The sequence below is a fragment of the Leopardus geoffroyi genome, chromosome C3 (genome assembly GCF_018350155.1).
Source record: "Leopardus geoffroyi isolate Oge1 chromosome C3, O.geoffroyi_Oge1_pat1.0, whole genome shotgun sequence".
Taxonomy (NCBI): domain Eukaryota; kingdom Metazoa; phylum Chordata; class Mammalia; order Carnivora; family Felidae; genus Leopardus; species Leopardus geoffroyi.
Genome location: NC_059338.1, coordinates 5,293,097 through 5,434,491, shown reverse-complemented (window position 1 = coordinate 5,434,491; position 141,395 = coordinate 5,293,097). Strand labels below are relative to the sequence as shown.

The 141,395-nt window shown below is 47.1% G+C and overlaps 4 protein-coding genes, 3 long non-coding RNA genes and 1 pseudogene across 18 annotated transcripts in view; 6 read left to right on the top strand and 2 right to left on the bottom strand.

The window, feature by feature from the left end:
* The first annotated feature begins 20,866 nt into the window (after nt 1-20,866).
* Nucleotides 20,867-51,750, top strand: CD244 (CD244 molecule). Of its 2 annotated transcripts, XM_045455196.1 has the most exons (9): nt 21,266-21,746; nt 40,412-40,744; nt 40,834-41,103; nt 42,902-43,009; nt 43,486-43,553; nt 46,206-46,265; nt 48,473-48,535; nt 49,761-49,817; nt 50,900-51,750. In XM_045455196.1, exons 1-9 carry the CDS (start codon nt 21,689-21,691, stop codon nt 50,978-50,980), a joined length of 1,098 nt encoding a protein of 365 aa, XP_045311152.1. In that variant the 5' UTR covers nt 21,266-21,688; the 3' UTR covers nt 50,981-51,750. The 2 variants fall into 2 exon arrangements, with proteins under 2 accessions (XP_045311153.1, XP_045311152.1); XM_045455197.1 differs by lacking the exon at nt 42,902-43,009 and having other exon boundaries at nt 20,867-21,746.
* Nucleotides 51,751-54,450: 2,700 nt separating this feature from the next.
* Nucleotides 54,451-82,055, bottom strand: LY9 (lymphocyte antigen 9). Of its 9 annotated transcripts, none has more exons than XM_045455188.1 (10): nt 81,870-82,052; nt 77,965-78,291; nt 65,558-65,833; nt 64,758-65,063; nt 63,378-63,647; nt 61,957-62,124; nt 61,087-61,140; nt 58,317-58,570; nt 57,871-57,942; nt 54,451-54,889 (listed from the first exon to the last, which is right to left on the bottom strand). In XM_045455188.1, the coding sequence occupies exons 1-10, from the start codon at nt 81,991-81,993 to the stop codon at nt 54,821-54,823; spliced, it is 1,920 nt and encodes a 639-aa protein (XP_045311144.1). In that variant the 5' UTR covers nt 81,994-82,052; the 3' UTR covers nt 54,451-54,820. The 9 variants fall into 9 exon arrangements, 8 of the variants coding, with proteins under 8 accessions (XP_045311144.1, XP_045311146.1, XP_045311151.1 ...); XM_045455190.1 differs by having other exon boundaries at nt 62,017-62,124; nt 81,870-82,050; XM_045455195.1 differs by lacking the exon at nt 63,378-63,647 and having other exon boundaries at nt 62,017-62,124; nt 81,870-82,048.
* A 4,944-nt stretch (nt 82,056-86,999) lies between these two features.
* LOC123585571 lies at nt 87,000-87,820 on the top strand (annotated as a pseudogene).
* A 9,047-nt stretch (nt 87,821-96,867) lies between these two features.
* On the top strand, nt 96,868-98,038 carry LOC123585573. Its single transcript, XR_006706290.1, has 3 exons — nt 96,868-97,438; nt 97,736-97,766; nt 97,947-98,038. It is a non-coding gene; the product is annotated as an uncharacterized LOC123585573 (long non-coding RNA).
* Nucleotides 98,039-107,081: 9,043 nt separating this feature from the next.
* On the bottom strand, nt 107,082-123,458 carry SLAMF7 (SLAM family member 7). The gene is made up of 7 exons (XM_045455182.1): nt 122,972-123,458; nt 113,178-113,510; nt 111,582-111,854; nt 111,247-111,363; nt 110,202-110,305; nt 109,411-109,473; nt 107,082-108,631 (listed from the first exon to the last, which is right to left on the bottom strand). Exons 1-7 carry the CDS (start codon nt 123,021-123,023, stop codon nt 108,560-108,562), a joined length of 1,014 nt encoding a protein of 337 aa, XP_045311138.1. The 5' UTR covers nt 123,024-123,458; the 3' UTR covers nt 107,082-108,559.
* On the top strand, nt 117,562-121,277 carry LOC123586226. Its single transcript, XR_006706691.1, has 3 exons — nt 117,562-117,689; nt 117,840-119,503; nt 120,913-121,277. It is a non-coding gene; the product is annotated as an uncharacterized LOC123586226 (long non-coding RNA).
* Nucleotides 121,507-122,965, top strand: LOC123586225. Its single transcript, XR_006706690.1, has 3 exons — nt 121,507-121,920; nt 122,010-122,331; nt 122,833-122,965. It is a non-coding gene; the product is annotated as an uncharacterized LOC123586225 (long non-coding RNA).
* Nucleotides 123,459-139,394: 15,936 nt separating the features above from the next.
* Nucleotides 139,395-141,395, top strand: part of CD48 (CD48 molecule) — an 11,090-nt gene continuing 9,089 nt past the window's right edge. The window contains exon 1 of one of the 3 annotated variants that reach the window (XM_045455171.1): nt 139,395-139,580. In XM_045455171.1, coding sequence (XP_045311127.1) covers nt 139,502-139,580 — 79 coding nt within the window. In that variant the 5' untranslated portion in view covers nt 139,395-139,501. The remainder of the gene's footprint in view (nt 139,581-141,395) is intronic. The other 2 variants (XM_045455173.1, XM_045455172.1) reach the window with 2 other exon arrangements.

Genomic DNA, 141,395 nt, shown 5'->3' with positions numbered 1-141,395 from the left:
TCGTCCTCTTGTCAATTTCTATTGCTTAGCGAGCCCAAGGGCGCGGGTTGGGAGCAGGTGGACATTTGCATTATTTCTCTGGATTCTGCGTGTTGACTGAACAATGCGTATCATCAGTGGTCAGACAGGTGGCTTACGCAGCTGTATTCAGCTGGGAATTCGCCCCACGTCTCTCTCTACGTGGGCCTCACCCTCCAGGGCCTCAGGACGGGACCCATCTTTCTCCAGCAGGAGAGTTCCACTTCCGTCTCACCAGAGGCTGGGTTCCAAGAGAGCAAACACAGAAGGTGCTGGGCTTAAGGGCCAGCTTGCACTTGTGTCATTCTGCTACATTCCATCGGTAAGAGGAGGTCACGATGCCAGCCCAGATTGAGTGAGAGAGGAAAATAAGCCACACTGCTGATGGGAGGAGTGATGTCCGCCTCCGGGGAGGGGCTTGGGGTGGTATTTTCAGATTCCGTCCACCATGGCCACATTTACCGGTCCTCTGAAAATAAGGTGGGGCCATTTGGCCAGTTGTGGGCAGTGAGTTCTGAGCAAAAGGTTTCAGCTCCAGGCCGAGGCAAAGAAAGGCCTGCACCAGCCTCCAGATGTGTCATCCCTTCTGCAGCCACGATAGCCTCATGGGAGACGGTCACCACACACTCATCCAGACCCGCTGCCCGCTTTGCCTCGGCAGGTAATATACCTCTGTTCTGTTAAGCCCCTGGGGTTTGGAAATTGTTTGTTAGGATAGTGTAATTGAGCCCATCCTTATTCAAATACATGGCTTACGTCCTTACCTTGCCCCTAAAGCCAATACGGATGCTGTCTCTGCAGCTCTGACTTTGGGCTCCCTGTTGAACTTGCCCCTTCGTGCTGTTGCTTCTGACTTCTCTGGGGAAAGCTTTTGCCTAATGCAGCTTGACCCTGGCGCCTTATGTCCCTAGTTGTTGGTGTACCTGACAGATTGGACTTGGACTCCAGCCCCTCCCCGCTCCATCATTGGGTTCACGGAGAACAGAGGGAGGGACAGCCAGGTGACCGACATCCTTGCCGTGTGAAGTTAGACTTGACCGAGTAGGCAAAGGGGAGCTGCCAACGTTTTTAATGTGGAGAATGATTTGGGGGTGGGGTGGGGAACGGCATCCCCAAAACAGTTTGTTGATGAGAGCAGGGTACATGGCAGAGAGGGGAAGTTGAAGAGGGCGGTCAGTTAGGGAAATGGTGGTGTAACTAGCTGTTAAGGCCAAAGGTGGTCATAATTAAATTGGTATAAAGCTTTATAGCTTTAACTTACATCATTCCTTGTAATTTTTTTTGTTATTTAAATTAACTTTATTGAGGTAAAATTACATAATATAAAATGTGCTGTTTGTATTTATAGTAAAGTGAGTTTTGACAAATGTGTGCATCATGCAACCACCATGCCAATTAAGATACAGAATATTTTTTTAACTCTGAAAGTTATCTTGGGCCCCTTGCCAGTTTATTCGAATCCCATACTCCTGGCCCCAAACAATCACTGATCTGTTTTCTATCACTGAAGTTTAGATTTGTATTTATAAATGGAAAGCATACAGTACAGCAATACTATTTTGTATTTGGCTTCTTTTATCCAGCGCCGTATTTTTGAGATTTATCCATGTCACATTTACTATGAATATGTTCCTTTTACTACAGAGTACATGTCTACTGAATGGATATACCACAGTTTATTTATCCATTTACCTTGGTTTTTTTGTTTGTTTTTATTTTTGTTTCTTTAGAGAGAGGGAGAAAGCAAGTTAGCTGGGGAGAGGGGCAGAGGGAAAGAGAGAAAGAATATATATATATATTTTAATTTAATTTTTTATTTTTAAAAATTTACATCCAAATTAGTTAGCATGTAGTGCAACAATGATTTCAGGAGGAGATTCCTTAACACCCCTTCCCCATTTAGCCCATCCCCCCCTTCCACAACCCCTCCCATAACCCTCAGTTTGTTCTCTATATTTATGAGTCTCTTCTGTTTTGTCCCCCTCCCTGTTTTTATATTCTTTTTGTTTCCCTTCCCTTATGTTTGTCTGTTTTGTCTCTAAAAGTCCTCATATGAGTGAAGTCCTATGATTTTTGTCTTTCTCTGACTAATTTCACTTAGCATAATACCCTCCAGTTCCATCCACGTCGTTGCAAATGGCAAGATTTCATTCTTTTTGATTGTCGAGTAATGCTCCATTGTGTGTGTGTGTGTGTGTGTGTGTGTGTGTGTGTGTATGTGTATGTATATGTATGTATGTATATACCACATCTTCTTTATCCATTCATCCATCGATGGGCATTTGGGCTCTTTCCATACTTTGGCTATTGTCGATAGTGCTGCTATAAACATGGGGGTGCATGTGTCCCTTCGAAACAGCACACCTGTATCCCTTAGATGAATGCCTAGTAGTGCAATTGCTGGGTCGTAGGGTAGTTCTGTTTTTAGTTTTTTGAGGAACCTCCATACCGTTCTCCAGAGTTGCTGCACCAGCTTGCATTCCCATCCTTATAAATCTTCATAATCCTGTAAGATAAGTCCTGTCCTCACTTTGCAGCTGGAAATCCACGGCTTGGAGACGCTGGTGATTTGCAGTTACTAAGAAGCAAAGCAAGTACTTTGATGTCTTTCATTAATTCATTCATGCAGTTTTATTTGATTTAATTCAAAAATCGGTGTTTTTTTTTGTTGTTTGTTTGTTTGTTTGTTTGTTTGTTTTTAATCTGGCCGGGTCAGTGCTTCCAAACCTTTGCATCCTGGCCCTCAACGGAAAAGGAGAACATGTGCCCTGGCGTCCCTGGGGGAGGTGCTCCTTGGTGGAGCCCACGGGGCACGCCCTCTGGTGGCGAGGGTTACAACTGCAGTCTTCTGCCGAGATCATCATGACTGAATTTAGGGAGTATACTGGGGGAACCATACAAATAATAATCCAATATAACTTTGACTGCCGTAAACACTTAAGTGGTTGTGGAAACATGGCTTTGGTTTTTGCATCGCTATAAAAAATTTCTAGCCATCAGCAGGACGGGGGTGGGAGGGAGAAGAGAGAAGACAGTCGAGCCGGTGACCGTACGCGTGTCGTTTTTTCTTTAGACAAGGACCAGATTCGGCTTCCTGCTGTTCCCCTCTGTGGCCACCAGAGGGAGCAGAGCGGGCCGCAGTTCCTCCCGCTCACCTCTGGGGCGCAGTGTCGTGCCGTGCGGTTGGGCGGGGGGGGGGGGGGGGGGGGGGGGGGGTGGGGTGGGAAGCGGAGCTGGGCTCGATGCAGAGGCTCAGATGACGAGAAGCTGCGCTTTGCAGCCCTCTTGTGTGATGTGGATTGCTGGCTTCTCCTGGGGTCCGGCCTGCAGAGGTCGGGGTGTTAGGTAGCTGAGGCATGGCCTGGGACCTCACTCTGTGCCGTGTGCCTGCGAAGAGGGTGGGGGGTGGGCGGTCACTGCTGTGACCAGGGAACATCTTCCAGCCCTCTGGTCCCTACCCTCACAATTCCATCCCTCACCAGCAGCAAGTGAGTTTTCACTTTTTGTTAGCTGAGCAGAAGAATCCAGGCATTGAGCCTATGACAGTGGGTTGGACAGTCCTGACAAAAGGGGGAAAGCTCTTATCCTAATCTGGAAGACCTGCCTAAACCCTGTTTGAGAGGGGACATTTTTTCTTCCACTTCCAGCAGCCAAGTTCAGTCCCTTCTATTAACAAGTCAGCAATTGAAGAATTTCCCAGTGTTATTGTTGGTTTAAACTTTTTAAAAAAATTTATTAAAAACATTTTTAAAATGTTTATTTTTGAGAGAGAGGGAGAGAGAGAGAGAGAGAGACGGAGTGTGAGCAGGGGAGCGGGCAGAGAGAGGGAGACACAGAATCCAAAGAGGGTTCCAAGCTCTGAGCTGTCAGCACAGAGCCAGACACGGAGCTTGAACTCACGAATCGGGAGATCATGACCTGAGCGGAAGTTGGACACAACACTCTATCAAAAGAGATGATTTACTCCTTTGTTGTTGTTTTTTTTTAAATTGTATTTTAGAGAAAGAGAGAGAGAGAGCACAAGCAGGGGAGAAGGGCAGAGCGAGAGAGAGAGAGAGAGAGAGAGAGAGAGAGAGACGATCCGAAGCAAGCTTCATGCTCAGCACAGGGCCTGATGTGGGGCTCGATCCCATGACCCTGAGATCACAACATGGGCTGAAATCAAGAGTCAGACACTCAACGGACTGAGCCACCTGGGCTCCCTGATCTGTTCCTTCTTTTACGTTCTTACCAACCCTACCCCACCTCCTAACAATTTCCAGCTTGTCACCACGCACAGCCCAGCCTCCAACTCCGCCATGCTGCTGCATTTAGGCTGTTGCATGGCGGAGAGACTGGGTGGCTGCCATGGGTGCCTCCTAACCCCTCCCTCACCCCCCAGCTCCTCTCCACTGCCCGTGCCTTGACATTCCTTGCTGGTTCTCCTGTTACTCTCCTACCTTCTCTCCCCGATTCCTGCCTTCCAGTGCACACGGAAGTTCAGTGAACAGAGGAGTTGACCTAAAATGTATAAAAGGCCCAAAGTGAGGAGGAGAAAGGCAGAGAGGGCCAGCGCGACGTATTCCGGCAACCCCGCTGACCGACAGCAATGGAGTCACTGTTCCTTTTGGACGTGTGAGCAATCCAGCTGCAAAATCCCACCCCGACAGCCTGTTTCCAGAACCGTTTCTGGTACCGTCTGCAAAGGAAAGTCTGTGGCAAAAGTTCTCTAAGAGATGCGGAGGCAGAGACCCGAGAAGTGTGTGCCCGTGTCCCGTGGAGCATTCTCCAGCCTGGAAGAGAGTGGCTGGAGAGTGGTTGCAACATGACGAACAGGGACAGCTGTGGGCAGAGAGAGGAAGGGGTGTGACAGAGGGAAAGGTCAGGAGGTAAAGAAAGCGAGAGCCAAAGAGGAAGGGAAAGGAAAGAGGGAGTGGCAAAGTTGAGGTGCTGAGCAGAAGGGTCATGGAGGAAGGAGAGAAAGATGGAGAAGTGACTGAAGAAAAGGGGGGGCATTCGTATGTCCCCGAAACACGCCGTCCCACTGAGCTCTGTTCGCACTGCACACTCACGAGCAAGAGACGACGATTGTCTTAAGCCGCTAAGTCTCGGGGCGCTTTGTTACGTGCCAGTAGGTGACTGAGACACACCTCGTATGGTGTGGAGTTTGGGCTTTGGTGCGAGACACTCTTGCAGATGCTGAGAATGTTTTCATGGGATTGCGGAGGTGGTTAGGGTCTTAGAAGGATCTCTGTTGGCAGCCGTATGGACAAGGGATGGAGGTGGGCCGGTTTTGGACACCGAACAGGATTGGAAGTGGTCAGGAGGCCATTTCAGAGAAGGGGGCCACGGGAGGGCCTTGTTATAGGTGTCACCAACATCAATCCCAGGTCCAGACGATTGGTTTGAGGCGATCATGGAAGTTCCACCGTCCTGGCCAGAGTCTGGTTCAGGAGTGGGCTTTTTTTTTTTTTTTAAGTAAGCTTTATGCCCAACATGGGTTTTGAACTCATGACCCCGAGGTCAAGAGTCGCATGCTGTACCGACTGAGCCAGCCAGGCGCCCAAGGAGCGGGCATCTGACCCATCTCTGGCTAATGAGACATGAGGAAAAGTGTGCTGGGGGCCTCTGGAAAAAGTGTCCCCCCTCCTAAAAGGAGCCGCAGGAAGAGAGGAGCTCTCTTCCCTCTGGATGTTCTTTTGGTGTAGATTATGGGTTGAATTGTGTTCCCCCAAATTTGTATGTCGGACCCTCAACCCTTGTGCCTCAGAATGTGACTGTATTTGAGGACAGGGTCTGCAAAGATGTGATTAGGTTGAAATAAGGCCATTTGAGTGGGCCCTACTCGAATCTCACTGGTCTCCATTCCATTCATTCATTCATTCATTTATTTTTAAGGGTTTATGTATGTCCTTGTTTTTGAGAGAGACAGAGACAGTGTGAGCAGGGGTGGGGCAGAGAGAGAGGGAGAGAGAGAATCCCAAGCAGGCTCCGTGCTGTCCACACAGAGCCTGATGTGGGGTTCGAACTCACGGACCGTGAGATCATGGCCCGAGCTGAAACCAAGAGTCAGACGTTGTCATCGGCTGAGCCACCCAGGGGCCCCTCACTGGTGTCCTCATAAGAAGACGAAGTTTGGATACACAGAGGCACTTGGGACGTGTGCACGGAGGAAAGACCGTGTGAGGCCCCAGCGAGGAGGCTGCTGTCTGTCCGCAAGCCGAGGAGAGAGGCCTCAGGAGAGAGCACACGTGCCGACACCCTGATTTTGGACTTGCCGCCTGCAGAACTGTGCGAAAATACATTTCTGCTGTTGAAGTCCCCAGTCTGGGTATTTTGTTAGGGCAGGCCCTGGCAAGCTGATACGCAGGCGATGCTCGGAACTCGGCCGACGTCTCACGCAGCTGGCGAAGCCAGCACAGGGGGAACGAAGGGGTCCTCGAAGGCACGGGCGCGTTGATGAGTAGATCAAGCCTGAGTTGCCGTGTCTCGTGCCATCTCATGAGGCAGTTTCTTCACTTTTTGTTTAAGCCACTTCGAGATGGGATCTCTGTTGGTCACAGCTGAAAACACCCTCGCCGATCTAGACCTGAGGCAAATAAACATCGGCACAGTGGGATCTGGGGGAGGTGGTGGGGGAAACAGATTGAAGAGGGGGTAGGAGGTGAGATCGATGGGACACAGTCGTGGATGGCGGCTGGGTGGCGGTGGTCAGAGGGGTGACGTCCCTAAGATTAGGTCTGCTGTCCTCCCAGACTCTTAGGTGCCATCAACTATAGGCCATTCCGCAATTTATATACCACTAAAGAGGAAATGCAGAATGATATTAAAAACGTCAAAACGTGAACACATGTGTCTTAAATCAATAAAAATACAAAAGAAACGTAAATTTTCTTTGGAGCTTATTTTCTTGGGCGCTGTTCTATTTTTTTTTTTTTTTTTTTATTATTTATTTTGAGAGAGAGAGCATGAGAGGGGCAGAGAGAGAGAATCCTGATCCAGGGCTTGGACTCACAAACCATGAGATCAGGACCTGAGCCGAAATCAAGAGTCAGACACTTAACCAACTGAGCCACCCAGGCGCCCTGGAGTTCTCCTTTCTTTTATCAACATATCTGAGTATTTGGTGTGAATCAGTACTCTGAGCCTACAAAGATAGAAAAGATTATCTTAGCAAAAAAGAGACAACCTTTTCCTAAGCATTGCAATATTATCAGTGCTATGATAATATTATGCATTAGGTACATGGTGTCACCGTGGAGGGCCTGATCGGTTCTCTTGTAGCTGAAAGGCGGTGGAGGAGGTCAGAGGCATCAGGGGGCAGGTCGTGCTGACTTATTCTCAAATGTTGTCTCCAGACTGGCGGTCACCTATAGTAAATTTTCACTAGTTTGTGGCAAAATGAGAAAATTAAGAACAAATTCGGGTCTTTGTATGGAGCTCAGTTTAATTCAGCTAAAGGCTTATATTTATGTTGAGCGTCTGACTTCGGCCCAGGTCATGATCTCACGGTTCGTGAGTTTGAGCCCCGTGTCAGGCTCTGTGCTGACAGCTCAGAGCCTGGAACCTGCTTCAGATTCTGTGTCTCCCCCTCTCTCTGCCCCTCTTCAGGTCATGCTCTTGAAAGGGCGGGCCTATGCCGGCCCACTCCATCTTGTTCTGTGTCCTTCACCTTGACCACGCCTCCTGCTCTTGAGTAACCTCCCACTCACCTGCCTAACAGGACTCCGACCCTTCCCCAGCCAATCGGCTGAGGCCACAGCCATTACCTCACCAACTGCCCCTAGACCCCTATAAAACCTTTGTGCTTTTGAAACTCGTTCTCTCTCCCCGGTATCTCACCGCTGCGTGAGTCGGTGCAGGTAGGGGACTGAGCTCGAGCTAGCTCAAATAAAGGCTCTTTGCTTTTGCATCGGACTCGGCTCCCTGGTGGTCTTTGGGGATCGCGAATTCTGGGCATAACACTCTCACTCTGTCTCTGTCAAAAATAAATAAACTTAAAAAAAATTAAAAGAAATTTCCTTTTTAAATAAAATGATAATGTTGGTAGATATTTAATTAAAAAAAGGTTTTTCCTTGTAAGAAAGACCCACAAGGGGCCCTGGCTGGCTCAGTGGGTGGAGCGTGTGACTCTTGACCTCAGGGGTTGTGAGTTCGAGTCCCATGTTGGGTGTAGAGGTTACTTAAAAAAAAAAAAAATCTTAAAAAAGATACAAAAAACCCCAAAGCAATATCAACTCATACTGGTCTTCTCAACGATTTTCTTTTGGGGAAATACACAGGTCCGTGAATTCCCCAGTCGAGGAACCTGCTCCCAGGGGCCCGGTCTCTCCTGGGTCAGAGGGAAGGTCTTTGATATGCACCAAGGCCACATCCCCCTGCAGACTTGAGACGTGGGCTGACTGATCATTTCTTACCCCTGGTGTTATCTGACCTGTAGCTGTTAGGGTGTAGGCTGGCTGAGTGTCCTGGGCCCGTGCTCTGCCTCCGTGTGGCCCTGAGGGGGTCTAGGAGGTGATCCCAGCCACTCCCCACTTCAGTGGCCTTGGGATCTCCAGATGTGGCTGCAAAGTCTGTTTTGTGCCTGTTCTCTTCACATTGAGTGAGGACTTCCTCCACAAGGTCAGTAACAAAGGCCTTTTAAAGATTCGCACTTCTCTTCATTGTTATTGATCTTTTTTCTTTTCTTTTTGTTTTTGAAGGACCAAAGCATGTTTCTAAAGATCATCTCACTTGACCTCCACAAAATCATGTGCACCAGTTTCATTTTAGGTACGGGGAAACTGAGGCTCACGTACGTTAAGTACAATCCCGAGGACACTCAACTCGTAGGCACTGACCCCCTCTGACCTTGAAGTCTGTGAATATTTTCATTCTTCTAGACTTTGGAATTGTCTGCGAACTCTTTAACGTTTAGATGAGCACACAAAGTTCTTCATTCTGCCCCTCTGTTAGCCTCGTGGCCACGGTCCCACCACTCCCTACTTCACCCCCTCTGGTTCAGCCGCTTGAATCTGTTTCCACGTCTTCAACAGGTTGGGCTCTGCTCTACATTTTTTCTCCATGCCTTGCTGTCTCCCTGCCTTGAATCCCTTTTTCTCTCTACTGGTAAGTCCTATTTATTCATTCAGAATAAGCTAAGGTGCCATTAGGCTTGGGAAGCTCACTCCGATGGAACCCTGAGGACCTTTTCCCTGACAGCCACCTGACCCCCTGCGGGCCTCTCCATCCTCCTGTCCTGTCTCCACGTCTTTCTGCTGTTCTCCTGGGCTGGCCTTTCATTTATTCTTCTCAGTTTACTTTTCTGTTGACTTGTCAGCAACTCCCTTGAGACATGAGTCCTTTGAGGGCATGTCTTCTTACCTTGAATGCCCCGTGCCCTGGACAGGGCCCAGCACAAGCGTGGAGATGTATGGAAAGAGGCAGGTAGGAAGTCTGTGCTGTGGGGTCAGAGGCCCTGAGTGGATACGACGCTGGTCCTCTCAGGGCCTTGCCACCCAGGCTGTGCTACAGACGTGGGGTGGTTCGGGGCTGGTAGCGAGGACAGGCTGGGCTTGTGTCAGAAAGGTAGTGAGACGGAAACTCTGCATATTCTCTAGCTCTGGCCACTGCTGCACCCGAGAATGGACCTGTCCTCCTTTGTCTCCATCTCTGCCCAGAGGCTGCAAGGAAATCAAAGAGGGGTGCCTTCATGCAGGAGGAGGCGGAATGATGAAGGATTTTTTTTTTTTTTTTTAAGGGAAGGGAAGGGGTGGGAGGAGAGGGAGGGAGAGAGAATCCCAAGCAGGCTCCACCCTCAGCTTGGAGCCCAATGCAGGGCTGACACGGGGCTCCATCCCACGACCCTGGGATCGTGACCTGAGCTGAAGTCAAGAGTCCGACACTCAACCTACTGAGCCACCCGGGAACCCTGAGTGATGAAGAATTTAAATAGAGCCCAGCTGGGGCAATCAGGTTTTTTGTCTTCTGGGAGTTATTATTTAGGATTGTGGTAAACTATACATGATACAAAACTTGCCATTTTCATCATCTTTATGTGTACAGTTCAGCGGCATTAATCTCTTCACACTGTCGTGTGGCATCACCACTGCTTGTTTCCAGAACTTTTTCATCACCCCAAACAGAAACTCTGTACTCATTAGGCAATAGTAACTCCACATTCCTTCCATCCCCCAGCCCCTGGTGATCTCTGTTCTTCTCTTTACGTCTGTGAATTTGCCTGTTCTAGGAACTTCCTATAAATGGAATCATACCATACTTACCCTTTTGCGTCTGACTTCTCTCACTTAGCATAATGTTCTCGAGACTTATCCGTGTTGTAGCGTGTGTCCGAGGTTCGTTCCTTTTTATCCATCGTAGGTATATAGTACATTTATCATTGCTGATGGACCCTGGGTTGTTTCCACCTTTTGGCCATTGTGAATAAGGCTGTAATGAACACCGGTGTACGATATCTGAGTCTTTGTTTTCGATTCTTCTGGGTCTGTGCCTAGGGGTGGAATTGCCGGATCATGTGATAAAGCGATGTTTCAGATTTTGAGGAGCATATTGTGTTGGAGTGAGTCACTGGATGTAACACGGAACATGGGAGTCCTTGTGGGGATCAAGGGCACTTGTGTAAGGTTGTTGGTCAGTGTGCGTGCGTGTGTGTGTGTGTGTGTGTGTGTGGGTGGGTGGGTGTATGTGTGAGGCTGGTGTGTATGTGTGGGAATGTGACTTTTCCTTACTCTTTGCTGAGTCTCAGGGCCAGAGCTGTGGGACCCTCTGTTCAGGTACAGACATTCTGTACCTTTGAGGACTGAACTGCAAGGGTTAGGGGCTTCCAAAACACCATTTTAGCCTCGTGATGAAATAATATTAGTGGTCCTTTCTTGGTGGTTGTAACAAATAGCAGAGATGCATGGGAACTAGGGCATCCCTCCCTCTCTGTGTCCCTCCCTCTCTCCCTGTCTTCTGTGATGCAGTAGACGTCTGTGAACCACGGCACAACCCAAGGGCTAGGATGTCATTATTACCCTACTCCTATCTGTGTGCTTCTCTAGATCACTCCACCACCCCTCCCCCACCTTGCTTCTGCCTCAGTAGTAGCCACTGTCTGATTTTGTGGTTACCGTTCTGTTGTTTAAGTTACTTTTTAACGATCACACACGTGCATACACATCACACGTATGCTTAAGTGATACATTGTCTAATTCCTTTGTTTTCAAACTGTATGAAAATACTAACATGTTACATGTTGTCTTTGGAGCATCCTTGTCCCCTATGATAGTAATTATGATTATCCTATGCGGTTACACATTCACATGTTTGTAGTCAATGCTATTTATATATATCACTGCATGACTATGGCACAATTTTCCTGCTATTCCGTTTTTGAGCATTTGTTTTGTTTCCAGGTTTGTTTGTTTTTTTCTTCCCCCTGGTGAGGAACAATGCTGCTGGGGACGTTGTTGAGTATGTCTCCAGGTACCTATTTGCTCAAGTTTCTTTTGGGTACGTGAGTAGAAGCCAAATTGCTAGATCATTAGACTTTATGAATATTCAGCTTTGCAAGATACTATTAAGTTAAAAAAATCGTACCAAGTTACACTTTCATCAACAATACATAACTATTCAAGTGATCCATATGCTGTTGAACACTGCGTATCATTAGACTTCCTTGTTTTTGCCAATTATACACTCTGAATTTGCATTTCTCCACTCCTAGGGAGGTTGAATATCTTTTCATGTGTTTATTGGCCATACGTGTCTCTTTGTGGAATGCTTGTTCATATATTTTGCCAGACTTTCTATTGGATTATCCTTTTCTTGTCTCCTTATTGATTAATAGAAATTCTTTAAGTATTAGTATTGACACCAATCTTTTGTTAGTTACTATGCGGTGCAAATATATTCTGTCAATGTCTATCTTTTACTTTTGCTTATTTAAAAAATTTTCTTAGATGTTTATTTATTTTTGAGAGAAAGAGAAACAGAGCATGAGTGGGGAAGGGGCAGAGCGAGAGGGAGACACAGAATCGGAAGCAGGCTCCAGGCTCTAAGCTGTCAACACAGAGCCCAACTCAGGGCTCGAACTCATGGACCATGAGATCACGACCTGAGCCGAAATCAAGAATCAGATACTTAACTGACTGAGCCACCTAGGCATTCTTTTAATTTATTTTTTTTAAGTTTATTTATTTATTTTGTTGGAGGGGGAGAGAGAGTGAGTGAGTGGGGCTGGGAGGGAGGGAGGGAGGGAGAGAGAGAGAGAGAGAGAGAGAGAGAGAGAGGGAATCCCAAGCAGAGCCCGTGTTGCTAGTGTAGAACCTGATGCAGGACTCGATCCCACGAACTGTGAGATCATGACTGGAGCCAGAATCAAGAGTCGGATGCTTAACTGAGCCCCCAGGCACCCTGAGAGTGAAAAGATGATTATCTCTTGTTCACATTATCTTGAAATTTCAAAACGGTGAATAACTGTGGTATCCCATGGCAAATCCCCTAAGGAATGGGGAAAACCCACTCGACTCGGAAGACCGTCTCCATCCCTAACATGTGGTTGACATGAGAGAAAAACAGGAATCCCATTTATCTTTCCTTAAGCACTGTGTATCGATCATGTGTCTCATCAGTAGTATCTAAAAGCTCAGGCTGGTGGAATTCAAACGCTTTTTCTCCCCTCAAGTGGGGTGGAAGGTTTTACGGAATTAAATCCTGTGTCGAGCTTACTTGTTTTAAGTAGTTAAAACTGTTAAGTAATTACTTGTTTTAAGTAATTAAAGCTATGCTGTGTCACTATATATGCATACATATGCATATATGCATACGTGTACACATACATATGCATATGTATGTACAAAAAATATTTAAGATATATTACCAGCACGACCGTGCTTAAAATAAATGTGTAAGCAGAACTGGCAACTAGACTGCAGCCAGGAGAAAAGGCAAACATTTAAAGGCTTGACAAATTAAGAGCAAAAAGAGGAACAGGGTGGGAGGAACCACCACATTTGGAAAAGCGAGTGGCTAGAAGTGAAAGATGAACTTATTTTTAAGACTTGACTAAGGGGCTGGGAGTCCAATTTCTAGGGTCCCAGACCCAAAAGTTGGCCTTTGATACAGGCTGAGAAGAATTACCAAAACCAAAACGCAAGGTGGCGCAAGTCTCTGCTAAGGACGTGTGAACCTGAAATGACGCTTAAAAAGCATCCGTTGGAATGAGGCTGTTGGATTTTCGGCATTTAGTGGCGTATCTGAGTGTCTGAACTTGGGCTGGGCTGTACAGCCGGGACGGAAGGCGGGAAAGACGCGTCAGGGAAGAGCGTGGAGCAAGGGCAGGTCAAAGTGTGTGATCTCAAGGCTCCGTCCCAGCGAGGGAAGCCCTCGGGTGTGCTAAGGAGCAGCGTCAGAGACACCCAGAAGGACAGGTCTGCCAGAAAGGCTCTGAGGACTTTGCGAGGAAGTCACGTAGGGGCGTGGGACAGAGGCACGGTTGGCGAAGGTAAAGGTAAAGGGGAATCCTTGCGGGAACAGGAAATTCAAATTAGGCTCTTCATCCTTGTGGGGTAGCGAGTGGGCGTGTGGGCACGTGGAACCCGTGTGGGAGATGTAACTACACACAATCAGGGAAAGTGCCAACACGGATATGGATTACACATGACAGATGATAACATGAAATAGAACAAGACCCTCCATGCGGTGCCTGGGTGGCTCAGTCAGTTAAGCGTCCGACTACAGCTCAGGTCACTATCGCAGTTCGTGAGTTTGAGCCCCGCGTCGGGCTCTGTGCTGACAGCTCGGAGCCTGGAGCCTGAAGCCTGCTTCAGATTCTGTGTCTCCCTCTCTCCTCTGCCTCACTCTCTCTCTCTCTCGAAAATAAATTGTAATGCCCGAAGTTCCTAAACCTCCCACAAAAGACCACCAGAGTCGTGAGTCAAAGCCAAGCGGCAAGGGGCATTTATTGCAGGTTCGAACCTGGACCTCTGCGCACTCGGCCGGTGACGCTAAGAGGCCTCGATCAGGGTCGGTATAGGGTTTTTATAGACAGGGACAAACAGCATAGGTGAGTGAGGGTCCTGATTGGTAAATTTTAAAGTAAGGACATTTGTTATTTTCAGATTGGGCGTCCTTGGTCTGTCCTTCGGCGAGAAGGCTTTGTCCGTTACTTGTGGTGGGAGGAGAAAAAAGGGGGCAGGGGAGGAATGTGTTAAGCAAGCAAGATTACAGAAGCGAAGGACGCCAGTTAGTTTATGTACAATTACTACAATTACTCATTTCATAACATATCAGACTACATTCATTTAGGAAGGTTACTACAATTACTCATTTTATTACATATCAGACTACATTCATTTAGGAAGGTTTACAACCCATTCTACTACACAGCGGGTTACATCCAGGAAAGGTCTCACAATGCTCATAGCAAACAGCAAGCAAAACAGACTTCTCAGCAATTGTATTTCTTATCAAAGATCCATAATACGCGGAAAAGAGAACCTAGCTTTAAACTAAGGTAGGGCTGTCATTTGGATTGTTCCTTTCAAAATAAACAAAAAAAAAAAAAAAAAAAAAAAAAGAATAAAACCCTCCAGGATGAAGCTTTGCCATGTCAAAACAATGTTATTTATGGTCCGTTGTGAACATTCATATCATTGAAATGAAAAGTCAACTTGGTTGTGTTCCAGATGACAATACTGAACTGTGACCCATGCACTTCTTTTTGCAAAGTGAGAGAGGACACCGGCTTGCACAAATTACCTCGTCATCAAAGCGTCCATTCTGATCTTCTTTATTATAATTCACAACACAGGTGTAGTTCACAAACTAGGTGGCAGGGCACTTGGAGTCATTGTTGTCTTTTTCTTTTTTTGCAAAGCACTCTGATCTATTAATACATCAAGTATAAAAATCTCACTATATAATTTATACTCATCAGATCCTGATTTATACTATATTAAAACATTCTTAAAAAATTTTTTTTTAAAGTTTACTTATTTTGGAGAGAGAGAGAGAGACAGAGCGTGAGCAGGGGAGGGGCAGAGAAAGAGGGAGACACAGAATCTAAAGTAAACTCCAGGCTCTGAGCTGTCAGCACAGAGCTGGATGTGGGGCTTGAACCTACAAACCCTGAGATCATGACCTTGGCCAAAGTCAGATGCTTACCTGACTGAGCCACCCAGGCACCCCTATATTAAAAAAATTCTAGTGTAGAAGACAAATTTATATTAAATTATCAACTGTGTAAAGCAATTCACTGATGCATTTCTTCTGCAGCTTGTGAAAACATCTTCATTCATTTTTTATATAGAAACACTTTTGGGGCGCCTGGGTGGCTCGGTCGGTTAAGCATCCGACTTCGGCTCAGGTCATGATCTTGCGGTCCGTGAGTTTAAGCCCTGCATCGGGCTCTGTGCTGACAGCTCAGAGCCTGGAGCCTGTTTCAGATTCTGTGTCTCCCTCTCTCTCTGCCCCTCCCCTGTTCATGCTCTGTCTCTCTCTGTCTCAAAAATAAATAAACGTTAAAAAAAAAATTAAAAAAAAAAAAAGAAAGAAACACTTTTATTATAGGGGTTTTATTTTTATTTATTTATTAAGTAATCTCTACACCCAATATGGGGCTCGAACTCACAACCTGAAGATGAAAATCATCGTCACGTGCTTCACCAACTGAGCCAGCCGGGCGCCCCTGTAGGAACATTTCGTTCCAGCGCAGAGAAGCAGAGATTGAGCCCCATTTCCTCAGGAGCTGATTGGTGGCCTGTCACCCTCTACACCTGGAGCACCTACGTATTGACTGGGAGTGTCTCCCGCTGTCTCCTTGATGCCCACAGGGTCGTTTCCCTTTGCATCTCAGCCTGGCATCTCTTTTAATTTATGGATCTGGGGCCCCAGGAAACAAGCCGGGAGCTCCACCCAGCTCAGCCGCTATCACGGGCTCGGGGATTCACTCCTGCATTTCATCAACAGGTTCCAAGGCGTTTTCTCTAGTTTCGGCAGAGATTCTCAGCGAGGCTGGGAGACATGACTTCTAGCAAGAGGAAGTCATTACTGCTGAATTTCCCTTCCTTTCCTCTGCGTTTCTCACTCAGCAGGAATATGTAAAAGTTCTTATTTTCAAGCAGTTCCCTTGGTGGGGTCAGTTGTTGCATAATTAATGATTCCGTTCTCAGGCTTTGAACTCAGTCCCGGGTTCAAGTCCCAGCTCTGTCTGAAACCTGGTTTTCTCACCTGAAAAACGGGGCTATTAATTAGCGTGGAGTGTCTGGTAGATAACGAGGACTCACTTTTTGTCACCTGTGGTTCGTATCTTTTCCTCTTACAGCCCTTACAGACACTAGATCTTTCTCTGAGCCCTAGCAGTGCCTTACTGCATGGTCTCCTGTCCAGTACAGACCCAGGCTCCATGCTTCCCCGGGGGTCATGAACTTGCCTCCTGCCTTCTTTCCTCCCCTTACCACCTTTTAGCTGACACATTTCTTTTCCTCTGGTCTCCATCCAGCAGGCTCCAATGTATTTACGTATGCACGTATATATGCATGCAGGCTCCGCAACGAATGCGGAGCTTGAACTCACGACCCTGAGATCAAGAGCCCTATGCCCTACCGACCAAGCCAGCCTGGTGCCCCAGGCTGAAACATTTTTCTTACCCTGCAGCCCTCAAACTTTTATACTCTTCCTTGCCTCGTCGTCCGCCACCACTCGGCCCCACAAGCGGTGACTAATACTTTTGGTGATCGAGACCTTGGCTTTACTTATATCCTGCAGCGTTCTAAGGCTAGCAGCTGGTAGGGAAGCCCCCCTCAGGAGTAGGTGGGGAATGTGGGACTCCACAACTCTGACAGGCAAGAGCAAAGGCCAGTGTCCTGAGCTGGATTAACATAGTTCACCTTTTCTAAAGAGCCAGAAAAAGCGGACTGCCTGGTGACGTGAGTTCTGGACCAGGAACACTGGAAAATACTGTGTCAGTGCGTAGGGATATTTTAAAGTTTAATGGAATTTTGGGGCACCTGGGTGGCTCATTTGGTTAAGCGTCTGACTTCAACTCAGGTCATGGTCTCGCGGTAAGCGAGTTCGAGCCCCGCGTGGGGCTCTGTGCTGTGACAGCTTGGAGCCTGGAACCTGCTTCCGATTCTGTGTTTCCCTCTCTCTCTGCCCCTTCCCAGCTCATGCTCTGTCTCTCTCAAATAAATCAGTGAACATTAAAAAAAGATAAATTGGTAGACTGAGTAAAGCAGACGGCTCTCCCAATGTGGGTGGTCCCTATCCAATCAGTTGAAGGCCTGAAGAGAACAAAAGGCTTACCCTCCCTCGGGGAAAAGAGAATTCTTCTGCTTGATGGCCCTTGAACCAGGACATTGGCTCTGCAGATTTCGGACTCGCCAGCCTCTGCAATTGCATGAGCCAATTCTGCATGATAAATCTCTACTTCTATCTTTATCTCTATTTCCCTATCTATGTCTACACGTCTCCTAGGTGGCTCTGTTTCCCTGGAAATCCCTGGCTAATGCATTGGTCTCACATTACGTACTCGAAAACCTCGGAACTTGGGGAACTGTTATTTCCAATCATCACACGTGTAACATAGCCATTGTAAAAAGTTCCAAACAGAAGTATAGGTAAGAACAAAAAGTCAGTCACCCTCTCACTCACCCCTCCTGAAAATTCTGTTTCTTTATCTAAAGGTTACTGTCACGAATGCTGTCCCCCAGGCACGTTTCTCTGCCTTTACACCCGCTCAGAGAACACAAATGCACACACTCACTTCTGCCCACATGAACAGAATTACATCATGCAGATTGTTTTGTGAATGTCTTAGAGCTCTTTTAATGTGAATATATATATACTTTGGTCTTACTCTGTTTCTTAATTAATTTCTTTGAGAGAGAGAGAGAGAGAGAGAGAGAGCGAGTGCAAGCAGGGCAGAGGGGCAGAGGGAGAAAGAAAGAGAATCTTAAGCAGACGCCATGCTCAGTGCGAAGCCTGATGTGGGGCTCCATCCCATGACCCTGGGCTCATGATCTGAGCCAAAATCAGGAGTCGATGCTCAACTGACTGAGCCACCCAGGTGACCCTGTCTTACTCTTTTCGAAGCCTTAAAAAAATTTTTTTTAATGTTTATTTTTGAGAGAGAGAGAGAGAGACAGACAGCATGAGCAAAGGAGGAGCAGAGAGAGAGGGAGACACAGAATCTGAAGCAGGCTCCAGGCTCCGAGCTGTCAGCACAGAGCCCGACGTGGGGCTCAAACTCGCGAACTGCGAGATCATGACCTGAGCCGGAGTCAGACGCTCAACCGACTGAGCCCCCCAGATGCCCCTGAAGCCTTCTTAATATACTATAGTATAGAATGAATACGCCATTTTTAAAAATTCCCTACTTAGTAACATTTTGGCTATTTTCAGTTTTTTCACTGAACAGTGTTGTAAGAAAGAAACGTGCTTATCTTTGGACATTAGTGAAAATATTTTTGGTGCGTTGGAGTATTTCTGTTGTGTGAATTCAAAGAGGGGGTATTGCTAGGTCAAAGGGCATAGGTATCTCACATGTTAATGGTTGTTAAAGCGACTTCTAGTGAATTATCAGAACCGAAGGGGGTCGTAGGGACACCAAATGTATAATTAATCTTACAAGTGGGTGGTCTTGGTGACTTGTGACTTTTGCAGTTGGGCTCAGATACAAGAATGACCCTGACTCAGCGAAACACGATGCCAGTATGGTTCGAGAAAAAGAAGGATGAGAGGGAGGGCTTGATGAACCTGTACTTCCTGGATGGTCACTGAATTTTCGATGTCCCAGACTCACAGGGACCTGGAGACTATGCATGGGAAGTGGGGCTATGGGAGTCCTTGAGTTCAGGTGGACTTTGTAGGGGTTTGGCTCTTCATGCTAAAGTGGCCGAATTGCACGGAAGGGCCCTCCGTACGAGGACCCTGCAGGGCAAGTTCTAAACCCCATGAAGGCAGGAGGGCAATGGCTTAGCTCACTAGCACTGTCTCAGGATGGATGGAAAATGCTTTCTTTAGGGAAATCATGCATTCCTTCAGCCCTCAACACTCTGTAACTGACTATTAAGAACCAGACACTGGGCCAGGCTCTGGAAACACTAGCTAGGGAGAGCACAGACTTCATGATGAATCACTCAGTGTCAGGCAGGGCAGCGTGTAGACGAATCGAATAGCAGTTATCATGTGGTAGAGTATGGTTAAGACTGTAACCGAACTCAAGAGGCTCGCTGCTTGGGGTGCATGCACTGAGTACACCCCAAGGAAGTTTGAAAGCAAAGAACTTTTCATTACTTGCTACAAGTAAGGAGACGGGGGGAGAGCTCTCAAAGGGCTGTCTCCCGTGGGGTTAGTACAGGAAGCCTTCATTCAGTGTGTTAGGAGACTTGGGCAGGGAGCTTACAAAAGCACTTCAGTTCAATCGCACACGCCTAGCGTGTTAACAGGCTGGTGCATACCACATATGTTCGAAGAGTGGCAGAAAACTCTGCCCAGAGGAGATCTTAGTATTATGATGAGCTAATGGTAATTTCAGGACAACTTAGGGGGGCTTCTGCAGGGGTCCTCAGCTCCAACCCAGCTCACGCTGGCTTGCGTCAGGGGCTGATCAGGCGAGGCACACCTAGCTGGGCATCTCTTTGGGCAGAACTGTTAGTTCTGCAAAACAAAACACATTCCTTCCCTGCTTTTGTCCCTTCCCCTCCTCCCTTCTGCTGATAGCTTTCAGCTCTCTGATTTGAGTAACTTCCCGTTGCATTCTAGCTGACAAGACCACAAGACCCAAGTGGTCTGTCTGGTCTCAGTTCATTTCCAGGGGTTGGTGGGGCATCCACGCAACTGATGGAGACTGGATGGAGCTGGTGTTGGGGTCGGGATCGGTGAAGCCGGTTCGTAAATGTTGCTGGTTAGTTGCTTTGAACGGTTGGCTTTTGCCCCCCGTCTTTTGTGGCAGGAAATTTACTCTTATTGCATCAGTCTTGAGCACCCCTTCTCGAGGTCAAGGGCATGGCTAGATGGGCTCTGGCCTCATCTAAGGGTGGGGGCTGCCCCTTGGGAGGAGACATAGAACAGCACAGTTGACAGCCATGGCACCAGCTGGAATAAGTCACGCAGGGCTACATTAAGAAAAATAAAATGCAACAAAAAATAATAAAAGGGGGGCGCCTGGGTGGCTCAGTCAGTTGAGTGTCTGACTCTTGATTTCAGCTCAGGGCATGATCCCAGGGTTGTGGAATCGAGACTCGTGTGGGGCTCTGCCCTGAACATGGAGCCTGCTTGGGATTCTCTCTCTCTCTCTCTCTCTCTCTCTCTCTCTCTCTCCCTCTCCCTCTCCCTCTCCCTCTCCCTCTCTCCCTCCCTCCCCCAGCCCCTCCCCTACTCACGGGCTCCCTCTTTCTCTCTCTCCAAAATAAAAGAAAAAAAAAACATGAAACCTTACCTGTGTCCAGAGTTTTTTTCATGCATACTCTCAGCTACAGTTTTTGATTTGATCCTGAAAACTAGCCTGCGAGGAACCCGAGCCAAGGACTGACCCCACAGGCTTGGAAGGTAACTTGGCCAGGATCACACAGGCTGTTAAGTTGCTGACCTGACACTCAAGTATACTATGTCTTTGCCTCCAATTCTGCGCTCTGTCCGGAACACTCTGCTTCCTTCCTCGGTAGCCAAGGCTCTAGTCTGCCTCCCTTCAGCCCAGCTTCAGCTGGGGTGATTGGAAATGGATCAAAGGATGAAAAAAGAACGGGACTGACCTAAAGGGAACTGAAAGTATTTGCTGCGAAGGGGAAATCAGAAGAAAGAAAAAGGCAGGGGGCCTCTGGGGGAGGGCCTCAAAGCGAATGCTTTCTGGGGAAGGTGGGACCACCGCCTGTGCCCCTCCAAGGGGGCATAAGAAGGATCAAAGCTGCCTGGCCTTCCCGGAGGGTGGAATTGAAGTGTGGGCGGGGAGGCACAGCAAAGGCAGGTCTGTGTCCTGTCTGGGTGACAGAAGGCAAGAGAGGCAGAGAGGACGCTGCGGGGAAAGTAGAAAAAGAGGAAAGGAGGGGATATAGAAGCACAGATAGGAAACAAGCAAAAGCAAGTCTAGGTAAAGACGTTGCAGTTGGCTTGTGTTTAGACCCGGGTATCAACTTGGAGAGCTTACCCAGCTCTTCGACCTCCCTGGGGTCCCCTGCTCCTTTCCTGCCACATTTCACCCCCTTAGGCAGGGCTCCACTTCTCAGCCCACGCGCCCCCAGCCCTCCCACCTTCACAGTGCCTGTTGGAATGGGGGCAGTGTGGGATAATGGCTCTTGGGTCCCCATGCAGCCTTCTGCACGCTGCCAGGAGGTGGGAGAGAACCGGAACATGTCCTGGGAGTCTGCTCTTTGAACAAGGAAGCCTTGCTGGGGCAGAGCGATGGACAGGATTTGGAAGCTGGTTTTGTGAGTCACTGTGAACTCTCAGCACCCGCCCACTTGAGGCCAACTTTGAAAGCTCAGCTTGTATGAACTGTCGGACCAGGTCCAGGTACTGGGACTTTCTCAGTGGCCTTGTTAGCTCTCAGCCGCTGAGAACAGCCTTGAGTTGAGGAAATTGTGGCCGGACAAACAGCAAGGCAGTTCTGCTCCCCTGTCAGTCACTCTGCTGCTGGCTGGCTGCAGCTGAGCCCGTGCCCAGCAGCGTGTCTGGCGGGAGAGGAGCCGGCTGACCCGTCTGTCCTCTGGGGATGTTGGGGCTGGCTCTCGTCCTCACACTTTTGTTCCTCAGTGGGCTTCAGGGCCAAGGTAAGGAGGCCCAACCTGGCGTGGGTGGGGGAGAGGCTGGACTTGGGACCGGGGCCCGCAGGGGGAGTGGAACCCTGAGCCTCTGGATCGTGCCCACTTACGTGGTCACCTGCAAGTGTGAGTCTGGGTGGCTCCTGACAGCTCCGGGCGGGCTGGCCCTGGTGTGGGAGGCCCCTGAGAAGCCTGTCTGTCTGGCCATGCCTTCAGCAATCCGGGCAGCCCGGGGCAAGGAGATTCCTTTCCGCTGGCTTCCATTGACTTTTCTGTGTAGTGGGGAGAAAGCGTCCTCTTGCTGGCTGTAAGAAGGACAAAGGAAATCTGCTCTAATTTGGTATGATTACCAACAGAGAGAAGTGACCCCTGGGCTTGGGTTTCTTTAAGGAAGTTGGGTGGTTCTGGAAAGCGGAGACTGATAGATTGCTCCCCGAGGCAGGGAAACAGCACGGAGGGGAAGGGAGTGGCCAACAGCTACTTTGTATGAATGGCCTGGTCCCTTAGGCCTCGGCAGCCTCCAGTAGCCCAGAGGCTATAGGGACCTGAGCATTATTATTATTTATTTATTTATTAAAAATGTTTTTAATGTTTATTTATTTTTGAGAGAGAGAGAGAGAGAGAGACAGAGTGTGAGTAGGGGAGGGGCAGAGAGAGAGGGAGACACAGAATCTGAAGCAGGCTCCAGGCCCTGAGCTGTCAGCACAGAGCCCGATGTGGGGCTCGAACCTACGAACTGTGAGATCATGACCTGAGCCGAAGTCCTTTGCTTAACCGACTGAGCCCCTCAGGCGCTCCTAGGGACCTGAGAATTATTCGGGAAATGTTGGCTTGGGTCAGGCGGTCGGGAAGGGGGGGGGAAGAAGGAGATGGTATACGGAAAGTTCCAGAGCTGAGGGCTGTCCCCCCCCCCCCCCCCCCCCCTTCTCCGACGTGGAGTCCAGGGTGCTCTGAGATGGGAGCCTGCATTCTAGATCAGTGGCTCTTCGAGGGGCATCATGGCTGAGAAAGTAAGAGGAGGGCCCCCTCTGGGTGCAAAGGGCAGAGCGTGGGGCATTGGACGGTGTTTGTGCAGGGCCTGTTAGAAGCCCGTTCAAGACCCATCTCAGGCGCTCCTGTGTCCTTAAAGACACAGTCTAGGTTCCAGAGGACTGGGGGGTGGGGGCTGTAAATATAAATACAAATGCCTTTGTATTTACAAATCTATAACAAATACAGGCAGAGCAGGGCAGAGGGTGCTGGGAACAGGTTGCAGAAGGGAGCTTTGGAGCCTGGGTTCCCGTGTGCGCACTTGTGGAACCCAGTGACCCAGGACCCTCGACAGGAGAGGGGGGTTGGAACCCCGTCTTAGGAGCCTTGGAAGCGGCTGGGAAAGCCGAGACAGGACTGGCGGGATTTGGTGCCTGGCTTTGGGGACGGGAGTGCCAGAAGTGGAGGCGGTCTGAGATGGTGAGCCTGTGTGACCGGAGAAAGGGGCGGCCCCGTGCCCACACCCGGGGCCGTGGCACCGTCTCTGGGCACGGCTGAGCCCACCCACTGCAGGGAGAGCGGGAGCCGGGCTCTGGGGCCCATGGGCTTTGGTCTCAAGGAGCTTGTTTCTCTGCTTGCTGTGCCCTGCGTCTGTGGGGCTGGCCTGGTGTAAGCTGATTGAAACTGCTGTCCTGTTTATTTGCTGTAATTTTTAAACCCTTAAAAAGTTTAAAATAATAATCTCAGAGTTCCAGAGAAGTTGCAAGCATAGTACAAAGGATTCTGGTGTTTCTTTCACCGAGACTCACCAGTTGTTAACCTTTCATCACATCTGCTTTATTTCTCTCTCTCCATATATATATATGTGCGTATAAATGTATAATAATAATAATTTAATATAATTTAATTAAATATAATTAATATATTAAATATATTAATTTAATATAATTTAATATATTTAATTTAAAATATATATAATATATATAAAAATATACATTATATATAATATATATAATATAATATAATAATAATAATTTTTGCTGAGCCATTTGAGACTGAGTCGTAGACATTGTGCCCTGTTACTCCTAAATTTTGTAGCGTGTATCTTCGAAGAACAAGGGCGTTCTTATATTATGTCAGCACAGTTATCAAACTTAGTAAATTTAACATAGATACCATCAAAGACACCATATTTACATATTACCAGTTGTCTCCAAAACGTGCTTAATGGCATGCCTTCTTCCCGGGCGCGGAATCCCATCAGGATCGTGTATTACATTCAGTTACGTATTTTTTTGTTATGTCTTTTGTTTTTTTATTAAAAAAAGTTTTTTTAAGTAGGCTTCCGCACCCACAACTTACAACACCGAGATCAAGAGTCAGATGCTCTACCGACTGAACCAGCCAGGTGTTCCTTCTTTTGTTATGTCTTTTTTTGGAGGGGGGCAGAGGGAGAGGGAGAGAGAGAATCCTAAGCAGGGTCCAAGCTGAGCGTGAGCCCTGATAAGGGGCTCGATCCCACCACCCCAGGATTATGACCTGAGCCGAAATCGACAGTTGGACACTTAACCGACTGAGCCACCCAGGTGCCCCTGTTATGTCTTTTAATCTACAACTGTTCCCTAGCCTTTTTTCTTCTTTCGTGACTTTGACATTTTTGGAGTACCAGACATTGTTTTGGTGAAAGGCTCCTGAATCTGAGTTTGTCTGAGGCTCCTTTGTGTGATCCAGGCTGTGCATTTTGGGCAGGAATACCACACCAGTGATGCTCTGTTTCAGAGCATCCCATCAGGACATATGATGGCAGTGAAACCCTTTAAAAAAAAAAACAACAAAACTTGGCTTACTGAAGAATTTGATATGCATAATATATATGTAAGAAGTTTCTATCGTTCTCGAGCTTTGCAAAGCTTTTTCCAATGGCTTCTCCAGGCTCAGTCAAAGCCACACATGTCACAGTGGCCTATGAGATCTGGCCTCCCTGACCCCCGACTCCTTCCTCTCTCCCATAGCACTGCATTCAGCCTCCCCGATCTGCTACGATACTTGCACGAAACGCGTGCCATGGCTTTGCACTCTGTTTTCTCTCCTGGGATGCCGCTTCCCTGCTGGCCGCCTGGCCTGCTCCCGCAGCCCCTCAGGACTCTGCTCAAATACCACTGTCTCAGTGATGGCCCCCCACTAAGAGTGCCAACCTGCCACCCTGCAACACCTTACCTCCCTCTCCGCTTATTTTTCTCCGCAGTTCTCATCTCCCTTGTGTGGGCTCTACTGTTGGCTTCTTTATTTTCCGTCTCCCAGGCACCTCTTTACCTCACTGGAACAGAAGATCCTCGAGGCCGGGGCTTTCCTCTGTTTTGTTCACGGCTGTATCTTCAGCCTCTAGGACAGGATCTGGCACAATTAGAGTCTCAATGTATCCTTATTGGTTGAATAGATGGGTGACTACTTTAAAGAATCCGTAGAATAAAGTGAGAGTTTGTTTGTCTACCGGAGAGTTTCACTGGGAAAAGCTGTTCTAGATTTTAGGCTACAGACTACGCCATGGCGTTGAGGAAGTTAACTAACCTCTTGTTTCTCAGTGTTTCATCCACAAGGTGAAGTCAACAGTGGTGGCTGCCCTATTGCGATGTGTGAGCATTAGGGGAGGTACGGTATGTAACGTGCTTGGAAAGGTGTTCTTATACCGAGCCCCCCAAAATGATCCCTCGTGTTACTCAGTTCTTTGGAGGCAGGGACTATGTTTCACTTAGTTTGGTGATCAGACTCAAGAAGAGAGACTAATTTGCTGGCTAATTCATTGAGTCAAAAGTGAATTAGAGAATTCTGCATGAGATGATAAGTTTTAACGAGGGACCCTTTTCTGAGCGTTTTTTCACCGTCATAACCACGATCTTTGGGAGAATGCAACATTTTTTTAAGTTTATTTATTTATTTTTGAGAGAGAGAGATAGAGAGAGGCGGGGGGGGGGGGTGGTGGTGGTGCAGAGAGAGAGTCCTAAGCAGCTTCCACACTGTCAGAGCAGAGCCTGACGCAGGGCTCGACCCTACGAACCGTGAGATCATGACTTGACCCGAGATCAAGAGTCAGATGCTCAGCTGACAAAACCACCCAGGTGCCCCAGAGAAGGCAACATTTTTAACACACAAGAACACGCATTCAAGACATTCAGTGCTATTATTATGTTGTATTGTAAAACATTCTAATTGTTTCCACACTCTTGATTCCTGCTCCTTCCCTGATGTGCCCGAGCGCCTCTGGGCCAGGCCCTGGGCTTAGGTGTTGAGGACTCAATGGTGAATCGTTACATGGATGCCTTGTTCACGGAGCTGACATCTGTCACAGGACTCGGTCTATAATCACAGCCGTGAACTGAGCGAACCCCAAAGGACATGCTAGAGACTGTGAATGCCCAGGGGCCGTGGACAAAGCAAAAGGGCGGGGCAGCATTTGATGGATTCTCGACTCTAAGGCTTGCTTGCTGGCTGCTCTTACAGATTGTGTTGAATTTTCACTTCTTGGGAAGGAGCCTCTGATTCTGACCCCTCTGGCTGGGGTCCAGGCAAGTTCTAAGACGGCTGCCGTTCCTTTTATTTATCTCTCCCTCATTGCACCTCCCGTGAAGCAAAGTGAACGGTGAAGTCATCGGGCAGAGGGGGTGGACTGGGACTCAGAGAGCTCGGGGCTGCAGCACCATCCCGGAGGGAACTGGCTCCATAGACATCACTCTAGGGATAGCTGGGCCATTGTCTTCGTAAACAGACATTTTTATTAAAGTGTGACACATGTACAGAACAGCGTGCAAAATGAGAAACGTACATCTCAGTGTGTTACTGTGAAATGAACACGCTGACGTATCTACCACACATTCTCTCCACTTGTTAGCTCTTCTCTCTTTCACAAATACAACCATTGGTGGCTCCTGGGTGGCTCAGTCGGTGAAGTGTCTGACTTCGGCTCAGGTCATGCTCTCGTGGTCCGTGGGTTCGAGCTCCGCGTCTGGCTCTGTGCTGACAGCTCGGAGCCTGGAACCTGCTTCGGATTCTGTGTCTCCCTCTCTGTCTGCCCCTCCCCTGCTCGTGCTCTGTCTCTCTCAAAACAAATAAATAAACTAGCAAAACAAAACAAAACACCAAATACAACTATTATTCTGACTTCTGACATTATAGGTTGGTTTGATCTTTATGTAAACAGAATCATGTGCTATGTGCCCTGTGTGTGGCTTTTTTTGCTCAACATCTGATGAGATTTATCTGTGTTATTACTTGTAGCTGGTATGATATGACTCTGCGGGATTTCAATGTATGACTCTATGTATGAGCTTGTTCGTCCATTATGCTACTGATGAATCTTTGGTTTGTTTTTGGGGTCCTTCCCCTATTATAATAATGCTGCTGGGAGCCTATTGTACATGCTTTTTGTTTACATGTATCTGTTGAGTATATGTCTAGGCTCGTGGGGGTATGTGTGTACTCTTACAGCAGATGCTGGCAAACCATTGGCCAAAATGGTTGAACCAAGCAGTATATGAGAGTCCCATGATGCTTCAGGGCTGCTGGCTTTTGTTTTGAGGCCCTACAAATGGGAAGTGAAGGCTCGAGGGTGCGGAGCCTGGAAGGCGAAGGTCACAGCCCAGGGAACCACCTCTCTGTGGAAATCCCTACAGTAGAGTCCTTTCTGGCAGTTAGCCGAGATGCATTCTTGAATTTAATTGATGAAATAAATAACTTCACTAAGCCTTTACTGTGTTCCAAGAACTTCGAGGGATTCTGTGGGTGAAGCACAGATGGAACCTGTTGATCGTATCCTTCAGAATCTTTCAGACGGAGGAAAACAGGCTTGTGCAGCAGCGATGATAAGGGAAGACAGAAAACGCTCAGTGTCACTGATGGGCAAGATTCATTTAGAGCACAGTGGGAGCTGAGAAAATGGAGATTGCTTCTGGTGGGAGAGGGGAGCCTGGGGGTGGCCTTAAAGGATGAAGAACTGCTTAGGAGTTGGGGATAAGGTAGAAAGATAATGTGAGCAGAGGGACAGCTGAACGGATGTAGGGAAATCACAGGGTTTGAACGGGAAACAAAAAGCAAGTGCACCTGTTACCTTGGAGAAAGATAGCAGAAATGAGCTGATCCAGTTAACTGATACGAGGAGTTGGGGAGCAGGGCATGGGCTGAGTAAGGTCGACAGAGGTTAGGGGGTTGCCTTGTCTGAGCAGAGGAGTCGATATAGCCAGTGAAGCCCCCCAAGGGTGGGACTAAGTCAAAAGGAAGACAGGAGGGAATGTGGGACGTGGGCCCTGGAGGGTGTTTTATCTACTTTATGATTTTGCTTTGACTGGAGCCGGCCCTGCCCCAGCACTTTTGGGATCTCACTGAGCTCTGTTCACTGAGTCCCCAGCGGCTGCCCTCTGCGTCGCCTTCACCCCGAGCCTGGTGGCACAACCCTGAGCTGAGAAAACCTCAACATCCTTTTGTTGGTTGGTGGAAGCAAACTGCTCCGAGCCTCTCCCCCGCCTGCCTCCCAGGCTCTCAGGCCGCACCCCTCCTCCACCAGCAGCTCCAAGGCAGAGGGAGCTGACTGCAGACGCTGCACAGCTTTAGAGGCTGCAGCTTCGGCACCCGGGCTCCGGGCTGAGCGACTCCCTGGGGTCCTTGACCGCCCTCCATGGGGGCTGCCCATGTCGTCCCGAGTTGGCGGTGGAGTTGATCACCTGTCCTTTGCTCTCCCTCTGCAGAGCTACTGTTTTACTCCATTCGCTCTTAACCACCGGAAGAGGGGCCCCAGAGCTGCTAAGAAGTAGCAACAGCAGTGGTGGTGGCCCCGGGGGCCTCCCCTGACCACCGGAATTTGCTGTGGCTTCTCCCCTCTGAACAAGCCAGCCCTCCCTGTCAGACCTTCTCCATCTCTCACTCAGCAGGGCTGACCTTATGCGAAGGTTCTGTTTTCACACTGGCATTTCTTGGGTCTCCATTTGGCGTATAAGCCCCCAGGACAGGGACTGAGTCACAGCACCCAGTATACAGTACCTTGCTCGCTCACTTTCCCACTGTACCTTCCCCACGACACCCCGCCTGCATCCCCTTCCAGCCCGGCCGGTTCCGACCTCCTGCCTCCCCCGCAACACCAGGCTGGTGAGGGCTGCAGAGCACCAAAGAGCAACCACCGATTTGGAGCCTCCAACCTCAGCGGAACAACAGGTGTCTTGGGAATCCTTGTTTCTGGCCCTCAGCTCCTCCTATTCCCCAGAAAGCTGATTCCAGACCTTCCGCATCTCACCCAGGGTCTGTGCCACTGACACAGGCTTCATTCATGAGCCTACCCCCTCCTCCTGCAAGAAAGGGGATGCCAGGGAGGGATTCCAGCAACCCGCCGACCATTCCCCAGTGTCAGAGACGCCGTGAGGGGTGAGGGGTTCCCCAATGTCAAGCACCTCGTTTACCCCCACGAGCAACCCCATCCACCTCTGCCTTTCCGTGGCCGGTGTGTTCCCGCGTGCTCTGGGCATCACCACTTCATCCACGAGCCCGTCCAAGACCCGCTTGACCCCTGATGACATCTCTGACCTTCAACTGCTCCGTTTCTGCTGGCTTTCCGCTCCCCGTTCATTCCCCTCACATTTCAAAAAAACTGTGTTGGAACACCACCCAGTTTCCCCCTCTTGTCTTCCTTTCCCGTGTGTCTCCGTTCCTACTCACACAGAACACTTTGCTTCTGACACTCCTAGTCACCACCTGTGTGGGAGTTTTCCCAACCCATCCTCTGTGACTCCAGCTTGGTGTCCGTCTTATAATTCCACTCAATTCTGATGCTGTCTACCCAGAGATAGCGTCAGATCCCACAGGGTAAGGGCTCAGTCCCACAAGACTACGCGTCAGTCACAAACCCAGGTTGTCACCTGTGCTTCTGAACAACTCGTTAGAGACCAAAGGTTCCAAGGACCACCCCCCTCTTCTGGTTTGATTAATTTGCTGGAGCAGGGAAACACTTAGGTTTACCAGTTTATTAAGGGAGATGACGAAGGATACCGATCAGCAGCCAGATGAAGAGACACATAAGGCAAAGTCTGAGTGCGGGACCTTCTGTCTCCATGGACTTGGGGTGTGTGTCATCCTCCCGGTGTGGACGTGTTCACCTCCTGGAAATTTCCCAGACCTGTGCTATTGGGATTTTTTTTTTTAAACAAGGATTCTAAAAAAAATGTATTTATTTATTTTGAGAGAGAAAGAGAGAGCGAGAGAGCACAGGTGTGTGAGAATAGGGGAGGGGCAGAGACAGAGAGAATCCCAAGCAAGCTTTGCACTGTCAGTGCGGAGCCCTATGTGGGGCTCAAACTCACGAACCGTGAGATCATAGCCTGAGCCGAAGTCGAGAGTCGGATGCTTAACCGTCTGAGCCACCCAGGCGCCCCTGTGCTATTGGGATTTTATGGAGGCTTTCTCACACAGACATGATCAGTTATTAACTCTGCTTCCAGTCCTGTCTGCCCTCTGGGGGGTAGGGGGTGGGGCTAGCTTGAATTAATACCAACTCAGCTTCAAGAGAATACAAACCCTGCTGTACGTACAGCTCTGTCTTCCCCGCTTCATGTTGTCACAAGTTGCATCCTTATACGTTGTGTGCCTATTAACATAGATTTATAATTGTTGTTTTGAGTATTTTTTTTTCACATCAGTTAGGAAAAGAAGAGTTACAAACCCAGAATGCAATAATACTGGCTGTTATTGTTATCTACGTAATTCCCTTTAGCACTGTTCTATATTTCCTCACGTGGCTTTGAGTTACTGCCTCACATCTTTGTCCCTTCAAGCATGCCTTGCAGGACAGATCTGTTGGCAACAGTTCCCAGCTTTTGTTTGGGAACTTCTTCATTGGTCCTTCATTTTTTATGCAAGATAATTTTGTTGGATATAGAATTCTAGGTTGGTAGCTTTGTTCTTTTAGCACTTTATATATGTCATCTTACCACCTTCTAGCCTCAGGGTTTCTGCAGAGAAATTGGTTGTTAATCTCACTGGGGATCTCTTGTGTGTGACAAGTTGTTTCTCTCTTGTTGCTTTCAAGATTCTGTCTTTGGCTTTCGACATTTTAGGGTATATCTCAGTTTGGATCTCTTGCGTTTAACTTGGAGTTCCCTGGGTTTCTTGGATGTGTATATTCATGGCTTTTTTTGAATTTGGGAAGTTCTGAGCTCTTGCTTCTTCAGATTCTTTCTGCTTCTTTGTCTCTTTCCTCTCTTTTTGGGACTCCTGCTATGCACATGTTGGCATATTTGCTGGCATCCTACAGGGCATCTCACAGATTTTTCTTCATTCTTTTTTCTTTCTGTTCCTCACTGTGAATAATGTCAATTGACCTAGCTTCTAGTTGTGCTGTTGAAACTCTCTAGTGCATCTTTCATTTCAGTTGTTATACTTTCCAGCTTCAGAATTTCTATTTGATTCCTTTTTATAATTTTTGTTTATTGATATTTTATTTGTTGAGACATCATTCCTCTGGCTTCCTTCAGTTCTTTGTCAGTTCTTTGTTTCCTTTGGCCCTTTGAACATATTTAAGAGAACCTATTAAGTCCAATGTCTGTGCTTCTTCACAAGTAGTTTCTGTTACTTTCTTCCCCCTCCCCCCTCCCCCTTATAAACAGGCTGTGCTTTCTTATTCTTTTATATATTTTGCTCTATTTAGTTTGCTAGTTTTTGCTTAGGATTTTTGCACCCATGTTTCTGAGTGAAAGAGCCTTGAATTTTCTTCTCTTGTGATATCCTTGAAGATTTTGGTGTCAACCTGATAAATATGTTAACCTAATAAAACAAATTTGGAAATATTATCTCCCATCTCTAAAAGCATTTGTGTAAGATTGAAGTTCTTTCTTTTAAAATGTTTCTTAGAGGGGCGCCTGGGTGGCACAGTCGGTTAAGCGTCCGACTTCAGCCAGGTCACGATCTCGCGGTCCATGAGTTCGAGCCCCGCGTCGGGCTCTGGGCTGATGGCTCAGAGCCTGGAGCCTGTTTCCGATTCTGTGTCTCCCTCTCTCTCTGCCCCTCCCCCGTTCATGCTCTGTCTCTCTCTGTCCCAAAAAAATAAATAAACGCTGAAAAAAAAATTAAAAAAAATATTTCTTAGAGTTAACTAGGGATGCTAACTAGGTCTGGAGTTTACTTTGTGAGAAGGTTTTTCACTATAGATTCAATGTATTTAATAAATTTTTCTATTTAATCTCAATTATAAAAAATTATTGATGGAAAGCAGTTTACAACTCTTAAGATCTTTTTTTAAAATATACATTTTAATTAATTAATTAATTAATTTGGAGAGAGACAGAGAGAGCACAAGAAGGGGAGGGGCAGAGAGAGATGGAGAGAGAAAATCCCAAGGAGACTGTGCTGTCAGCGTGGAGCTCAATGTGGGGCTCGAACTAATGCAACTGTTGAGATCATTACCTGAGCCAAAATCAAGAGTCAGTCGCTTAACTGACTGAGCCACCCAGGCACCCCTACAACTCTTAAGGTCTTAATATCTGTAGGAACTGTGGTGATAACTTAAAAAAACCCTGATGTTGCTTATTTGTACCTTTTCACATTTCTTTTGATCAATCTATCTATGCATTAACCCATATTTTGATTTTTTTTATAAAATAAAAAAAGGCTGTTGATTCTCTGTTGTGTAATTATTTTCCATCTCCTCTTTCTCTGCATCCTTTCTCTTTTTTTGAACTTAATTTGTTGTTCCTTTTGTGGGTTCTTGAGATTGATGCTTAAATAATTGATTTTCAACCTTGTTATTTTTATAATATATGTATTTATATGTATTTTTATAATATATGTATAATATATATAATTTCCCCTTTAATCATGGCTTTAGATGTATCTCATGAGGTTTTATTTATTTATTTATTTTTTCGGTGCAAAATTACGGTTTTATTAAAGCACAGGGACAGGACCTGTGGACAGAAAGAGCTGCCCCATGAATTTTGATATATAGTATTTTCACTATTAATTAGTTCAAAATATTTCCTAATTTCCATTGTGATTTCTTATCTCTCTCTTGAGTTCAGTCAAACAAATAGAAATTTTTTATAAGGTATCTTTCCTTATGTTGATTTCTAGTTTTAAAATCGTTTTATGGCTCTACCTATGGTTCAAATTTTGTAAAAGTTTATGTACTCTCTCTCTCTCTCTCTTTTTTTTTTTTTTTTGTAGGATTTTATTTTTAAGTAATCTTTACACCCACCGTAGGGCTGGTGCTTACAACCCCAAGATCAAGAGTTGCATGCCCCACTGACTGAACCAGCTAGGCTCCCCAAAATGTTGGTGTACTTTTGAAAATAATGTAAATTTTGACATTACTGGGTGAAGTATCCTAAATAGATTATTTAGGTCAAATTTGTTAATTAGTTTTGTTTTTCAAATCTATATCCTTACTGATTATTATTATTATTTTTGGCCTGCTTTTTCCATCTGTTACTGGGGGTATTATTGGTAGCTCCTACTATGACCGTGGTTTTTTTTCCCATTTTTCCTTTTACTTCTGTAAATTTTAAGGCTGAAACAATTTTAAATTGTTCAAACAAATTTACTGTACATCTTCCTGGTGTATTGGACTTTGTGTTTTTATTAAGCATTCTTATTTGTCTTTTTTATTTTTTAATGACTTAATTATCTGTTATAAAATTAAAAAAAAAATTTTTTTTAAATGTTTATTCATCTTTGAGAGACAGAGAGAGAGACAGAGCATGAACAGGGAAGGGGCAGAGAGAGAGGGAGACACAGAATCTGAAACAGGCTCCAGACTCTGAGCTGTCAGCACAGAGCCCGACACGGGGCTCAAACTCACAAACTGCGAGATCTTGACCTGAGCTGAAGTCGGACGCTCAACCGACTGAGCCACCCAGGTGCCCCTGTTTTTAAATTTTTTAATTAAAAATTTTTTATTATTAAAGTATAGTTGACATATGGGGTGCCTGGGTGGCTCAGTTGATTAAGCGTCTGACTTCAGCTCAAGGCATGATCTTGAGGTTCGTGAGTCTGAGCCCTGGTCAGGTTCTGTGCTGACAGCTCAGAGCCTGGAGCTTGCTTTGGATTCTGTGTCTTCTGGTCTCTCTGCCCCTTTCCTGGTTGCACTCTGTCACTGTGTCTCAAAAATAAATAAACATTAAAGTATAGTTGACATGCAGTGTTATATTAGTTTTAGGTGTACAACATAGTGATCCCTCTTGATCTTTAATAATGCATTTTCCCTTAAAGTTCAAAGTAGACTTTAAGTGTCAGAGTAGGCTAATCTTAATATAGCTATACCAACCTTCTTATGGTTAGTGTTTGTATGAAACATATTTTTCATTTTCTTAAAGTTTACTTATTTATTTTTTAATAATCTTTACACCCAGTGTGGGGCTCAAACTCATGACCCTGAGATCAAGAGTCGCATGCTTTTCTGACTGAACATACTTTTCATTAAAACATTTTTTTTTTAAGTTTATTTGTTTATTTTTGAGAAAGAGCAAGTGGGGGAGGGCAGAGAGAGGAGAGAGAATTCTGAGGAGGCTCCACACTGTCAGCATAGAGACTGATGTGGGGCTCAAACCCATGAACCGTGAGATCATGACCTGAGCAAAAACCAAGAGTTGGATGCCTAACTCTCCGTGCTACCCACGTGCCCCATGTATTTTTCATTTGTAAGAAATGTTGAAATGGTGGGGTGCCTGGGTGGCTCAGTCAGTTGAGCGTCCGACTTCGGCTCAGGTCATGATCTCATAGCTTGTGGGTTCGAGCCCCGCGTGGGGCTCTGTGCTGACAGCTCAGAGCCTGGAGCCTGCTTCTGATTCTGTGTCTCCCTCTCTCTCTGCCCCAACCCACTCACATTCTATCTCTCTCAAAAATAAATAAACATTAAAAATTTAAAAAAAAATGTTGAAATGGTGCTTGTAGGAAGCATGTAGTTGGGTTTATTTTTTAATACTGTCTGATCATCTTTGCCTTTTATCTGAGTATTAAGTCTGTTTATATTTAATGTAATTACTTAGTGCTTTGGATTTAAATCCCTCATATTGCCATTTACCTTCCCCGGTTCCACCTATTCTATACTCCTTTTTTTTATTCTTTATTTTCTCCTTTTGGGTTGATTACATTTATTTCTTCATTCTTTCTTCACACTATGTATTAACTTCATAATTACATATCATCTTACTCTTCATTTAGGTATTAGCCTACAGATTAGAGGATGCCGTATTGGCTTACCAAAGTTAATATAAAGTAATAGTTTTTTGTCACTTCTGGACAAGGCACTTTAATTTTCTTTGTCCTGTTTTCAAATTAAGTGTTATTATTGTTTGTATTTTGTTATTGTATTTGTTATTGTTATTATTGTTTGTATTTTAATGCTCTCAATATTTTAACTCTGCAAGACCTCATTATTATGTGTTTACACAGTCAGCATTCATTTATGTGTAACTATGTATTTATGGTTTCTGTTGCTCTTCATTTATTTATTTTTATCTTTGAGTTTCCATCTTGGGTCATTTTCTGTATCTGAAGGGTATCCTCTGGCATTTTCTTTAATACATATCTGCTTGTGACAATTTCTGTCAGTTTTTGTTTTTCTGAAAATGCCTTTATTTCATCTTCATCTTTGAAGTATTTTTTTTCACTGGTATAAAATTCTAGGTAGGTAGTTATGTTCTACCAGCACTTTGAAAATATCATTTCATTATCTTCTGGTTTTTATCTTTTATGTTTAAATGTCAGTGGTAAATTGTTTCTTTTGTGAACGCAATTTAGTTTTTTTCCCCTTTGGCTATTTTAAGATTTTCTCTTTGCTTTTGGTTCACATAATTTTTAAAAGTGTGCTTAGGGTTTTTTTTTTGTTTTGTTTTAATATTGCTTGGGATTTGTAGCACATTTTTTTTTTTTAACAAGTTAAACATGGGGCTTGAACTCATGACTCTGAAACCAAGGCCTGAGCTGAGATCAAGCATCAGATGCTCAACCAACTGAGCCACCCAGGTGCTCCTGGTATTTGTAGTACATTCTATAAATCTGTCTTAGAGAATTTTTTTTTTGTGTGTGTGCTCTAGCTTATTATCAGTTTCCTCATTTTATTTATATTTATTTATTTTTATTATTTAGTTTTTTTATTATTGAACTACAGTTGATATGCAATGTTATATTAGTTTTAGGTGTGCAAAGTAGTGATTTGACAATTCTATACATTACACAGTGCTGACCATGATAAGTATAGTTGCCGTTGGTCAAATGCAAGGTCACTACAATATTATTATTATTATTATTTAAATTTATTTATTTTGAGACAGAGAGAGAGAGAGAGAGAGGGAGACAGTGAATGGGGGAGGGGCAGAGAGAGAGGGGGAGAGAGAGAGAATCCCAGGCAGGCTCTGCACTATCAGTGTGAAGCCTGATATGGGGCTCAAACTCACGAACAGTGAGATCATGACCTGAGCCGAAACCAAGAGTCGGATGCTCAACGGACCGAGCCACCCAGGAGCCCTGGTCACTACAATATTATTGACTATATTCTCTATGTTGTACTTTTCATCTCATCTTTCATCTCTCTGACTTATAAGTGGAAGTTTTATCTCTTAATGCTCTTGACCTATTTTTGTCCATCCTCCCATCTCCCCTCCTTCTGGCAGCCGCCAGTTTGTTCTCTATATTTATGAGTCTGCTTCTTACAAATCTGTTTTGATGGCTGTCGGTTTTAGAAAATTCTCATCCATTATTTCTTTTGAATTTATCTCCCTCTCCTCTCCTGGCTCTCCAATTACGCTTTGGTTAGATTTTTTTCACCATATCTCAGACGTTTCTTACACTTTTTCTTGTATATTTCCATCCTTTTTTTTTTTAAGTTTATTTATTTTGAGATAGAAAGTGCATGCGTGCAAGTAAGTGGCAGAGGGGCAGAGACAGAGGGAGAGAGAGAATCCCAAGAAGGCCCTGCCCAGCATAGAGCCCCATGTGGGGCTCAGTCTCACGACCGCAAGATCACAACCTGAGCTGACATCAGGAGTTGGATGCTTAACCCACCGAGCCACCCAGGCACCCCCGTTTTTGAAATATATGTTTTTTTATTAAGTAAACTCCACACCCGACATGGGGCTTGAACTCACGACCCTGAGATCAAGAGTCACGTGCTCTACTGACTGAGCCAGCCAGGTGCCCCACTTTTGTTTTTCTGTAATTCAATCTGGATATTTTGTTCTGCCTTATCTTCCAGTTTTCTGATTCTCTTTTCAGTGGCATAAATGGCTTTTATATCTTTCCAATGAGTTCAGTTCCAATTTTTCAGTTATTTTATATTTCATTTTTACAATTGTCCTTTGGTTCTTAAAAAAAGCCAGTTTATCTGATAACTGTTGCTGCATAATGAACGACCCCAAAACTTAGTAGTTTAGAACAACAATGAATGTGCTAGCTTGCGATTTTGGCTGGGCTCACTGGACCGTTCTTTTGGTTTCTGCTTGCGTCACTCATGCATATATGGTCAGCTGTCAGGTTGGCTGGAGATGGGCAGATCTAGGGTGGCCTCAGTTGTGGTTGTTTACCTTCGCTCTGTGTGATCTCTTATCTTCCAGCGGGCTATCTTAGACTTGTTAACACGTCAGCTAGACAAGGTTCCCAGAGAGCAAGTAGAAATGGGCAAGGCCTCTTCAGACATAGGCTTAGAATCGGCACAACCTCATTCTTGCTGCAATGTATTGCAAAGGCCAGCCCAGTTACAGGGGATAGGGAAACGAACCCCATCTTTTGACGAGGGGAGGAGCTACAAAGTCACATTGCAAGGGGCATGGCCACATTTGCATTCTATCACACTGATTTTCTGCTGAAATTTTCAAACTTTAAATTTTAATTCCTTGAAACATTAAACATAATTACCTTAAAGTTTATGACCGATACTTCTGTTATCTAGATGCCCCTTGAGCCTGTTTCTATTGCCTATATTTTCTTTTGGGTTTTGGACACGTTTCCTCTTCTTATGCTGGCTTGTTTTTTTATTTCATTTTGGACACTATGCATTAGAAATAACTTAATGCCCGTGTCGATGTTATTTTCCTCCAGGAATAACTTACATTTGCCTCTAGTAGACAGCCAGGTCAGAAATACTGGAAATTCTAGATCACTTTAATCCAGTGCAGAGTTGAGATCATTCAAAACCAGGCTTCAGTTCCTGTGAGATCTTGTCTGCTTCTTGTTCACTCTTACTCTCAGAGTGTAGCTCTTCATGGTGCTACCACCGAATCTGATGGAGTTTAGGTATACCCACTTCTTAACATGAGGTCCCTGGACCCCATGTTCTTTTAGTTCCTTGAGTTTATTGCAAGCCTCCAGGAAGAGAAGTAAAAAATGCTGGTCTTACCTCTCTGAGTTTCCTTCTTCCAGATCTTGGCTCCATAATATTTCACTGTTTTATTAGCTCCCTGATGCCTTTAGCAACATGCTTTTATATTTTACTCGTTTTTTTTTTTTTTTTTTTTTTCTAGTTTTTCTCTGTGGGAGGGTTGGTTAGCATGTATTAATGTGGTCTTCCATTATTAGAATTAGAATTCTTTAGGGGCACCTAGGTGGCTCAGTCGGTTGAGCGTGTGACTTTGGCTCAGGTCATGATCTCACGGTTTGTGTGTTCGAGCCCCGTGTCAGGCTCTGAGCTGTCAGCACAGCATGTTGGAGCATGCTTCGAGTTCTGTGTCTCCCTCTCTCTCTCTGCCTCTCACCCCCTCATGCTGTCTCTCTCTCAAAAAATGAATAAACATTAAAAAATAAAAAAGAATTCTTTAGATGATTTTCTTAACTCTTCAGTGTATGCTGTGAAATAAAAGTACGTTCTGCTCTCAGATCACAAACCCTCTGGAGTCAGGAAGCATGTCTTAAACACAAAGAGGCCCCACCTCTTCAGGGCCCTGGTCACACTGGGGATTGTGACCAGTGGGGATTGTTCTCAGGATCTCTGTGCAATATTTGAGAGGTTGGCCTGTTCTCATACATAGGACCATAGGAGACAAAGGCACAATGTCTGTTTCGAGTTTGGCAATGGGCTGAGCCAGTTCAAATCATGAGACTATGCGTAGGAATCCCAAGTGTTTTCCTTGTTTTTGTGTTTTTTTTAAAGATTCTTTTTTTAAAAAAAAAGTAGTATCTACACCCAACATGGGGCTCAAACTTACAACCCTGAGATCACGAGTCGCATGCTCTACTGACCGAGCCAACCAGGTGCCCTGGAACCCTACGTGTTTTATTCTTAGGAGTGGCAAGATCAAAGAAACACAGTCTATCAACCAAATAGTAATTAAACTTTCTTTGATTATTTACTCCGGCTCCTGAGGAAATGCCAAGGTGAAGGTGTGGTTGGGAGTGAGGGCATTTATAATGCATGTAAGACATCTAAAAATCTCCTTCTCCCTTACTTTCCCCTCAACGTCCTCTATGTTAACAGATTTGTTTGTACAACAATCCCCATCTCTTATTCTCTCTTCCAAATTCTTTCTGACCCTCTCTGGCAGACCTTTTCATTTCCTGCATCCACGGGGCCATGCCACATAGCTCCCCTGCCAAAAATGGCCACTGGACCTTCTGTTTTTCTTCACTGACAGCACTAGGCTTTCCTAGGCCAGGCAACAGCAAGCAGCTCTGTCACACCCCTGTTAATCAGCATACATCTCGATCCCTGTGGAGGACAAGTGCTGGGATATACCAAGGCAGTGTGCTTTTATTTTTCTCTAATTCTTCTTTTTTTCTTAAAAAAAATTTTTTTTTAATGTTTATTTATTTTGGGGAGACAGAGAGACAGAGTAGGAGAGGGGCAGAGAGAGAGACACACACACAGAATCTGAAGCAGGCTCCAGGCTCCGAGCCGTCAGCACAGAGCCCGATGTGGGGCTTGAACCCAGGAAGCGCGGGATCACGACCCGGGCCGGAGTCGGACGCTCAACCAACTGAGCCACCCAGGCGCCCCTTTCTCTAATTATTCTTTAGGGATCAATCCCCATGGAGACTTTCTAGGGACTAGAAACTTGGCAAACATTAATAAGTAATGACCGCAGTTTGATGTGCTATGTGCTACAAGAGAGGGTTATGAACCTCGCTCTGTGGGAGGACAGCAGAGCGAGCTATGGATTCAGCTTGGAAGGCCAGGCTTACTGGGTGTGGCCCTTCAGAATTTCCAGCAGTCACCGCTGGCCAGTAGTGGCTGCCTCAGCACCGCAGGGAGGGAGTCACGTCGGATATGGTGTTTGTAACATTGCGGTTAAGAGCCCATCCTGCAAAAGCAAATTGAGTGGATTTCAAGCTCATTGTTCTTACCGTGTAGCTTGGGCTAGTTACTTTTAAGTTCTTTCTAACTCAGTTTTTTTTTTTTTTTCACCTGTAAAATGGGGATAAAACTCTCAAAAGATCACTGTTAAAACATGTAGTTAAATATAGTTAAAACACATGAAGTATTTAAAATCTGCTGCCCACAGTAAGAAGTCGAGAGAGTTTAGCTATTATTACTGGCCGGTGGGCTCCTTTAGACAAGTGGCACAGAGCCTGGGGAGAGGGGAGGCAGGAAAGGGAAGTACACTTCTAGGCTCTCTTAGCCTCTGGTCTCCTCATAGGTGTCCCCATCTTCTTGCCACAAGGGAAGTCCCATCCGATTGCCCACACTGTTCAGGGCTGATGCCCTTCCTACCTCCTCCAGCCTGAGTTCTCTTCTCTGGAATCCCTAGATTCTGCTAAACGTGTGGTCGGACTCTCAGGAACATGTCTCCGGTTATGGCCTCCCAAGACACTGGCAAAGAACATAGAATCTGTTCAATGGAAGAGGCCGGGGCCCTCACCTTCAGAATTTTCTGTGATACTGACGTGGAAGTGTGAGTCTGATAATTGCAGCGATAAAAATTGGACTTTGAATCACCTCAACAAAAGATTCGGTTTTATAACCCAGAACCTAAGTCTCACCATCCAGGCAGCTCAGCAGCAGGACAGTGGCTTCTACATCTTTGAGGCGACTGATGAGCATGGAAAAGTTAAGAACTACACGTTCCAGGTTTCTGTGTTTGGTGAGTCCCTAGAACAGCGCAGCCTGCCCCTCGGACTCCTGTAGGACTTTTATTTCCAGTGCCTTTCTGATCAGAATCTCTGCTTCCAGATCACGTAGGGGAGCCCCACGTACTACAGAACTTGAAGGTCCTGGAGGGAGGGAGGTGCCAAGTGACTCTGTCCTGCTCGGTCCCCAGCGGTGATAACGTGAGCTATGATTGGTATAGAGGGAGCGTGCTGATCGAGACAGCAAGGAATCACAGCACGCTGGAGGACCAGATCGATGCCAACAGCTCGCACATATATACCTGCAATGTCAGCAACTCGGTCAGCTGGACAAACCGCACCTTCATCCCGCACTGTCCAGGTGACTCCCAGCGTAAGTGGAGCACTTTGGGCTCTAACAGGGGCTGAAAGTGTTGGAGCCCATAACCAGGCTCATGCCCGACATATCTGGGCATGAGATCCCTTGGCTGCCTTGCAGCATCTCCTTGGGGCAGTCCTGGTCTCTGGGCACACAGTTCCCATAAACCAGGCCTATCTTAGTCGGGATGAGTTTCATCCCCATCAAGCATCTCCCAGAAGATTCGAGTTTTTCCTTCATTTTAGGGAATGCTGGTCTGTTTGATGAGTCACAGCCCTGCTGTGGCTGCTGATTATCCCTTCCTGGGAGAGACTGATGGGGAACCTGTTTCCTCCTCCCAAGTGATAACTCCCCCAGGCCATGTAGTTCCCCAAGAGGTAACAGCAGTGTCCTGGGGCACGGGAACATCAGGATGGCCACAGGGGTTCCTGGAAGAGTTCTCGGTTTATTGCTTATGCACATCCTAAGAGTTACCCTGAGTTAAGTTTGCACCGATTTTTATCAGATAAATAAAGACGTAGTGCGCCATCAGCACGGGCACTGCTGGTAAAAACCTACCTGCTGTCTCTGTCCTTAAAGAGCTTACAGCCCAGCAGGGGCCACAAAACTAGGCATTCCTGGGCAAAAAAGAAACGAGCAAGCCGAAGTGATTTGGAGTGACAGGGACACTGGCTTTTGGGTCATGTCAGCTGTGGTTTCATGATTCACTAGCTCCGTGATCTCAGGCAGTTTCCCCAACCTCTCTGAGCCTCAGTTTTTCTGCCGGGTAATAGGGGGATGATAACAGGTACCTGGCAGGACTGCTGGTAAGATTAGATGAGGTAACGCTTGTGAAGAGCACGTAATTCCTTTCCCTTCTCCCCTTGGGGCGGGCTGATACAGCAGGCTGCATGTGTGACACCGACGTTAAATGTGGAAGTTCGAATGAGGAAGAGCAGCGGAGGCAGGAGGGGCAGGAAGGGGAAAGGGGAGAATTTCGCGGCACGTAGTGGGGTGCAATACGTTCTGTTGAGTTAACAAAAGAATGGACAGATGTAACATATGCCGTGCGCATATCAGATCATGTGGTCAACCCCCTTATGTAGATGACATTATCTCCTTTTTAAAAAAGCGTTTGTTTATTTTTGAGAGAGGGAGAGAATGTCAGCAGGGGAGGGGCAGAGAGAGAGGGAGACACAGAATCCGAAGCAGGCTCCAGGCTCGGAGCGGTCAGCACAGAGCCTGATGGTGGGGCTCGAACCCACGAACCGCGAGATCATGACCTGAGCCGAAGTCGGACGCTTAACTGACTGAGCCCCCCAGGCGCCCTGCCCCTCTCCTTTCTTTAAAAAAAAAAAAAAAAAAAAGTTTATTTATTTATCTTGAGAAAGTAAGCAAGAGCACAAGTGGGGGAGAGGCAGAGAGAGAGGAGAGAGAGGGAATCCCAAGCAGTGTCTGCACCGGAAGTAAGGAGCCCAACGCGGGGCTTGATCCCACGAACCGTGAGGTCATGACCTGAGCTGAAGTCGAGTCAGATGCTTAACTGACTGAGCCTCAGGTGCCCCAACATTGTCTCCTTTTGTAAGTGAGAAAATGGAGGCTCAGTGAAGTTAAGGGAGTTGCCCAAAGGCACGGAGCCAGGCCTGTGAGACAGTAGTATCCACGCTCTTAGCATCACTGGGGGGAGGTCACCCCACTGCCCAGAGAGCCAGCCTTGCTGACGAGCTCAGCGGGGCCTGAGAGAGGAGTGTGGGTCTGAGGCAAGTCCTGTGTCAGACGGGAAGGGAGGAGAGAGAAGGCTGAGTGCTCAGGCCTCACGCGTCCATGTCCCCAGAGGACAAGTCTCTGCACTTGTTGGTGATCATCGTGGTCCTTCTAAGCACGCTGTTCCTGGGCGCCCTCACCGGCTTCTGTGTGTGGAGGAGGAAGATGAAGCACTCACGTAAGTGGAGGGTCCCCAGGACGTGCTGTTGCCCGACCTGCCATCCCCCAACGCATCCGCCTGGGAGCACAGCACCTGCTTCTCTTCTAGAGCGTCGGGACGTGTGTGTGTGCACGTGCGTGTGTGTGTGTGTGTGTGTGTGTGTGTGTGTGTGTGTGTGTGTGTGTGTCTGGGGGGCCTTTGTCCCAGCTCACGCCTTCCGGGGTTCCTCGAGGTGTATACAGCCCAACGTGCAGATTTACCTGCCGGGGGCCGGCTTGCTGGGGTGCTGCCCGGGGCCTGACGGAGTAGGTGTGTCGGGTGGTTGCTGGTCCCGTGCTGGCCTTCTGGGGAGAGCACCCGTCTGCCTCCTTTCTAGAACCTTTCTCGAGGTCTTGGCCACCTGGGCTGGAGGTGGGACCGTGCAACGCAGAAGCTTGGACAGGACACCCTCGGGAGGTCTCTGCATCTCGGTCTCTGCCGCTTTTCTCTCACAGAGGACGGCACAGAGGAGTTTCTGACGGTTTATGAAGATGTCAACAACGTGCAAATCAAGAGGAGTCAGGTACGGTGCCCTAGGGCCCGGGGTCTCTCTTCACTAGCCTGGGAGATGCTTCTCGGGAGGATGGCCATCAGGAGCAGGGACACTAGTGTCTTTTCCAAGTGACCCGTGGCCTTTCCGTCTGTCTTCCCCGCCAGCCTGCTAGCTCTGGCTGTGGAGGAAAAGCAGAAGACAAGAGAAAGCCTGCTGAGAAGGACGGAGCCCGACCAATCCCCGGCAGATGCCAGAGCACTGCTCTTGCCTGGCCAAAGGGTGCCCCGGCGCCCTCCCTTCTGCCCAGCCTCTGCAGCTGGGCTAAGCCCTACGAAGAATCCAGCTGTCTCGTATTTTGCGCCTGGCCGCAAATTCTCGTGCCTTGCAAGTCCGAGTTTGCTTTTCTGGGTCCCTTGGCTGTCGCCCAGGCTGCGGAGGATGCCAGGCCGACCAGCCAAAGCATAAGAGCGTTGTAGCTGGCCCCGTGGTCTGCGTTCACGGCATTTTGGGAAGAGGCCTGAGTCCGGCTGAGGTGCTGGAGAAGGGAGCTAGGTTAGCACGAAGCCTCGAAGCCGGCGTGGCCTCCTTGGGAACCTCTCCAGCCAGCCTCGGCAGGCAGGGGCCAACTCCGCCTGGTTCCCGGGGGGGGTGCAGCGGAGAAGGGAACTGCAGAATGGTGCAGGGTGCCCCCCACCGCTCTGCCCCCGGACAGGGCAGGAAGTGGTGACAGACCTGGGGGAAAGGCAGTGCCTAACCGAACTGCCCAGTGGGCAGGGTGGGCGGGGGGGAGGAAGGCCCTCTTCCTATCCCCATTCCCGGAGCTCGGCCTGAGAGGGCAAGGCAGGAAGTCACAGGGGCTGGGCTCCTCTGCGTGAGGCCTTGTAGAACAGAGAAGCCACTTCCCTCAGGTCTGGGTTTGGGGGGAACCACGAATCGGGCAGCTACCCCCGCCCCCGTTTCCTTGCTCAGCAGTGGAATAATGGGGTAAGAAACACAAAGGGTCTTTTTTCCCCCCATCACTACCATTTGCTGGGACAAATTCCTGAGGGCAAGTGTATCTGACTGCAGTCACTGACGCCCATGCTCATGACAAATTGCCTCTCCTTTCAGTTAGGTCTTTGAAGGAGAACAGAGGAAATCTATTAAAAAAAAATTTTTTTTTAACGTTTTATTTATTTTTGACAGAGAGACAGAGATAGAGCGTGAGCAGGGGAGGGTCAGAGAGAGAGGGAGACCCAGAATCCTAAGCAGGTTCCAGGCTCCGAGCTGTCAGCACAGAGCCCGACACGGGGCTCGAACTCACAGACCCGCAAGATCATGACCTGAGCTGAACTCGGACACTCAACCCACAGAGCCACCGGGGCGCCCCCAGAGGAAATCTATTTAGAGTATAAGAAACCTCTTGGGGGACTCAGGCTTGTTTCTCTGCTTCTGACTCAGGAGCGCCTCCCTCTGGGACCTCCTCCCTTGCTGGCTTTTCCCTCCTGGCTCCAGGGTTCTGTCTGCAGGCCTAAATCTCAAGCTCACGTGATCTTCCTCTGGGGCTCGCTGCTGACCTCTCTGCAGACACTTTCCTCAGGTCTGGGCAGAAAAGAAAAAGAGGAAGCTCCTGTTTCTTGCCAGATGCCCACAACTCTTTAGCCCTCCAAGACGGCTGCTGATTTTTTGCTCTTAGCTTCTTCCTTGTCCAACGAGCCCTGCTGGCCTTCTCTCACTTCCTCATCAGAGCCCAACTGGAAATATGTACCCAGGAGTGGGCAGCACAAAACACCTTCAGCCCCGTCTCCTGTGGGCGGGAAGAGAACAGGAAAGGCACGCGCCTTTGGCCTTGTGTCCGGGACTTCATCCAGCTCTGTAGCTGCCCAGGTGCTGGCCGGAGGCCAAGGGCAGACTAGCTGCTAAGGCTGGATCTAGAGAGGGGGCTTTGAAACAGTGAAAACCTCTGAATGTGAAGGCCCTGACGTAAGGCTCAGATCTCAGCCCTACTCAGAGCTCAGCCCGTTATCAATAGTTATGTGGCAAATGCAAGTTTCTAAGTTATCAAAGTAAAGCAAGTGGCAGGAGACCCCTTGGACAGGGTCACTCGGTGGGATCCCTTCACACCTGGATGGTTCCTTGCACGTGACACTTAATGACTCCAGTGTGAGTTGCTTTTTCTACTGTTTTTCCCCATCCTGGGGTGATTAATGACCACCTCCTTCCAGGAGACCGTCTTAAAAAAAATTTTTTTTGTAATGTTTGTTTATTTTTGAGAGAGAGATGAGGGGGAGAGGCAGAGGGAGAGGGAGACCCAGAATCGGAAGCAGGCTCCAGGCTCCGAGCTGTCAGCACAGAGCCCGACGCAGGTCTTGAACCCATGAGCCGTGAGATCATGACCTGAGCCAAAGTCGGACGCTCAACCGACTGAGCCAACCAGGTGCTCTTTTCTTTCTTTCTTTCTTTTTTTTAACGTTTACTTATTTTGAGAGAGAGAGAGAGGGAGCGAGCCGGCGGGGGAGGGGCAGAAAGAGAGGGAGAGAGAGAATTCCCAGCAGGCTCTGTGCCATCAGTGTGGAGCCTGACGCTGGGCTCGATCTCGCGCACTGTGAAATGATGACCCGAGCCAAAATCGGAAGTCAGACGCTCAATAGACAGAGCTACCCAGGCCCTTCCCCCACCCCCCTTTTACAATTTCTTGTGCAGGAGCAGAAGCCGAATCCCCCTGGAGAAGGGAGCACCATCTACTCCATGATCCAGTCCCAGGTACGGTTCTGTTTTCTCGAATCCATTCCATACCTGTCTATGGGGCTTCCTGATGCCTTTCGGAAGCTCGCACTCCTGAACGGCAAAATAAGAGCCTGGCGCTCCTAGAGTCTGCGTTAAGTTGGTGGAAAGATCCATGTGGTTCTGAAGTGCCTTGGCAGAGCTGAACAGAGCGGGGAAGACCGGTGCAGGCATTCTTTCTCTCTCCATGCCTGACAGCAGGCGTGGCCCAGATAGTCAGCAGGAAGAGGGAGCTCGTCAGGGGACCCAGCTTCTGTTCTCCCTCCCTGCTACTGCCAATACTTGGGGCCCTTATAGTTTTTAAGAAAATCTCTGCTCTTTATTATATGTGTTTTCAGGAATGGATCTGGATTGTTCTCTTTTATTATGACTTCACGATAACATTTATTAAGTCCTTACTATGTCTATTTTCACTCCTTTAAAGTTTATTTTATTTAGTTTGAGAGAGACAGACAGAGAGAGAGCCCAGGATGGGCAGAGGGAGGGAGAGAGAGAGAATCCCAAGCAGACTCTGCACTGTGAGGGCAGAGCCTTACATGGGGCTCGAACTCGTGAACAGCGAGATCGTGACCTGAGCTCAAGAGTCAGACGCTTAACCGACTGAGCCACCCAGACGCCCCCACGTCTATTTCCTTAATGAATCTCACAAAGCAGCCTCACGAAGTAGGTCTCACACAACCTCCATTTCTCAGATGAGGAAACAGACACAGGTTAACTAACGTGCCCCAGGCCACAGACTTGGGTGGTGGCAAAGCTGAGCTAAAGGGCTTCTGAGCCTCCACTCCACCTGCCCCTCCCCACCTCTAACATGCTGGGATTGCAGACATTCGCCCCTAAACTGGAGAAACATCCTCTAATTTCGACAACTAAAATGACATTACAACCTAGGCCAGGGTATCTCCTTCAAGGGTAACACTGCCTCTAGGTGGCGGTGATGAAAAGTCTCTGATAAAAATGGCTTAAAGATTTTTAATTTTTCATTTTTAAAAATTAACAAAAATTAAAAGCAACTCTTTTTTTAAACAATGTTTCTTTATTTTTGAGAGGGAAAGAGGGAGAGAGAGCACGAGCAGGGGAGAGGCAGAGAGAGAGGGAGAGAGGAAACCCCAAGCAGGCTTCCCACTGTCAGCACAGAGCCCGATACGGGGCACAAACCCACAAACCGTGAGATCGTGACATGGGCCTAAATCAAGGGTCAGAGGCTTGACCGACTGAGCCACTCCAGAGCCGTTAATTTTTTATTTTTTAAAGAATTAAGTCCGGAAGGAGCAACCTCTCCAATTTGGTGGCTCAGCTGCGGGGCAGAGAAAATCCTTGGGGGATGGTGACAGGCTTCAGAGAAAGATCAAGAGAGGAGGAAGAGAGAAAGTGAACGGGGTAGAGGGGAAGGGAGGACAATGAAGGAAGAGGGGAGCGGAGGAAGAAGGGAGGGGAGGAGGGAGAGAGGTGCTCAACCCCTCATGGCCACTTTGGAATTCCCAAGCTGGGCGTTTCCTCGCCCTGCTCCCCATAAGATAATGTGATTCACTGATAGTGGGTCCAAGTCAAAGCGCCTTAAAGAGAGATGTAAGATATCTGCCAGTTTTCTGGCTTTAGCCACATTGGGTTCCCACGAAAGGAGTCTGAATATATGCAAGGAAGAGCTCATCCCAGACTGAGAGGTTGAGTGAGTGAGAAGGAGCCTCTTCTTCTGGAGTTCTTGGAAGGAAGACGGTTGCCTGCCTCTGCGGACACCTGGTTCAGGTGCAGAAGAAGGAAGGCATGTTGCCAAAGGGGGGAGGCACTTGAGGGGCTGAGGACAGCGCTGTGGAGAGTCTGGGGTCTAAATTCTGCTTCTCCTGCGAACATACTGTCTGACTTGGGCCATTTTCCCTTTAGGAACCTCATCTGTCGAATGGGGCAAATGGTGATCGTTCCTATCATGTATTATTACACGTGTGTGTATTATAAAAGGGTTGGGGGACCCTACAGTACACAGCAAGTGCTGAACGGATAGCAGCTATGTTTACTGACACAGCAGGACCAGCATCCAGGCTGTCTGACCTCTTGCAGTCCAGGGCTCCTTTGAATAGTATTTTCAGCTCTGTCGGGGCAGAACCGGGGGGAGGCGTGGAAGAGGTGACCTCCCTCCCTAGGATTGTCCTGGATCTATGCTTCTGAAATACTTTTACTTGTCTTCTCATTAGCCTTCTGCTTCCACATCACAAGAAGCAAACACCTTGTATGCATTGGTACAGCCTTCCCGGAAGGTGAGTCTTTTCCCGCAGGGGGTGCTGTGTATTTTGCGTGTGCACAGGCAGGTGCGCGTTTGCCGGGTGTGGTGTGTGTGCTTCCCTGTGAGTTGTCTTCTGCTGTGTGTGTATCTGAGCAGCTCAGGTTCAAGGGCTCTACTTAAATGTTAATGGGCTAACTAGAAGTCTATTTGGAGAAAAAGAACAGGTCGGAGTCTAAGAGAACAGTGGATTAAAGGAGTGTCTCTAGGAGTTTCTGTGAGACAAGCACAATCAGAGACAGAAGGGCAGTGCTTTGTGCACAGGGACCACGGAGTCCTTAGCAGGTCAGCTGAGGCTATGGCGGAGAGAGACACCAGAGGGGTTACCAAGGTGGGAGAATATAGCCCAGAGCCAGAGGAGTAGCCAGGACCTAGAGAGACGCAATGGTGACTTTCAGGGAACCAGAAAAGGGTTCTGGCCAGTCGTCTGCTGCTGGAGGGCTCTAGGCTGAGGCAACCCGTCATGGTCCTCTCGAACCCTGCTCCAAGCTGAGCTCACAGGTCTTATGTGTACCTGGTGCCCACGGTCATCTTTTCACCTTGGGTGGGAGAGGGGTTGGAAGAATGGTATTTCCAAGGTTGGAGTCACAGTGTGAAGACATAAACTTAACATGGTAGTATGGGAAGTTGGGAATGTGCCAAACTGCGGAAGTGTTGAGTACGTGCAGGTCAGGGTCAAATGGGGGGAGAGGTTTCAAACAGGTTTTCGGGCTTTTTTATTCACTCTCCTTCCAATAAGCCATTCGATCAACTTGGCTTCCACCTCAAGGGATATTTGTACTTAAGTTCTGTGCCGTAATACATGGACATATGGATGGTCACAGGCACCAGGGTCACATGCTTGGTGTTGTTTGGGAGACTACATATTACGGAAAGTGCTTCTGAATTCCAGCGTTCCCAGCGTTTCACCGTGGTCAGGGTCAGGGCATGTGTTACGGTTAGTTCTCACGTGTGTTCTAGAACTGCTTACGCTGCGGGGGTGTGTATATTACGTGTTGATGAGATGCATGGTCACAGGTGGTATTTGTATCAGGTCTGTCTGAAGACACGTGTGTATGTGCTGGGAATGTGTGTACGTGCGGGCCTGAGGGGTACGTGGGTGTGGGAAGTGGGTTCAGAGGTCTGTTCTGAGCCTCACATCAGTTAGGAGTGGGACATTTCCCAACTTGAAGTTAAGTACTCTTTACTGTCTGAATTTCCAGTCTGAATCCAAGAAGAAGAACCACGGCCCTTCCCTCAGTAATACTATCTATGAAGAGGTAAGATTCTGGAGCTCCTTCCGGAGGGGTCTAGTGCCCACAGGATGGCCTGGAAGTTGTACATTTGTGAAAAAGTCATGCATAGGGTCTCAGAATCGTAGAGGTTTTAGGGATCCCCTAATCCACATTTTCATTTTCGAGACAAAGAATCTGAGGTCGAAGGAAAGTGAGGGTCTAATTCAAGGTTGTATCATGTGTTGGTGTTGGACTCCCACTGGGGAGCTTGGGTTTTAAATTAGGGCTGTCCTCTGGCTAGTCCCCAGTTGTGGGCTGCACATTGGACGTCTCTCCTTTCCAAGGGTGTGTAGGGCAGGAGTGTGGAGAAGGGAGGATAAGTAAATCTAAACGATTTTCTAAAGTTAGCAAGCAATTGGGAACCGTTCTAGGACACAGGTCATCTTAAGCTGCTGCTGGGGGCGGACACTGTAAAGTGACCATTGATCCTGGTAGTTGAATGGATTCCCATCAGGCCATTTTAAGGACTGGAAAATAGAGACTCAACAGTGGAGGGTATATCAGAGGTGTATCAGGTATATTGTAGCCCAACAGTGGTTTCAAGTCAATTATCTCATTTAATCTTCACAGAATGCTATGGGGGTAGGGATAATTGTACTTCCCATTCATACTCGGAGAAACGAAGGCATGGAGGGCACTCCCACCCACTAGACTCATGGTACACCAGAGCTTCCACCTGTGGTCCAAGAAAGATGTTGCCAGTGGTCATGAGGGAGAAGGCGGGTGGGTGTCTGCTGGGATTCCTGGCACTTCAGCTGTAGCCCCACATTAACGCCAACTGGACAGCCCGCTGTTGTAGGGGACACTGAGTGGGCCAACGCAATCTAGGATGGGGTCATGAAGAACGGTGGTGTGGTTAAAAAAAAAACCCACTAGGATTGGAGCCAGAGGAACTGGATTCAAGCCCCTCCATTACTTCATATTCGTTGTTGAGCCTGAGTTATTTGTGGTACCACTCCAAGTTTCACTTTCTTAATCTGTAAAATGGGGGCAACAATTCATACCTCACAAGGGTGTTGTGAGGCTCTCCTGTGGGAGGGTCTGAAGTTTCTTCTTCTCTCCCGCAGGTTGGAAAGAGACAGCTCAAAGCCCAGAACCCAGCTCGACTGAGCCGCAGGGAGCTGGAGAACTTTTCTGTGTATTCCTAGTTGCTGCCGCTGGTCTCCCTTCTCTCACATCCCAGTATCTGCTTTGGGACTCAGCCCAGTGGATGATACCACATGAGTCTACAGAATGGTGCCTGGTCTGGAGAGGATACGGGAGTTCGTTCAGGGTCTATATCTTGTTCTTAACATGATTTCTCTCAGCCAAGACTGTTAAATAATATCTCTCAACTTACAGACTGGACAAGACTGGGCGGAGAGGTTGGGTAGTTCTCGAAAGACTGCAAAGCAGGTCCACGGGCGGGCGCACCACAAGTCTGTCAAATGCTATGCAAATACAGAGTGTTGTATGATTAGCATCAAGATCCCTTCCCCTGGATTTCTAATGTGTTCCTCATCTCTCCTCTTCTTTAATCTGAGACGACCACATTTCTAGACCCTCCCCTGCCCCAGGCCCCTCTTCCAAAGGGGAAGGAAAGATCATGGTGACTCAGGGGGAGAGAAACAGCTCCACCCCACGAGGATGAACTAAGTAGCCGTAAGCTGCCGGCAGGTTCTCCAAGGGACCGGACCTAGGCTGTCCTCAGATACAGAGGAAAAACTCCCCCACCACATAGTAAACCTTCACCTCTGGCCGCTTGGTCACAAGGGAGAGGGCAGGAGTGAGAGTAGATGGTACCAAGTAAACCCATCTCAGAGTGGAAAAATCACCGTGAGTCCACGCTGTCCCAGTAACTGGGCCGTGGGACCAGTTTTGTCTGCGGTATGATGTGTGATTATTAACCCGTTATTGATTAAAAACACATGTTCAGAAATCTGTCTTAGCTTCTTCACAATTAGAGACCACATTCTGTTCAAGTTCTGAGTGCCGATGAGCGCTCTCCACGGCGCATGCTGGAGGGAGGGCTCAGCCAGCCGAGCAGCTGCGAGTTAGGCACTCTGCTGGGCTCCCAGAGTCCTCGGGCCAGACTCTTCCACCAGGCTGTGGGGCCCAGGCCTGAGACCCTGGCTGAGCCCAGGAGACGGGTGAGGGTGACCGGGAAGAGGTCTGACTCAGAGACCAGACGCCCTAAGGCAGCGTGTGGATCCTGGTTCTTCAATTACCCCGCTCTGTATTTAACATATGAATTTAACAGAAGACTATGCTGTTATTCGGAGGCAATCTAAATTTCTTTTCTGAATGCGTCCCCTCCGTATTCTGTACTTTTCCTCTCTGTCGTAGCCAAAGGGCAGTTGCGCCCATCACTAAACACATGTCTGTTTGATTCCTACGGAGAGGGGTCTGGACTCCTTGCAATCTGTCAGGGTCTCCCAGCCTCGTTCACACTGGAGCAGACGATCCCGGGATTCCCAGATCCGGGGCCACACAGTACTCACTTGCTCATGTCCTGCCTTGTCCCTGTCCCCTGGGGGCTGTGTGGCCGGTTGGCTGGCTTCCTCCTGGAGACAGATGTGGACAGACCACATTTTGGAGGAGGTGTCAGGGCTAAAAACCAGGAAAACATAGGCAAAAGGAGTCTGGGGGTTCCGGGGCATGTACTGGGAGCTGAGTTGCAGTGTCAGGAGTCTGGAAGCAGAAGGAGCAGGAAATGATGGGTGTTGGAACAGTTCAGATGAACACCAAAGACATTCGCCATTGACTTGGCCTTTCATGCATCCTGAGTCGTGCAGGTATTGAGCCGGCCAGATTTATCTAAGCAGCAGAAGAGACCCTAGGGGCCCAGGGTTTTGGGGACGCTGTATTCTGGGGTGTAATAATGTACAACATCATCATATTATGTGTCTTCATTGAGCTTCTGAAATAATGCCTTACAAGGATAATTATCCATGCAACGACCAGCCAGCGAACAAGCAGTAATTAAGCTCCTGCTGTGTATGAAGCACTGCTTGGCCCCCGGGGGGTACCCACTGTAGGACACAGAAGATTTACTGACTCCAAGGCCACGCGCAGGAGAGTATGACAGCAGAATTCCAACGTTAAAGGACATAAATGGGCTTTGAGGTTCCTGGGTGGCTGTCAGTTAAGCATCCGACTTCAGCTCAGGTCACGATCTCATGGTTGGTGGGTTCGAGACCTGCGTTGGTCTCTGTGCTGACAGCTCAGAGCCTGGAGCCTGCTTCAGATTCTGCGCCTCCCTCTCTCTCTCTCTCTGCCCCTCCCCTGCTCGTGCTCGCTCGCTCTCTCTCAAAAATAAACTTAAAAAAAAAATGGGCTTCGAGGTGCATGTGACACAAACGTACACTATAGTATCATGAATATAAGTCAAGGGTAGAACAACTCACAGGGGGATAAGGCTGTGCTACAGTCTGGGGGAGAGGAGACATACTATGACTGTTCTACAGCCGGACCTGACAATAAGGAGGGAAGTTCCTTTGGGTAAATATGGGAAGTTTATGTGGAAGGGGCATTTTAAGCCCTTAAAAAAGATATCCAAAGAATGATACACACATATGATTAAAAACAGAAACCCGAGGTACAAAAAAGCATACAGTAAAAACAACAACCTAGTTCACTCCCCAGAGGCAGCCACTGATACGTTTTTTTATTTTCTTTCAGAGCTTTTGCATAACTACGTAAGCATACAGATCTACATTTCTTCGCTTTTATTTTTTTTTAACATGTATTTATTTTTGAGAGAGAGCGAGAGAGAGGGAGAGAGAGGATCCCAAACAGACTGTGGTGCCAGAGTAGAGCCCGATGTGGGGCTCGAACCCACGAACCATGAGATCATGACCTGAGCCATGATCAAGAGTCGACTGCTTAACCGACTGAGCCACCCCGGGGCCCCGATACACGTTTCTTCTTTATCCAACTGGTAGCAAGTGATACATACTGTGTTGGACCCTGTTCTTTCCGTTCTTAGAGCTCATTCCTTATTAGCACACACTGGTCTTCACTTTCTTTACAAAAGTGGCAGGGCTTGCTGTCGCCTGGATGCGCCATTGGGCATTTAGCCAGATTCTTCCTAAATGGACATTTAGGCTATTTCTGTTCTTTCCTTCAATTTTTTTAAGTTTATTTACTTGATTAAAAAAAATTTTTTTACATTATTATTTATTTTTGAGAGACATAGACTGAGCACAAGTGGGGGAGGGGCAGAGAGAGCAGGAGACACAGAATCCCAAGCAGGCTCCAGGCTCTGAGCTGTCAGCACAGAGCCCGATGCGGGGCTTGAACCCCCAAACTGTGAGATCGAGACCTGAGCTGAAGTCGGCCGCTCAACCGACTGAGCCACCCAGGTGCCCCTTTTTTAAAGTTTATTTTTGACAGACAGAGACACAGCATGAATGGGGGAGGGGCCGAGAGGGCGGGAGACACAGAATCGGAAGCAGGCTCCAGGCTCCGAGCTGTCAGCACAGAGCCTGACGTGGGGCTCGAACTCACGAACAGCGAGACCTGAGCAAAGTCGGCCACTTAATCGACCGAGCCACGCAGGCGCCCCTCTGTCCTTCTATTTTAAAAGATACTGCAGTGGACATAATTTTACACAGATCTTCGTGCCCATGAGTGAGAATATCTGTTGGATCCATTTTATCACCTGTTTAGAAGATGGTGTGAAGGTACAGGGCCCTTTCAACCACATGTGGCCAGCCTTGGCAAAGCTCTAAGGTGGTGCATCTGAACTGAGGGGGGAAACTGAGCCTGCGTGGAGATGGATGGAGCAGAGGCATCTTGAAGGCCAGGGACTCCAAGAAGGAGCCTGTGTCTGATCTGTTCATGGGCTTGGGAAGTTACGACGGTGAGAGGAAGGGCGAGGGTCAAACCCAGGCACCTTTGAGATGCTGAAGGCAGTTCTGAAGTGCTCTGTCTGTAAGAGCGCCAGGCCCTACACAGTCCAGAACCCTCTCCGACCACAGGGAGAGAAGCAGCAGCTGCTTTTCTTTTCAGTCCAAATTTTCATAGGTAGGGGTTTCAGGAGACTCCAGATCATTCTGCTGTGGTGGTGGCACCACCTGTGAGCCAAAAGACATGCAAGAATATGGTTAATAAAGCCTGGGAGGCCCTGGTTTCCTCGCCCCTGTGCCGGTGAGAGAGGGAGGTGAGGCCAGGCTAAGATTGGTCCATGGTGTAGAAGTAGGATCATATGGACTGGCCCAGCAATGGAACAATCCATCGAGCTGACGGCAGGCATTTATGGGGACTCTCCTAATGGGAAGTTGGCTAGGCTCTCCGTGAGGGAGAGAGAGGACAGTTTAGCGCTGCGAGGTGAGGGGCTACAAAAATGACAATAAAAGGTCTCGCTCTCAAGAAGCCATGGTCTAATGAACTCAGCCTCTGCCCCAGCTGGAGAATGTAAAGATGTCAAGCTATTTCGGGTGGCAGAGATTATGGATCAAAGTCATGGCCCAGACCAGTAGGCCTTCGTGGTCCCAGGGTTCTGAGGACTCCTTGTCGGAGACTGTTCAGGGAGGGCACTGAGGAACAGTTGAGATGTGAGCGGATGCAGGGAGCAGGGGAGGCGGGGGGGCCGGCAATAGCTTGACGGTGGCATAAACCTTCGAGATGTCGTGCCGGGACTTGGGTCAGAAAATAAGTTTGAGAATTTCCTGCCCAAGTGGGCAACGAGAGCCTTAGGGGACCCGGAATCAGGACGGGTCCTCAAAATTCGGAAGGCAAGGGATAAATGCTGTTAAGACCTTGGCTGGGGAAATGCGTTGCTTTCCACTCAGGCTGTGGACGAGGGTGGCTGCAGGGGCCTGGAGTCCCTGGGGTGGGACCCACGTACCACTGACCAGACACATGGGGACTCCAGGCCATTCTGAAACTCAGAGCAGGGACTGACGTCCCTGACTTTAAGATTGACCAGTGTTGGCCCAAACACAGAGGGCCAGGTCAGAGAGAATCCAGCGAAAAGTACAGGTGTGGCCTCAAGGCCATAGGTGACGTCCCTTACTGGCTCAGCATAGGCCACGTTCCCACAAGACAGGACAGAGGCCAATGGTGGTCGAACTGAGCTACGCATCTGCACAAACTTTTACTGAGCAAATTCTGTCCAGTTTTTCAAGTTTATTTGAGAGAGAGAGAGAGAGAGAGAGAGAGAGAGAGAGAGAGTGTATAAATGCGGGTACCCAAGTGGGGAAGGGGCAGAGAGAGAGAGGGAGGGAGAATCCCAAGCAGGTTCTGCACTATCAGCACAGAGAGCGATTTGGGGCTCAAACCCACAAACCACGAGATCATGACCAGAGCTGAAGTCGGATGTTTAACGGACTGAGCCACCCAGGCGCCCCTCTATCCATCTTTTAAGGTCTAATTCAAATTAATTTTTTCGTGGAGCCTTTCCTGTCTACCTCAGTGCAGTGGTATCTTCCGCTTCCAATGTCTGGAAAACGCTTGGGAACTGCCCAACTAATGTAGGGTGTTTTCCTTGCCCCTGCAGGTGACTGAAGCGGCTCCACTCCTCCACCGAAAGCCAATAAGACAACAGGTCTTCAAGGTTAAGGACGGTGCCTTAAACACATCTGAATCCCCAGAGCACTCAGCCCAGTTCTGGGCAAACCAAAGGTGTTCAATCAATGTCTACTGATTGATTCATCAATCACAGGGTAGTAGCATAACTGAAAAGCTTTGAGGGTTCTTCTTTTTTAAAGTCTTGTTTTGGGGGTACCTGGGCAGCTCAGTTAGTGGGGCATCCGACTCCTGGTTTTGACTCGGGTCATGATCTCAGGGTCGTGAGATCGAGCCCCGTGTTGGGCTCCACGCTGAGCTTGGAGCCTGCTTGGGGTTCTCTCTTTCCCTCTCTCTGCTTCTCCCCTGCTTGCACTTTCTCTCTCTCTCAAAATAAATAAAATACTCATGAAAAAAATCTTGTTTGGACATGTTAAAACGAGGAGGAAAACAGGGAGGGAATTCTGGAGATTTGAAAGCAACAGTATATATGAACCCAATGTTCTCAGGGAAGTGAAAGTGAAGCAGGCAGCTAGATTCAAGCCGAGGTTAATTGTTTAAGATTTCTCAGGATTATTTTAAAGCTCCTTGTGGTTTTTAATACTTAAAGTCCAACTACTATCTGTATGACTTTAGGCAAATTTAACTTCTCCGGATCTCGGCTTCGGGATGACAGCACATTTATAGAGCTGTCCTAAGGATCACGCGAGAATATCAATGTTTTGTAAACTGTAAAATTTCGTGTTAAAGTGGGTTATTATTATCATTTAATGGTAAGTTCTACCATTAAGGGATCTTTTAACACCACAATAAAACCAATGTGTTGTAGTTAATGGCACATTCTCCAAAACATCTTGGCATTGGATTCTTGGCTAATTTCTAATTATTTGGGGAAATTGCCATTTTGGTGCATTGAGATGGGTTAGAAATAGATTTAGGAGGCATGTGGGTGGCTTCATGCGACTTCAGCTCAGATCATTATCTCACGGTTCGTGAGTTCGAGCCCCACCTCGGGCTCTGTGCTGACAGCTTAGAGCCTGGAGCTGCTTCAGATTCTGTCTCCCTCTCTCTCTATCCCTCTCCTGCTTGCCCTCTCTCTTTCTCTCTCTCTCTCCCCCTCTCAAAAATAAGTAAACATTAAAAACAACAATAACAACAACAACAACTTGTGAAGCATTTAGCACGATTCCTGGCACAACGTAAGCAATAAAGATTAGCTATAGAAAAAGGAAAAAAAAAAAAAGAAATAGATTTAGAAATATACATAGATTATACACTATTTGTGTTTGCAGCCCCTTATGCTAGTTAGTGGTAAGAATAATCAGTATAAAATATTATTAATTCAATTAGAAATGTTCAGCCTTTGGCCAGATATAAATCGGAAACATTTGTGTAAGCATCTCTATTGACCACAGAGTGTGTCTGGGAGGGGGACAGTGGGTAGGACTTAAGCTCCTCTGCCATGGGAATCTAGGACTTTCAGTTAAAATGGTCTGCACAATAATTCCTTACTTTAAGAGCCTCGGGATACAGAGAAAATTGTTCTCACCTTCTGAGGTGTCTGGATACAGCTGTAGATTGTGGCCGAACGCTCTTTCTGTTGAGGAACTGGGGTCTTTCCCTGTAACAGATCAACATCAGGCTATCTGTGCTCACCAGATGAGAGCTTTTCAGGGTGTCACTCTCAGCCCCTAAGGAGAGGGGACACCCAGCAGGTTCAGATTTCACACAGAGGGCGGTGGCTGTCTTAGTGCGGTGGGTACAGTGCTTCTGGTTGTTTGACATCTCCCTTATTAATGGCCCAACATTGGGAGCCGAGGACGAGCTCCTTCACTCCAAGGGATCCCGAGGTTTGGTTAACACGAGCAGAGCCACACTTGTCTGCTCGTGTGCTGCTGGTCCTGGCTCCCCGTGTGGGGGGACTAAGTCATCCGGGATATTGGATGGTGTTAGAACTGGAGGAGGAGGGAAGGTGTACTGGTCAAAAGGGCTCACCTGCAAGTTGAGGAATACTTGCGTATACACCGTGTTGTCTTGGGCCGTAGATGCAGGTGCATTCCTCAGCATGACCAGATCGTACTCAGCTTGCGTCTCAGAAGCCGAGTCAGGTCCAGTGTCCTCCTGGTATCTTCCAGCCTTGACCATGTCTGTCGTCTCCTCGGTTGTTCCACTGCTGTCAGAGCTGCTGGCAGAGGGGGGCCTAGACCGTTGCTTGGCAGTCTTGGGAAGAGTGTCCAGCTTCTCATACCCTTGGGAGAGCATGTTGCACAGTGTGTGGCCAGCGGTGAGTTTTGAACACATTGTGCGGGGTCGGTAGAAAGTATGGCCGCCCCCGCCTCGTTCTTGTTTTGTGGAAGGAGCCAAGCTACTCTGACTTCTACCCCGGGTGAGGCCTTAAGAACTGGAGGAGAGGTTGCTCTCCAGTCTTCCCTTAGGGGGTTCCGTCCCACTCTCCCTTCCTCCTTCCCTTCAAGCATTCACGTGTGATGACTTAGCAACTCTCAGGGAGCAGAAGTGGCCCCATTGGGTGAACCATCCTAAGTGCCATGATGGGTACTCTGGGAAAACGCAAAGGTCATTATGCCTGCTCTTCTTTATTTTATTTTGTTTTATTTTTTTCTTGAGAGAGAGAGAGAGAATGCACGTGGGCATGTGAGTGAGCGGGGGAGAGGCAAAGGGAGAGAGGGGAGGAAGGATCTTAAGCAGGCTCCTTGCCCAACCAGGAGCCCGACGTGGGGCTCCATCTCACAACTGTGAGATCATGAACTGAGCCAAAATCAAGAGTCAGATGCCTAACCAACTGAGCCACCCAGGTGCCCCAGACCTGCTCTTGAAGGAGGAGGGATAGAAAGGAGAAGGAATGGCCAGTTAGGAAACTAGTACGCTATTTTAGGGAAGAAGTAACAAGGAATGGGAATGTCTAGTGATGAGGTCTGGTGAAATAAATGAAGGCACATCCGTAGGATGGAATAAATGGGAGTCAGTCTTCATATACATATGTTAATATTACTAGGATATTCTGTTAAATTCAAAAAGCAAGTTTCAGAAAAATGTTACAGATTGCTTCCATATGTGTAATTAAATGAAGGGCACCCACCCACGCACCCACCACACACACGTACATGCACGCACGCACAAATGTATCTGACGCCTGTAAATGCATTAAAAGGCTCTGAAAGGATTTAGAAATACATCCTAACAATGAAGGCCGCTGGAGAGACTAGGAGATTGGGATTTGGAGGGAGATTTCATTGTATACCATGTGACTATATGAGTTTTCAATTAAAAAAAAATATCCTATTCAATGAAACAAACAAACAAAAAAAAAATGGTGACAGCATGAACCTAGGCAGTGACAGAAGATGGAGAGGCTTTGGAGAGATGGTGGAGAGGTTAAAGAAGCAGACCATGGGAGTGGAGGAAAGGTGCGCTGGGGAGGGCGGAAGGGCAGGGTGAGAGTGGTGTCCCCAGTACTACCCTACTCCTCCTACTGTGCCCAGGGTGCCAAGGAATGAGGGCACAGGCTGGGGGAGACCAGGGTCCGCCCTGCCAGCTGTGAGGAGGTAGCTGGTGGGAAGCTCCACCCTTAGCCTCAGTCCTGTTTCTTGGCCCCTTTCTCTTGGTTATACTTTTCTTCAGAGAAGCCTGCACTGTTGGATTATTTGAGCCCCTGGCCTCCCACCCAGTCCCTCCTCTTAGTATATCAACGTGGGGGATCTCCTCCAGGAGGGGTTACCAGGGGTTTTTAAAAGCAGGATTTGTTTGAGTGGGTGGAGTTTGGGGATTCCTTAGAACTCCAGAGCTTAGAGTTCAAGGTGGTAATTGAGGACACCAAGCGATGGGAACGGGGGTGGGAAGGTAAGATGCAGGCATCTCAGCTCACCACCCCAACACCTGTCAGGACAGGCCCACCTTCACACACTTTGTGCTGTTGGGGTGTTGCGCAGTATTTTGTTTGAAGAAAGCATGCCTTAGCTTTTTCAGAAATTGGGAAACTACTTCCTCAGTGATGCTCTTGGGTCATAGGTGTCTAGACGGTCTCACGGGTTTAATTTTCATTGGGTTTTAGTTTGGCTTCTGCCGCAGATTTGCCATTCTATCTGGCCTTTGTGTCTCCATTCTCAGAATGAGGAAAATGACTCCACCCTCATCAGAGGCTAAGTTCAAGTGATAATGATCAAAGCCTGAGGAGCTCTGGAGACCCCAGAGGGCAGGCTGCCTCTCCTAGCTTTGGTCACCTTCTCTCTGGAGTCCATCCTCATTGTGGTTTCTGTACCCCAAACCGCCTTCCTTCTCCAAACCACATTATTTCTCAGACTTTAACAGGTATATGATTCACCTTGTGAAGATGCAGACTAGAGCTCAGTATTCTGGGGTGGTGCCCAAGATTTGCGTTTCTTTTTTTTTTTTTTAAATTTTTTTTTTTTTTCAACGTTTATTTATTTTTGGGACAGAGAGAGACAGAGCATGAACGGGGGAGGGGCAGAGAGAGAGGGAGACACAGAATCGGAAACAGGCTCCAGGCTCCGAGCCACCAGCCCAGAGCCTACGCGGGGCTCGAACTCACGGACCGCGAGATCGTGACCTGGCTGAAGTCGGACGCTTAACCGACTGCGCCACCCAGGCGCCCCAAGATTTGCGTTTCTAACAAGCTCCTGGGTGATACTCATGTCGCTGGTTGGCAGACCACATAGAATAAATAGCCAGGCCTTGGAGCTTCCATCGGGCCCAGGGACCCCATAGCCTGTGTCATTGGTGATATTACCTGGCGCATCCGCTGGGGTTTCAGCTTGGTTGGAGCTGGAGGCTGGGACTGAGTCTGAGAAACCAAGGTAGAGAAGATTTATCAGTAGGGCTGTGAGGAGAGAGGCGTCTGATTTCGTGAGCGTCGAAACAGACGGGGAGAGATTTCTGGGGACACGGCCAAGGAAAAGGCTTTAGGGACAAGGTGAACCCTGATGTGAGCAGGAACCTACGTGAAAGGGCGACCAGAGTCTAAGGTCATCTTCAGCTGAGAAGGCGGCCCTGGAGCCTCCTGCCATCCCTCTGCCCCATCTGTGGTAGCCACTCCTCAGATTGGTTTGTTGGCTCGCATCAGTTATTCCAGGGATCCTACGTGTTCTAACCAATAGGCTCTTTCTGGGAACTAGTCCATTTCCACTGCAATATGAGATTCCGAGGGAGCTGCCAATCATAATAGCTAATCCCCTTGGCCACGGTGATTGGGCCAAGCCATGGTCACATGACCCGAGGCCAGGCCAATCAGAGATCTTTCAAATGAGAGTTGGAGGGAAACCTCTTTTTTCTCTTCCCGGTGGCGTATCTCCTAGTAGGTGTGCGTCTGGAGAGAGCAATTGCTGTGTTGTGGTACACTCCACCCCACCCGTCAGCTGGGGTCAGTAGGAAAGAACTAAGCTGGCTCGAAGGACAAAGTAGGGGTGAGAGATGGAGAGCTCTGGTCATTTTTGAGTCTCTGGTAACGTTTGTCCCTAAGGCCAGCTCCTTCCCTGCCTTCCCCACAACGAGCACCCCTCCTCTCCATCACTCTGAGAAGAAATGAGGTCTTCGGATAGACAGAGGAGGGGCGGGGGGGGGGGAAGGAGTGTCGGGGAGGGGAGATCATGAGAGGACAGACAAGCCTGCAAAGGTCCCAGGATATGGTCTAGGGCAGATGCCATTGATCTCAGAAACCCACGCCGTCCTTTTTGCTTCCACAGGCACCACCAGATGGAGATCCCAAAGCACAGAAGAATAAGAGACATCAAGGAGAGTCCAATGTAGAGCTTCATGTTTCTCTCGTGCCCTTTGGAGAGGAAATGAATGGTATTAGTATAAATAATGGTAGAGAGGTTGGAACAATCAGTGGACACAGCATAATGACCATCCTACCTGCCTCTTAAAATTTCATGCTATTGCAGAGCATATTCCTTTTCATTCATTCTACAACTATTCATTGAGCAGGTATTGTTCTGGACAAGAAGCTATAGTCTGTCTTATGACAGACACTGTCTCTAGGTACAGCCCCTTGCCCAGTGTCGCAGAGTTCATCCCGAACAGGATTTGAACATAGGCTGCCTGATTCTTAAACACCCTTATCCATCACACTACACTGCTCCTTTCTGTCAATGATATAAGGGCAGTTCCAGGCTCAAGACAGAGTCAAAATTCCCACTTAATTGGGCTCTAAATCCATCTGCTAGCCCGACCTAGCCTTGTCACATTCTAGGTAAACCTTCCTTTTTTCTACTTCCTTCTAGAGCAGAGCAGAGCACAGAACTCAGGGTTTCAATTGTGCTTTTGTTGTGTGGCCTTGTTCAAGTCCCTTATACTTTCTGAGTCTTGGTTTCTTCATGTAATGGAGAATAATAAGAATATTTGCCACATAAGATTATTGTAAAGCTGACTGTGTTAAAACTCACAAGGACCTAGACTAGTGGCATCTAGTGAGAGCCACCAGGGCTTCATTTCTTGCTTCTACTCTCAAGTATAGTGGCCACGAGCCATGGCAGGAGCCATTGGAATGTGTCCAGGATGACTCTGGAGCTGAATTGCTTACTTTATTTAATTTTTAAAACTTGAAATTGAAGTATGGCTATTCAGTTTCTTATTGAAAAACCTGATAAGTAGGTTTGGAGCAACTTGGATACGTAAATCTAGCTTTTCAACTCTAAGTTTTGTGAAATCTGAATACAGATCAAGTACTTCCCATGAAAATTTGGCATCTGAATTGAGATGTGCTGTTAGTGTAAAAACGTACCAGATTTCAAAGATTTAGCACAACATGAAATGTAAATTATCTCAAGGATAATTGCATATTGGCTACATATTGAAGTGATGATATTTGGATATAGTGGGTTAAGCAAAATATATTACTGAAGTTAATGTTACTTGTTGCTTTTTGCTTTATCTAATGTGGCTATTAGAAAATGTAAATTCCATGTGTGGTTTCCATTATATTTCTATTGGAATGTGCTACTCTAAAGTACTCTCGCCCACACTCCTTTGCTGCACTCATAAAGAACCACTCAGAATGCAGACTCTTGGATCCAAGGCAACCTGGGCAGATGTCACCGGGAAGAAACGACTGGGAGCTCTTGCTGACAGGGTTCCTGGTGGTACATGTGAAGTTGGGATGATTTTCATCACTTCTCCAAGAGATATTGAGGTGAGATCCCCCTTGGGACATGACAGTTCCTTTCTGTAGGAAGGTCCATAAGTATGTCACATTGTGTCCACTGTCCTCCACTGAACATGTCAGGCTGACCCTGCAGAGGCCATCCTCAGTGAGCTCAAGGCTCCCGGTGACTTTTGGCTTCTTCAGCCTCCCTGTGTGAGGAGAAAGACCTAATGTAGAGTCACGCCCACCCACTGGGCAGTCACCACGTCTTTACTCATTCAGAATATGCTCATGAAATTGTGTGTTGGAACTGCCTTAGGGCTGAGAAAGTGCCTCCAGGAGCCACAGACATTTTGGAGTGCACTTGGCCTTTCCCTCAGTGGCCATGAAATCTCAGACATATCAGTTCACCTCTTGGATGCTTGGATGCTCGGATGTTAAAGGAGTTAATAAAAAGTAGAAAAACAAAGATACCACATCATTCTATGGAGTACCCTGTGAAGGACGAGCAAACCCTTCCACACAAGTAAGCACAACATTCCGTGTGCTCCAAAGACTCTTCAAGGCTTATGCGTTGAGGTGCCATCGTCTAAGTTTTTTTTATTCAGGAGATAAAGTGTAGAGAGGTGAGTGCAGCACTGACACAGAGTTAGTGCCCAATAAACGTTAGCAATTTTAACGGAAATGTAAGATGGGCATCAGTTGTTCCCAATGCATTATTATTTTTACTAAATCTTCTTGCTTAAAAAAAAATTATATTTGAGTCACAGCTGCTATCGACGTGGACTAGCTGACTTCCAACATACTTTAGCAGAACCATGGACAGGGACTCTTTTCAGCTACTTCGACATCAACAAACCCAGGCAGGGGATGTGATGACAGGAGAGCCAAGCAGCCCTCGTGGGGGGGAGGTCAGAGGGTCTTTGGACACTAAAGGCTTTCTCCTCAGTCTTCTCCAATTCCACTCCAGCCAGCTGTTCTCTTATTCAAAAATGATAATATTCTATAAAAAAAAAAAACAAAAAAAACAAAAAACGACAAGCGATGCAGGAAAACAGTGGCGAGTATTGAAAGTTGGATGGTGGAGACCTAACTGGAAGTCTAGAAGGGGGATATTGGTAGGTGGATTTTGCCCAGCTGCTGGTTAAAAATTTTTCCTCCTGTGAGTTGACTGGTGTGGACCCAATAGTTGTTCAGGTGGCCTGAGGCATTTTGGTAGGAGGAGAGGCTTGAGGGAAGCAGGAGGCAGGGAAAGCAGCAAAGAGGAGAAACATTTCAGGGAAGGAATCTAATGCTTAGCGCTCTGCTCAGAAACTCACGGTAGACGAGCAGGGTGAAATGTTTTCTGCCGATGACTCTGGAGGCCTTTGAACACACATAGGCATAGTAGTGGCCAGCATTCTCCATCTTTAGCTGCCCGATCTTCAGGGAGTAGTCTTGGCCAGAGTTCTTGTCAGGCATCTTGGGCTTCACTTCCTGCTTTTTGGTGATAATAGATGTGTTAAACATCCAGACAATGTTGTTCACGTAGTGACCGGCCGAGAGTGTCAGGGGGAGGGTGACTGACTCCCCGAGGATCCCCACCACTGTCTCCCCCGTTGATCCTCCTCTGGAGGCTCCCGGAGCTGCAATCAGAGATGAGACATTGTGACTTTAGTTACTGGCCCTATGAACCCTCAGCCTGCCTGAAGGAGACTGAAGTCCCACAAGCTCTCCTGCCCACACCCCCTTTCCCTTCCTATCACGAGGCATCCCTGTGGAACACTTGTCACAGATAGATACACACCTGGCTCTGCCTTTCACACACCCAGTCCTCTCCTGCCCTTCCTGACCTTCTGAGGAGACCCCAGGGGATACCCCCACCCAAGCAAAGAACAAACTGGATCTCTTCATCCAAAGTCTCTTCTGTTCCCTTGTTCTACCCTTAGAGTTTCAGTTCCCTGGTAGTTCCTACATGCCCCGTCAGTCTCTCTCAGGCCTCAGATGGTAGAGTACAAGGGGTCTTCAAGCCTATCTTCTTGCTTCCCTATTCCACCTGTGTCCTGCCAGAACCCTGGCAGGGTTCCATAGCTACTCAGACTTTCTGGAATCGCCAGGAGGGCCTAAGTGGAACCTGTACCTGAACAGAACTGCCAGGCATGGATGGGCCTGGAGGTGCTCTGGCTGACTGGGTTCCTGGCTGTGCAGGTGTATGGCAGGTCTGGGTCACATGGCATCCAGTAGATGGTGATGGTGGAGGCCCCATGGGATTCAGAAGCATGGGTGTTCTTCGGGGTCCAGCTGTACAGAACACTCGTCCCTGCCCTCTCCACAGAGCAAATCAAGGTAATGTTGCAGGAGGCACTATCAGACGTGTTCACGGACTTCACGACAACTCGAGGCACCTGCACCTGCTCTGTATGGACAACAGCAATGAGACTACTCACATTCCTTCTGCAGCAGGACGAGGCTGAGAGAAGAAGGTGATGATGACAGAGGAGCTAGGCAGAGAAGGAAGAAGTCAGCATCCTTCAAGGGGAAGTTTTCAGGCTAGACTGCCTCTTTTCTACATTTCCGTAGATCCTCTACAGGTGTTATTTCCATGACTCAACATGACTGATTACTCCCCTCCCCATCAGTGTCTGAACTACTTGAGGACAGGGCCAATGCCTGTGCCTGGACGTCTAACACAGGCTCGGCCCATGAAAGTCACTCTTGAATGTTTGGTGAATAAATGGATAAATGAGTCAGCCCCAAACACTGTGGAGTAGGGAGCTCTGCCTCTAGATTTTTGAGTTCCTTTTGTCTTTTGATCTGAATTTATGACCTATTGTGCTTCCAGAACTCCTTCCTAGTCCTTTCCTTCCCTTTTGTTCCATTTCCCCTATCCACTGTGTGTGTGTGTGTGTGTACAGGTGTGTGTTTAAGTTTGCTTTTTTTGGGGAATTAGTAATACATAAAATTGAAAAGATACACGAAAGAGTATATAATTTAAAAAGCAAGCTATCTTGTCCCAGACACCTATTTCCTCTCCCCAGGAATTATTCCGAGGCATTTCTTGTTGATCTTTCTAGAAATATCCTAGGCATACATGATAGCACACTATATATACTGTTCTGAACCCTTTAAAAATCTAACAACATATTGGATTTCTGGGGAAGATGGACCCCAAGTAAGAGGACCCCAAGCTCACTTTGTCCCATGGATACAACCAGGTAGCACCCACATCAACGTAAATAACCCAGAAAACGACCTGAAGACTAGCAGAACAAACTCTCCACAGCTAAATGTATAGAAGAGGTCACATCAAAGAAGGTGGGGAGGGCAGAGATGCAGTTGGGAGCTAAATGGACACACAGGACTGTCCAAGGGAGGGAAGGTGCAAGAGGGGACAGAAACAGACTCTCATACAGGGAAGATGAGTCCTCATAACATTTAGTTTTGAAAAACAGTGGGGCCTAATTTCATGAGTTCTTACAATCAGTGGGGCTTAACACCTGGAACTTAAACATTATTTTTTAATGTCTAATTTTGAGAAAGAGAGAGACAGAGCATGAGTGGGGGAGGGGCAGAGAGAGAGGAAGACGTAGAATCTGAAGCAGGCTCCAGGCTCCGAGCTGTCAGCACAGAGCCTGACTTGGGGCTCAAACCCACGAACTGTGAGATCATGACCTGAGCTGAGGTCGGATGCTCAACTGACTGAGCCACCCAGGTGCCCTAACACCTGAAACTTTAAAAGTCAGTGGGCTCAGCTCTGGGAGGGGGAGAGAAAACTGAGTACCTGCCCTTAAAAAGGCAGCACCACAAACGGCTCTGGAGATACAACATAGAAGCAGCAGTTTGAAACCCCTGTAATATATGGGAAAGACATTTGTTTACTAATCTCAGAGTGTGTGCTGTAGGGGCAGAGATTGTTGAGAGCTTCTCCAGGAACGAGGGAGCTGGTGGAAATCATATCCCTCCCTGGCCCACCAGCCCAGACACATGGACACCTGTGGGGCCCATGTCCCACCACTGGGACACCAGTGTAGGGCCAACACTTAATACCTAACTTGCTAGCCGCACACTCCACCCCTGCATTCTCCCATAGATATGCCCTCTCCAGTTATGCCTCTGTTCTAGGTCCCTTCCCACAGCAGACCTGAACAAACCTTGCTAACACCAGACACCCTGTCTTCCACACTAATCCCCCCTCCTCCGGCCCCACCGCTTTTGCAGATCTGTCCCCTCCAACCCAGCCTGCCTGGTTCCCATTGGCTACAGGTCCCCTTCTGCAACCAACCAGCGCAAACCTTGATAATGCTGCCAAGCCTGCCCCTGCTTTCTCTTGTGGCCCTGCCCCCTCCAATGCACTCTTGGATGGAGCGCATCCAAAATGAGGCCACAAGCCTGGCAGTGTGCAAGCAGTGCCAGCAGGGGCCAGCAATGGGCCGGGGACAGACATCTGGTCTGACTACAGGCCCTGCCCACCAATGAAAGCTTTTCTGGAAACAAAATAAGGAAAGCGCCCTGCAGTTCAGTGCTACTGCATCTCTGGCAAATGCGTGGTCTGAATTGACTCAAGGCCAGGGCCCCAGATTGGCCCACTAACAACGCAAGGACCAAACCCTGCCCACAACAGGAAAGGACAGCCATTGCAGATGACTGGACTGAAGGCAAAAGTGGCTCAGCCACAACAGCAGGGCATACACAACACACGTAGGAGACACCCCTGAAGCTCCAAGTTCTGGTGAACAAGGGACACTGCACTGCAGGGCACTCTAGGTCCTCTTCTTCATAAAGCCACTACTTTTTTCAAACGTCTATTTATATTTTATGTACAGAGAGAGAGAGGGCACAAGCAGGGGAGGTGCAGGGAGAGAGGGAGACAGAATCTGAAGCAGTCTCCAGGCTCTGAGCTGTCAGCACAGAGCCTGACATGGGGCTTGAACTGATGAGCTGTAAGATCATGACCTGAGCTGAAGCTGGATGCTTAAATGGCTGAGCCACCCAGGCACCCCAAGCCACTACTTTGAAGAGCAGGAGATGAAACTGACTTTCCTACCACATATAAACAGATAGAGTTAGACAAAAGAGGAAACAGAAGACTATGTCCCAAATGAGAGAACAAGACAAAATCATGGCAACAGAAATAAAAGAAATGGAGATAAGTAGTATGTCTGATAAAGAATTTAGAGTAATGGTCATAAAGATATTCACTGGACTTGAGAAGAGTGGAGGACCTCAGTGGAGTGGAAGGCCTCTCTTTAAAAAAGAGATAGAAAACATAAAAAGAACCACGCAGAGAAGAAGAACTCAACAACTAAAATTAAAAATACACAGATGGAATAAAAAGACCAGAGAAGGCAGAACAGACCAGTGACATGGAAGACAGAGTAATGGAAAACAGTCAAGCTGAACAGAGGAAAAAAATAATTAGAAAAAAAGAAAATAGACCAGGAGCTCAGCAACACCATCAAGTGTAATAATAGCATTATAAGGATCCCAGAAGGAGAAGAGAATTTGAAGAAATAATAGTAAAAACTTACTGAATCTGATTTCTGAAACAGAAATCCAGATCCAGGAGACACAGAGAGCCCCCGAAAATCTCCTAAGGACGTCCACACCAAAACACGTAGGAATTAAAATGGCAAAAAGTAGTGATAAAGAGAATAATTTAAGAACACCAAGAGAAAACAGTTACATGCAAGGGAGAATCCCATAAGGCTATGAGCTAATTTTTCAGTAGAAACTTTGCAGGACAAAAGGGAGTGGCATGATATACTCAAAGTGCTGACAGGAAAAAACCTGCAACCAAGAATACTCTATCAGGCAAAGCTATTATTCAGAATAGAAGGAGACACAAAGAGTTTCCCAGACAAATGTTAAGGGAATCCATGACTACTAAACCAGCCCCGCAAGAAATGTTAAAGGGGACTCTTTGAATGGAAAGGAAAGATCATGAGTAGGAGTGAGAAAAGTAGGAAGCACAAAAGCAATAAAAATAAATTTATCTGTAGAAATCAAAGGATTCACAAAATAAAAAGATGTAAAGTATGGCACCATATACCTAACATGTGGGAGGGAGATGAGTAAAGAATAGGTTCAAATTTAATTGACCATTAAATTAATATAGGCTGCTATACGAAACAGATGTTATATATAGACCTAATGGTAACCACAAATCAAAAATCAGTGATAGATATGCAAAGAAATAAACAGAAAAGAATCCAAGTATATCACTACGAAAGCCAGCAAATGGTGAGAGAAGAGAGCCAGAGAAGAAAGAGAGCTACAAAAACAACCACAAAACAAACAACAAAATGGCAATAAGTACATACCTGTCAATAATTATTTTGAATGTAAGTGGACCGAAAGCTCCAGTCAAAAGACATAGCATGGCAGAATGGATAAAAAAAGCAAGATCTATTTATATGCTGCCTATGAGAGACTCATTTCAAACCTAAAGACACATGCAGATTAAAAGTGAAGTGATGGAAAACCATTGATTATGTGAATGGAAATGAAAAAAAAAAAAAAAGCTGGCAAAGCAATACTTACATAATTGACAAAATGGGCTTTACAACAAAGAGTGTGACAGGAGAAAAAGGACACTATGTAATCGTAAAGGGTACAATCCAATGAGAATATATAACAATTGTAAATATTTATGAACCCAACATAGAAGTACCCAAATACATAAAGCAGCTAATAACAAACGTAAAGAAAAGGAAGTAATTGATAGTAACACAATACTAGTAGGGGCCTTTAACATCCCACTTACATCAATGGATAGATCATCCAAACAGAAAATCAACAAGGAAACAAGTGGCTTTGAATGACATATTGGAACAGATGGATCTAATAGATATATTCACAACATTTCATCCTAAAACAGCAGAATACACATTCTTTTCAAGTGCTCATCAGCATTCTCCACAATAGGTCACATACTTGGCCACCAAACCAGTCTCAACAAACTTAAAAAAATCAAAGTCATATGATGCATCTTTTCTGACCACCACACTATGAAACTAGAAATGAATCACAAGAAAAAATTTGGAAAAAATACAAACACATGGAAGTTAAATAACATGCTATTAAACAATGAATGAGTCAACCAAGAAATCAGAGGAAATAAAAAAAATACACGTAGAAAATGAAAATGAAAACACAACGGTTCAAAATCTTTGGGATGCAGCAAAAGTTGTTCTAAGAAGGAAGTTTATAGCAATCTAGGCCTACATCAAGGAGCAAGAAAAATCTGACATAAACAACCTAATTTTACACCTAAAGGAGCTACAAAAGAAGAACAAACAAAACCCCAAACCAGTCGAAGGAAAGAAATAATCAAGGTGAGAGCAGAAGTAAATGAAATCAAAACTTCAAAACAGACAAACAAACAATAGAACAGATCAATGGAACCAGGAGCTGTTTCTCTGAAAAGATCGACAAAATTGATAGGCCTTTAGCTAGACTCAGACAGATAGAGAGAAAGAGAGAAAACTCAAGTAAACAAAATCTGAAATGAAAGAGGATAAATAACTGACACACAAAAGGACAAAGGATTATAAGAGAATATTATGAAAAATTATGTCAATAAATTGCACAATCTAGAAGAAATGGATAAATGCCTAGAAAATATAACCTCCCAAAACTGAATCAGGAAGAAATAGAAAATTTGAACAGACTGATTACCATCAATGAAATTGAATCAATAATCAAAAAACTCCCAAAACACAAAAATCCAGGACTTGACATATTTATAGATGAATTCTACCAAACATTTAAAGAAGAGTTAATGCCTATTATTCTCAAACCATTCCAAAAAATAGAAGAGGAAGGAAACTTCTAAATTCATTCTATGAGGCTAGCATTACCCTGATTCCAAACCAGATAAAGACACTACCAAAAAGAGAGAGAGAGAGAGAGAGAGAGAACTACAGGTCAATGTTTCTGATGAACATAGATACAAAAATCCTCAACAAAAAAATTAGCAAACCAAATCCAGCAATTCATTAAAAAAAATCACTCACCATGATCAAGTGGGATTTATTCCTGGAATGCGAGGGTGGTTCAATATTCACAAATCAAATGACATGATACATCCCATAAACACAGAAAGGATAAAAAGCATCTGATCATTTCAATAGATACAAAAAAAGCATTTGACAAAGAACAACATCCATTCATGATAAAAATCCTCAACAAGGTAGGTTTAGAGGGAACACACCTCAACAAAATAAGCCCATATATAAAAAATCCCACAGCTAACGTTATACTTAATAGTGAAAAACTGAGAGCTTTTCTGCTAAGGTCAGGAACAAGAAAGGATGTCTACTCTCACCACTTTTATTCAAACTAGTACTGTATGTCCTAGCCATAGCAATTAGACAACAAAAAGAAATAAAATGTATCTGAATTGGTAACAAAAAAGTAAGACTTTCACTATTTGCAGGTGACATGATACTATGTGTAGAAAACCCTAAAGATTCCACCAAAAAAAAAAAAAATCCACTAGAACTGATAAATGAATTCAGTAAGGTTGCAGGGTACAAAATCAATATACAGAAGTCCATCACATTTCTATACACTAATAATGAAGCAGCAGAAAGAGAAATTAAGAAAACAGTCTCATTTACAATTGCACCAAAATTAATAAAATACTCAGGAATAAACTTTACCAAGGAGGTGAAAGATCTGTACTCTGAAAACTGTAAAACACTGATGAAAGAAACTGAAGAAGACACAAAGAAATGGAAAGATATTTCATGCTCATGGATTGGAAGAACAAATATTACTAAATTTCCAGGTTAGTCAAAGCAATATACAGATTTAATGCAATCCCTGCCAAAATACCAACAGCATTTTTCACAGAACTAGAACAAACAATGCTAAAATTTGTATGGAATCACACAAGAACCTGAATAGCCAAAGCCATCTTGAAGAAGAAGAACAAACTTGGAAGTATCATGATACGAGATTTCAAGATATACCAAAGAACTTTAGTAATCAAAGCAGTATGGCACTGGCACAAAAATGGACACAGAGATGCATGGAACAGAATAGAGAGCCCAGAAATAAACCCATGATTATATATCAACTAATCTTCGACAAAGGAGGCAAGAATATTCAATGGGAAAAAGACCATCTCTTCAATAGTGTTGGGAAAACTGAACAGCTACATACAAAAGAAAGAAACTGAGCCACCTGCTTACACCATATACAAATGTAAACTCAAAATGGATTAAGGACCTAAATGTGACACTTTAAGTCATAAAAATCCTAGAAGAGAGCCCAGGTAGTGATTTCTCTAGCATTGGCCATACCAACATTTTTGTAGATCCTGAGGTAAGGGCAACAAAAGCAAACATCAACTATTGGGACTACATCAAAATAAAAAGCTTCTGCACATCAAAAGAAACAATCAATGAAACGAAAAGACAACCTATTGAACGGGAGAAGATATTTGCAAATGATGTATTCGATAAAGGATTAGTGTCCAAAATATATAAAGAACTTATACAACTAAACACCCAAAAAACAAATAATCCAATTAAAAAATGGACAGAAGACGTGAATAGACATTTCTCCAAAGAAGACATCCAGATGCCAACAGACACATGAAAAGATATTTGGGGTGTCTGGGTGGCTCAGCTGTTTAAGCGACCGACTCTTGATTTTGACCCTTATGACCTTATGGCTCTGCTGACCATGCATAGCCTGTTTGGGATTCTCTCTCTTCCTCCTCTTCCCCTCCCCTGCTCATTCTCTCTCTGTCTCTCTCTCTGTCTTTCTGTCTCAGAATAAATAGATTAAAAAAAAAAAAAGAAAAGTTGGTCATCATCACTCATCATCAGGGAAATGCAAATCAAAACTACAATGAGACGTCATATCATACTTGTCAGAATAGCTAAAACAAAAAAAAAACACAAGAAACAACAAGTGTTGGTAAGGATGTGGAGAAAAAGGAACAACAGCATTGCATTGTTGGTGGGAATGCAAACTTGTGCAGCCACTGCAGAAAACAGTATGGAGGTTCCTCAGAAAATTAAAAATAGAACTAACATATGACCCAGTAACTTCACAACTGGGTATTTACCCAAAGAATATGAAAACACTAATTTGAAAAGATATATGCGCCTCTACGTTTGTTGCAGCATTATCTACAGTAGCCAAATTCTGGAAACAGCCCAAGTGTCCATCGGTAGATGAATGGATAAAGAAGATATGGTATATATAAGTGAATATTATTCAGCCATAAGAACAAATGAAATCTTGCCATTTGTAACAATAGATGGCTCTAGAGAGTATTTAGCTACGTGAAATAAGTCAGTCAGAGAAAAACAAATACTATATGATCTCACTCATATGTGGAAATTAAGAAACAGAATGAGCAAAGAAAAAAAACCAACAAAAAAAATAGACGATGCTTAACTACAGAGAACACACTGATGGCTGGCCAGAGGGGAGGTGGGTAGGCGATGGATGAACTAAGTGAAGGGGATTAAGAGTACACTTATGATGAGGGTGTCTGGGTGGCTCAGTCGGTTGATCATCTGACTGGCTCAGGTCATGATCTCATGGTTTGTGAGTTCGAGCCCACATCAGGCTCACCGCTCTCAGTGCAGAGCCCCCTTCAGAACCTCTGACCCCCTTTCTCCCGTCCATTCCTCCACTCATGTGCGCTCTCTCTCTCAAAAATAAGTAAATAAACGAACATTTAAAAAAGGCTACACATGTGATGAGCACTGGGTGCTGTATGAAGTGTTGAATCACTGCTGAATCACTATACTGTATGCCTGAAACTAATATAACAGTGGATGCTAACTATGCTGGAATTAAAAAAAAAATTAACACTATATCTTGGGAATTATATGTCGGTGCACATTGATTCATTATAGAATCGATCACTGATTCAATAGAGTTGATTCAGTCTATTTCTATTCGCAGCATAGAATTCCATTTCTTTAATATATGCGGAGCCCTCTACAAATCAATGAAAAAAACCTACCTGATAGAAAGATGGTGTCATAGGCTGAATTGTGTCTTCCCAAAGTTCAGATGTTAAAGCCCTGACTCCAAGTGCCTAAGAATATGTTTTTATTTGGATATAGGACTGTGTTTGGAGAGAGAAGTCATTAAATTAAAATGAGGTCATTAGAATGGTCCCTAACCCAATATGACTGGTGTCCTTACACGAAGAGGGGGCACCTGAGTGGCTCAGTCAGTTAAGTGTCTGACTTCGGCTCAGGTCACCATCTCGCGGTCCGTGAGTTCGAGCCCCGCGTCGGGCTCTGGGCTGATGGCTCAGAGCCTGGAGCCTGCTTCGGATTCTGTGTCCCCCTCTCTCCCTGCCCCTCCCCCGCTCGCTCTCTGTCTCTCTCTCTCTCAGAAATAAAATAAAAACATTAACAAATTTTTAAGAAGAGGAGGCTGGGACACAGACAACACGGACAGAATGACAACCGTGTGAGAACCCAGAGAGAGAAGGTGGCTATTTGCAAGCCAAAGGGAGAGGCTTCGGAGGAAACCCAACCTGCCGACATCTTGACTGGTCTCCAGAGCTGCGAGAAAGTAAACTTCTGTTGTTAAAGTTACTGTCTGTGGTACTTGGTTATGGCAGCCTTAGCAAACCACTATGGATTTTGGTACCAGAAATGGGTTGCTGCTGTAACAAACACCGAAACATGTGGAAGTGGCTTTGGACTCGGCTAATGGCTACAGGTCTAGAGGGTTTTGAAGCATGTGTTAGAAAAAGCCTAGACTGTCCTCAAGAGACGGTAGAAATATGGATGTTAAAGTTGGTTCTGGTAAGGGCTCAGAAAGAAGAGAGGAGAGCTGAAGAGGAAGCTTCCGTTATCCTAGAGTCACACAGGGTATTATCATGAGCAGAATATTGGTAGAAATATGAACGCTACAGGTGTTTCTGGCGAGGTATGAGATGTAACTGAGGAACATGTTATTGGACACTAGAGGAAGTGACCCACTCGTCACAGAGTGGTGAAGAATTTAGAAAAATTGCGTTCCAGTGTTTTGTAGAAAGCAGCAGATTCAGGGGTTGCCTGGGTGGCTCCATTGGTTGAGCGTCCAACTCTTGATTTCAGCTCAGGTCATGATGTCATGATTTGTGGGTTTGAGCCCTGGGTCGGGTTCTGCGTTGACGGTGCAGAGCCTGCTTGGGATTCTCTCTCTCCCTTTCTCTCTCTCTGCCCCTGCCCTGCTCACACATGCACACACTCTCTCTCTCTCGAAAGAAATAAACTTAAAAAAAATTTAAGAAACAAACTTTAAAAAAAGAAAGTAGCACATTTAAATGATAAATCTGAGTATTTCGCTAAAGAGATCTCTAAGCAAAGTATTGAGGGCCCTATGTGGTTTTTCCTTTCTGCTTGTCGTAAAATTTTAGAGGAGGGCCATAAATTGAAGAAGGAAGTGTTGAGAAAGAAGGAACCAGAACTTGAAGATTTAGAAAATTCTCAGCCTATAAGGTGTGGCTAGGCAACATTTGCTGAAGAGATTACAGTGCAACTCATGGATTTAGTCAACTCTATCAGCAGAAGTGTGTCCAGCCTGGACTGAAGGGACAGAGGTGGGACAAAATTACGAAACGCTGTCACACTTGTGGGATTCTACAGGATTGGCCAATAGAGCTACTCAGTTGAGATCATGCCTTATCCTTCGAGAAGAGGGAAGAATATGCCCAAGAGCAGTTCAGAGGTGGATAGGGCTGCCACTGCCTTTGCCCCCACCCCCCGGCCTAGAGGGCACAGGCCCAGGGGCAGTTGGTGGGGCGATTTCCTTCTTGGTTCCAGAGGTCAGGGTTGCTGCCCAGGGCCAAGGGGGGGGGGGGCGGCCACCCAGGGGGCCCAGAGGATAGAGCATAGGGCCAAATAAGATTGTTCTTAAAGGTTAAAATTTAATGGAATTTGACCTGCTAGATCGCAGACTTCCTTGGGATCCATGGCCGCTCTCTTCTTTTCTATTGCTCCCTTTTGGAATATGAATGTCTATCCTATGCCTATCCTAGCATCCTAGTATGGAGACAGATAACTTGTCTGGTTTTACGGCTTCACAGCCGGGGTGGGGGTGGGGGGGAATTTTGCCTCAAGACAAATTACATCTCAAGTCTCACCCATAATGCTTTAGATGATATCTAGATAAGCTTTTGGACTTAGAATTGATAGTGGGGTGTCTGCTGAGATGGAATGAATGTATTTCGCATATGAGAAGGAAGTGAGTTTTGGGGGGGGGGGCCAGAGGGCAGACTGTTATGAACTGAATCGTGTCCCTACAAAATTCATATGTTGAAGTCCTGATCCCCGGTACCTCAGAATGTGACTGAATTCGGAGACAGAGCCTTTCAAGAGATAATTAAGGGGGGGCGCCTGGGTGGCTCAGTCAGTTGGGTGTCCTACCCTTCATTTCTGCTCGGGTCATGATCTGATGGTTCGTGGGACTGAGCTCTGCACTGACAGTGCGGAGCCTGCTTGGGATTTCCTCTCTCTCCCTCTCTCTCTCCCCTCTCTCTTCCTCTCTCTGCCCCTCCCCCACCCATCTAGCACGTGCTCTCTCTCAAAATACATAAACAGACTTAAAAAAAATATGAAGAGGGAGTTAAGTTGAAATTAGGAACCAAGGAACAGACTCTCAGCCCTACAGGACAAATTGCTAGTCACCAGAAGGGAGGCGTGGTGGGGGAATGGGTGAAACAGGTGAAGGGGACAGAGGGAACAGGTGACACTCATATTGGTGAGCACTGAGTAACGTACAGAAGTGTTGAATCACTATATTGTACCCTGAAACTAATATAACACTGTATGTTAACTATACTGGAATTAAAATAAAAAACCTAAAAATAAAGAATGACTTACATGGATTATACATTAACCAGTAAACAATTTATTTAAAAGGACACTTTTTAACTTCTCTTTTCTTGATAGGACCGTGTGAGGACGTGTCGAGAGGGTAGTTATTGGCAAGCGTGGAAGCCAGGCCGCAGGAGAAACCCAACCGATATCTTGAGTTTGAACTTCCAGCCTCCAGAACCGTGAGAAAATAAGTTTCCGTTGTTTAAACCACCCCGTCTGTGGTATTTGGTTATGTCAGCCCTAGCAAGCTAGTATAGATGGGTAAAGGGTATTATAACAGGGTTACAGAAAAGAGAATACAAACGGCTTTTAAACCTATTTTGTCTGTGTTTTCACTCTGACATCTATATTTATGGAACCGGATGAAAGTGACCAACAAGATAGTCCTATCTGTCCTCGAGGGATAAACTGCTGGAGAGAAAAAAAAAAATCTGCTTTTAAAAATAAAAGATTAGGGGCACCTGAGTGGCTCAGTCGGTTGAGTGTCTGATTCTTGATTTTGGCTCAGGTCATGCTCTCACTCGCAGTTTGTGAGTTCGAGCCCAGCGTCAGGCTCTGTGCTGACAGCGTGGAGCCTGCTTGGGATTCTCTCTCCCTCTCCCTCTCTCTCTCTGCTACCCTCTCTGTCAAAAATAAAGAAATAAACATAAAAAAACCCCAAAAGATCAAAACCCACAGAAGCCCCTCTAGAACTCACCATAGACACGCAGGATGAATTCCTCATCAATGGTGACTTCAGAATTCTTGTGGTTTATCTGGGCTTTGTAGGATCCTGCGTCTTTCAAAGTCAGGTTGCTGATAGACAAGGAGTAGTTCCAGCTGATGTTCAGTCGGTTCTGGTAGCTTTTGTCCATAATGATAACTTGTGTTTCTGTGACTGCTAAAGCAAGAGCTTTTTGGGGACCATTCCAGGTGACGTGCTCAATCTCTGTGTCCACTGAAGTGTTCAGGGAGAAAGTCACCGAACCCCCTAGAATCCCTGGCACCACTGTTGGGGGTGAGTCCTTTCCAGAGGCTTCTAGTCCTACAGCGACAGAAGAGGGAGTGGAGGAGCAGTTGGACTCTTCAAGTCAGCCTTCATTCATTCATTCATTCATTCATTCACTCATTCAATACAAACATAGTGGGAATAAATCCCAGATGATGAGAAATGAAATAAAATGCCAGCCCTCCTTCCTCTAGGCTTGTTGCCTAACAAAATCATTCATTCATTCCCCAAATTAACTTTCATTCACTTTCTCCCGTGAATGCATCTACAATAATCAGTGAAACAGACATTCTAGGTTTCTGTCCCAGCAGGGAAACTAGCCTTGTGACTTTGGGTGAATTTTTGAATTTCTTTGAGAATCAGTTTACTCATCTATAGGACAGAAATGTTCATTATGGGTGTGAATGAATAGAGATGGTACAATTGGAATAAAATCACGTTGCTGTAAATCATAAAGAACAAAAGAGGTAAAAAAAAAAAAAAAAGGAGCACCTTTTTAAAAATTAGATGGCGAGATGGATGCCTAACAGCGTGGATAGATGGATAGGTGTGTGAGAAAGCGAGTGAAATCCAAGTGATGGCAGATCCAGGGTGGGAAGCATATGAGTGTTCAGTGTAAAATTCTTTCAAGCTTTCTCTGGGCTCAAGAATTTTCATAATGAGACGTTAGCAACAAAAGGAGCATCTGTCTCACTCTTCCTTTCCCTCATGGCCCAGGGGATCTCAGACTGGCTTTGCCTTGGCCGGGGAAATCTGGTCTGTCCTTAGGAACAAGGTTTGGGGTTCGGGATAGTAAGTAAGCCTCATCTCCGGAAAGACCAAGATCCCCGATAAACATTGTTACCACGGCTTCCAGAGGCCCGGCATCTGTCCGAGGTAGCTCATTTCCTTGTAGGGGCCCTGTGAATGTCGGCTGGGTGACCCCAGCCTGGATTCCCAGATTCAAGGACTTCTGAGGCTCTGGAGAGTCCTCTGAAAACTCTGGACTAGATCAGATGGGTTCAGGACCCAGATTACTCCAGGAATCTGGGCGGAAAAATAAGTAAAAAATGTTAGAGAGAGAGAGAGAGAGAGAGAGAGAGAGAGAGAGAGAGACAGGAAAGGCCCAGGTACAGCCTGGACTGATGGAAAAAGGCCGAGGCATGCTCTGAATACCCAGAGGGTACAGAATTATGCAGATACAGAGAAGAGACTCCCAGACTGGTGTAGATCAGGTGTGTGTGTGGAGGGTTCTCTATCCATCATCATCCAAGCACTTGGACCTTGTGGAGAGGCAGCTAGGAAGGACGCAGAGCTAGGGACCTTGGACAAGCTAGGCTAGGTCACTTCAGGTGAATTCTGGGGGGTAGTCAGAAGGGAGAAACTTGGTTGGTTTTGATGCTGGCTTGAAGTTGCCTTACAGAGAGCTCTTCTCATCTGGAAGATGCTCGCGATTGCTACGTCATGGAGAAATCACCTCGTTCAATCCTCAAAATTACCTGGTGACCAGCCCCCCCCCCCCCCCCCCCCCCTTTTTGTTCACAGGCGAGGAGCTAAAATTTCAAGCGTTTTAACTATTTGCTTGAGACGACAGGGTCGGTCACCTCTCTCTTCACATCAAAGATCAGCAAAGGTCCCCAGACTGTCAGCAAGGGGAGCGGGAGGCGGTTCGTGTCGGTCAAACCCTGTTACCTGGTGAAGCAAACAATGCTACATAACAGGTATCAGCCACCTTATTTCGAACTACTGATGTTGAACTATTATTGTGGCAACTCGTCAAATGGCATTCAACGGTCGTGATAACTGAATTTGGCTTCTCTGCCTTTACTAGTTTCCAAATAAGCCACTTAGCGATCATTATAACAATCAGCTTCTACCAACGAGGTACCGAGCACTGACATGTATCATTTTTAATCTATTAAGAGAGTCTTGCATGATCCAATTTACAAATCACATTCTCTACTTAAGACGCAGAGACTCCTACAGCTAGGAAGTAATGGAACAAAGATTTAATTTCAAATGTTTCTGACTGGCCCAAGGTAAGCCACTTTGGCATGAAGGTTATTCTGAGCTGAAGGCGATCGAGACCGTGTGGGCTCAAGAGAAACTTTGCCCCTCCCTTCACTACATAGAAGACTCTAAGTTGGGGTCTTTCCCAGGATAAGGGCTATGAGCAGAGATAAATCTGATCTGCGTGACCCATCTGTATGGCACGGCGAACATCTAATTAGAACATCTGTTCTCTTTGTCGCCCTGTGAACTACTCGCCTCCCCTCGGAAGTCCCAGACCCCTGCTCCCTTCTCCTTAGTTTGGGATGACATACAGACCTCATTTTGCCTGTCTTTGAAATTCCGTGTCTGTGTGGATTCCCCATACATACACCATTAAGTTGTATTTTCTCCTGTTGATCTGTCTCATGCCAATTGGATTCTTAGTCCAGCTGGAAGGACCTTGAAGGGGACAGGAATCCTTACTCTCCAAACAGGGGACAGGACTTTCTGCTCCCTGACACACTAAAACGGAAGGACTTTTCACCCTACTGTCTCCTAAGTTCCTGAAACCACTCCTTGGATCCACAAAAGCATCAAGGTAACTCCCTGCTAGACCAAAACAGGGAAGTTTGAGGTTATCCCGTCTGGTGGAGCTAGACAGAGGGAGACGCCTCTCTGCCTGGAAATTGACTTGTTGGTCACCTGAGGCTTGGGTGACATTGCATTGGCTAATTTCGGGTTTCTCCAACACAACCAAGAAGCACCCCAAAAGTTGGGTGTGGATATAAAGAGCCGTGATGCTTCCGATGTTTTTATGGTGAGCAATGATGAAAATGGAAAATGAGGAGAGTTCAGACTTGACCTCAGCCCTGGAATCTAGGCCCCTCTCTTCCATACATGCATCTGGGAGTTCTTCTAGAACTCCCCTCACTGCCTACCCCTCCTACTCCCACTACTTTTCGGGTCCCTATGCTACTGTACCGTGCTCCAAGGCCCTGGGGAAAATAGGATTACCAGGGGACAGTAGATGCCACCACACCGGGTGGCTGAGACATTCCCTGGGGTAGTGGGTCAGCTCTGCCTGCTGGCCGTGCTGCTGAGAGACGTTTCCCAGAAACTTGCAGGACTTGGGCCTTGATGGGGAGGTAGGATGTGAGGAGAAAAGGACACTCAGAGAGCAGCCACCTAGCCCAGTGCCACCAGACCATCTCCAGATCCCCAGGGAAGCCTGAAGTTTGGGATAGAAGAGAAACAGGGCAGAACGTAGAAAGAAGTTGCAGGAGTTCCATGTGTCCCGAAGAAAGGGGGGTGGCTAGTCATCAGGGGAAACTTCCGTATCTCTCTGTGCATTCTATCCACACTGTGTGGGGAGCAAACTCACCACTCAGCATTTCTCAGCAGGAAAAGGTGAGGGTGAGAGGAACACAGTCTGAGCCCAGACTTGTTTGAGACCGGGGCCAGGATGCTGTCTACTCATGGTGAGTGACTGTGCATGCATTCACACACGGAGACACAGCTGGGAATAAGGTGGGACCCGCAGAGTGACCACGAAGGGAAGAGGTTCCTGAGTTTACCAGCAAAGAATGTGACCGGCCCCAGAGGGACACCACGAGCAAGCGGTGGTGGCCGCAATGTGGACTTACCCATGAGCAGGAAGAGGAGATGTGTCCACAGTAGGGGAGAGAATACGTGCGGCTGACTCTTCTGTGGTTTTCTGGAGAAGGACCGTAGCACCCAGTCATCTGGGTGTTTCTTTGGACCCGCCATGATGATCTTCTCTCAGACCTCAGGCTGAAAGAGGAAGTGCTTACCACAGCTTCCCTGCTTGTGCACGTGTGTGTGTGTGTGTGTGTGTGTGTGTGTGTGTCCCAGGGAGGGTTGTTTATATTTGGTACCACAGACTCCTCCCACATGCTCAGGCTGGGGTAGGGGGTCCCACGTCTTTTCGGGGCCTTCATGGGATTTGCAAATCCATGGGGGGGAATCACCTTCTTCAGCATCAGGAAACTTGGGTTCTAAACTCGGCCCTAAAGGTGGCCCCTCAATATCTCCACCTCCTGGTATTCATGCCCGTGTGTAATCACCTCTTTTTTTTTTTTATTGTAAGATTTTAAGTCATCTCTACACCCACTGTGGGACTCGACTCATAACCACGAGATCAAGGGTCCCATGTTCTACAGGTGCCCTGTAATCACGTCTTCTTGAGTGTGGGCTGGATGGAGTGGCTTACTGCTCGTGAGCAGTAATAAACTGTCCTTTCTGAGATTAGGTTCTGGAAGGTTGCGTTTTCATCTCGGTCTCTTTCTCTCCCTCTGTCTCCCCCTCTCTTTCCTACTCCCAGCTCTTTTTGAGGAGCCGGGTACCATGCTGTGAGTGAAAGACTTCGAGACAAGGAGCCAGGGAGACCACCAGCCAAAACCCAACGAGGAAGTGAGGTCTTTGCGAACAGATCATGGGGACTCGAGGCTGCCGAGAGCGACAGGGGTGAGGCGGGTGGTACTGGCCCCGGGAGGACACCTTGACCAGTGAGGGATCCCGAGCCGGAGGCACCAGCTAAGCCGTGCCCGGATTACCGATCCACAGAAATTTCGAGATACAAGATGCTTATTTTCAGCTGCTGAGTTCTGTAGTCTGTTACACAACAGTCGATAACAAATATGGTCCAATGAATTCACGGTTTTGCTTAAGCCAGTTTGCATTGGCTTCAAGTCACATACAACGGAGAGACTTTTAATTTTTTTAAGTTCATTGACTGAGAGGGAGGGGTGGGGGGAGAGACTGGAGGGAAACTGAAGACCGAAGAGAACCCAGAGCGGGCACAGCACTGTCGATGCAGGGCTCCAGCTCACAGACTGGGGGCTCGTGACCTGAGCTGAAATCAAGAGTTGGTGGCTTAACCGACTGAGCCACCCAGACGCCCCTGAAATTTGATTTTTTTTTTTTTACTGTTTGTATTCTGTTTTGAGTTCCCTTATATCCCTGTTGATTTTTAAAACATTTCCTCTTTCAAGTTTGTTTATTCATTGATTTCTTTTGAAAGAGAGACAGAAAGAGCGGGTGGGGGAGGGGCAGAGAGAGAACGAGAGAATCCCCAGCAGGCTCTGCGCTGACAGCTGCTACTAGGCCGTAGCATGAGAGGACCTGGAAAGAAAACTTCAGGAAGCGGGCACGGGTCGTTTCCGGTGACATCCAGGCAGTCCCTGTCAGGTGTGAGACCCTCTCGTAAGACTTGACATGCTCGGATCCGTTTAGCCCTCACGACCGCTTTATGAGACAGGTATTTTTTGTCACCCCCATTTTATAGATGAGGAGACTGAGGTACAACGAGGGTAAGTAGCTTACTTTGAGTTTTATAGTTAAGTAAGAGCTTGAACCCAGGAAGTCTGGGAGGAAGGGGGGAGAGAGGGGACAAGTCGGATGGCAGGCATCTCCTATCAGAGGGCGTCTTCAGAGTTTCGTGCTGCACAAGCCTGAGAGTCAGGGCCTCCTTAATTCTGTGCAGGAGGCACCTCTCTTGCCTCACTCTGGTCCTGGCCCTGTGGCTACAGCATGATTGTCCAGAGAGAACTGCAGGGCATGTGGCCAGATGTTTCCACAAGAAGCCCGGATAAAGGGTCTTGTAACCCAGGTGTCATGGACTCAATGTTTGTGTCCCCCCCTCCCCCCCCCCCCCCAAATTTATATGTTGAAGTCTTATCTCCAACGAAATGATATTAGGAGGCGGGACCTTTGGGAGGTGATTAGGTCATGAGGGTAGAACCCTAGTGAACAGAATTAGTGTCCTTGTGGAAGTGGCCCCAGAGCTCGCCCTCACCCCTCCCTCCATGCGACGTGGCCATGGGAAAGATGGCCGTCTCTGAAGCAGGAAGTGGGTCCTCACCAGATACCGAATCTGCTGGCGCCTTGGTCCCTCAACTTCCCAGCCTCTGGGAACCGTCGGAAGAAAAGTTCAGCTGTTTATAAGCCACACAGTTTATGGTGTTATTGTTAGAGCAGCCTGAATGGAGCAGGACGCCAGACTAAAGGCAAAGAGCATCCAACAGGTATTTTTAAGCAGGTGTGCAGGGTTATTCAAGGACCTTTTGGAAACTTGCTCCAGCAGCGGGGGGAGGGCATGGAAGGGAGGGGACCGCAGTGAAAGCACAGGTAGGGGGCTATTAAGGAGCCTGGGTAAGAGCAAGAGGGCAGCCAGTCTGAGTGGGAGGAGAGGGCAAAGGTGGGAGAGGGTTCCAAGATACTGATAATAATAAGACTCGTCACTAACCTGTATTGAATAGCAACGATGAGTGACGCTTTGTGCTTTGCATATATCTTCTTTTGCTCCTCAAATCAACCCTATTTGGTTGTGCTGTCAGCCCAGAGCCTGACATGGGGGCTCGATCCCATGAACTGTGAGATCGTGACCTGAGCTGAAATCAAGAGTAGGACACTTAACCGACTGAGGCACCCAGGCGCCCTTTTAGTTGGTACTCTTATTATCCTCACTTTAGAGTTGAAAAAACTGAGGTTTAGCAAGGGAAATGTCACTGGAATAACCTTCTTTGTAGTGTGGACACAGGTGGACACGGTCTTGTGACACATAGAATCCAACTGAAGTATTAGCATTTAAGAACCTTAAAACCTATAAGAATGTGAATTTTGATATAATGCAGTTGGCAAAGGTCCTGTACTCACTCAGTCCCTATCTGCACAGAGGGAAGGCGAATCTTCTTCCTGAGCCGTGGACACAAAGGCACCTCGTGCTGGGAATCAGGGAAGAGGCAGGTTGGCTTTGGTATCTCCAGTTTCTCAGTGTCCTTGGGCCAGGCCAGCAAATGTGGACAAACGACTGGAACATTTCTGGAATCCCTGCTACTGTCCCAAGAGTCCAGCTGGCCATGGGGGCCGGAATTGCCCATCTCCTGGGCATTGCCCCCAGAGAGCATCAAACCCCAGCGTGGGCTGCAATTTGGATCCTGTAGCCACGTTCTGCTGCACAGGCTCACTGCCAGCCCCCAACCAGCCCTTCATTAACTTTGCAACGAAGGTGACCCTGCATTTTACACGATTATATATTTTGACTTCACTTTGGATATTCTATGGGGTTTTAACATGTTTCTACTCCTGCAAATTCGAAGAATATGAAAAGAATACAGAATTTCAATGAGGTTAAAACTCTTTACACCCAAACAGAAAGACACTTAAAGGTCTTAAGAGCGAAAAGCAACGCAACATCCAAGCAGGTGCTAGGGTTACAGTAAAGGGAAGACTTAGGCGATATTGCTGTGCAAGTCGAATCTAGGGACATGGGCTATGAGACCAGCCTGTTAGAGGACGTCGACAAAGCAGGTGAAGGGACCTGGGTAGGGACCAGCAGTTAACGTCTCAGTGATGCTTCTGGTCCTTAAGCAACCTTAGCTGGTGGAGAAGGTGCCCTAGAAAACAGCTGGAATTGAGATGACACAACTGGGTCCTTGGTGGCTACGTTTGCAATCCTGGAGAGAGAAGGAATTCAGAGTAGGCGTGCTCAAGGTATCAGTAATTTTTGCTGACATATATGTATTATTTGAGACATCTAGCCTTTTAAAGTAACGGGTAACTTTGTGCTTCTGATCTGAACTATGTAACTGAGTAATTGATTTACATTTGCGATTTTGGTTTTTTTTAATTAATTAATTTTTATTGAAGTAGGGTCGACACGCAATGTTACATGAGTTTCAGGCGTACAACATGGTGACTCGACAAGTCTATACAGCATGCCGTGCTCACCACACGTGTGGCTGACATCTGTCACCACTTAGCGGTGTTACAGTTGAACCCAAGTTTATATGAAGTATAATGCCTTAGACCTGGGAGCAAGTTTACAAGTCAAAACCACACTGAGATACCACCTTGCGCAGGTCAGAGCGGCTAAAATTAACACTCGGGAAACTAGAGATGTTGGTGAGGATGCGGAGAAATGGGAACCCTCTTGCACTGTTGGTGGGAATGCAAACAGGTGCAGCCGCTCTGCAAACTGGTGGAGGTTCCTCGAAAAATTAAAAATAGAACTCCCCTACAACCCAGGAATAACACTACTAGGACTTTATCCAAAGGATACAGGAGTGCTGATGCGTAGGGGCACGTGTGCCCCAATGTTTATAGCAGCACTATCAACAATAGCCAAATTATGGAAGGAGCTCAAATGTCTATCAACTCACGAATGGATAAGGAGGATCTGGTTTATATATACAATGGAACACTACTTGGCAGTGAGAAAGAATGAGATCATGCCATTTGCAACAACACGGATGGAACTGGAAGGTATTATTTTTTAATTTTTTTTAACGTTTATTCATTTTTGAGAGACAGGGAGAGACAGTGTGAGCGGAGTTGAAGCAGAGAGAGAGGGGGACACAGAATCCAAAGTAGGCTCCAGGCTCCGAGCTGTCAGCACAGAGCCTGACATGGGGCTCGAACTCATGGACCAGACCTCGAGATCATGACCTGAGCCAAAGTCAGACGTTCAACTGACTGAGCCACCCAGGTGCCCCGGAACTGGAAGGTATTAGGCTGAGTGAAATAAGTCAGTCAGAGAAGGACAGATAATCATGTTTTCACTCATATGTGGAACTTGAGAAACTTCACAGAAGACCATGGGGGAGGGAAAGGGGAAAAAATAGTTACAAACAAAGAGGGAAGGAGGGAGGCAAATGATAAGAGACTCTTAAATACAGAGAAAAAACTGAGGGTCGATGGGGCGGGGTGGGGGGGGGGAGAGGGGAAAATGGGTGATGGGCATTGAGGAGGGCACTTGTTGGGATGAGCACTGGGTGTTGAATGTAAGGGATGAACCACGGGAATCTACCCCCTAAAGCAGGAGCACACTCTCCCCAGTGTATGTTTAGCCCATTTGACAATAAATTATATGAAAAAAACCAAAAACCAGCTCTTTCCTCTGGGCTGCCGACATGCAGGAAACGTCCGGGCCACGTGAGCCATGGCCATGGCCACATCGACAAGCACCAGAAGTGCCCAAGAGACTGGGGTAATGCTGGTGGCATGCATCGCCACGGGATCAACTCTGACGAGAATCATCCAGGTTACTTCGGAAAAGTTGGCACGAGGCATGAGCACTTAAGGAGGAACCAGAGCTTCTGCCCAACTGTCAACCTTGGCAGAGCCTGTCATCGTGAAGGCCACGTTCTTCAGTAGAAGAGCCGAGGAGAAGATCAAGGGTGTGGGCGGAGCCTGTGTCCTGTTAGCTTGAAGCCACGTGGAGGGAGGCCCATTAAATACTACCAAACGCTTTTCTCTTCCGGTCTGAGCACGAGCTCCCTTGCACCCCTACCTGTCTCTCTCTCTCTGTGCATTGGAAAGCCACCTAACAGATTCCAGGAGTAAGGGTATGAGGGCCCGGGCTCCCCTGCCAACTCACCTCAGCAAGCGTGCAAGAGACAGCACCAGCACTGAGAGGCCTTGGCCCACGACGTACCTTGAACATCTTCATCTATAAAGCGAGAATATTCGTCACTAGCATGTGTGTGTGTCTTAGAGTTGAAAGGCCTGTTTTGCATCGTGTCCTCTGAAAATACGACGAGTGGGAGCATAAAAAAAACAGAACCTAGAAACAAAACCAAAAACGTATGAGTAAGTTTATATGAAGCATGCAATACTTTAAGGCAATTTAAGAATGACCGTACTTAGAAGCCCAATGTACTAGATTTACAAGCCTTCTTTTTCTTTTTAAGTTTATTTATTTATTTTCAGAGAGAGAGAGAGAAAGAGAGAGAATCCTAAGCAGACAGTGCTGTTAGTGTAGGGCCGGACTCGGAGCTCGATCTCAAGAACCATGAGATCATGACCTGAGACGCTTAACCCACTGAGCCACCCGGGTGCCCCGATTTACAAGCCTTCTTTAAGTATTTGGGGAATCTTATTTGTTGGTTCAAATACTTCGTCCAAGGTGCTGGGGGGATGGGGGACACCGGTGGTGCGGATGAAGGTGTGCCCCTGCCGTGCACAGCATCATAACCCTGTATGGTAACTCTACTGGAATAAAAATAATAAAAAAATAAAAAATATTTATATCTTGTGTCTTAAAAAAGGAAAAGCAAGCAGAAGAGCTATATCATAAAATCTGTTTTCAACCTTGAAAAAAAAAAGAAAACACTTTAAAAGGAAACTAAACATAGTACATTCAACAGTGGGATTTAAAGTCTTTAAAGGAATCGATTCATACATTTGTAAAGTGAGTCAAATATTATCAATAGCCCCCAAGAAGGGGGTTAAGGGTTGCCAGATTTGTAAATAGAATATGATTTGTAAGCTGAACTGCCCTTAAGGCTGGCCTTTTTTTTTAGTAAATTGAATTTCTTTTTTTAGTAAATTGAATATGAATTCTTTAAAAAAAAATTTTTTTTTTAAGTTTACTTTTGAGAGACAGAGAGAGACAGAGCACAAGCAGGGGAGGGGCAGAGAGGGAGGAAGACACAGAATCCCAAGCAGGCTCCAGGCTCTGAGCTGTCAGCACTGAGCCCGATGCAGGGCTCGAACCCACAAACCATGAGATTACAACCTGAGCTGAAGTGGGACCCTTAACCGACTGAGCCACCCAGGCGCTCTGAATATGAATTCTTTAAAGCAATATAGCCTATGGATAATTAAAAAAAATTTTTTTAAACATTTATTCATTTTTGAGAGACAGAGAGAGCTAGAGCGCATGCAGGGGTGGGGCAGAGACAGAGGGAGACACAGAATCCGAAGCAGGCTCCAGGCTCTGAGCTGTCAGCACAGAGTCTGATGCGGGGCTCGAACTCATGAACCGCGAGATCCTGACCTGAGCCGAAGTTGGACCCCTAACTGACTGAGCCACCCAGGCGCCCTGCCTATGGATAATTTTTTAATGCACAAAACCCATCTCTTAGGAAATAAACGATAATGGGGAAGTATTATTGCCTGCGAAGTGGTTTGCTAAGGTCATCAGTAGGCAGCAGAGGTGCGATTCAAATCAGAAAGCTTCGCCTCCACACCACAGTACCCGGCCCTGAGGCTAAACCATTACGCATTACTTTGTTTTTCTATCAACCTGATTTTCTTTCCCACTAGCCTGTGAACGATATGCTTGCAGAGACTTCCTTTCGTCTTTGGACGCCCAGACCCCTGCACGGCGCCTTGGTGGCGCCCGGCAGGAGCTCATGTGCGTGGCAAAGAAATGAGTGAAGAGAGCTCAGTGACAGTGGCATCCAGAAGTCCAAGAGAGGAGAGACTTTCAGGCAGGGAGGGTCCCACTGTCAAATTTAACTGGTGGTCATACAAGATGAGGACCAAAGGGTCTGCAGGCTGTGGCCGAGGAGAGGTCAGTCGTACCTTGTTAAAAGCAACGCGGATCGTCTTCAGGTCTTGCCGGGGCACTTGACCTCTATGCCCTGAAGGCCAGGGAGACACCGGTCAAAGTCTGAGAAGTACGGGGCCCGACAGGAGACACCAGTCACGGTTACATCCTCACGGAGACGCCAGCGGTCTGCCTAGCCCAGCAAAGCCTTCGGGACTATTTGGTGTAGAGAGGTGGGGGGAAGGGGGGGGGGCGCGCCTGTGCCAGCTCTCCCCTCACCCCTCTCCCCGCGGATCACGACTTTCCTGCAACTCCTTCAACCACGCCGGCAAAAGGGCAAGAGAGCAAAATAACATCTGACCCAGTCTTTCACGGCTGGAGGTAGGGGTGGTCCCAAGGGTCTTGTCCCCTGGATTCTTCCGGCCTGGGCCCTGTGCTAAAGAAGCTACAGCCAGCAGCCCGTGCCTTCCACCTTTCTGTCCTTGGGCCATCTGCGCTTGAGTTTCTCCGCCTGCTGACTCCCGTCTGCCCACGGGCTCAACCAAGCACGCAGGAACTGAGCCCTTACTCTGTGCTGACGCTGAGCTAGTCACTGGGAATTGCAAGAAGAGAGGGGAAGGCTCCTACCCTCAAGGGGCTGAGTGTACTTGGGAGAACGTGCAGGTGAGCAGGTATTTATATACAGTCGGGATAGATGTCATGATAGAGGTAGGCACGGGGGACCCGGAGAGGCCAGAAGAGGGCGTCTGTTTTAGCCTGGGCCTTCAGGAGAGTCTTTGCCACGGTGGTGATGACATCGGGGAGGGGCAATGGGAGCCAGCTAGGGCGAGGTAGGTGGGGTAGGTGGCAGAGACGAGGGCAATGCAGTAAGGAGTTTGCGGGAGACAGTTTACGGGGGTGAGGAGCCCTCGGGGCGGTGCGGGGAGACTCTAGAAGCAGCGTGCAGCGGCCTGGAGTCCAAGATCTGAGATGTGGCGCCGCGGCAGGAGGCCAAGGTCATCAGGAAGCAAGAGAACGTGAAAGGCCTCGTCCACCAGGGCTGTGAGCCCAGGCTTTGCCTTGTAGGGGACGGGGGACCTCAGAAGGGTCTAGAGCACGGCTGTGAGCATCATCGGTGTTGGCTCTTAAGTAGCTCACGGCGGCCTCCCACCCTTCTTTCTCCCGTGTCCTCTTGTCTCCGCATCTTGTGACTCCAAAGCCGCGTGTGATTATTGTGGTGAACCCTAAAAATAGGAAATGACTGGGGGCTGATATTCACACATTCACAGTTGGCCCAGCTGTCGGCAGGCAGGCCAGTCGGCCGGTGAATATTACGGGCCTTTCTCTACCGGGGTCCCTGCTCCTGTTTGGTCTTTTCGTGGGTGAGTCTATCCCTGCCACTACCCTCCAGGCGCCTCCAGCTGCCCGCGCAGGGTGTTGCTCTAGCCACGGGTAATTTTCACTTGTCACCCTCACATTTCTTCTGCTGACGAGTCACAGGGAGCCCGGGCATCCCTACACTGGCTGATGGCGGGGTCATGGGATCGAGGACCTGCCTCTTCGTCTTGCCGCTTCACGCATGACCTTCGGGTGTCCCAGTCCCCTTCCTCCCTCTCCCACCAGCCCCTGTGAGTCACCCTCCGTCATGAAATGACTTGAGGAGGGGATCTCAGGCCTGGCTCTTAGCAGCTGTTTCTGTCCCTCTAGATTCGCACTGCTCGCTCCTGTCCCCGAGGACCCGAGCGGGGGCAAGAGACAGGCTTGGGAACCAGAGGCCCCAGGGGAACGAAGCTCTCGAGAAGCGTGCGGTGACTGGGCCAGGCTGTTTCCGGTCTAAGCAAGTTTCAAGCTTTCGCTTTCACTCTCCTTCAGCGGCGGGGGGGGGGGGGGGGGGGGGGAAACCCAGGGCACAGTTCTGAAGGTCACCTGCCTTCAGGGTTGTCCGCACCCCAGGCTTTGGGGGGGCTCCTAGGCCCCAAAGATGGATCCCTTGATACGTTTAAAACTTGGCGGTGAAGGGAAGGAAAAGTTCTTCGCTACCCTCAAGGTCTCCCACCCGAACTGACAATTACATCGATGTGAGACAGGTTAACAAGAGAAAAAAACACCCTGAGTTTTAGGACGTGCATATGGAGACCCGATAATGAAATGGAGAGCTGCAGACATGCCCGAGGAGGAAGTTTTTATACTTTTTAGAGAAATCTGCGAGGAATTGAGCGGACAAAGAACGCTTAGCTTTGGGGCTTTAATTAGGAAAGAATTCTAAACAGACGTTGGGCAGGGGAGTAGATTAGTGGAAAATAGTTGTTTATTTTTCTCACCTCTAGTGATAAGGATACTCTTCACCTCCTGGTCCAGGGAAGGTGCCTTTCACATGGGAGATTTACTTCCTGTGTTCAGGGGTCAGAGGAGGGTCTGAGAATCCTTGCACTGGCTGCCTCTTAAGTAACTTAAGAAAAAACCTTTTTTTAAAGTTTATTTGTTTTTGAGAGGGAGAGAAAGAGAGAGAGAGAGAGAGACAGAGCGCAAGCAGGGGAGGGGCAGCGAGAGAAGGAGACACAGAATCCGAAGCAGGCTCCAGGCTCCGAGCTGTCAACACAGAGCCTGATGCGGGGCTCGAACCCAGGAGCTGTGAGATCATGATCTGAGCCGAAGTTGGACACTCAACCGACTGAGCCACCAGGGCGCCCCGGTAACTTATTGAAATAACCAAATAGGGACGCCTGGGTAGCTCAGTTGGTTGAGCGTCCGATTTTGTTCGGCTCAGGTCATGATCTCGCGGTCTGTGAGTTCGAGCCCCGCGTCGGGCTCTGGGCTGACAGCTCGGAGCCTGGAGCCTGCTTTGGATTCTGTGTCTCCCTCTCTCTCTCTCTGCCCCTCCCCTGCTCGCGCTCTCTCTCTCTCTCTCTCAAAAATAAATAAACATTAAAAAAAATAACCAAATATGCCCAACTGGCCCCTCTTGGGGTGGCCTGCCCTTGGTCCCTACAGACGTTTATAAACAACATCTGCTTAAATTAAAAAAAAAAAATCTGATCCCCACAACAAACTTGTGATAGAGATAAGGCAGACAGTATTGCACACACCTTGCGGATGATGGACTGAGGCTCAGAGAGATTAGGTGACATCTTTGGGGACACACAGCTGGCGATCTGTGGAAATGGAGGTGAGTGCAGCCCAGCAGCGGCAACACGGAAGCTCCCAGAACAGCGTCCTCGACGGAGGCAGCAGAACTGGCATGGAGATTCATGTCGGGTTCTCCTCACCCCTGCTTTCCTATTCCCTCACAGAGCAAGCCCATCTGGGAGCTTTTCTCTCTCCAGGCCAGGCTCTGGGTGGCCCCTGTCCACAGGGACATCTCCCAGGCATATGGCAAAATAATGGGTAAGACAAGTACTGCCTTAAAGATAGGGCGCCTTAAGGGAGGGGCGCCTGGGTGGCTCAGTCAGTGGAGCGTCCAACTTCGGCTCAGGCTATGATCTCACGGTTCGTGAGTTCAAGCCCCAGATCCGGCTCTCCTCTGTCCCCCTCCCCACTCTCCCTCTGCACCTCTCCCGCTCACACTCTCTTTCTCAAAAATAAATAAACATTAAAAAAAAAATGTTTAGTTCTTTGGTTCGGCTCGGTTCTGGAAACATCTATTCATGCTTTTGTGTCCTGGGTCCTGTGCTGCGTGTGTGGTGAGGACGGGGGTCAGCGGGACCCGGGGGGGGGGGCGGAATTAAGGATGACGAAAGCCCATCATTGGCACTATGGTGGAGTTGACAGAGTGTCAGCGGTGGGGTCACACGAACTTGGATTTTCATATGGACTCTGCTGCTTCCTGGCTGGTGACCTGGGGCAAGTTTCTCAAGAGCTTTGAGTCTCACGATCTTTCTCTCTAAAGTGGAAATAAGAACAATCACCTTACGGGTTTGTTGGGACGCGCTTCCCCTACTCGGCACGGTGTCCGGTGTTTGGGGTTCGTGTCCTGATCTGATCCCCCCGTGTCTCCCTTCACTTGAACCAGAAACAGGATTCAGACCGAGAAGCCCTACGTGCGCCCATGGCACCTATCTAACCCAGAGGCCGAACCACCCCCTGCCTCGCTCCCTCAGATGCTAATTTCCTTCCGCCTTCTCTCCTGGGGCTTGTGAGCCACCAGGAGAGACCCGCATGGGGCCCTCTGTATGCGACAGGGCGAAGCGAATGCTTGAAACCCAACAAGCCAACGAAAGCACGGGCTGAAGGAAACCGGGGTGGGGGGCACGGCTGAATCACGAGTACGGAGCCCAGCAGGGAAGCGGCACTTGGGCGAGGCCTGATGGGTCACTGCACTCCAGGCGACGAGGACGGGCCAAGCTGCTCAGTCAGGGCGCAGGCCCCGGGGCCAGCGCGCCCACACCGGCCGCCTTGGTAGGCTTCCCGTCGGCGTGCGTCATTCTCCAGGTGGGAGCCGTCACATTGCCACACAAGTGGACCCCAGGCTGTCCGGCGGATGGCGTGGTGGGTTCACAGGACGCTGACCCGTCCCCGGCTTGGGGCACCTACTCCCACAAGGCAGCAGCCCCTCTCCCTCCCCTTGTCCCCACAGCCACTGTCCCAGGACATCCCAGGTCAACTTTAGACAGAGACTCAGCACCTGGCCTGGGACCAGGGACGCAGCTGGTGCTTTTGGATCCCGTTCTGAATCAGGGTCCGGAGCCTTCTGGAACCAGGCAGCCTTTTCTTTCTGAGTCACTGTGCAGCACACCTGGGTCAGGTTCAAGCCTTCTGTTTCCTGGGACTGGGTGTCAGTGTTGCAAGAATTTGCCCACAGAGATGGGTCATGCTACCCCGGAGCGGTAGCTTTCATTTCTCGACAAGGGTCCTGGCTAGTTTTTTTTTTTTTATGTTCATTTTTGAGAGAGAGAGAGAGAGAGAGAGAGAGACAAAGTGCAAGCAGGGGAGGGGCAGAGAGAGAGGGAGAGAGGGAGACACAGACTCTGAAGGAGGCTCCAGGCTCTGAACTGTCAGCACAGAGCCCGACACGGGACTCGAACCCGCGAACCATGAGATCATGACCTGAGTCGAAGTTAGATGCTTAACCGACTGAGCCACCCAGGCGCCCCAGGGCCAATTTTTTTTTTTTTAATAGTTTCATTTATTTAAACTAAGCTCTCCACCCAATGTGGGGCTTGAACTCACGACCCCCAAGATCAAGAGTTGCTTGCTGTATCCACTGGGCCAGCTGGGTGCCTGGGTGCTGGCTAGTTTTGGCGAGATGATATTCCAGCGATGTCAAGAAGGTTCCACAGCAGTGAGGAAGGCCAAGGTAGACTGGCGTGGCCAGTAAAAATAGAGTAAGCCCATTTTAGAATCATATTACGACTCATTTAGAAAGTATTATTATTACTCATTACTCATATCGATAGGAAAAGAGTAACCCGGGTCCTTCGCAGCAGAAGGAAAGGCAAATGGGGTCAGTTGAGCACAGTGCTGGTGGTGGGGGGGTCGGAGGCTTTGTCCTGAGCGGATAGAGCAGGAACATCCTTCCTCATAAGAAACTGACTCACCCGAGTGCCTCCCAGTGGAGACAGAGAGGTCCGTGGAGCTGGCTTCGGGGCCTCACAGGCCACTTTCCTCTTGTGCTCTGGGAGGATCGCAGGGCATTTTGCCCAGACTCAGATTAGCCCGTGGTTCCAGCCTTTGCCTGGGTGACACGGGCAAAGTCACCGGGGAGCCATGGCAGAGCGGTTCCTCCAGCGGGAAGAAAAAGCTACGGTTGGCGAGTGAGGATGAACACGTGCAAGCTGAGTGTTGGAGGGAAAGCTTCAGAGAAGCTTCTCGGGGTTGAGTTTGTGTGATAGGAAATATTCCTATTTGATGAGGCATTAAAACCAATTTTTTTTTTGAATGTTTATTTACTTTTGAGAGAAAGAAAGAGACGAAGAAGGGGCGTGCAGGGGAGGGGCAGAGAGAGGGAGACCCCAGAATCCGAGGCAGGGTGCAGGCTGGGAGCTGTCAGCGCAGAGCTGGATGCGGGGCTCGAACCCACAGACCACGAGGTCATGATGTGAGCTGAATGAAGTAGGACGCTTAACTGACCGAGCCAACCAGGCACCCGCCCCACCCCACCCCCGCGCCGCCTCCTTTATTTAAGTGCAGGAAGATGCGTTTGCTCCCTGGTCAGGTTCCCATGGTTGGGGAGACAGCGTTTCTGCCATAAATCAGGCCGGGCCGGCCATGGCCTTTTCTCAAACAGGGCGAGGGCACTGGGGCTTCTGGGACGTCGGTGGGACTCTTGACTAGGGTGGGCCCAGCGCTGTGGGAGAGCCCCTCTCGCTATGCTCCAGTGGGGTGGCAATAGCAAAGACAATAGGCCAGACTTTTGTCCTTCGTAGGGAGTTTCCTAAGTCACTGGGGCCTCACGACAGCCCTGCAGCTGGCAGGAAAGGGGTTTTTATTTCTAAGCCGCTGCAACAGTCTCAGAGAGAAAAAACGACCCCTCGACAAAAGTGGCAGAGGCGGGAATAGAACTTATGCACCTTGTTGCCACATCCTGCGCTTCTGGTTTGTCACTGCATTTATGTGTTGCAGAAGGAGTCGTGGGGGAAGGGTTTGGGGCCCAGGCTGGAGGAGACACAGCGGGGGTGGGGGGAGGTGGCAGCCTGCCTTCTCCCCGGGGGACATTCTGGGCTGTGTGGTCCTCTCTTGCCCAGTTGAGCCGCCCCTGGGGCTGCCATGGGGAGGGCCCCAGGGCTGAGGCCAAGTGACAGAGCAGGCTTCTCGCGTGCCTGTGGCCTCCTTGAGTGTCCTGACTGTCCGTTGTCCGCAGCTGCTCTCCCTGCAACCCCCAAGGCTCCTGGCTCTGGCCTGGGGAGGCGAATAATGGCCACATGGATATCTTCTGGAAGCATCTGAGTTCCTGGTCCCGGGGGGAAGAAGGGATGGGGTGTGGGCTGAAGAGAGCACAAAGGAGCGGGAGAAACCTCAAAGGCACAGGGCCCGATCTTGGGGAAGCCTTGTTGGGCGCCCGGAAACTCAACGTATGCTGCAGAGACCCCTACTGGGTGGAGATGTAATTACCACACGGTTCCGCGCTTGCGCAGACACACAGGGCCTGCAGCAGGCCAGCGCAAGGGTGGGAACCCAGGCTTTGGGGTCCTAGCCACTGGATTTGGGTCTTGGGTCAGTCACGCAATGGCTGAGACTCTGGGCAAGTTACTGGAAGCTCTCTGAGGCTGTTAAACGGAATAGGTACAAAACCTCCCCTATTTCGTACGGTTGTTCTGGGGGAATCAAAGCATACGAAGCGGGGCCCCTGGGTGGCTCAGCCGTTAAGCGTCCGACTTCTGCTCGGGTCAGGATCTCGTGGTTCATGAGTTCGAGCCCCCTTTGGGTGAGCCCTGCTTTTCTCCCCACCCCACCCCTGCCCCTCATGGGATTCCCTCTCTTTCTCTGCTCCCCTCGCTCACTTGTGCCCTCTCTCTCTCAAAATAGATAGTGGCCTCTCTCTCAAGGCCACTGACTTGGCCTTGAAAGCTCAAAGCTCTCCAACAGACGTGGGCAGATTCGGCCTCTGTCTCTCCCTGTGCGTACTCAGGGTGGGGAACCACCTCGGTGTCAGTGCCTCGTGCCTTCTGCCCGGTGAAGGGAGCGCCCAGGGTAGCTCTGCAGTCTTCCCTTGGTGATTTTTGTACACGCAGCGCAGCTGGGCCGGCCCCGGGTCGCACCGAGCTCCAGGATCAGTGACAATGGACAACGCATCTTCATCCTGACTTGTGTGGCAGAAAGCAGAGGAACCTCTGTGGCCTACAGCCGGATGCCTCTGGGACCCCGGACCCCTGTGTCCCGCGGAGGGTCTGTCCTCGGTGTCTCCTTGAGGCCCCGGGGACAGTGCTGTGGCCTTCACCCGCGCGGTCCAGGACGCAGTCAGTAACAGCGGCTCCCTCCCCGTCTCAGCGCTGCCCTTGTGGGCAGGTACCTGGCCCCCGGAGCACACGCCCTGTGCCGCAGCTCTGGAGGGGACGGAAGGTGGAGGACGGAGTCCTGGTCCTGTGCAGTCCCTGGGGAGAGGGGCTAACACCCTCGAGAGAGGGCGTCTGGGCCAGCGTGGTCGGGGGAGAAGGAGGAGAAGGCCCACAGGAGCCAGTGGGGAGGTTGGAGGGGTTTGGGCAGGAGGCGCTCGGCGGTGGGGGGTGGGGGGGGGGTGCTGGGCTGCCCTGAGTGCGTAGGGAGACCCCGGCACTGAAGCTGTGGTTTTCTGTCTGTCTGCAGGGCCAGGGATCCTGGGAGGGGACAGTGTTCGGTATCCCTGGGGAGTCGGCCACTCGGCCCCTGGAGGTCCCAGCTGGGCAGGAAGTGGAAAAGGTTACCTGGAGCTCTGGACAGCTTGTCGCTGTTTTGCAACCAGGAACCGGAGGCAAACCAATCCTGGCTGCTGGGACTTAGGGACCTTAGAGCGAACGACTGCGTGTCCTCTCTGCAGATCAGGTCCCCAAGGCTGCAGGGCCCTGGCCCCTCCGGAGCCTGGATAACTCTGCCTATTTGTCAACGCCGCCAAGGATCTCACCCTGCGGGTCTGTGGTGGGCGGGGGGGGGGGGGGGGGGGGGGGGGGTGGAGGGCTCACATCTAAACTTTGACTTTTCCGCTCTGCCCTGCCTGTCCAGCTTCTGTCTGTCAGCCCCAGACCCTGCACTCGGCTCACTCCTGGGTCTCCCCCAGGCCACCTGCCCCTGCAGACCCACTGAGGAGGAGCCCCAGACCTTGGCCGCGTCCTCAGAGAAGCCTGGAGCTGCTCTGAGAGGGAGATCCAGGCTGTGGCTCCTGTGGCATCCAGGACGGCCTCTCCCGGTGTCCACAGGCCGCTGCGGGAAACCGCTTCGGTCCAAACACATTCTGTCCCTCTTTCCTCTTCTTGGCCCACTTCTGGACGTCTCTCTGTTCCCTGTCTCTGAGTCCCATGCTCCCCCCACTGAGCCAGCCAGGCGCCCCCCGAGCATTTAGAAGGTGCCTGTGTTGTTGGAGGCTTCGAGGAGAGGTCTGGATACATCGCCACCCCTCTGGGAGCTCAGTCACAATTGTTACAGTTCGCCCCTAACCCCACAAAATGACTTGAGCGGGGACTGAGCGAGTTGTACGAGAGCCTTTGTCCGTGTCTGGCTTCTCCATTGAATGAGACCAACGCTCATTCTTAGTTCCTTCTGTGTCTCCAACATACAGCATGGAATACCGTGAAACATGCGACTCTGACGTGTATTTAGGGAGCAGCCTGTGCTGGGTGTGACAGGACCCAAGGACACACGGTCACGGGTTGCAGACGCTCACATTCTCCCGGCCCTTCCAGGGCGTCCGGAGGGCAGTCCACCTCCTTCCCCCTGATTCGGCTTCCCTAAGGGGCCTCCAGCCCACCCACACTTCTGACTTCTTTTCTTGGAAATCCCTTCCCCTGTCTGCCTGTCTTCCATTTCTTCTCTTTCCTTCCTTTTACTCCAGTTCCTAACCTTGGTCATTGTTTCATTCAGCCTCCTTCCTACTTTGCTCCTTGAAGAAAGAATTTCTTCTCTTTTTGGTCCTGGGACCTTTGCTGATTGGATACATTCGACCTTGACACGTGGAGAAGTCAAGAGGAATAATGTGAGGAGGGGGTCACCCTGTGAGACACAGACATGAGTGCCATCTGCTGCCGGCATCTCCCGGTGAGAGAGGGACATCAATCCCGAGTAAGACATAAACCCTATTTCAGTTGCAAATGGAGTTCGGAATTGCCAACAAGCTGTGACATAGCTTCGGTTTAAAACAACCTGTTTAGGGGCACCTGGGTGGCTCAGTCAGTTAAGCATCCAACTCTGGATTTTGGTCCAGGTCACGATCTCACATTTCGCGAGTTCGAGCCCCACGTCTGCACTGACAGGGCCGAGCCTGTTTGGGATTCTGTCTCTCCCTCTCTCTCTGTCTGCCCCTTCCCTGTACTCTCTTTCCCTCTCTCTTTCAAAATAACTGAACTTAAAAAATAAAATAACCTGTTTATGTTTTGTTTAATCTTATTTTATTTCATTATTATTTTTTAATGTTGATTTCTTTTTGAGAGAGCCAGAACACGAGCGGGGGAGGGGCAGAGAGAGAGGGAGACACAGAGTCCGAAGCAGGTTCCGGGCTCCGAGCTGTCGGCACGGAGCCCGACGCGGGGCTCGATTCCACAAACCGTGAGATCGTGACCTGAGCCGAAGTCAGACGCTCAACCGACTAAGTCACCCGGGTATCTCTGTTCAATCATACTTTAAAGTGTTCAGAAAGAAAAGAGGGCTTATTCATTTTAGAAAAGTCGAACGTTTGAAACATAAGAAGGTTCATGAAGTGATTAAGTGTTGTGAATATGTGTATTCATCTTCTGTTAACATTGAAGGAAATGGGCCCAGAGGCAACTTAAATTTTTTCTCCTCGGAGCAGCCTTTTGACCACCTTACTTAAGCAAATCTTTCCTCTTATTCATAATCGTTGTACTCAGCTCAGTTTGGTCAAATTATCACAATCCGCAAATAAATACTTATTTGTTGGTCTTTTTGTTTACTGTCTCTTCTCCCCCGCAAGACGCTCAGCCCCATGAGGACAAGAGCTGTATCTGTTTAACTCACAACTGCAAACTCAGAGGGCAACAGAGTGCTTGGCTTGTGGTAGATTTTTCAGTATTTTTTGAATGAATGAATAACCAACGGATGAGAGTTGAGAACATTTTGTCTTAAGTTCAAAGACTATCAGGTGTCGTAAAAATCTGGGACCTGTACCATTGTGTGTGTAACCGTGTGTGTGTTTTCTTTCTGCTTTTGAAAGAAGGAAGGAAATGGAATCCTCATGCTGAAATATCCTTCATAGGGGCCAAGGTCAGGCCGTCCTCAGGCAGCCACTTTAGCACTGAGATCACGCTGAGCTGAAAACAGGCCCAAAAGACTCGGGAAGAAACTTTGAACTCCCCCATCCCCCACCAAAGAATTTTTTTTTTTTTTTGAGAGAGAGAGAGAGGGCACAAGTGAGCAAGGGGCAGAGAAAGAGAGAGAGAGAAAAGAGAGAGAGAGAGAGAGAGAGAAGTGGGGTTCCCCCAAAGCAGGGCTCGAGCTCACCCAAAGTGGGACTCAGGCTCAGCCGATTCTCCCTTACCAAAGGATTTAGACAGAGGACCTGTTCCAGGAAGAGAACCATTAGCACAGAGGGATACACCATAATATGACCTAGGGGTGGCACACAGGGAGGAACGTGGTTAGCAAAGTCTGTGAGAATTCTTCTCTATGTCCCATTGTTTCTGTATGGGCCAGCAGACATCTGTTTACCCAAAATTTACTCTTTTTCATTTTTCTGTGAAGTGACTTCCTTCCCTTTGAAATCCCAGCCTCCTATCCCCTTCTTCTTATTTCCAGATGACATAGATACCTCATTTTGCCTGTCTTTGGAATGTTCCATGCATATATGGATTCTCTGTATGTACCAAATTAAGTTAGATTTTCTCCTGTCAATCTGTCTCATGTGTAGGGACCAAGAACAGGCTGTCCCCAAGGTGGGCTACTTTGGCATGAAGATTATCTTGAGTGAAAAGCAATCAAAAGCCAGCAGATTCAGGAAAAGCTGTTTACCTCCCCCTCAACTGCCTGCCTGCACCAGGAAGAGCTTTATTTTATTTTATTTTATTTTATTTTAGGGACAAAGTATGAGTGGGTGGGGGAGAGGGGCAGAGGGAGAGAAAGGGAATCTTAAGCAGGCTCCACACTCACTGTGAATCCCCATGTGGGGGCTTCATCTAATGATCCTGGGATCATGACCTGAGCCGAGCAGGACGCTCAACTGACCGAGCCACTCAGGTGCCCCAGGAAGTGAGTTGTTAACAGAGATTCCTTTTCACCTAAGAAATGTACCTGCCTAATAGGGCATATTTGTTCTCCAAACCTTTCCTCTCACCTTCCCGCCAACGGCCTTCCTCCCCTTTGTGTCCTCAGACTCCTACCTCTTTCCTGAGCTCACATGGGCTTCGTGTGGCCTCACTGTCTTTGGAATTCCATGTCTGTGTGGCTTCCCCGCGCGCAGAAAACTGAATTGATTTTCTCCTGTTAATCTGCCTCCTGTCAGTTTGATTCTTAGTCCAGCTGGAAGGACCTCGAAGGGCAGAGGGAATTCTTCCTTCCCAACACCTTCTAAGTAGTTTGTTTGCGTCTAGCCTTGACACCCTATAATCGGTTTCTTCCGCTGAAATTTTAGAAGCACCACTCCTTTGGTCCAGATACACTGACTTTCTTTCATGTCCTCTCACCACGTTGAAGGGTCTTGGCACAGGCTCTGCCCTCTGCCCTGGCTCTGCTTTCCTGTAAGTAGCTCTTACTCGCTGTAGATCTCAGCTCGATCATTGCCGTGTGGGAGAAACCTTCCTGGATCCTGGCAGCACCCCTGGTACAGGTTACCACTGCACCATGCATCTTTCTTTCATACAAGTCATTGCCACTGCAGTGGTATTTGAAGAATAATTTGACTCTTGGCCTCTAAAAAGGAAACTCTTTTCCCTCTCTACTGTACCAACTAAAGGATGACTTCTCTGTTCTTTTCTGCTCAAAGCGAACACATCTGGCACTAAATTTTGCGTGGCTCTTTCACCCACACCAACCGATTCTCCAACACCAGCTAGGAGTCCTACAGTTCAATAAAATTTTGATACTATCAGTGTCAGACCTGACAAGTGAAGGGCTCAGTCCCAAGAGACTGCCCACTTCAGACGCCAGTGGCAGGTTTGGGCGTGCCATACTTCTGACCAGCCCACGGTGGTCTAAGGATTCCCACAACCCTCTCCTAGGAGTCCATAATTTGCTAGAATGCTTCACAGAACTGAGGAAACACAGTCTTTGTATGGAGGTGTCATTATGTGGGCATGATCGATTAATCGTTGGACATTGGTGACAAAACCTTATGTCCAGCCCCTCTCCCATCCCTGGATGTTGGGATAGGAGGTAGGGAATTTAGGGGAAATGGGGTTGAAGCTCCAACCCTCTAATCATTTTGTTGGTTCCTCTGGCAACCAGCCTACATCCTGAGGCTATCTGGGAACCCTCAGCCACCAGGCACCTCATTAGCTTACAAAAAGACACTTATCTCTTTGAAGATTCCAAGGGTTTGAGGAGCTGTGTGGAAGGAAACTGGGAGGCAGGCCAAATTTATATTTATTATTCTCTCTCAATATCATAGCCTCTCTCATTAGAATTAAGCGCCCTGAGGACAGAGACCTCTGTTTGGTCCCTGCTCTATTTTCTGTGTTCGGCACAGTACCTGGTACTTAGTGATGCTCATTAAGTCCCGCTGAATGAGTCAGTAATAAATGCATGCATGCCTGGGTAAGTGAATACCTACCTGCCTGACACCTTCTTCTCTCCCCAACCAGACTTTCTATATTTGAGAATCCAGTATCAGCAGCTCAGAAACCCCAAACCACACTGCTTTGGGTGCTTGCTGCCTTTGATGACTCTTGATGTGAAAGATGGCTTTCTGTCCTAACAAGCAGGCGGTTTCCTCTACCTGCTAGTTGAGCTCATGAGGCAAAGCCTTTTTCTGTACGTGGGTTTGGTAAAGGTCTTACTGAGGGTCCAGACTCCAGATCTGTTGGTATTCTTGGGCTCAGTTTTGTCACTGGTTTAAAAAGGGGGGCTAACTCTAGATATTTCACTGTTTGAACTGGCTTAACGGAGAGGGGGTGGGCACGGATGCATTCTGAAGCCTGGCAGTCATTACTCTCCCCTCCCAAGCGTCGCCCACTCTAAAGCTACTCCACCCTCAAACCACCTTCTCTGAGGCAGAGTAATCTTTTCCTGTGATCATCACTGTCCTAGGGGCTTCTCTCTTCTTCTCACCTCATTCTTATCTGGAGGAGGCACTTTCCATCCTCCTCCACGGCACCCCGCCCCCAAGATAGGGGTCTCAGACTTTCCCCTCAACTCCTCACAGTGGGTCACACCTCTTTATTCTCACTGAACATTTATTTAAAACTTCTTCCACTCCATTATGTAAGACATGATTTCTCATTAAAGAACATTTGGAAAATGAAGATAAGCAGAAGAAAACTAAGCCACCTAAGATATCACTTGCCCACCCCCCCACCTCCAACCAGCGTTGATATTTTGATGTTTTTTCTTCTAAGTTTTTCCTTGCATTGGTATTTTTAAAACACAGCTGTAATCATACATCACATTAAACTTTACTTTCTACTTTTTTTCACTTGTGATGTTGTAGGGGAGGAAAAATAATCTCTATCCATTTCTGGGTTCTGTGGCTGAGACCCTCCACCTCTCATACCAAAAGATTAACAAGAGAAAAACAAAACAGAAGTTTAATAACATATATACAGGGGAAATACCCAGGATACTGAATAAAACTCCCCCAAATGGCCCAAGCCACCATCTTAAATATCATCTTCAACTAAAGGCAAAAGAAAGATGTTTTGAGGGAGAAGACCTTTATGGGAAATTAGCAGGAAAAGTATAATAAAGAGTATGGTTGTCCTGTAGATTTAAGTTGGTGCCTCCTCTGTTAAGATTCTTTTGTAATTCAGAGCCATCCTTCTCTTTCTGGTACAGGAGGGAGACACCTGTACATATGGAAATTTCTTTTATAGATGTAATTGTCCCTTACAAGAAGGACAAAAGATCTTCTCTGTCTGCGGTTTCTTAAAAATAATCAGCTCAAAATAATCAGCTCAAAATAATCCTTATGCTCAAGAAGCATACTTTGAGGTGGCACATTCAACGACCCTTCAAAGTCAAAGTCATAACATTTTCTAGTTTTATAGCCCATAATTCCTAATGTCCCTGTTCGCTTCACCTTTCCTTGTGGGTAGACTCTTCGGTGGTTTCCAGAATTTCACTATAATAAATGGGAAAATAATGCATAATCTTTGTATGTAAATCTCACAGTGTCTTTTTTTTTTTTTAATTTTTTTTTTCAACGTTTATTTATTTTTGGGACAGAGAGAGACAGAGCATGAATGGGGGAGGGGCAGAGAGAGAGGGAGACACAGAATCGGAAACAGGCTCCAGGCTCTGAGCCATCAGCCCAGAGCCTGACGCGGGGCTCGAACTCACAGACCGCGAGATCGTGACCTGGCTGAAGTCGGACGCTTAACTGACTGCGCCACCCAGGCGCCCCTCACAGTGTCTTTTTGAGACAAGATGATTCTCAATCCCATTCTTTGCCAGGAAGCTTTTTTTTTTTTTAAGTTTATTTTGAGGGAGGGAGGGAGGGAGGGAGAGAGTGTGTGTGCATGCTTGAGTAGGGGAGAGGCAGATAGAGAGGGGAGAGAGAATCCCAAGCAGGCTCTGTACTGTCAGCATGGAGCCCGCCATGGGTACGTGAATTCATGAATCGTGAGATCATGACCTGGGCCAAAACGAAGAGTCCAGCGCCTAACCAACTGAGCCACACAGGTGCCCCGGGAAGCATTGTTTCCAAGTTCTTTCAACACTTGGGGGAAAATAAATTTCCATTTCCCCCATCTCTTCCTGCCCCCTTTGCTGTAAACCAGTGTTGAAATACACTTCTAGGTTCAAGATGGGCCACTTCTGTTCAAGGTACCACAGAAGCAAATCAAAACTTGAATACCTTTTGTGTCCCTGCAAATGTTCCACTTGATCAGAAACTCAGTGGCATTTCCAGTCAACCAACCTCCAAATGCCAAGCCAGCTTGGGACCTTCTCACTCCAAACAAGGCTGGCTATGTGGCTCTAGTCAATCAGATATTTTCTATTTTTCTCTTCCTTGTTCTTTATTCTTTATCCTATAAAGGCTTCCTGCCTTCTACTCCATTGTGCAGTTCTCTGAATGGAGACTGCCCACTTCATGAAGTGCTTAATAAAGTTTGTTTGTATTACCTACTTTTTGTTAATTATTTTTTAACTCCAGTGCAGGGAAGCAGAATATACCACCTCAAAATGTACCACTTTGGCATGTGGATTATTTTGAACTGTCATCAATCAAGACCCAGCAGGCTCAGGAAAAGCTTTTTGCCTCTCCAAATTCTAATTCTAACAGAATTTAGAAAGGGGGTCTGTACCAGAGAGAGAGCCACGACCAGAGGTAATGTTTTCATCCAAGAGACTTCTCTACACGGCAGGGCAAACATTGTGTACAAAACATTTGCTCTTCTCATCCTCCTGTGAATCACCTTTCTCCCCTTTGAAATCCTAGACCCCTACCCCTTTCCTTAGCTCAGGATAGTATTAAAGCCTCAACTAGCTGACTGGCTGGGTCTCATATTTTTATGTGGCCCCCGAACATATGAAACCAATTTTTTTCACCTGTTAATCTGTCTTGTCAATCTAATTGTTCTACCAGCCAAAGAACCTAGAAAGGAAGAAGTGAAAATTTCTCCTCCCCTACACCAGACACCTCCCTTTTAAGGGCTGATCCTCTGTTTTAATGCTTCTGTATCTTATCCAAGTTGACTTGTAGGAAGTTAACCATTTTTTCCCCTGTATTATTCCCTTCCCAAGCATCATGAGCCATATATGAATCTTGTGCTCCATACCATGCACTTAACACTGGTTTCATATAATCCCACACTGCATTGGCTTTAGAAATAAGAAAATAGAAACAAGAAATGAGAAAATAGTCTTTGGCAAAGGTCACTCTGCTAGTAAGGGCTTTTGACTCCAGACTGCTTGTCTCCAAAGCTATGCCGTTTCCCTCATGCTACACTTGGGAAGAGGGGGATCCACTCCTCTCTAGCCTTTTTTTTTAAATATCTATTTCTTGTGAGACACATACACACACACACACACACACACACACACACACACACACAGTGTGAGCAAGGGAGGGACAGAGGGATATACAGAATCTGAAGCAGGCTCCAGGCTCTGAGTTGTCAACACAGAGTCTGACTCAGGGTTTGAACCTATGAACCGTGAGATCATGACCTAAGCCGAAGTCGTATGCTTAACTAACTGAGCCACCCAGGTGCCCCCACCCCTCTCTAGCTTTGAGTCCCCATCTTCCTCATCCTCTGGTGGATGATGGGTGGTGGAGTGGGCACTGCTTTTTTTCTAGCTTTGGTTGTATACGGCAGTTTCTCTTTGCCTCAATTTCAACATTTGTAGAGTGGACACAAGTACCTAGGCCACTTGTCCTGTAGGAGTCATGTGAGGACCCATAGGATAAAACTTTACTTTACATGAAAGCAACTGGCTCCTTGCAAGAGATTGTGGGATGTGGATGGGGGTGGGAGAGGGGCGTCATAGAAAACTCACCTGTTGTTGGGATGTTCACCTTACTCAGGAATTCCCTACCCTCCTAGCCAATTATGCCCTGTTTCCATGTTGCCTCTTCAAATGCTTTATAAAATTTGCTCTTTTCCCAAGTCCCTTGAGAAGAGTTTCCACTGCTTGGGAGTCACTGTGCTCCCCCAATCCATGGGTTGCTTTCTTTTGAATAAAAGACATTAAACAAAACTGTTTTCGTTTTGTGATTTGGCAGTTCAGGCCCCCTCAGACCTGGAGCATCAGATCCCTTCCCACCATTTTCCTTCAAGATGCGTCCATAAATATATCAAAAGTAACTATCCTCCTCCCCACGTTTTTCATTTCATTAAAAAGGGAAACTCTATGAGGGGCGGGGATTACATATATTTTATTTGCCAGACTGACCTGGCAGGGATTCTCAATAAATATTAGTTGAATGAATTATGCAACTTTAAATACATGATCACCTCTAGTTCTGCGTCTTTTATAATAGATTCGAAATGTGTCTTCAGGTTCAGTGTCTCCATTGAGATGGGCTTTTGTACAGCCCTAAGGCACGACCTTCTCACCTACAGCATGGAGTGTAAATAGAGCTGAGGCAGCAGTCCTTGTCTTCAGTCCAGACACACTTTAGAATTTCCATCCGGCCAAACATAGTCTTCTGCCTGGCTTCTCTGTCCTTGTGTTCTTTGACCTCCAGGTCCTGTGGATCCACACTTGGCTCTCCGGTTATTGGGAATTTGTGGTGAGACCTGCTCCTAATGCCCACAGAAGTCATTCATGAGGAACCAATTTCATAAGGGCAGAGATCACACCTGACCAAAATCAGTGTAGGCTCAGCACAGTGCCAGGAACACTGTTAATGAGGTGGTTAGTGAATCCATTTCTGGCTACTACGTCTGCTTCTTCTGGAAATGTCTGCCATTCCTATATTCTTGCCCTTTTGGCTGCCAGACTCTAGGTCTACTCCTGACCTCCAAGCCCTAGAATGGGAGATGTCATTCTTATGACGGATGCTGCATTTACATTTTGTGGAGACACTTCTAAACCCCTTGCTTGGGGTTGGCTGATAAACTCACCATCACATTTCCAGGAAGAGATGGTTGCCCATTCATGGTTTGAGGACATTTCTCAGGAGTGGATGGAATTAGGAACTCATCTGAAGGACCTCAAATCTGAAGATAGTCGCTCTGGAAGGAAGTCAGTAATTCATTCTTCCTTGATATTTCTGGTCAATTCAGTGATTTTTTTTTTTTTTTTTTTTTTTTTTACCATTTTCTTTTTTTTTTTTTTTATGGTGAAAAATTTTATATTTAGATTTAGCCAGCTGGACTCAGTTTAGATGATCCCAATTTTGTTGGCAACATCCAAAACATCATAGTCGGGAGCCAGTCGAACATATGTTTCCTTTTCTCCATCAGGCCTGATCAGAGTGTTGACCTTGGCCACGCCAATATCGTAGAGCTTCTTCATGGCCTGTCTGATCTGGTGCTTGTTGGCCTTGACACCCACGATGAAACAAGTGTGTTGTGTCTTCCATTTTCTTCTTCACGGCTGACTCGGTAGTCAGGGGGAGCTTGATGATGGCATAGTGGTCAAGCTTGTTTCTCCTGAGGCTGCTCTTCCCAGGATATTTGGGCTGCCTTTGGAGACACAGTGTTTTGGGCCGCCGGAATGTAGGTGGCGTGCAGATCTTCTTCTTCTTTTTTTATGACTGTGGACACCTTTCAGCACTGCTTTCTTGGCCTTCAAAGCCTTTGCTTTGGCTTTGGCTTTGGCTTTGGGAGGGGCAGGGGCTTCCTTCTTCACCATCTTCATGAGGCAGAAGCAATGCACTGCTGTTTAGTTGACAATCTCATAGGTAAATAACGTTGGTGTGTCTGGGGATATGGGTGTAGAGTGGGGCTCCTCCATCTGTTAGGCAGATATAAAGATCAGAGGTAGAGGTAGGAGGGCTCTGGATCCCACCAGAAGACCCCACCATCCCAGACACTCTTCCTAGCCAGGGTCACCCAATTATTACTTAAGTTCCAACCACATGTATGTTGTTGAATGCTTAATCAACTGCACTTTACTTCCAATAATCCTATTGCTTTCCTAAGTAAAGTGCTAACTAAGCAAAGTGCTTGGCCCATCCTCATCTTTTCTGATCTGGTTGGGAGGAGAGACAGGACAGTATCACTACTTCTGTGGCATGATCTGAGGCTTCTGAGGCGAAGCGTGATCTGTGAAGGATTAAGCTTTAAAGCTTAGCACGTTAGTGGTTTGACTAGGGAGAGGGTGCAAACACGATGCAACATAGCTAGACCAAAGAAAAGCGGCAGAAATTTCTCCTACCTCCGGCTTACTGGTGGCTCAGCAGCACGCTGGCATTGCCTCCCCAGCCCTCTGAGGCATGACCCAAGCCTTGGACTTTTCTCAACCCAAATCTTCAGGATCCTGCTGATTTTCCCTAGAACTTCTTCTCTCCCTTTCTATTTGTTCCATATTACCCCATTCAACTCCTAAAACATAATTCTCATTTATTCTGTTTATTCTTGGGTAACCCTCAGCAAAGAGAATGGGAACATGCCGGGGAAACGTTTAATACCAGAGAATACAAGATCTTTGGGGCCCAAGACATTTTTCGCTAAGCTTGAACCAGGAAAAAGGATGAGACAAGTAAGGTGAATCTCAGCTCTAAAGCCTCTTACCTTTTGAGGTATTTGCACTGAGAAATAAAGCGTTTTTTCTGGATTTTCCTCTGGAATAGTTTTCTATTAAAAAAAAAGAAGAAATCATAGGGTCAGCTCGACAAGGCCAAAGAGACACCCAGAGTCTAGAGAAGGGAAAGCAGAGATGGGAGAAGGGGCAAGAAGGAAGAGAGGTTCTGGACCAGGAATGGGGAAAGGAGAAGCTCTTGCTGGTGAGTGTTATTATGATTATTAATAACTGCTTTTCAAGAAGAAATTGCCTGATTTTTAAACTGTGCTGTATTTAAATAAGTTTAAAAATGTGTAAGATATAGAAGTCCTGTGAGCTATGAGAAGCCTAAGGTGATGGAAGCATAATGGGGGGTAATATTGTTAAAGTTGCAAGTAAATTTTTCCATTAGCCTGAGGGTCCTTGGAGCAAATATGTGTGGATCACTGATGGGTCAAAACAACAGAACTACATCATAACTTAAACATCAGGCCAGAGTCATGCTTTTCTACCTGCCGTCCTTTGAAAAAGAAATTGGGCCTGTTGAGTGGCCCTTGTGAACTGTGGAGGGAAGGGAAGATTCCATGGATCACATGGTGAGCATTACTGGCTGGGTCAGAAACAGAGGCCACCAAATCCTGCACAAGACAGAATTCGTAAGGACTTGGGGAGCCACATGGGGTTTCAAGGACTATACATCCTCATACCCATGTTACCCAAGTCCATGCAGAAATTTCAACTAAAGCAAGAAGGGCCTTAGAGAATAAGATCAGGCTCCAGGAAAGATAGAAAAAGGACTCACATCAACGCAAGTGATTGTGTCGTAAACTGGGGTCTCTCCAGACGGGGGGTAGTAGTTAGGAATTTCCTGATGAGTGTCCATTCCCTTCCTCTCTCCAATGGACTCTGAAAGTGAGGCGGGAAAGAATCAGGGCCAAACCTCCTTCCACTCACCACCCCCACCAGCTCACCCCTTGGAAGACCCACTTAAGGTTACTGCCATGCTGAGTCGCTACAACTGAAGGGTGTTTCAGGACATGGGACTCTCAGTGCTACACTCAGGGAGATGCCACGATGAACTGGTTACTCTCAGCACTTCGCTTCCCAATTTTTGGACCAAGTCAGCCAAAAGGGGAAGCAGAGCAAGTCAGAAATGCCTTCAGAGCTCTTTCAAGAGGGAAGAAAGATTTTAACATTTGCAATTTATACACAACTGATGCTTAGGTCCCTCCCCAACACCCCACACAAACAGTATCAGTGGGAACCTGAGAAAACAAATCAGCAGGCTTTAGGGATGCAGAGCCCGGGATATGGCATGGAAAGAGGCAGAGACAGACTTCTCCAGGAGGAATGCATCTAGACTGAGGTACAGAGTAAAGAGAGGTCTCTGGAGTTGGTCTGGTGACGAGAGCCAGAACTGGTTTGGGGCCTCTGACAAGGATGGGGATTGGAAGGGCTGATTAGGGTGTGCCGCTCTATGGGACCTCAGAGTTGGAGGCTGTCACCTCCCGGGTCAGGGGAGCAGAGTCAGCAGTGTGGGGTTTGTGTCATCAGGAGAGTCACGCCAGTAAGTCCCTTTGGGGGGAAGGGTAGGGGTGGCACTGGGGAGGGAACTGGGAGGAGTTTGGTCTTAGGGGAGGAGTTAAGGACTCCAGCACTCTCTTACTCCAGAACTAAGGAGTGAAGGTTGATTGTGTTCTCCTTGAGGACACAGAGTATGGCTTCTTCATTTCTGTATCCTTAGTGCCTAGTATTGAGCCTGGCACACAGCTCAACGTACGTTTGTTGAATAAACGAGGGGGCACACGCACGGATGAGGCTGAAGGCAAAAATAGTGTATGCTTTACCTTTCCTTTTTTCTCTCTGCATAATCAGAAGAACAGGCATCAGTGCAAAGGCAATGATCAGCAACAGCACCCCCAGGGAAGCCAGGATCATAGAAGATTCTGAGTCAGCAGCCGCACCTTTAAAGATAGAGTAGGTGGGGGCACAGGGAAGGGAGAAGAGTCAGATAGGGAAAATGACCCAACTTTTGAGGCAAGTGCCACCTTCCTCCCAGTCTGGTAAGTTCCCGGGGGTCTCCAGTTTTCATGGGCTGTTCCCAAGGGGACCAGGGACTGAAGAAGGTATAGGTCCTGAGACCCGAGGCCCCTGGAGAGAGAGAGAGAGGAGAGAGAGTCACCTTCACAGAGCTTCCTGGCAAAGATGGGGTTTGAAGAGTTGCTGCTGATGGGGTTCCGGACCACACAGATGAAGATCGTGTCCCTTTCTCCCAGCCTCCAGGATATGGGGAGGATGGAGCCATTATGGGACTCATTGGCTGCCTGCCCCAGGGACTCCCAGCTGTAGGTCACATCCTCTCCTCCCTGGTCCATGAAGCATGTCAGGTTGGTGAGACAGGTGCCATTCTTACTGTTCTGCAGACCCATGGTAACTTTGGGCTTCGATAGGTGTTCTGCAAAAGAGAAACAGACCACCAAGGGTGGAAACTATGCCTTTTCTGAATTATTCTTGTAGATCTCAGACTGAATCTCTGTGGCGCTACAGAGCAGAGAGGGAGCAGCAGTTCAGGGAAGAATTCTTATTCTTATCTGGGAAAGAGCTACCTAGGTCTGCTTTCCCACAGCTACCTAAAAGCACCAATAGCAGTAGAAATAATAATAACACAACAAGAAAGCAGCTGCCATTTTCAACGTATAGCTATACGGCCAGCCTTGTGCTAGATGCATTGTAGATGTGAGCTAATTTTATCTTTTCCAGAGGCTCCCCATTCTTCTGTCCTCAGGCTTCCTTGAAGCGACTTTCGCTTTACTCTCCGGGAGAGAATAGTGTGGGAATAATACCTCTGGTCCCCCCCTCTCTCCCTTCCGCTCACTGTTCTCCCCTAGAGAATGAGCAATTTGCTCATTGATGAGATGGTGAGAGCCTGACATCCACCCTCTACATTTCTCTACTACCTCTGTCTACTTTGTGCTGTTACGATTTCTGTTTAGATGTGGTTTGACCTTTTCCCCCTCCCCCAGCTAGTCTGGCCACATAAGGCGTGTCCCCCTGATCCCCTCAATTATGTCTATATGGAGGACCACCTGGCTCAAGGTCCATAGCCTACATCTTAAGGGCGAACCTGGAGGCCCATCTCCGGCTCAAGGTCCATAGCCTACATCTTAAGGGCCAACCTGGAGGCCCATCTCCTGGCATCCCTTGTACTGTAGCTCAGTGAGTGAGACAACTATTCTCACAGCTGGTTGAGTCATTGTTTTGGAAGTTCATCTTCCCTGAGTGATCTAGAGTTGGGGGAAAATATTTCTCCTATCTAGCTTCGTCAGAAAAAATAACCGATATTTTTATCTTCCTCCTGATTCTTGGGTCCATTTCTCAATTGGTTGGCGTTGGTAGGGGAGAAGGTGTAATTGATGTTTATACACAAAAGTCTTTCTAAGATAGGGATCACTGTCTTCCTCATTACAGATACGGAAACGAAGTTTCATAGAGCTTAAGTAACCTGGCGAAGGCTATGCAGTTAGTAGGTAGAGCCGCCAGCATGTGGCTTGTGTGGTCGCTGTGTCCCACATCATCCATTGTCTATACTGCATTGCGTCTCACAGTCTCTGAACAGGAAGGGAACTTAGGGGTCAACTACATTCACTTCATCCATACAAGAGTTCCCTCTTCCACATTCTTGCTAAGAGTTCATCCAACCTTTGCTTGAACAGCTCCAATATCAGAGTTTACCACTTTATGAAAACAGTCATCCACTTTGGGAACCGATTCTGCTCACCATAGACACGCAGCCTATACTCCTGGCTGAAGGAGTCTTTGAGGGAAGAGCTGTATATCACCATGCGGTAGTCACCAGAGTCATTCTTACTCAGTTTGCTGAGCTTCAGGGAGTAGTTTCCTTGTAAAAACTTCACCCTTTCCTTGTTACGACTGTGGGTCACTATGACGTTGGCTTGTCTGTCTGGCATTTTTGGCTCTATGGTGACGAGAGGGGTTGTGTTGAACGTCCAGACGATAGTGTCTATCTGAATTCCTGGGAGCTTCAGAGGGAAAGTCACAGACCCACCAAGGTTACCAACCAGCTCCTTCGGGGCTCCAGAGGTTGCTGGCCCTGCAGAGACAGAGAACCGTAAAATAAACCCATGTCCCTGCCCTTGTCACCAATTATTCGCCTGCTTTGGGTCCTGGGAAGGTCCTGAGAAACCCTGTGGAGCCAACCCAACCAACCTCTGGGAAACCCTTTGAAACCTCACTCACACGAAGGCACTGAGGTCAGAGCGCCTTGCCTGAAAGCAGTGACTGCAGGCGAACCCATCCCTTCCCAGAGACCTCAGTCTGGAAAGACCACACTCTGAGGTAGGTCATAAGGCCCAGCTCCACCCTTGACAAGTTCCCGTTAGGGGACAAGTGGGGAGCTTACTGTCCCCTTCCCCCAGACTCCCTTGGGAGAACTGATTTGGATGCAGAAGCACAGACCAGACACTGGGGAGGGAGCTCTAAGTTCCTAATGATAACAATATCTGGGAAACTTGGTCTTCTCTTTTAGGGTAGATTAAGGTGCATTCAAGATCATCCCTGAGTGAGGTTCTCATTGACCTGAATTTCAGTGTCCTTCGCTGAGTGGAAAGGCAAGGGGTGAGTTACGGGATGCCCTGCAGTATGTCCAGGGGCACCCGTGATCCTTACGCCCAACGATTAGGACTTGTAGTGAGGCTTATTTAACTCTTAAAACAATGCTTAGAGGAAGGATTCATATATATATATATATATATATATATATATATATATATATATATGGAACTTGAGCCACAATGAGGTTAAATGACTTGTTGAAATTACAGTCTGTAAGAGGGAAAGCCCACATCAGTACCCACAGGGTCGAGGTCTTATAGGTCACTGTTTACAGATGAGAGAACTAAATGCCAGAGGCTGAGAGAACTTACTCACGGATCACGAATAGTGGTGAACCAAAACCAGAACCCAAAGCTTCTTAAAGGTGTTCTCCATAAAAGCACAAAACCCAGTTTTCTTCCCTTCTGCCTCTTACCGTAATGCGTCGCGCTGAAATTTCTAAGAGAATTTTTATTAGTTCCATCACGGAAAGCACAAAAAGGAGAAAAAAAAAAAAAAAAAAAAAAAAACGAAGAAAACCTTTTTAAGTCATCTCTCTGCCCAGCGTGGGGCTGGAACTCATAACCCCGAGATCAAGGGTTGCATGCTCTGCCTACTGAGCCAGCCAGATGCCCCAAGAAAATCTTTTCCAAATCCAACAGAGCAGCCAAACTATAGGTTCCTGACCATTGTAGTATAATGAGGTAACTGCTGGTCCCCATTATGACTTTTGTAGGCTGCTTGCACTTTTGCCATAGTTGGTCCTTCGACCGTAAAAATATTAAAAATTATATTTTATGACTGCATTGGCATAACGATGAATTGTAATGCCAGCTGGATTCATTATTATATATTAGTTGTTATCATTATACTTACTTTTCTTCTGATTCTGAAATTAAAACTATCGTAGGTCCCGGGCCCTGTGCCTCAGTGGCTCTGTATGATTGACCAAGCATCCAGGTTCTATTTCTATATGTTGCCATACTTTTTAAATCGAAGTAGAGTTTCATATTAGTTTTAGGTGTGCAACACAGTAAGCCAACAATTCTATACGTGACGCAGTGTTCCCTATGATAAGCATAGTCACCACCTGTCACCAGACTGAGTTATTACAATATTATTGACTCTAATCCCTGTCCTGTACTTTTCCCCCCGTGACTTATTTATCTTATAGTTCAAAGTTGGTACCTCTTAATCTTCTTCACCTATTTCACTCCACCCCTCAACCTCTCTGGCAACCACCAGTTTGTTTTCTGTATTCATGAGTCTGTTTCAATTGTTTTGGTTTTTGGTTCCACATATCAGTGAAATCATATGACGTTTGTCTGTCTCTGTCTGACCTCTATTACTTAGCGTAACCCCCCTGGGTCCATCCATGTGATTGCAAATGGCAAGATCTCATTCCTTTTCATGGCTTAGTAATATTCCATCATGTATATACATCACATCCTCTTTATCCATTCATCTATTCGTAGACACTTGGGTTTGCTACCACATCTTGGGTATTATAAATAATGCTGCAATAAACAAAGGGGGAGTGTATATATCTTTTCGAATTCGTGTCTTCATTTTCTTTGGGTAAATACCCAGTGGTGGAATTACTGGGTCATATGATATTTCTGTTTTTAATTTTTTGAGAAAACGCCATACTGTTTTCCACAGTGGGTGCACCATCTACATTCCTACCAACAATGTGCTAGGATTGCCTTTTCTCCACATCCTCACCAACACTTGTTATTTCTTGTCTTTTGGACCCTAGCCATTCTGATAGGTGGGAGGTGATATCTCATGGCGGTTGATTTGCATTTCCCTGATAATTAGTGATGTTGAGCATCTTTTCATGTGTTGGTTGGTCATCCCTACGTCTTCTTTGGAAAAATGCCTCTTCAGGTTCTCTGCTCATTTTTCATTGGATTATTATTATTATTATTTTAGCATTGAGTGTTACCATAATATTTTCTACCTCTGTGGCACCGCTGTAACTTATCCCTCTTCTAGTAAAATACAAATTCCTGTACTGGCCTATCCAGATATCGAAAATGGCTGCACTATTTTTTCCATAGTCTCTGTTACAACCCAACTACTCTGACAGAGTTCCCTATATAGTTGCTATGTATTAAGGTTGAACCCGTGCCCAACCCTTGTTGTAAACATTATGCCTAATACGTAAAACGATCCTGAAAACTTGGAATTTTGATCCCTTTGCACAGGGATCAGCAACCTATAATCCACGGGCCAAATGTGGCCCGCCGCCTGTTTTGGTAAAGAAAGTTCAAATTGAACACAGCCATGTTCTTTTGCTTACATAGTGTCTCTTGCTGCTTTTCCATTACCAAGGCTGACTTGAGAAGTTACAATAGAGATTATATCCTCTGCAAAGGCTAAAATATTGACTATCTGACCCTTTACAGCAAAAGTTTGTCAGCTCATGATTGGATGAGAAAACCGAGATTAAAAAAAAAAAAAAAAAACCTAAGTAACTTGTCCAAAGGCACAAAGCTAGTAGGTGATGATTTGTTGAGGATTTAACCCAATGTCCCCCATTGGTTTAGTCTGAAGGCCCTGGGGCATTTGTGCCAGCTCTAGCCCTCTCCCCTTCATCAGCTCCCAGGAGGGCTCAGATGTCAACCCTGAAGACTTTGGGCCTCACAGATCTTGGTTTTCCCTTCATGTCCTTCGGTGAACTTCCCTCAAGCCCGAGCTGAGCTGCTGGTGCCCCAGAGTAAGGGGCCACTAAATGTTCACCTAGTCCCCCTAGTCCCTTGATCACAGTTTTGGGATCTTGACCAACCTTTTTTTTTGGGGGGGGGGTGGTAAATTTGTGTCCAAAAGTACTGGCTTCTTCCCAACCTTTTTCTTTGTGGGGGGGGGGGGTAAATTTATGGCTTCTTCCCCTGGGTAAATGCCTTTTAAGGGGCTGATTCCTGTTCGAAACATTTCTGGCCCCTTGTCCCCATAATTTATCAGTCAGTGCATATATATTTTAGATCCATCAAGCCTTTATTAAATCATTATGTTAAATAATCTGATTTTTCAAAAAGCTTCTCCCCTGCATCTCTAATACTGAAGTAGGATGGTTTCCAGTGGCTTAACCATCTCAACGGGTGTCTAAACAGTCCCAGTACATGCAACAGACAAAGTCCATTTTGTTTTCAATTTTTGACTGATCAACTAATGTTTGTGTCCTTTTACTTCAACAATAAGGTGAATATTCTGCAGTCAAATGAAGGTTGGGTATCCCCTGGCCCTAAATAGGTGCAATCCTGGATTTAGGGCACCTTTGAATAATATCATTTTCGCATGAGGTTTGGGGAGAGATGTGTAAGCTGGGGAGGTGGTAAAATGCAAGGATGTGGCTTCAGTGGCTGTGTGCACCCATTTAGGCCATGCACGGTTATTCTTCTCACTTGTTCACACATGTGGTTCAGGCTGAATGTCAAGAGATGCAAATTTCGTGTGGCGAGATATATATATATATATATATATATATATATATATATATATATATATAAAAATGCCTCCAAATTCATTGCTCCTTGTCAGTATGAAATTGGAAGACCTCACGGTGCAAATTGCCCACAGGAGCCTAGAGGGAGTCTATCGTTCTACCTTAATTGTATCTTCAGGATGAAAAGACAGGTCATGAAAGAAGAAAGTGGTTCCATGCCATTCCCCAAATGTGAGTTCAGAGGATAGGGGGCCGGGTGGGTGAGTCCTAACCAGTTTTATTTCCTCCTCTGTGGAAAGACCTTCCCAGAGTTTCACAACTCAGTTTTTCAGAGTTGGTGGGGGGAAAAGGGATCCAGAAACAAGAGACTTCTCTTCTCAGTATTTCAAGACTGAACCGAAGCTTCGCGTTCTGATTGGCTTTTCCACATGCCCTGATCCTCTCGAATTTTACCATGCCTAGGTAGGTCATGGTTTCCTCTTTCAGTCACTCCTTCCTCTAGCAAGGATTTATTTTGTTCCACATTTGTGCCAGGAGTTCCATATTTGTGTCTAGGAGCTGGGGATATAACTAGGGAGCAACTCCTACTCATGGGGTCAGGAGATAGTCATTAATTAACTACCTGTATGGGTTATAAAACGGGATGTAGCAGGCATTTGGGGAGCCTACAGTAGGGAAAGTGAACGTGATCTGTAAGATTGGGACACTCTAGAGATTGAATGGATACTAACACCTACCAAAAAGGCCCAGGAGGATTGGGCCTCAAGAGACTCATCTACCCTCCCACCTGGAGGACCAGTGCAGTGACTGTCCTAACTCGCCTCTTCCGCATCTACTTTACCCTTTCCTCATTTTGTAGCAGCTGCATGGGTTGGGTAAGACTGACAGGCGCCTAGCTCAAGGGGTAGCCTTCCTCTGGCATGGTACATTAGCTCAACAGTATCACGTGACCCGGGCTGACTCATCAAAAAAGTCCAGGGCTTTGGCTCAAGGGCAGGATGACCCTATGATGCCATGAGAAGACATGACGTCACTTACTACCACCGGACAAGCAGCCAGCCTCCCTCACCTGACTCCCAGTTTACTTTGTACCCCACATTTTTTTTGTGCTTTATCCGTCTCTCTGCCCGTCCAAGTATTATTCAAGACCCATAAAGCCCTTCCCTGAGCAAGCCTCCACTTTTTTCTCACGTCCACCCCCTGAAATTTACCACACTTGATTTTCTACTTTAAAGTCCCCAGAAGGAGTTATTCCCCTGGGCGGTCGGTGAACGTACCATTTGTTGACCAATAACTGGTCACCTGGTGGTGAGGTCTGGGGTCACACCCAGGGAGGGATGGCGATGGCCAGGCCGTATGGAACAGTGTGAAAGGGGTAGTGCTCTGGCCTAACGGAGAGCCAGGAGACCCGGGTTCATTCTGGTTCCTCTGTGATAAGCAACAAACACTCGGTATCACTCTTTAGCTCCTAAACTGGTCTAATGGGCGTTAGGCTTTTTTATTTCTGAAAGTAACTCCATGAGATAGAGGTTACTAAAACTTCGCCTTATTGATGAGGACACTGGGGCTCCAAGATGCTGAGTGACTTCCCCACGGCCCCAATCCGAGAAGTGGTGGATGTGGGACGAGAAGCTAGCGGGTCCTTCTGTCCCAGAGGCCTAAGCTCTTCACACGGCTGCCTTGCCACTGAGCACTTTGAGTTTCAGTGTTGTCAACTCTCATAGAGAAAAATAACCTTTATTTGCCAGAATTTGGGGTGAATGAACGGGCAACATGGATTTGAAAGCATTTTGAGAAGTTCAGAGCCGTCTGCCAACGGGGGGTGGGGAGGGGAGCCTTATCTAGGAGACGGGCCTTGAGAACGCTTCTCATTTTTACTTCTCATTTCCCTAAGGATGGCTAGAAGTGAGAAACAGATTTCCCCAAACTTCTTTGGTTGGCTTCTCAGCAGGATGAACTTCTCAGAAGATGGTCTGGAGCCTAATGCTTTTGACCATTCACTGGCTAATTCACGGCAGAATGGTTATGCCCAATCACCCCGCATGGTAAGAACTCCCACAGCAAACGTCCCCTGCCAACCTGCCTTTGGAGGTGTGTGTGTGTGGGGGGGGGGGAGCTGGAGCAGGAGGCCCTCTGCCTTCTGTCCCGGCCAAGACTCAGATGTTTTGACAGCAGGAGCATCAGCCCTAAGACACTGTTCACAACAGGAAGGGACAACAGCTCCTCCCCTTTGTCACGTACCTTTCCTCTGGGTTATCACTTCCTCCACCATAACCTGTTTCCCCCTACAAGACTTAAGAGATGAGTGGAGAAGGTGGGAGCTGGGTGGCTCAGTTGGTTAACGGTCCATTAGCGGTCCATTAGAATGTACCAGCATCTCATGGCATCCTCTTCATGGAAGCCAGAGCATCTCAGAGCCGGGAGAGACCTTAGGGACTACGAAGTCCTATCCCACTTCACAGATGAGGAGACCGATGCTCCCTCCAAGGGTCACGGTGACATGTTCTCAGTCAGTGGAGCCAGGACTCCTAAGGCAGGGCTTCCCAAGCTATGCCCCCGCCACCCCTGAGGCCGGTGGCAGCGCCTCAGGGTGTTTCTGGAGAGCTGAGAGAAGGTCCAGGGGGTGAGAGACGGGGAGGGGTGATGGGAAGGAGGCTGGGGAACTCTTCTTGCGACAGGGAGGCTTCCACTCCGTGCGGTAATGTACATGTTTGATTCGGCATAAGGTTGTGTTTCATAAAAGCAAACTGTTGCTTAAGAAAGAAAAACACCAATTTTGGAAACTACTGTTCCTTACCCAACTTCCCCTTACCTCATGTACCACAGAAAGAGGATTTTAAATCAGCACCATGTCTCAGGTACGTGAGACGGAGGTTGCCCCTCGGTCATCTGCACCCCCACTCCCTCTTGGCTCTTCTGGTCTTTTTCAACATCTCCTCAATACCTGCTCACCCATGTTTTGTTTCCCCCCCCTTTTTTTTTGGAGAGGGGTGGTGGAGGGGCAGAGGGAGAGAGAGAGAATCTTAAGCAGGCTCCACGCCCAGTGCTGAGCCTGACGTGGGGCTTGATCTCATGACGGTGAGACCATGACCTGAGCTGAAATCAAGGGTCGGATGCTTACCTGACTGAACCACCGAGGCTTGTTTTCCTTCTTTAAATTGTCTCCTCGGGGTGCCTGGGTGGCTCAGTCGGTTAAGCTCTGACTTCGGCTGAGTCTGACTTCGGTTGAGTCTGACTTCGGCTCAGGTCACGATCTCGCTTGCGGTTTGCGGGTTCGAGCCCCGCAACGGGCTCTGTGCCGACAGCTCGGAGCCCGGAGCCCGCTTCGGATTCTGGGTCTCCCTCGCTCTCTGCCCCTCCCCCGCTCACGCTCACGCCCTGTCTCTCTCTCTCTCACTCTCTTTCTCAAAAATAGAGAAACATCAAAACATTTTTGAAAACATTGTCTCCTCAGCCCCGCTGTATCACTTAGTCCTCCCAAAATCTGTGAGGGAGAAGCAGACTATTGAGCCCATTTTCCGGATGAGAATCCTGAGTCCGCAAGAGCTGTTTCTTGGCCCCTCTGAACGTGGCCAGGGTGGTTCCTGTTGGTACATCCACATCCTGAGCCTGGAGTGACCTGCTCTCTTCTTGGGCATCTTCAGCCCCTACCTTGGCCTCGGGTAGCTGGAGAGGTAAGGAATCTCAACAGCTCTCCTGGGGAAGATTCAGCTCAAATCCGCAATTACAGAGGGCTTCTCCGGGGTCCAGCACATTGTCAGGCAACTGGGTGTGATGAAAAGAACACTAACTAGCTTTGGAAACCCAGTCCCTGCCCTACTTTTTTTTTTTTTCAATGTTTTTATTTATTTTTGGGACAGAGAGAGACAGAGCATGAACAGGGGAGGGGCAGAGAGAGAGAGGGAGACACAGAATCGGAAACAGGCTCCAGGCTCTGAGCCATCAGCCCAGAGCCCGACGCGGGGCTTGAACTCACGGACCGCGAGATCGTGACCTGGCTGAAGTCGGACGCTTAACCGACTGCGCCACCCAGGCGCCCCTACCCTACTTTTTAACGGCCGTACCATCTCGCCCAAGATACCTGACCTCTCCAGCCCAAGTTTGCCCATCTAAGAACGGAGGGTGATGACATCTATCTCACAGGCTCATGAGGACACGGTGTGAAAAACGCCTTGGATGTGCAGCAGGAACGTAATACATGCGATTAGTACTGTACGTGTTTGGTACCTGGTATCTCATTTAAAACATCACAATAATTCTGCAAGTTAGGCTATGTGCTTGCGTACAGAGGCCGAGGACCTTACTCACGACAATATGACGAGGTCAAACCCGGGGGTCCTTGTCCAGGGCTGGCACTGCTTCCTCTGCCCTGCCCACTAGAGGCCCTAGGACAATCGTGGACTCCCTTCAACCACGGGGGGGGGGGTGTAGCACCCAGTGCTGCCCACAGCTCGCGTTCCAGGTAAGCACCTGGGGGTTTGAAAAGCCCCGCTGTTTCCTCCCCCACTTCACATTTTTCAAGTTCCACTTCTGATTACTGTTTCTATTCAGGGAGCGGTTTGTAAAGCGAAAGCCCACAGTAGGACCACCTGCTTCGAGCCAGGAGCTTCCTAAAAGCATGCAAAATTCTAATGAACTCAGGGAAGGCGAGGGTCTGCTGATGCTGAGCATTCAGTGAGGCCGGGAAGGATTGGGAGCAGCGACCGACCGTGTGGTCTGGGGCAGGTCACCGCAGGAAGTCGTGGGGCGCCCACAAACGGACCACCTGTGCCAAGTCCCCAGAGGGAGACCTCATGGGGGTGCCCTGCGAGTTGGGTGACTGGAGAGATATTCCTAACTGATGGGGCCCCAGGTCCTTTCTGAGAGCTCTGAGGTTAGTAACATCTTCAAAGAGTAGAACCCTTGGGACCGGAGAAGCAACAGCCTCAGTCCTTCGTGTTAGTAAACATAAAGTGCCTACAGTAGGAGACGCTCTTCTGAGTGGACACGGGTTGAATTGGCCTGGTTAAGAGAGAAAATTCAAACCTTTCCTGCCACTAACCTCCCTGTTATGCACAGTCATTGAAAATATCTTTCTTAGTATATTTAAAACCTATTTTTAAATATGGACTTCTAAATATTTAAAAAACATATACTTGTAAATAAGGAAACCTTCACCAGTATGCTCTCATTTTGATTTGAAAGTTGCCCTCCAAGGGAAGGAAGGCTGAGGCTCGGGGAAGATAACATCTTTTATTTAATTCATGGCAGAACACAGGTCTTTCTGATATTCAGCACCCTTCCTTCAGCCCTCCCTTCCCTGGGACAGTCAGAAGGGGCGACTGTCCCCAGAGCCATTCTTTCTTCTCTCGTTTCTTCCTGTCCTCTGATTTAGAGGTCACGAGATGCAGAAAATAATATGAGATGAGGGAGCAGAACTTCCTGAGTTGGCCAGAGTCCCAAAGTGGACCCCAAAGCCTAGAGGTGTACAGGATGGGGAAGGCAGTCAGGAGAACAGGACGATCTGGACTCACCTGGATGCTGGCAGAGAAGGACAAGGATGAAGCATGCTAGGTAAGCAAGCATGTTGTTGTCTGGATGTCAGTCACTCAAACGATTCCGCCTCCTTGGCACAGTGCTCACACCTCTCCTTTAGCTGACGTTTTTATAGGAGGGACCATGAAAGTGACATGTGACCATGAGCTGTCTCTAGTTTTTTTTTTTTTTTTTTTTTTTTTTCCATGCTTGTTTCACTTTAGTTGTAGGTGGTCAATGAAAGGTGTCAGGAGTGAACTGAGTCCCAAAGGTGATGCAGACCCCATTTTACAGAGAAGAAACCAGGCTCACAGAGGCTAGGAATTGATTAAGGCCACACAGCCAGTCTTTTCTGCTAGATTACATCATCTCTCAGATATTCAGAGCAGAGGAAATGGAAGCAAAGAGGAGGTCAGAAGGAGGAACCAAGGGTGGCACAGGGAATAATAACAGTATTTATTGGTCTTTGCTAAATCCCAGGAGCATACGCATTTTTTTTTTAATTCCTGTGAGATACCAGCATCATTCTTATTTTCTTTTCTTTTCTTTTTTTAATTTTTTTTTTCCAACGTTTATTTATTTTTGGGACAGAGAGAGACAGAGCATGAACGGGGGAGGGGCAGAGAGAGAGGGAGACACAGAATCGGAAGCAGGCTCCAGGCTCTGAGCCATCAGCCCAGAGCCCGACGCGGGGCTCGAACTCACGGACCGCGAGATCGTGACCTGGCTGAAGTCGGACGCTTAACCGACTGCGCCACCCAGGCGCCCCTTTAATTCTTATTTTCTAGACGAGAAAGTGAAGGCTTGGACAATATTACAGCAAAATTAAAAAGTTATTCTAATGAAAAGAAACCATTATGAGAGGCAAAAAGGCAAGCCATATAGTCTGAAAAGATATTTTTAATACTTTAATTCCACAAGAGTCTTATATCCATAATACATAAACAAGTCTTACATATCAATAAGAATTAGGCAGACGACCCAATGCATAAGCGACTGAAATAGATACTTCATTAAAAAAATTTTTTTTAAGTTTGTTCATTTATTTTGAGAGGGAGAGAGAGAGAGAGAGAGAGTGGGGGAAGGGCAGAGAAAGAGGGAGACAAAGAATCCCAAGCAGGCTCCTCATTGCCAGGGCAGAGCCCAGCATGGGGCTCGATCCCACAAACCGTGAGCTCATGACCTGAGCTAAAACCAAGAGCTGGATGCATAACAATCATAAATGTGTCTCACTAGTAATCACAGATCTTCAAAAAGCAGAAAAAAAAAAGTTTCTCTTGGATAGAAGCCCAGGAGTATGATTGCTGAGTCAGATGGTAAATGTCTGTTTAATTTCTTAAGAAACTGACCGACCATTTTCTAGAGTTGTAACATTTTACATTCCCACTGGTACTTTGGGACAGCTTTGATTCTTCTATATCTTCATCAGCATTTGCTACTGTTCCTATATTTTATTTTAGCTGTTTTAATAGATGTGCAGTAGTATCTTATTGTGGTTTTAATATTTAGTATTTAAATCTCTGATCCATCTTGAGTTGATTTTTGTATAAGGCGTGAGGTTTAGATTGAGGTTCATTTTTTCTGCCTGAAGATGTTCAATTATTCCAGCACCATTTGTCGAAAAGATAATCCTTTCTATATTTAAATGATTTTGCAATTTACGGAAAAATCACGTGGCCATACTTGCATGGGTGTATTTTGGGTTATCTATTCTGTTCCATTTGTCTACATAATGTGATTATTGCTTTACTAGAGCCCAAGTCTACCATTTTATTATTCATTCTTTTTTTTTTTTTTTCAACGTTTATTTATTTTTGGGACAGAGAGAGACAGAGCATGAACGGGGGAGGGGCAGAGAGAGAGGGAGACACAGAATCGGAAACAGGCTCCAGGCTCTGAGCCATCAGCCCAGAGCCCGACGCGGGGCTCGAACTCACGGACCGCGAGATCGTGACCTGGCTGAAGCCGGACGCTTAACCGACTGCGCCACCCAGGCGCCCCGTGTATTTATTTATTTTTGAAAGAGAAAGAGCATGCGCAGGGGAGGGGCAGAGAGAGAGAGGGAGACAGAGGATCTGAAGCGGGCTCCGTGCTGTCAGTACAAAGACCAATGTGGGGCTCGAACTCACGAATCGTGAGGTCATGACCTGAGCAAAAGTCAGACCCTTAACCAACTGAGTCACCCAGGTGCCCCTTGAATATTTTTTATAGTTTCATTTTGATTTACCTACGGTATATATATATTTTTAATGTTTTATTTATTCTTGAGAGAAAGAGAGAGCACGAGTGAGGAAGGGGCACAGCGAGAGAGGGACACAGAATCCAAAGCAGGCTCCAGGCTCTGAGCCGTCAGCACAGAGCCCGACGTGCGGCTCAAATCCATGAGCTGTGAGATCATGACCTGAGCTGAAGGCGGACGCTCAACCGACTGAGCCACCCAGGCGCCCCATATCTACAGTGTATCTTGAACAGATTTTTAAATGGCTGCTTTATGTATTTTATTATACATACATAAGTTATGGTCTACTGGTATTGACATTTTACCAGTTCAACTAAAGTGTAAAACCTTACTTGTATTAGATTCTTTTACTATCCTTTCCTAATAACTTATCTGAAATATACCCTTTCTATACATTGAGGACCATGTAAGGTAATGTTATAGTTTTTGCTTCAATTATCAAATATAATTCAGAAAACTCAAGAGGAGGATAGTCTATTATATTTATCCATATATTTTAAAAATGTTTGTTTATTTATTTATTTTGAGGGGGGAGGGACAGAGAGAGAGAGAGAGAGGGAGAGAGAGAGAATCCCAAGCCGGCTCCACCCTACGTGGGCCTCAAAACCCACAAACCGTGAGATCATGACCTGAACTGAAATCAGGAGTTGGACGCCTAACTGACTGAGCCACCCAGGTGCCACCTCTCCAGCTTTTAGAATTATCTTGTGGTTGTGTTTGATATATACTGTCCAGTATTTTTATCTGTACTTAGTGGGGAAAATAAAGAGAAATGTGTCCACCTCATCTTTTCTGGAACGAGGAACACGATCATGTGTTTTTATATCCTTTCTCTCTTCTGACTCCAATGAAATCATGGTGACATCTTTTACAAGGACTTTGTTAATTTGTGAAATGAATTCAACGTGGATAGCTTTTCTTTTTTTTTTAATTTTTTTTTTAACGTTTATTCGTTTTTGAGACAGAGAGAGACAGAGCATGAACGGGGGAGGGGCAGAGAGAGAGGGAGACACAGAATCGGAAGCAGGCTCCAGGTTCCGAGCCATCAGCCCAGAGCCTGACGCGGGGCTCGAACTCACGGACCGCGAGATCGTGACCTGAGTCAAAGTCGGACGCTTAACTGACTGAGCCACCCAGGCACCCCGTGGGTAGCTTTTCTTATCTGACTTGAAAAACACAGTAATGATGGAAGAAACATTTTCAAATCTATTAAAGTCTATAGCCTTGTTGAAAACTAAGATAAACATACATCTAAAAGGAACCTTGATACCAAATTTATGAAAAGACAGGAAAAGAAAATTATAGACCTGTGTCCCTTATAACATAGTTGCAAAGATCCTAAATGAAACATTAACAAATCAAATCTAGTGGCGTGTCGAAAATATGTCATGATTAAATATCACTTATTCCAGGAATATGAGAATGGGCCAATATTATAAACATTTGTCAGTATAATCCATCACATTGACTAAAGGCAGCATAACGTATGATTATCTCAGAAGCCATAATAAAATATTTGGTAAAAGTTAATATTTACTCATAATTTAAAAAAATTCGTGAAAAACTATAGCAAACATCATACGTAAAGGCTGAACATTTAGAAGCAATACTATCGAAGTCAGGAATAAGATGAGAATTGCTCTAGTTACGGCTACTATTCGTTAATGAACTAGTGTCTTAGCCTGAGCAATGAGACAAGAAAAATAACTAAGCTGTATGTGGTTTAAAAAAAGAGAGAAAAATTACCACTATTTTCTGATCACATCACTGCTGATATAGGGAATGCAAAAGAATCTGCAGACAAACTGTGAGAACTGATAAGAGAGTAAACAACGACTCCAGCAGACAGCCATAATTTTACACAGGTAATTTTTCTCACTTGGCTTACAGGTTGACACCTGTTTACTTATCTTGATCTAGTTTGATGAAGAGATAGAAGGGTATTTCACCCAGTGTTACACAGAATTTTATTAGCAGAGTCAGAATACAACACAAATATTTTGACTTCAAGCCAGTGATTTTTCCATTATGAGGTATCACCCATTTGTAAACATACTTCCACAAATGTGGAAATGGCAGAGACAGCGGCTTTGAAATACTGCGATTTCGAATGCTGACATTCTTGGCAAAAAAATGAGGTTGGAGAGGAGGTGTTTCACTGAAATCCATCCAGCCATGGTTTTGAAGCAGATGCCTCATTCTCATTTAATTTCACTTTAGTGATTCCCATCATGGCTTTCCTTGTCCTAGAGCTGACCAAGCCAAAGTGTATGGGAAGATAGGAAAAGAAACTGTTTTGATACGAGAAGCAGCAGAATTTGGCAGAATGACATCAGTGAAAAATCCTGGGGCACCCCATCAAGCCATATGTGGAGAGAGAAACTAAAACAATTTTCAGGCTGTGCTGAAACAGAAAACTGCTTTTGAATTTTTTTTTTTTAACGTTTATTTATTTTTGAGACAGGGAGAGACAGAGCATGAACGGGGGAGGGTCAGAGAGAGAGGGAGACACAGAATCCGAAACAGGCTCCAGGCTCTGAGCTGTCAGCACAGAGCCCGACGCGGGGCTCGAACTCACGGACCGCGAGATCATGACCTGAGCCGAAGTCGGCCGCTTAGCCGACTGAGCCACCCAGGCGCCCCGAAATAACTGCTTTTGTAACATAACAGATATTAGCAGCATGTGTTATTTAATCATTTTCTCTTTTTAAATTGGCCCACGAGACCCCATTCTTTCTTGGTCGTCTCCTACCCACGCCTTCTCATTTTCCGTTGTTTAATGATGCAAATTTTCCCCGTCCATGAATATTGAAAAGTCTCTGGCTTTAGTCCTTAGACTCACTCATTTCCTGATTTACCCCAATTCCTTAGTCAATTTCCTTCAGTCTCTTGGTTTGAAATACCCAATTTTGTTTCCAGCTCTGACCTCTTTCCTGAATTCCAGGCTTGTGTATCCTACACCGGATCTCCGTTTGAAGGTATCAGGCATCCCAAACTCCCCCTGTGCCAAATCAAACTCTTGCTTCCCTCCCTCTTACCTCCTCCTCCACTTGTTGTCTTCATTTCAGTAAATTGTAGCTCTAGTCCTTAAGTTTTTCATGCCAGAAAATTACAATTAGCCTCGACTCTAGTTTCTCATATCTCCTATCCGTTCATCAGCAAATTCGATTGTCTTGACTTTGGAATATGCTCAGAAACAGCCTGCTTCTTATCAGTCTTACCAACCATCACCACTGCCAGCTTAGGGCTTGATCTCATGACTTGATTTCACGACTGTGAGATCATGACCTGAGCTGAAATCAAGTTTAACTGACTGAGCCACCCAGGTGCCCCTAGAGTGATACATTTAACACGTACACCGAATCATGCTGTTTTCCTGCTTACCAGATCACTTAGGATAAAATGCAAAGTACTTTTCAAGGCTTCTGATCCTACATGATGGCTCTTAGTCACCTTTCTGATGTCATCTCCTAATTCTTTCCCCCAGCCTGTTCCACGCCCGTCACGCTAACCACCTCACTGTTCCTGAATGCCCCAGGCACACCCCAAGGCTTTTGCACTAGAAGAAAGTTCTTCCCAAATATCCCTGTGGCTTTCCCTTCCTTAAGATTTACTCAGTATTACTTATTAGAGGGGGTTTCCTTGTCCCCCTGATAAACTATCACTCCCCGATCTTTCACTTTCTTTTTTTAAATTAGAAACATTTTTTCTTCTTAAATGTTTATTTACTTTGAGAAAGAGGGAGGGAGAGAGGGACGGAGAGAGAGGGAGAGAGAGAATCCCAAGGAGGCTCCACACTGTCAGCGCAGAGTCCAGCTTGGGGCTCGAGCTCACGAACCGTGAGATCATGACCTGAGCCAAAATCAAGAGTCTGACGCTTGACTGAATGAACCACCCAGGCACTCCTCTTTTACTTTCTATTCCCTTACATTATTATTATTATTATTATTATTTTCTGTAGTATCTACCACACTAAAATCCAAAAATCGTAAGAAGAAAGACTTTGTTTTGCTCACTACTCTATTCTCAGCAACTAGAACATTGCCTGGTACGTAGCAGGTCTTCAATACATGTGTTGAGTGAATGAATGACTGCCCGGAGTAATAGAAATTGAGTAATTGTGAATGACACCCACCATTCCTTTTTTTCTATCTGGAGAGGAAAACTGGGAGTAGAAAAGGGATGAGAGTTTTCAGGGACTCAGAACTCTATCGTGGCAGAGCAGGAGGTGGGGGAAGACTCTAGGGGATGAGAGAAAATAATGCTTGTATCTTTCCAGGGGGAAATCTGTGTCGTCTCAAAGCGAGAAATGGTTGTTGCTTTAAACCCTGACAGTACTGTTACAGCTCATGTCGTTTTAGAAACGTCTCTTTCAAGATTATTTCTTTTTCAAAACACCTGTGATTAGAGTATGTTTATGCAAAGTGACCACGTAGCAAACACTGCAGAACTTTTCTTATGATGTGATTTGGCACCCGATTATCATTTAATGGGTTTCTGTGTGAAATTACTCGGCGTGGCATTAAAATGTGAAATAGAGAACTTCAGCTTCCGAGCTAAAAACTATACGGGAGCATTTTGAGAGCTTTCTCACTGATACACTTTCACCACAATTTCACAGGATTTTTGGACATCTTCAATAGCATGCGTTTTCCAACTCACTGTGAAATAGTGAAATTAGGGTTCAAAAGCCCCCGGGAAAGCACGTATATAATAGCCTGATACTCAGAGACTTCATAGAAACCGGCTGCGGTCTCAGGAGAATATATTACTTTCTCACTGGCCCGCGGCTTCCCTGCAACCCAGCCGTAGAGTCTATACTCCTGGTGGCAGAGCCACGCTGAAATTGCCAAGCCCGGTGCTGGAAGCTGGGAGCCTATTCCTTTCTTCTCTGGGCCCTGGCTCCCTTCCTGACGGCTCACAAGTCTGGACTCTGGTAATCGCCGCGTCCGGTTGTATCAGCGAAGTTTCAAACTGTGAGTACGCTTTCCTGAAACTGTCTCCAGTTTCCAAGAGTCACCTTAGGCGGCCAAAGGTGCGAGAGAATCATTACCAGATCTCACGTGTCTTTCGTGCATTCTGGTTTCTATGCCGCTTAACCTGTATCAGTTTCACCAATCACGTGGCATGTCCTTTGGGGAAGGAGGCTCTAGAAAGGAAGGCTTTTGTGTGTGTGTGTGTGTGTGTGTGCGCGTGTGTGTGCCCAGATGTGAGCAGATTCCCACACGCTGACATCGGACACCCAATGATCTGCCTCAATGACCAGGTATGGCAGGGGACCCTCTCGAAGCCCACACCCCTGGTTGGTGCTCCTCATCCGTCCTTGACGCAACTTATATCACCCGCTGGGTCAAGGGTTGAAAACACAGTCGAGAGAAATGGGTCTGCCGTCACAGAAACCGTGCTCTGTTGTGGGAAATACACACACAAGACAATAACTACCATGCAGGGGGCAAGGACTGTGGTGGGTCAAGTCCAAGCGCAGAGGAGTCCTAATGCGGGGTCTGCCGGCATGTGTCATCTTGCTCCTCTGATTCACTGTTTCTTCAACTGTGGAAGTAGAATAATACTGCCTCCTCATACCTACCTCATGGGTTGTGGTGGGGGCAGAACTGCAGTGGGCGTGAAAGAACTTTGCAACTCTAAAGGGTGATAACACGGTGACTACGAGGCATGCGGGGTGGCAGTGGGAGGGCATGGCCTCATGACAGCTGTCCTACACAGGGATCCTAAAGGTTTCACGGCGTGTGGAATTATCCAGATATCTAGAGCTCAGACTGGTCCCCGGGCAGCTCAGAACTTCCGAAACGTGAACAGCAGGACAGGAGAAAGGAGAGCAGAGAGAGGGGCTGTGCTAACCCCGGTCTGGTGCCTGAATCGGTGGAGACTCACTCAATCCCCAAAGACTGGGAAGTAGTCTCTTTTTTTTTTTTTTTTTTAAATTTTTTTTTTTTCAACGTTTATTTATTTTTGGGACCGAGAGAGAGACAGAGCATGAACGGGGGAGGGGCAGAGAGAGAGGGAGACACAGAATCGGAAACAGGCTCCAGGCTCTGAGCTGTCAGCACAGAGCCCGATGCGGGGCTCGAACTCCCGGACCGCGAGATCGTGACCTGGCTGAAGTCGGACGCTTAACCGACTGCGCCACCCAGGCGCCCCGGAAGTAGTCTCTTTAGGCAGGGCCGGTCCCGGCCCCCCTCTCTCTGCTGGTCTTCACTCCGGTATCTCAGAACGCGGGTCTTCTCTGGGTCTAACCTCTATTTCCCCTGCTTTCATGTACCATCTTTTCCGTTTGGTTGGAGGAGAAAACCATTACAAGCTTTCTCTGACACTTCTCCATTCAACCCCTTTGAGAGGATGGGACACGGGGGAGGAGGTGAGGTAAGAAATGTCCAATACGCTTGCTGTCCATCCGTGTGGCCACAGATGGTCCATGTTCCTTGTCATTCACACCAGAGCTGTCCTGCTTGCCTGGCTCGGCATGACTTATGTCTCTCCCTGTCTCGCGCTGGCAGTGTTGCCCAGAGAGTGGCTAAGCAGACAGATGTTCCAGCCACGTGGCCCACACTTGAGTCCTAGTTCTGTCCCTCCCTCCTTGTTTGGTCTTGAGCAAGGTGACTGAGGCTCTATGCCTCAGTTTCCTCGCCTGGGAAATGGGTCCACAAGACCGTGAGTATTAAATGAGATCATCTATATTGACATGGCATAAAGACTACCTCATAGTGAGTCCTCAGTAAACATTAGCTATTTTTTTAATCGGCTCATTTAAAGCAGCTTCTAATCACTTATAGAGAGCCAGGCACAATTAGATGAAGTCCGAGTTCCAGACTTCACGAGAGGAATCCTGATGAACCGCATGCCTGGATTGTCTCTCCCGGTGCCTTCTGCCTTCAGTGTTGGTGTTCCAACACCCCCCACCCCCCCAACACACACACACACTACAGAGAAGGCACCTCACCTGCCCCCTTCAGGTAAGCCACAGTCCCTCTAACTAAAACTCATCTCAGATTCCGTGACTCTTTGCTGCCCTCTGCTAACAGAGGTGTGCCAGGATTGGGTGGGGACGGATGGGGGAGGTTAGTGGGTGGCTGAGGGGTGTGTGGGTGTCAAACGTGCAAACGTGAGGTGTCTGCTATACCTCGTCGCTGTTTTCCCAGGGCTTGGGCCACCAATTGCAAATTCGGACATTATATTCGTATCATGTAGATTTTCTACAAAGAAGAAAGAGAACTTGGCAGAAGGTCACCATTTGTCAGTTGCTTCGTAGCTGTGCAAAGTAAAACAGATTTACAAAGCACTCTGGGAGACGTGTTGCGGGGCTGGGGGCCCTACAGGTTAGTGCAGGCTCCATAGGTTAAAAAGCCTCAGCCCCATGAGGATGCCCCCGACTTCAGACACCAAGTCCAAGTAGTAGGTCCCCAGGTTACCCACAACTTCTGTCCAGCGAGGCTACAAATTGGAGGTTCTAATGACCCGTGTCCCTGGATTCGATTATTTGCTAGAACAACTCCCAGAACTCTGAGAAACACTTGTGTTGACCGGTTTATTATATACTAAAGGATATGATAAAGGATACAGATGAGCTGCAAGGTGAGGAGATGTATTAGGCGAGATCTGGGAGGATCCTGACCCCACGGAGTTGGGACGTGTCACCAACCTAGAAGCTCCTGGAATCTCATACTATTGGGATTTTTATGGAGGCTTTATCACGTAGGCGTAATCAATTATTAACTCCATTTCCAGCCCCTCTCCCCTCTCTGGAGAATGCGGGATGGAGCTGAAAATTCCAAGCATCTCATCTTGGCTTGGTCTAGACCACAAAGCCCCAGGATTCGCAGTTTCCACAATCTAAAAAGAGAATCACAGCTTGAGTGAGGTCTTTTTGATATTGGCCCTGGAAGGTCTAGAATGCCTCATTCAAGTGTCTAATACATTTGATTTGGGAGGACATCTTTGGGTTTAAAGGAGAAGGGAACATTACAAAATTAGTTTCCCTACATAACAATATGTTTGTGCCAGGTGGCTGATGTGTGTCAATATTAGGGAATCTCTCTTCTTGGGAACCGAGAGCTGTTTCAACGAGGGAACTAGAGGGGAATGCTGTCTGCACCCCCTCCCCATTTCACTCTGCTTCTGAGACTTTCCGCTAGTGACATTTTCACCTCTCCCCCATCCCCAAAAAGTGAAGCATGTGAACAACCACAGCTTTCAAAGAACCTAAAGCAGGGGCGCCTGGGCAGCTCAGGCAGTTAAGCCTCAGAGTCTTGATTTCGGCTCAGGTCATGGTCCCATGGTTCCTGAGATTGAGCCCCGTGTTGGGCTCTGTGCTGACAGCCTGGAGCCTGCTTCGGATTCCCTCTCTCCTCTCTCTCTGCCCCTCCCCTGCTCGTCCTCTGTTTCTCTCTCTCTCTCTCTCTCTCTCTCTCTCTCTCTCTCTCTCTCAGAAACACCTTTTCCCGTTGGGTATCTCCTCTCCTTTCTTTGCAGGAGCCTTTCTGGCTTGGTTTCTGGCTTTGCAGGAAGGGTGTTAGCAGACACACTGTGGTCCTTCTCTGTGGTCTTTCTTGGTTCTCTCACCATGAACTTTGCTCTTGGGGGTCAGAGGGGGGGTCAGAGGACATAAATGTGGGGTCGAGATGGGCGGTGGATGACAGGCTTTGGCCAGTCTGAAAACTGCTTTTATTTCCCTTCACACTGTTCACCGTTGTTTAAAAAACCAATATTGTTGTGAAGTTTAGACTTTATGCACTTACTTCTTCACGTTCTCATTTGTTTCTCTGCTCAATGCAAACTGAGATTTTCTCCCAGGATTCATTTGAAATTGGTGATTTATTAAATCTGACGGAGGCCTTATTCCTTTTGAACATGAAGGAACAGATGAGAATAGGAATGGAGAATGAGAATGTCTATTGTAAAAAATCAAAAATCATAAAGGGTAAAAACTACTCAAGCTTCCCACCCTAGCGGGAGACAGACACTAGTTTTCAGTTTTATGTAAATTATTTCAAATCATTTTGTATTCCTATGAGCTATATTATACACAACGCTCTCCACGTGAACAGATTGTGACAAAACAGGAGTGTATCATATGTACTTGCTTATAATTTTTTTCCTCAACAATATATCATAGACATTCCTTTTAGATGAAAACATTCTGTTCTGTCTCATTCTGTATTATGACTCCATATTGCCCCACGGATGTGTTTATGTTGGGATTTTTGGGAGGTGATTAGGTCATGAATCCTCATGAATGGGATTAGTGTTTTTTTTTTTTTTAATATAATTTATTGTCAAATTGGCTAACATACAGTGTGTATGGTGTGCTCTTGGTTTTGGGGGTAGATTCCTGTGATTCATCGCTTATGTACAACACCCAGTGCTCATCCCAACAGGAGCCCTCCTCAATGCCCATCCCCCATTTCCCCTCCGTCCCATCCACCCTCAGGTTGTTCTCTGTATTTAAGAGTCTCTTACGGTTTGCCTCCTTCCCTCTCTGTTTGTAACTATTTTTTTTCCCCTTCCCTTTCCCCATGGTCTTCTGTCAAGTTTCTCACGTTCCACATATGAGTGAAAACATATGATATCTGTCTTTCTCTGACTGACTTATTTCACTTAGCATGACACTCTCCAGTGCCATCCATGTTGCTGCAAATGGCAGGATTTCATTCTTTCTCATTGCCAAGTAGTATCCCATTGTATATATAAACCACATCTTCTTTATCCATTCATCAGTTGATGGACATTTGGGCTCTTTCCATAATTTGGCTATTGTTGAAAGTGCCGCTATAAACATTGGGGTACAAGTGCCCCTATGCATCAGCACTCCTGTATCCCTTGGGTAAATTCCTAGCAGGATAAATTCCTATTGCTGGGTCGAAGGGTAGTTCTATTTTTAATTTTTTGAGGAAACTCCACAGTTTTCCAGAGGGGCTGCACCAGTTTGCATTCCCACCAACAGTGCAAGAGGGTTCTCGTTTCTCCACATCCTTGCCAACATCTGTTGTCCTGAGTTGTTAATTTTAGTTACTGTGACCGGTTTGAGGTGGTACCTCGATGTGGTTTTGATTTGTATTTCCCTGATGATGAGTGATGTTGAGGGTTTTTTCATGTGTCCGTTAGCCATCTGGATGTCTTCTTTGGAGAAGTGTCTATTCATGTCTTCTATTTATTCACTGGATTATTTGTTTTTCAGGTGTTGAGTTTGGTAAGTTCTTTATAGATTTTGGATACTAACCCTCTATCCGATATGCCATTTGCAAATATCTTTTCCCATTCCGTTGGTTGCCTTTTAGTTTTGTTGATTGTTTCCTTTGCAGTGCAGCAGCTTTTTATCTTGATGAGGTCCCAATAGTTTATTTTTGCTTTTAATTCCCTTGCATTTGGAGAGATGTCGAGCAAGAAATTGCTGTGGCTGAGGTCAAAGAGGTTGTTGCCTGTTTTCTCCTCTAGGGTTTTGATGGCTTCCTGTCTCATATTTAGGTCTTTTGTCCATTTTGAGTTTATTTTTGTGTCTGGTGTAAGAAAGTGGTCTAGTTTCATTCTTCTGCATGTTGCTGTCCAGGTCTCCCAAAACCACTTGCTAAAGAGACTTATTTCCATTGGATCCTCTTTCCTGCTTTGTCAACATGACACTGTACATGGAAAACCCGGAGGACTCCACCAAAAAGGTGCCGGAACTGATATATGAATTCAGCAAAGTCGCAGGATACAAAATCGATGTACAGAAATCAGTTGCATTTCTATGCACCAATAATGAAGCAACAGAAAGAGAAATCAAGGAATCGATCCCGTTTATAATTACACCAAGAACCACAAAATACTTAGGAATAAACGTAACCAAAGATGTAAAAGATCTGTAGGCTGAAAACTATAGAAAACTTAGGAAGGGAATCGAAGAAGACACAAAGAAATGGAAAAACATTCCATGCTCATGGATTGGAAGAATAAACATTGTTCAAATGTCAATGCTACCGAAAGCAATCTACACATTCAATGCAATCCCAATCAAAATTGCACTGGCATTCTTCTTAAAGCTAGAAGAAACAATCCTGAAATCTGTATGGAACCACAAAAGACCCCGGATTAGTGTCTTTTAAAAGAGGCCCCAGAGAGCTCCATTCTTTCAGCTCTGTCCTTCCTTCTACCACACGAGGACACAATGAGAAGATGGCCATTTATGAACTAGTAGGTGGGCCCTCCCAGATACTGAATCTGTTGGCGCCTTGATCTTGGACTTCCCAGCCTCCAGGGTATGAGAAGTGGATATTTGTTGTGCAAGTCTCCCAGGCTTTGGTATTTTTGTTACAGTAGCCTGGATGAACTAAGACATGGGGGATTCCCTGCTCAATCTCCTTTTCACTTTATGTATTCCTCCCAAGAGAGATCCTTCTTGTACATGATATGATTTCCACCACAATTTGTGTGCTGACTATTCCTATTTCTGGGAGGTAGCTCAGATCTCTCTCTTGAGCCCCAGGTGCACATATTCGACTCTGTTTCAGACATCTTAATCACAACATATCCCAAACCGAACTTATCTTTCATGCCCCACCCACTAATTTAGTCCCCCAAGCCAACAATCGGCTCTTCCTTTTCCCTTTCCCTCCTCCCCCCGCTAAAAAACCAGGTATGGACTTCTGCTGATTCTGACTTCTTCCCATCACCCTCTCTGCTGCTGCTGCTGCTGCTGAGTCCTTCATTATTGTGTAGCTGGAATCTTCTAACATCTCCTTACTTCTAATCTCATCCTCCTCTTCATCAGCGTTCTTTCTAATCTGTGGAATGAAGCACATCATCCATCAGCTCAAAATCTTTACTTACTTCTTCTTGAAAGGGGTCGGGATAAAACCCAAACTCCTGACCACACACACACAAAAGCCTTATTGATCTGGACCTGGTTTCCTTTTTTTTGTTGGTTTCAGTCACACAAAATATCCTCAGTTTCCCAATCTAGCCACGTTCTCTGCCTTCGCAGATGGTATCATATTCATGTTCCTTATGTAACACACTCCGTGGCTCTTCAAAGGAGTCACACCTAGTGTCTGTCTCCCAGCAGCTTCCCCCGATCACACAGTTTGTGTTGGGTGGTCCATCCATGTGGTCCCATTTTTCTCCATTTCAAAACCATATTTACACATGAGACTGTGAGCTGCTTAAGAGCAGGCAGGTGTAGGGGCGCCTGGGTGGCTCACTCGGTTAGGCATCTGACTTCAGCTCAGGTCACGATCTCGTGGTCCGTGAGTCCGAGCCTCATGTTGGGCTCTGGGCTGACAGCTCAGAGCCTGGAACCTGTTTCCGATTCTGTGTCTCCTTCTCTCTCTGACCCTCCCCCATTCATGCTCTGTCTCTCTCTGTCTCAAAAATAAATAAACATTAGAAAAAAAATTTTAAAGAGAGCAGGCAGATGTACAGCTTTCATTTCTACAGCTTCAGAGGTAGCCCAAGAGATATCTAATAGGGGTGACTGGGTGACTCATTTGATTGAGCATCTGACTCTTGATTTCAGCTTGGGTTGTGATCCCAGGGTCATTGGTCTTGGAGTCTGCTTAAGATGGTCTCTCTCTCTCTCTTCCTCTGTCCCTTTTCTCTGCTCTCTCTTTCTCTCCAAAATAAAATAAAATTTAAAAAAAATTTAAAAAATTTAAAAAAAATCTTAAAAAAAAAAAAGGAATCTCTAATAGATAGAAGGAGAAAGGAGAAGAGGAGAGGAAGATCTGGTCTCTGCTCCCCAAAATGGCTCTCACCAAGATTAAGGTCACTAGTGAGCACACAATTACTAAATACAATGAGTACAGTTTCTGCTAATCCAGATACAGTTTTTGAAACCTCCCTTTCTCCTAGACTTCCCTCCGTCCATGGTGGATCCTTCTCATTTTCATCTTTAGGGTCCTTTTCTTCTGCTCACCTCTTAGGTGAGGATATTGTCCTGGGTCCCCTGCTCTCTTAGTCTCCTTGGGATGTGCCCAAGTTGGAGCCTACGCGGACACCTGCAGTGTTGTGCTGCCTCCTACTGGAACTAGGGAGGTTGGGAATAAATCTCGTTATCCCCCCAGGGCTAGCTTCAGATGCTTCCGAGAAACACAGAAACACGGAGCAGTAGCCCTTTTGAAGACTCTCTGGAGAGTCCAGGTCTGAGCAAAGCCCACCCACGTGTGGTCTGTTTCGCTTCCTTCTTTTTCTCTTTCTCTGCCCTTGTGACTCTGCCTCCTCCTCCCACGCACCTTATTTATGGTTCTCTTTAAAATCTTGCCTAGCTAACTCCACCTCAAGTTCCCTCATTCTACTCCCGTCTGGGGAAGGAGCAGAAGACTGGGGCGGAGGAGAGCTGATCCATGACCTTATTCTGACTCAAAAATCTCAAGTATAAAATGCAGGCAATACCGCCTGTCCTTCTCACCTCACAGGGCTCCAATGTGATCAAGTGAATGGGGTGTCGTCCGTAGTTTAAGGTATTGAGCTGACTCACTTTCCCCAAGCTGATCTTTTGGGGGAGGGTAATTACTTTCATCAGAGGAGTTTGCAATGGAGCTGAGCCATGTTTTTATCGGTGCCCTCTCTGTTGAATTGGAAACGTCTCCAGTTCAAAAATAGTTACAAATAAGCTGTATTAGGGACTGTGGCTTGCTGTATGGGTCCCCAAAGGGCCCTAGATGGGCAAGTAATTCATTTAGGTTCAAGAGGGATGGGCCTGAAATTTCTGGGAAATCCCTCCTTTTGGACCAACGGATCTTGCTTTTTCAACTAACGCTCCGTGGATAGGCTAATGTAAAGTTACAAGCAGTGACTTCATCACTAAGGAGGAAGAGCCTGAGGGTGGGGCTTAGGGCACAGGAGACCTGATTTCCTAGACATTCGGTCCTGAATGACACTTATATATGACCTACTCCTCTCATGACTTAGACGTGGCCCCGGCCGGAAATCCCCTGCAGGTTTGGTGGGCCCTGACTAATTTTACCTTCTGGATTAATTGGGGTGATTCCTGCCTGGGAAGCCAAAAGCAGATATTCTCCATCAGGGAACCCTAATCATTTTTGAGCCCTGGCCCTTCTGAGAACCCTCTCTCGAGAAAACAGAACCAACTGTGCCGTCAAAGTAGCTCACTTCACCGCTGTGTGTCACATATGGTGGTTTCCTGTTTTTGACCTCCAAACTCCACCCATGAGCTTGCTTTTGTAAAAGCAAAAAGTGGGTGTTTTCCTCTAAACTTGGGCCATGATTTCAAGGGCTCTGGAGCCCTCGGTCCGCTGCTAACCCGGGGTCTGGCCTGTCTTCAGCGTTCCTGGGACATAACATGCGTCCCCAAAGGCAGGAGTGGTGTATACCTCTGGGACTTCTGCTGCTGCCTCATTTGCTGCTGGCAAACATTCAAGGTACTTTACGTGTGTCGTGTGCCTGTGATCGTATATGGGAGGCACGGTGAGATGGAAAAGGGGGTATGAGGTGGGGCTTAACCCCGGGAGTGGAGTGTGGTCTCCACACAGCAGGTACACCTATGTTGGTAGCAGCACCGTGGAGAACCTTCCTGAGCCTTGGAGATAAGGCTCTCTCTTTTCCTATGGGGTCATGACAAAAACAGGGCCCTTGGGGAGACCGGGAAGTAGGCTTCTTATATTTCGTTCCATGGCTTGAGGTCTGGGAAGGTCTGGTGTTTTGCTTTTCCTGTTGTTGTTGTTGCTTTTCTTTTTTTTTTTGCATTTTGTGTTTATTAATTTTTATTTATTTATTTATTTTCTAGAACGTTTTTATTTTTTATTTTTGGGAGAGAGAGAGACACACACACACAGAGTACAAGTGGGGGAGGGTTGGAGAGAGAGAGGGAGACACAGAATCCGATGCAGGCTCCAGGTTCCGAGCTGTTCACACAGAGCCTGACTCGGGGCTTGAACCCACTGACCGAGAGATCATGACCCGAACCGAAGTCGGACGCTTAACTGACTGAGCCACCCAGGCACCCCCTCCTTTTTTTTTTTTTTTTTTTTCCATTTTGAATATCAGCTCCAAACTGAAAGCTGCCGCATTTTCTGCTAGTTACACACGCTGCTCCCTGTGGCATTCTCTGAGACCTCTAGCCAGGGGCTGTGTCCTGAGCAAAGATAAATGATGCTGTCATTCCCAAAGAGAGATCTAAATTGTAGGAAAGAAAGCTTGCCCTCTCTAGGGTCTGTGAATGAGGATCTGAGCAGAGGCCTTGGGAGCCTCAGTATCAAAGGAACCCCCCCAACATCTAGTTGTTAAGAGTTAAAGGCCATTCCTCTGCCATGGGCTTGTTCTGGTTCCCCTCACGTGCTCCGGGACTGAGTGAACGTTCCTTTCTGTTACAACTACTCAACCTCCCAGTACTTTTCTTTCCAGGTCAGCTGAGAAGCGAGAGGTAAGCTATTGCCTTTCTCACTATTCCTCCGAAGAAGTATTCAGGCATTATTATATTGCACCTCTGAAACGAACGTCGTGTCGTATGTAAATTACACTTCAATTTTAGAAATTAATTCCTTAAAAGGTTCGTACAGCTTAAAATAGTTGACCTTATCCGAGAGCTCGTGATAACTCCATATTAGTATCTTAAAAACTCACCTCTTTCCTTCCTTAATAGTTTTGCTGGAAACCATGTGACTTTAGAGTGGGGAGAACTTCCTCTGTAGGGCCTCTTTTGCCTCCCAGAGCAGACTCTTAGTACGAAATGATGATTCTTTTGGTCTGAGTCCCCATGTTCCCCATTTTAAATTTGCTTCTGTACTGACAAGAAATATGGGTTGGCACAGGAAAGAGCTGCTTCATTTTCTATCGTAAACTACATGTAAACACAGGTACTTTATCCTCAGCATCCAGAGACGTAACCAACTACTTTTTCCTGTTAGAATTAAATCAAAATAAGGGTGCCTCAGTGGCTCAGTCGGTTGTGTGTCCGACTCGTGATTTCGGCTTAGGTCATGATCTCATGGGTCATGGGACGGAGCCCTGCGTCGGGCTCCATGCTGACAATGCGGAGCCTGCTTGGGATTCTCTCTTTCCCTCTCTCCTGTCCCTGCCCTGCGCTCTCGCTCTCTCTCTCAAAATAAATAAATAAATAAAAACTTTGTTTTAAGTTTAAATTTAAAAAAATCAAATCAAAATAGTAGCCTTCTTTGCAGTGACTTCCCTATCTTCTAACACATGTAATTGTTAGGAAGACAAATCAAGATTTTGTC

Bases quoted from the DNA above. Each gene is read 5' to 3' on its own strand.
- CD244 (XM_045455196.1), top strand. From the start codon at position 21,689: ATGTTGGGGCTGGCTCTCGTCCTCACACTTTTGTTCCTCAGTGGGCTT. The intron at 21,747-40,411 runs GTAAGGAGGCCC...TGGAATCCCTAG, and splicing joins CAGTGGGCTTCAGGGCCAAG to ATTCTGCTAAACGTGTGGTC. The intron at 40,745-40,833 runs GTGAGTCCCTAG...CTCTGCTTCCAG, and splicing joins GTTCCAGGTTTCTGTGTTTG to ATCACGTAGGGGAGCCCCAC.
- LY9 (XM_045455187.1), bottom strand. From the start codon at position 81,993: ATGGCGGGTCCAAAGAAACACCCAGATGACTGGGTGCTACGGTCCTTC. The intron at 65,834-77,964 runs GTGAGTTCTAGA...TTGTCCATACAG, and splicing joins ATTCATCCTGCGTGTCTATG to AGCAGGTGCAGGTGCCTCGA. The intron at 63,648-64,757 runs GTGAGTTTCTGA...CTCCTCACACAG, and splicing joins TTTCACCCTGCTCGTCTACC to GGAGGCTGAAGAAGCCAAAA.
- SLAMF7 (XM_045455182.1), bottom strand. From the start codon at position 123,023: ATGCTTGCTTACCTAGCATGCTTCATCCTTGTCCTTCTCTGCCAGCAT. The intron at 111,364-111,581 runs GTGACTCTCTCT...CTATCTTTAAAG, and splicing joins TGCCAGGAAGCTCTGTGAAG to GTGCGGCTGCTGACTCAGAA. The intron at 108,632-109,410 runs GTAAGAGGCTTT...TCTGCCTAACAG, and splicing joins CAGTGCAAATACCTCAAAAG to ATGGAGGAGCCCCACTCTAC.